At 40.3% G+C, this 144,179-nt stretch overlaps 7 protein-coding genes across 16 annotated transcripts; 4 read left to right on the top strand and 3 right to left on the bottom strand.

The window, feature by feature from the left end:
- Positions 1–9,570: 9,570 nt before the first annotated feature.
- drd1b (dopamine receptor D1b) lies at positions 9,571–17,714 on the bottom strand. The gene has a single exon (XM_084374052.1). It carries the CDS (start codon positions 16,260–16,262, stop codon positions 14,877–14,879), a length of 1,386 nt encoding a protein of 461 aa, XP_084230178.1. The 5' UTR covers positions 16,263–17,714; the 3' UTR covers positions 9,571–14,876.
- A 17,017-nt stretch (positions 17,715–34,731) lies between these two features.
- rad50 (RAD50 homolog, double strand break repair protein) lies at positions 34,732–58,288 on the top strand. The gene is made up of 28 exons (XM_084374043.1): positions 34,732–34,821; positions 36,911–37,048; positions 37,312–37,395; positions 37,598–37,749; positions 37,862–38,047; positions 38,182–38,386; positions 38,631–38,759; positions 39,661–39,826; positions 40,029–40,087; positions 40,438–40,572; positions 41,049–41,255; positions 41,599–41,781; positions 42,018–42,175; positions 42,285–42,460; positions 42,683–42,920; positions 45,078–45,267; positions 45,610–45,736; positions 46,261–46,454; positions 46,696–46,806; positions 47,109–47,201; positions 47,348–47,461; positions 47,709–47,836; positions 48,032–48,133; positions 48,233–48,355; positions 55,194–55,279; positions 55,375–55,517; positions 55,713–55,846; positions 57,551–58,288. Exons 2-28 carry the CDS (start codon positions 36,920–36,922, stop codon positions 57,735–57,737), a joined length of 3,939 nt encoding a protein of 1,312 aa, XP_084230169.1. The 5' UTR covers positions 34,732–34,821; positions 36,911–36,919; the 3' UTR covers positions 57,738–58,288.
- Positions 58,289–58,393: 105 nt separating this feature from the next.
- Positions 58,394–60,637, top strand: LOC311269702 (uncharacterized protein). The gene is made up of 4 exons (XM_084374044.1): positions 58,394–58,762; positions 58,870–58,923; positions 59,405–59,527; positions 59,644–60,637. The coding sequence occupies exons 1-4, from the start codon at positions 58,619–58,621 to the stop codon at positions 59,761–59,763; spliced, it is 441 nt and encodes a 146-aa protein (XP_084230170.1). The 5' UTR covers positions 58,394–58,618; the 3' UTR covers positions 59,764–60,637.
- Positions 60,638–76,458: 15,821 nt separating this feature from the next.
- On the bottom strand, positions 76,459–77,871 carry pou4f3 (POU class 4 homeobox 3; the record flags this gene model as incomplete). The annotated part of the gene is made up of 2 exons (XM_084374172.1): positions 76,459–77,394; positions 77,752–77,871. 2 exons carry the CDS (start codon positions 77,869–77,871, stop codon positions 76,459–76,461), a joined length of 1,056 nt encoding a protein of 351 aa, XP_084230298.1.
- Positions 77,872–83,032: 5,161 nt separating this feature from the next.
- Positions 83,033–102,255, bottom strand: rbm27 (RNA binding motif protein 27). Of its 4 annotated transcripts, none has more exons than XM_084374168.1 (21): positions 102,091–102,255; positions 100,286–100,404; positions 98,648–98,775; positions 98,393–98,472; positions 97,678–97,883; positions 96,891–97,205; positions 96,100–96,327; positions 94,309–94,494; positions 92,595–92,741; positions 92,227–92,380; positions 91,408–91,561; positions 90,777–91,010; positions 90,571–90,693; positions 89,754–89,879; positions 89,504–89,578; positions 89,216–89,398; positions 89,006–89,110; positions 87,150–87,371; positions 86,936–87,019; positions 86,710–86,829; positions 83,033–85,752 (listed from the first exon to the last, which is right to left on the bottom strand). In XM_084374168.1, the coding sequence occupies exons 1-21, from the start codon at positions 102,147–102,149 to the stop codon at positions 85,651–85,653; spliced, it is 3,150 nt and encodes a 1,049-aa protein (XP_084230294.1). In that variant the 5' UTR covers positions 102,150–102,255; the 3' UTR covers positions 83,033–85,650. The 4 variants fall into 4 exon arrangements, with proteins under 4 accessions (XP_084230294.1, XP_084230296.1, XP_084230295.1 ...); XM_084374170.1 differs by having other exon boundaries at positions 89,012–89,110; XM_084374169.1 differs by having other exon boundaries at positions 96,891–97,202.
- A 263-nt stretch (positions 102,256–102,518) lies between these two features.
- lars1b (leucyl-tRNA synthetase 1b) lies at positions 102,519–126,223 on the top strand. The gene is made up of 32 exons (XM_084374167.1): positions 102,519–102,641; positions 103,043–103,164; positions 103,633–103,720; positions 103,855–103,935; positions 104,056–104,193; positions 104,305–104,466; positions 104,620–104,732; positions 105,059–105,122; positions 105,542–105,630; positions 106,333–106,558; positions 106,870–106,957; positions 107,976–108,052; positions 108,283–108,336; positions 108,430–108,570; positions 109,127–109,204; positions 109,317–109,402; positions 109,706–109,771; positions 110,014–110,096; positions 111,351–111,489; positions 112,005–112,217; positions 113,045–113,102; positions 113,518–113,581; positions 116,112–116,295; positions 116,765–116,855; positions 117,056–117,196; positions 118,000–118,140; positions 121,128–121,238; positions 121,410–121,520; positions 122,782–122,886; positions 124,552–124,647; positions 124,927–125,059; positions 125,214–126,223. Exons 1-32 carry the CDS (start codon positions 102,636–102,638, stop codon positions 125,417–125,419), a joined length of 3,555 nt encoding a protein of 1,184 aa, XP_084230293.1. The 5' UTR covers positions 102,519–102,635; the 3' UTR covers positions 125,420–126,223.
- Positions 126,224–126,923: 700 nt separating this feature from the next.
- Positions 126,924–140,625, top strand: plac8l1 (PLAC8 like 1). 7 transcript variants are annotated; one of them, XR_014624153.1, is made up of 7 exons: positions 126,924–126,951; positions 128,474–128,509; positions 128,912–129,113; positions 129,670–129,902; positions 130,084–130,220; positions 131,833–132,037; positions 139,845–140,625. XR_014624153.1 is itself a non-coding variant. In XM_084374258.1 (6 exons), the coding sequence occupies exons 3-6, from the start codon at positions 129,088–129,090 to the stop codon at positions 131,962–131,964; spliced, it is 528 nt and encodes a 175-aa protein (XP_084230384.1). In that variant the 5' UTR covers positions 126,925–126,951; positions 128,474–128,509; positions 128,912–129,087; the 3' UTR covers positions 131,965–132,481. The 7 variants fall into 7 exon arrangements, 4 of the variants coding, with proteins under 4 accessions (XP_084230384.1, XP_084230385.1, XP_084230386.1 ...); XR_014624154.1 differs by lacking the exon at positions 139,845–140,625 and adding an exon at positions 135,989–136,217; XR_014624155.1 differs by lacking the exon at positions 139,845–140,625 and adding an exon at positions 134,018–134,302.
- The last annotated feature ends 3,554 nt before the right edge of the window (positions 140,626–144,179 follow it).

Below are 144,179 nucleotides of genomic sequence, written 5' to 3'. Positions count from 1 at the left end.
CGTAGCTTTAGTGTGGTCCCCGGCTTGAACTTGTTCATGCACCTTATTAATCGCACTATTTCACTGTGACTTTTAATGTCTTTATTTATTATGACCTGGGTTGTAACCCTAATTAGACAGTTTTATGTTTTCTAGTGTTGATGTGCAAAGAGGAAAAATACACACTCACTCGCTCATGCACACACTTCAAGTGCTGAGGCCAAATATTTTTTTTCGGTGACAATGCGATAAAATATTCCACCAGAAGAAAGGCTGGTAGAACAGCAAGCTGATGTGACCTGAAAGACCATACGTCATTATTATGACAGTATGATAATGAGGAACGGAAAGGAACCTGGACTCACTGGGCATACCGATTTTAGAGCGAGCGTACAACCTGGACTCGGAAGAGAGAGGCACCAGAGTGTGTGCATGAATAAAACATAGAATCACAACAAGACAGTGAAACTTTGCTCCTTAAAACCTGAGTTCACAGTGTTATTGAGGTCCTCAGTTTTCGAGGCCCTGGAAAATTCAACATCTTTGTTTTGTCCTTGTCACCGGGCAGCTGCCATTCAAACCATAAAACTTTGTTTTTCTCCTTTAGGGAAATAAAACTTTTTATTTATATGCTTTCAACCCAGTCTTGTGCAGCTAATCCAGAAATGCAACAAGAACTCACCTGCCCCTGTAGAATGTATTGCAATAACATGACTTACTGACATGAATAAGCCTATTTATTCAAAGAGTCCCTGTTTTTATTAAACTTTTAAAGAAAACAGGTGACTAAGTGTTTCACTATTTTATGACTTGAATGAAGCAGTCTTACTTGAAGTAATAAAAATTGCCCAGCCTGATCCATTTCTTGAAGAGATAAAGCACATCACACTCGAAGGAGTGTAGGTCACTCCTCTGCTTGGGGAGATGGAGAAGAAAGAAGAGGAGGGGAGTTTGGGATGAAGGACGAGGAGGATGTGAATGGAAGTAAAAGGTATGTTTGGAAGAAGAGAAGAGGAGAGGAGAGGTTAAGAGTTAGTATTTAGGTTTTTAGGAAGCCATAAAGTGAGATTAAGCCTGTAAATGTAACGGCACTGACACATTTTTCAAAGTTTTTCAAACTTGGAACAAGAATAAAGACAATTTTCAGACTTCAACTTCATACACTCTTAGAAATAAGGGTTCCTAAAGGGTTCTTTCTGAAGTGCTACCCAGAACCATTTGCTTCGGAAGAACCCTTTCATAAAAAGACAGTTTTTCAAGGGTTCTTTGTAAGACCAAGGTTTCCATCAAGAATAATTTTTATCCGAGGAACACAGTTGAAAACATGAATGTTTGAAAATCATCACCCTCCATTATTCAAATGTTTTCCCAATTTTTAAATGTATTGTTTAGTGTTGTATCAGTTTCCAACTATGTCTTGATAGCACACTTAGAAGGTGGAAGGATTCTGGAGAAAACCCCCCAGAGAGGGCTCTGGGTGAAACCATTACATTGTAGGATGGATTTCCTGTTCTCAGTGGGGCCTTTATGAAAAGGTAACAGGAACCAAAAATGGTTCTCCTATGGGGACATGCAGAAGAACCTGATGACTTTTATTTAAGAGTAAGCTGAGTGGGTGTTAAGTAAGAACCAGTGGGAGCTATTCTTGTTTGGTTACCTTGACAGCGTGTGCGTTAACAAGGATAATGACAGAATGTGTTATTTTTTTTTATTTTATTTTTTTTAATCTTTTTAGTCCAACAATAGCTGGATCTTGCTAGCGGCACGTGTCATGCCAGTTCTGTCGAATCAAACCACAGCCAACTTCTTGAAACTTTGGATAAAGACGAGTTTGAATAACTGCAGGAAAAAAGGAAGAACAGACAGTCACAAGACGGGTGATCGGTGGTAAAATGTTTGCAGTGTGATTTCAACAGCTTATACAAAAACTCTGCACAAACATGTCTTCAGCGAGACACTCCTAAACTACTGGCTTCAAAGCAGCTAATCACAGCCCCACAGGGTTCTGTCAGTTGTTCACAGCTTCGAAATAGACACTGCTAGTACCTGAATCTATAATATTGAAGTGATTCACGTAAACCAATTGATTGTGACTCCTATAAATAAGGTCAGAGTCACTCTCAGATTTTTAAGACTTCATGATATTTCAACATTATAACTTTTACAGCACTGTAACGGTGTCATCTAACCATAGCAGGGCAATATTTCTTCCATCTCTTTTCTTTTTTTTCCCCATTCCTCAAGGGAGCAGAAGAGTCAAACAGACGCTATAAAAGTGATCAAGAGCCTCAGCCCCTCAGTGTTCAGCAGAGGCACTTAAGTAATGTTGGAAGTTGCTGTCAAAAAGACCTCCGAGAATTTGCTGGCAGAGACAGAGGTAAAGACGCAGCTCAAGGACATGTTCCTTTAAATGGATGCTCGGCTGAGTTGAATTAAATGAAAAGATGCAATAAGATGAATAAAATCAAACCCAGGTCCCACGGGCGACAGCTGGTAGACAAGGCTGTTAGAAACGTCACGAATCTTTAGCGTAATCAAGATCAGCAGTTCAGAGGGGTCTTGGGCATCTCTGAGGGATCACAGCGGGAAAGCATATCTCAGTCAGGGAACTCTGTGAGACAAATGTGGCAAAGTTAAAAGACGTGTATGAGGATTTCAGATCAGTTGTGTTTAGCCCAAACCTGAAGTATGTCAACTATCAAACTGTATTAAACCCAATGGCACATAGATTGCACATGACCTGATAACCTTCACTGTTTAATCTGCACTGCATGCAGCAGCATGTCTGAGCAAATAGTAATGAAGGACAACTGACATAACATCCAAAGAAGCATCAGAACTACAAGACAGAGCACGCTGAGGGGAGAAGGACAAAAAGAAATTACTTTAGCATTTAGTTGTTAGCCTGCTGCTAACGTTCTGGGTGCTCCTCCCTAACTTACCAAAGTGTATGGACGAATTGGGAGTGAGACTAGAAAATCATGGCAATATTTGTCTCTGCAAACCACGGATATGGTGCAATTTGACGTTTGTTTAGGTTTAATTTCGAATGTTATATTGTGACAATGCTGTGCTTATAGTCTGGTTTAGGCAACCACTGAGTAAGGGTTAGGAAAAGATACAGTTTTGGCTTAAAATACCTACTTGGGTTGCCACAAACACATCTGGCAATTGTCCAAGGACTCATTAAAAATGTCCATTACCAATGTTGAAACACAGTATCGAACTGTGGTCACTTGCTTGGCAGCCTTCTTGCTTGCGAATGTGATATGACTTGAATTGTAGATATGTCAGTATGGTATGTATGACACTTACAAATTTGAATGTATCAGTGGTTTCAAGAAACATTAACTGCCAAGATTGTATTCTTGCAGCTGGGCTGCGATGCAAGAGCTGACCAGTGTGCAAACAGCGCCCAACTACCAGGGCTGTCAGTCCATATGTCAAGCATGGGCAAAAATGTAGTCTTTCAGATTACTTCCTGCTTTTCCTCTATTACCTGCACTGCACAGCACACAAAAGATCATTTTGTCCATACTAATACATTTTGTACTTTATCAACTGATGTTAGTTAACGATGTTTGCCAGCATTAATGAGCATGCTGAGCCTGGCCTCTGTCATCTGTAGGCTAGCAGTCGGGTTTCTTTCTTTCAGCAGTAAAGATAAAGTGGGAAGATACATCAAAATATGATTTAAATTTCAGTCTAGAAACCCCAGGCGGAGCAGGCTGATGAGGAAAAAAGGGTATTTTCAGAGTTTCAGGTAAGGCAGTAATTATGAATTATGGTTTGATATTACAGGGAGACATCAGCATCAAAGTTAGTCCTAGGATGTTGAGCAACTACAGTATAACCTTTGAAAGCCAACATGTTTATGAGTTTATTTATTAATTTCACATCACAACATTTTTATTTCATAAGATCCGTGGACCAAAGCAACAACAGCCTGTGAATTCAACTCCCTCAAATAAAATAACTTGACTGTATTAATTTGAGGTAATTCATTTTATATATTGACGATCTGACTTGTTTCTGTGAGGGTAGAAATCAGATCTTTCTACTCTCTGTTTAGAAATTATATTTCTGCTATAAATATACATCTCAGTTTAGAAAAAAGCCATTTGGTCCATCTCAAACATGGAGGGCTCTGGATTTTTGGAAAGGATGCTGCCTGCTGCTTCTGTTAAGTTGGGAATGAGCAAAAGAGCTGAATGAGTGCTGGTGTAGTTACATAAGCGCATTACAGTGGTGTGCATGCATGCACACACACACACACACACACACACACACACACACACACACACACACACACACACACACACACACACACACACACGAGAACACCACTATGTTGCATTTGGCTGCCTGCAGTCTGTCATTAACCTTGACTGTATTTCCACTGTGACCCCACTCTTGCCTCTCTCTCTCTCTCTCTCTCTCTCTCTCTCTCTCTCTCAGGCTGTATCAGGATAGGTTAAATATTAGTATACAGGGCTGGAATGGGATGTGCCAGTTATCAGAAGTACTGTTATTTATCAATATGTTTTTTCCCCCCATCATCTCATGGATAGCCTCAATTCTCATGAACATGCTCGAGGGTTGGGAGGGGGCTGGCTATACTATAATATGAATTGGATGTATTATTACACACAACAGAAAAGCACTTTGCCATGTTTAGCACGTCAAAAAGACTTTTACTTCCAGCACACAGGAGTATATTTAAAAACACACACAATTTGTTTTTAACAGCACAAGTGCATTACAGTTTTTAAACCTCTAACTCTGTGACAGGGGGCGTAACACCCAGACACATACATCATCATTTGCAAATCCTGTGAAGCTAGGATCAAATAATGTATGCAAGTCTGGGCCAAACTTGCACACAGCAGACAAGAACATATCTAAATAAGCATGATTACTGGTCTAAAAGCCCAATTTGCAAAGCACATTACAGCCCAAATTAATGTTTTACAGCAAGTGTTTCACTGTGATATTACCGTAATGATGATGCTTTTTAATGCTAATTAACGTCTTATCTCGAGCTGGGTGCTCCAGCTATATTACATGCAGGAATTGAGGAGGTAGCCTAATTAGCCTAGTTATTATTAATTATAATAATTAATAATTAACTATTACCTCACAAAACTTCCTCAAGCATTCAATTATCTGTTAAACAACAACAAAACAATTGGTAACACTTTACTTCACAAAATTCTGAGAAGTTACGATAGAACAAATTAGGAACAAATGAGGAACTAACTGCTTGTTAACCATTAGTTAATATGTAACTCCTTTTTGAATTTTATAGAGCAGGCCCAGCTAATGATTAGTAAATTAAGAAAAAATTGAGGAAAGAATCCAGAACGAAAGGGAAAAGGTGACTTGTTAGGAACCACTCGTAAGCAGTCGTCAGTATGATCAATTCACAGATATTCATTAACTAATCATTACCTAATGATTCAATAATATAGTATATCCAGGTGTGAGCTCCATTTATTTATTTAACATAGCACACCATTAGGAGAAGGTAAGTACTTATTAACAATGAATTAATTATCAACTCGTTCATGATTTTCTTAATAAACTAATCATTAACTACTCATTAGTAACTCATTAACTTATGGTTAACTAGCAGTTAGTTCCTCATTGTTCCCTACTATCTACTCAAAATTGCGTGTCCCCAATTGTAAAATGATACTTATGATATTTTGATAATTATTTAGAATGTTTTTTTTATTTAATATGTATTTATTGCATCTGCCAGAGAGTGCACTACACCCCTTGACCCTTTTACAGCAGGGGTTGTAACAACCACAGCACCCTTCCAATGCCACAGCATATACAGACCACCAGTCCTGCTCCACCGATGATCACAAACAAAAATAAATTTAAGGGTTCAGGGCTTGCTAAATTCCTTTCTCTTGTCTACCTCCTCAACAGAAGTTCTTTACAACGAAGCCAGTTCAACCTGGTGGGACGCACGCCTTGCCAACCTCTTTATAAGATATATAGAGCTGTTACTGTTTTACCCTATAAAGTGAGCTTTGCTTTTAGTGAGAGATTTATCTTGGTGTTTGAAAGCTAAGCGATAGTGCCCTAGGTCTGCTTTTAAGCCCAGTGAGAGACTGCAGTAGGGTAATGAACCAATCATGAAGTGGCACCTCTCTGTAAAATCACACTCTTAGTCCATGAGTAAGAGTTGTTGTAATCCTTGTGCTGTCAGAGAACTTTTCAAGGACCTTTTTTTCAACTGCAGCTGCATTTTATCGGCTCTTGACTTTAATAGATCAGTGACTCAGGAATGTTTACATAATGTACCTGCTACACAGTCGTGATTCCAGTCTGTCGGGGCCCTGGGCGACAATATCCATACCTTTTTTCATTTCAAATTTCCAATGTCAAATTTTGTCAATGTATTTATATATAACATTACAAACTAGAGAAATAAAATCCAAGGTCAATAACTAAATAACTTCATCAATATCAATACCCCATATGTAGGTTTCCTATAGATGTCATTGCAAATCATCCATTGTTTCTTTTAAAGGTTTGCGATCACTGCAGATGCCACATTTTGAGATTTTTTTCTGGGGGGAAGTTTCTCATTTTCCCGATTTTCCCACTTGAAGGAGCCCAACTGAGGGGGATCTTGGGGTAGCTGGAATGCACTGTAAAGTGCCTTGTGGTGGTTATTGCAAAATGTGCCAACATGATTGGTCATCGGGGGCCCCTTTTCCCAACCTTTTTTCGGGGGCCCAAACATTTGCCTAGTTTGCCTCCTCTGATGGTGCATCTCTGCTTCTACAAGAGGCTCCAGCTTAGGAGAGTTAATAAGCTTTATGTAATACAAGTGTACTTGGTAGATTTTTCTTAAACAAGAAGAAAACATGTGAATGGAAAAACTTTAGAAATACAATCAATCTGAAACTGAATCAGTGTTAACATTTTCTAAACAAATACCACCAGGGCTATATTCAGCAGCTGTGGGAAAGATGTAAGAACTTCAGCTTGAGAGTCTGTGTGAATCACTGTTCAGCTCTGCTTTTGGGTTTCCATTTTGCTTGTACAAAAACACCATTTATCATTTAGTATATGCTTTTAGTTAGGTGGGATTTCAAATTAAGAGCACCGCATGAACTTGTGCAGCGAGTATTATTCATACATTACCCATGGGAGAATCTAGTCAAAGCTAGTGTAAATATTTACATCTCACACATACAGATGCTTTGGGATTCACAGGTCGTCAGATTGACAAGTTGGGAAAGAGACTCAACAATTAACTATCTTACAAATTGGAAGTTTAATGACTTGGGGAACAAGACCGGAAAAATGTGCACAGGGGACAAGTTACTCTTTCAAACACATGTTAAACGGTGTGAAAGGATCTATTTTAACCTACATCATGCATGGATGCGGCAACTAGGAGTGTTAAGTGGGCTGCAGCACTCTCTAAAACGAGGCTATAACACATGACAAAGAAGGCCCAAAGAACTATCAGAAGCAGCGCTTCACAAAGTTTATATAGTTTCCCCGAATACAACAACTCTTAAAATTGAGCGATTTTATAAGGGAGTCTGGGGGAATTGCTCTCCCTCTTAATCTTGCTGTTGCTAGATGATGTGGCTGCTTTGAACATGTTGATGTTCAAGTTGGCTGTCTGCTTTTAAATACCTATTTAATATAAGATATCCTGGCCATTCAAATTAATACAAGAAGCATGAATGTCAGGCACCATTTAGTGTGACGTCATTACATAGACTGACCCCTCAGCAACCCCAGCTGTGACTGACTTTGTGAAGTCCTTGAAGCCACATTTTTCTAAACCTAACCAAACTGAGTCAGAAGAGTGGAAAGAAACAGAAACTAATAAGGGAGTCCTTATAACTAATAATACATCCCAGACAGGATATAAAACCCCAGTCCCCTGATTGAGTTTTCTATAACCCACAAAGCCACAACAGCTCACTTCAGATGTGGTTTTCATCGCTGTTTCGTGAGTTGCAATGAAATGATGGTCCTGGAGCAACATAAGTTGTGATGTTCTAGGAACAAAAGCAACATGGTTATATCAGATACACCTTCCAATTCTTTATATACTGTACTTATAGACTGTTTCGTCTTCTCTCCTCCAACTAACAGCTACTGATTTCAACCCCGAGTTGTACAAGCTCTCCTGAGTGGATCGAGTTTAATTTTGAAACTACTCCAAAACAAAATCAAACAGATGTTAGCTAAAGCAGCACTGGCAGCTACAGAGCGGTCCGCCGACGGGACCCTGCAGTTTTGCTTCTGTAGGTTTTCTCCAGACTTCATCAACACACACTGTAGCCTGCCAAAAATAAAATTTCATAGGTGAGACCACCCTTGAGGTACATTTCCCCATCTCGATGTATTGACCCTGACTTAATGTATAAGCAAATGCACGGATGTGTGAAATGAGATGAAGCACCACTCTAATCTGCTCACTGTTCATTCTCACCTTGCTGAATTCACCAAAGCAACACTTTGAAGCAACTAACCAATTACACAGTTCAACTGGGAGTTCAAGGGTTTGTCAAGTCTTTCTGAGCGCTCATGCTGATTTTGATTTATGCTTTGCCTTCAGGTAAAAAAAGCTGATGAAACGAGCTCCAACCAAGTGATCTTAAAAGAGATTATTGATCATATTTCAAGTCTCTATAGAGGCAAAGTAAAAAGGGGGGGAACCTCGTAGCTGTGAGCTGAATCCAATTTCATTTAAAGGTGCATTATGTAGTTTTGGGGAAGACATTTTAAACAGAAGAGAAAGATCTTCATTGACTGATCTTTTATACTTAAACAAAAACTAAATAAACAAACTCTCTTCATTTTCATGACTGAATAAACTTAATAAACAAACTGACCTTAGTGGACAACACAGTTTCATACCGACCCTGTCACCTTTCTAGCTTCAAACAGTGTTCTGGGGACCTTATTTCCTCTGAGAACAGCTTGTTTTCTACAGTTATGGAAAAAATAAATGAGTTTATATTATTACCTCATTAATATTGTGAATATTACAATTCTTACTTTGTAGTTTTGGAGAGGAAATTCATTGCCAGTCCAAGGAGACAGAAAAACTTTGTCTGCATCTCAAAGGGACAAGCGCAGGCTGTTTCCAAAACATGATAGCTACTGCAAGTTGTTCGGGGACTCTTACAAAGGCTTTTCCTTTAATCATATGCAGCTTTAATTACCAAATGTGTATTTTTTTCCTTTCTTACAGTGGGTTTTAACAACTATAACTGCATGTGCACTTGAGTCTGTCTGCTTTTGTTTTGCCCACATTTGAGTTAACAAATGAGGCGAGTGAGAGAGCAGAGGAAGAGGACGTGTCAACTGTCAAGTGGCTGTCAGGTTATGTAAATGCGGGGCGAAGGCAGGAACACAGCGAGGACATCGCGCTCAGGGAGCTGGAAAAAAAATATGCGTCACTGTTCAAAATCAATCTCCATCGATCCTCTGCGACAGCGACATGATCTTCCAATAGCCACCCAGTGTCAAAGGCACAACGCCACTCACCCTCGTCATCGTCGTCGTCATCACCCATCTCTCAAATAAACACAACACAGATGAAAAAAAAATACATACATGTTTATTTTACAAGAAGGGCACGTTTTTTTTTTGTACAAACTGTAAACTAAATACTGTAATTATTCTGAGGGTTATAATCTTTGACATCACTTTCATGAATGAACACCAGAAACATGTAAATAAATAAATATATAAATAGTCAGTGACTGTCGCGTCTTACTGTAAATTATAATCCCACACTGGAGAAAACATACAGCATGTAAGTCTGCTACACACATTAAGGATTTTTGAAGATAAAAAGCACTTGTGTTCATCACGACTACATTTTGAACATCATTGTACAATACTCTATCCCTGCACTCCCCAACCCTAAATACTGCAAACTGTATTTTTATTTTTTTTAATGTTTTTATTATTTTTTTACATGAAGCTTTGTCACTGAATCGATTTCGAGGTAGGGGCTCCCTCATTAAGTCGGCTGGAAACGTGGTCGTTAAAACGCCTCCACAGTCCAAGGGCCTGGGAGTGTTGTTTGGCCCGACGTCTGCTGCGTCGTCGGAGGAAGAGGAGAGATTCTGCGCTGTCAGATTTGCTTAAGTTGTCATACGTCATGTTACTACACTGATTGAGAGTCCGTGTACTGTCACCGTAGCTCCCCCAAAGCAACTTGTAGGGCAGCCTGGAGGAAATGCTCCGGATCAAACAAAACATTTTGCTCGTGGGACCGTTGCCTGACATCGCCCTTCTCCAAAATCAAAGCAGTGGCATCTGCAAAGATGACTCACTGAGTTGACAAGGTGAGGGCTCGGGGGGGTGGGGGGGATTAACATGGAGCCACAATACAGCAGAGATCGTTTCAACTCTCGGCTGGAGGTATGTCTCTATAAATGTGAACGTACAGCATATACGGAAAAACATCTGGTAAACGTGTAAATGCCAATGATGTCACAACAAATGGCAGATTAATCTCTACACAGTTTAAGCACCCACACCCCCCGAAATTTCAGCTTATAAAACACTGGTTTAATCACAGCTACAGTACAGCCACATTCAGCCAAAAATTTGAATTTTGGCAATACTAAAATATAATAATAATAATAATAACAGCCAGGTGGAGCTTTGATTCAACGCTTTGACTCAAACTACAGAAGGGAAACAGTAGGCCCTGTCTGTTTAATAATAAATTCAATCTGTGTTAACATCAGGAACGCTCATCGAGTCGACAGAGGCAGCCAAGAGAAAAGAGGAAGAGATGGAGAAAAAGGAGGGGAGAGGGTGGGCGAGGAGGATCTTCCCCCGAGGCAGTTCCCTTCCATGTCCAATCCTGGCAAATTATGTGCCGTTCATGTTTTATCGCATGTTGGAGCCGGCTTGTGTTTGGAAATAATTAGGGAGTAAATTAAGAGGAACTGATGAAGAGAGAGAGGGGAGGGTGAACTGATATGGTTGAGGACTCAAGAGGCAAAGAGGGAGGTTCTTAACGTGTCCTGGCACTTGAAAATAGAATCTGAGCACTTGGAAAATATGATTAATTCATAATACGCAACAAAAAAATCAAAACTCCAGCTCATCAATGTCCATTTTAAACTGATGGAGCAGCAGCCAGGAGGAGCCGAGGACATGGAGGCGGCAGAGAGGACACCGAGTTGGCTTTTGTGACACAAGCCGAGCCACATATTGAGCTAAAAGCTTTCCCCCCCTTTGTTGCCATCTAGATAGCATTGGATTTTCCAGAGCAGGAAAATCAAATGCTTCATTCAAGACCAATTGCTTTCTATTGGATCAGCTCTTCCTTTCCCTGATGCGCAACAGTTTCACGCCTTCATGGACACACACACAGCACACGGTGGACGCCCAGCATACAATCTCAGAAGGCATCCTGTTGAGCATTCTTTCCCCGGCAACACTGAACACAACAGAGCAGCGTCTGCGTAGGCTGCGGTTATAGAGCTAAGTATGTCTGGCTCTGTAATCACGTGTGCCACGCATTAACTTTGCATTGACTTATACACTGAAAAAATATGCAATTCAAAGGGGCGCTGTGTAGTCAGGATTGTAATATTTGCAATATTAATGAGGTAATAATACAAACTCAAATATTTATCTTTTCCATAAGTGAATAAACAAGCTGTTCTCAGAGGAAAATAAGGTCCCCAGAACCCTGTTGGGAGCTAGAAAGGTGGCAGGGTCCGCCAAATATAAACAAAGTAAAACAGTATCAAATTGTGTTGTCCTTTAAGGTCAGTTTGTTTATTCAGTCATGAAAACAAATAGAGTTTGTCTGTTTAGCTTGTTTCAGTTTGGAGATCTTTCTCTTCCGATTAAATTTTTTTTCCCAAAACTACGTAGTGCACCTTTAATCTAATTCAACCTATAAAACTTTGGCATAATGAATTCAGTTTTAAATTAAATTAGATAGAGATAACAAATGAACTACCCCACTCCCTACATTCATAGTCTTACGTTCTTTGTCCTTATGTTTTATGTTATATAAATGTATAAATACATTGAACTCAAACTTAGAGCAAGAATTTGTAACTTATTAAACACAGTTTTCCACTATAATGAATAGTTGAATTCAAAAGCAATAATGTACACTCAGTAGTTTTGCTGCTACAGCCTTACATTGTCTGATATGACCAGTAGCTTATGGTAGCTAATCTTACGTAGTTTTAGCAAACCTTAGATCAACTTAGCTGTACATTATACACTTTAAAAGTTGACTCTACTTTAAAAAAGCCAGGGAAACAATTACCTCAGAATTACCAAGTAAAGTAGAGTATTACATTTAAGTTGTATGAGCTAAAAAGTTTGACGGTTAATCGGTAATCGGTTTCAGCACAGTCACTTTGTCAGATTTTACAGTGTACAACAGACATTATAGAGTACGTTAGCTGTCTTGATGACTCTACAACTGCCACACTACTTTTCAGAATTTACCATCATCAAATATTAGTCTTCAAACTCAAACTTGGAGGTGAAATTATCCTTTGTAAACTCTAATCTTTTGTAAACTACACCGTAAAATCTGACAAACCGATTCCCTCAACATTACCAAGTAAAGCAGACTAATAATTTTAAGGTGTTAAAACTTTTTAGCTCATACAACTTAAATTTAGTGGTCGACTTTACTTTGTAATTCTGAGGTAATCGGTTTCCTGACATTTCCAAAGTAAAGTCAACTCTTGAAGTTTACAGTGTAACGGTAAAATATCAGTGCAGTCAGTGCAAAGAATGGGGCTAGGCACAAACATGTCAATTTGAAAAGGCCTATCTGAGGATTGTTAAAAAATATTTGGAACGACATTTTACAGCAAACCTGTGTTATAAAATGAATAGCAACTCATCAGGAGCATTTCATAGTAAGAACTAGGGCTGCAATGAACCAATGTTGTCATTATTGATTAATCTGCTTATTATTTTCATGATTAACTGTTTAATCTATAAAATTCTGAAAACCTGAAACTAACGTCTTCAAATTGGTTCATTTGTCCAACTAGCAGTCCAAAACTGGCAAAACTCTTCATTTCCTGTCATAAATGAACAGGAAAGGCAGCAAATTCTTACATTTAATAAGCTAGAACCAGCAAATGTTTGACATTTTTGCTGGAAAAAGAGCTCAAATAGTTGATGATTAATTTTCTAATTGATTTATTGCCTAGTCTATGCAGCTTTAGTAAGAACTGACTTGCTCAAAACTCACTTTTGTTAAAGACTGACCTCTTTTGTTTGTATTTTGTAATGCTAACATGCATAAACAAATTAGTGGGAGAGGAGAGGCAATTAAAATATGTCTGATATCTCAAAGGTAATCCTCATCGTGGTGGTCTGGCTTTGGACTCCACCGATGCGAGCAGAGCGACTGTCACACCGCATGCCCCACATCGCTACTACAGCACAGCATGGCTCCCAGCATGAGCAATTTACAAAATCAGATATCTGCAAGTTTGCAAAAGGTCACAAAGTGTCACTTGCGTCACAGCTGAGTGAACTCTGCTGCTGCCTCCCTGCCTCCTCTGTCCAAGTGCGGGAGTTTTTAGTTCGCACATTTACGTCCTTTTTTTAATTATTGACCAACACCATTTGCCAAAAATAGACTCATTAGTGCCACTTCAAGCAGGCTAGAGTAAGACTCAAAATGGAGGACTGCCAAAGGAGACCGTGGGGAGGAGACAGAAAAGGAAGGTTTGGTGCAGGAGTCAAGGACAATGCTGACTGAGGGAGCGGTGGAGAGGAGAGAGGAGGTTGACAATGGTGAAGAAATAGAGACAGCGCGAGAGGGGAAGGGACTTTGCTGACTGAGGAAACGAGAGCAGGGAAATAGAAAAAGGAGAGGAGACCGCAGGGCCCTAGAGAGGGTTTGCTGAGGAGCGGTGGTGAGGGGAGACAAAGCTGATGAAAACAGGGAGTGAGGAGAATAAATGGAGGAAACTTCAGTTGAGCCAGTCTGATCTGTCCCAGGAGGGCACGACTGAGGATGGATCATAGAAGGGGACAAGGGAAGGAAAAGTAGACCAGAGGAGAGGATTTCTTCTCTCACATATCAGTCGGACCTGCGAACATTTCAGGTTTTATAAGAATCTGGAGATGCTGCAAGAGAACATGGATGGTGGTACTGAGGGACAGGGGTCATAAATATTAAACATCTCTATGCCAGCTCGGATTACGGTGTTGAACTCCATCATCTGCCCCCTTCCTGTTTAGTCTGAATCATAATACTTTGGTGTTGGAAAGCAGGTTCGCCTCACATTAATCACCTCTGCTGTTTTGATTTTGCAATTAAACCGTCGTTAAAAAATGTACTGAAGAGAATTAGCTGCAATAAACTAATTATACCGCACCGAAACCAATAAAGCCACATTGTTCTCTCTCCCATGAAACACATACAAAGCGCCTACCTACAAGACATTTTGCTAATAGTTACTACATCTTCCTCCACTGTATATACTGTGTTGAAGTCCTTGCAGGATCGTGTCAGCACTGTACAGTATACAAATGCAGATGTATACATCTTTGTAAATGTAAAAAAAAGTATACATGTGCACGTAGCTAGTGTTCTGCTTTAATATTCACATTATCAACATTTATCATCAAATGTGTCAATTTCATCAATAAATGCTGAACGTATTTTGCAGATAGTTATATCCAGGATAAAGTGCCTTTACTTTTAAACATTCTGTAGGTTTTTCCATGTAGATTTGTGTCGACAGTCTTAAGGTCCCGTATATCCCACTCTCTGTTTCCCTGTCAGGCATGTTCTTTAAGATGTCTGTCTCTTTTGTTCTTTTGCTGTCCCTCTGTGAAAGCTTTTCTGCCCCTTGTGCGTACATCCGATCCGCCTTTTCTCAACATGACACTGCTTTATGCTGTCCGTTCTGCGTGATGGGATTGATCTTTTCCAGCGTGACCTCAGTATCGCTGTCTAAATTCCCAGAGATGGCTGGGGAGAGTTTCTCCAGGGCATTGTTTACCATCCCCACCTCGACCTCCCCGCCGCATCCGTCCTTCTTCTGCAACTCCTCCTCCTGACACAGGATGCTGTGGGGGATCACGTAGCTGGCTGAATGGTTGCCCTCCTTTGGGATGTGACTCTTGGGCTGATACTGACAGTTGGGGTTCGAGGTAGGGGCACCCATGTTGTTGTTTATACTGACGATCTCGATGGCGTTGCTCCCCGGGCAGAGCTTGTGGCAGCCCAAGAGGATGGAGAAGGCCTTGCGGAAGTCGGCGTTGAAGGCATAGATGATGGGGTTGAGCGACGAGTTTGCCCAGCCAAACCAGACGAACACGTCGAAGGTGGTGGAGCTGATGGAGCAGGGGAAGTCCTGCGCACCGTCCGGCTCGCAGAACGGAACCATGCAGTTAAGGATGAAGAAGGGCAACCAGCAGCACACAAACACTCCCATGATGACCGAGAGCGTCTTTAAGACTTTGGTTTCTCGTTTGAACGACATTTTGAATGAGCTCTCGCTCTCCATGTTCGATGTATTCCCCATGCTGCTGTGACGGTTTTTGGCACTCTCTGCTGCCCGCTCCAGGGCAGATATTCTCCGTATCTGCTTCTGGGCGATGCGGTAGATCCGGGTGTAGGTGACGATCATGATCGCCACGGGTATGTAGAAGCTGATAAGGGAGGAGGAGATGGCGTAGGTCCTGTTAAGGCTAGAGTCGCAGTTGTCATCGGGCAGCTCACCGGTGTATGTTCCATTAAGCTCTGCGTAGCCTGTGGCCTGAGCTTTGTGCCAGTTAAGTTGAACAGGGATGAAGGAGATGAGGACGGACAGGGTCCAGGCCACGCTGATCATTAGACATGCCACTTTAGGTGTCATCTTGCGTTCATAGCGGAACGGGCTCGAGATGGCCCAGTAACGGTCGACACTAATCACACACAGGTTCAAGATGGAGGCGGTGGAGCACATGATGTCAAACGCCACCCATACGTTGCAGAACGCGCCAAACGGCCAAAACCCCACGATCTCGGTCGCCGCCTTCCACGGCATGACCAAGATCGCTACCAGCAGGTCGGAGATGGCCAGGGAGATGACGAAGAAGTTGGTGACCTTCGACCTCAGGTGTCGGAACTTGGTGACGGCGACGCACACGAGCGTGTTGCCTAGCAGCGTGGTGAAGATGAGGAGGGAGAGGAAGCATCCCGTCAGCACGCGCTTGGACGAGTCTCTCTCCGGTAGCAGCTGCTTTCCATCTCGAACCGTTGAGAAATTCTGATCCATTGTTTATATTACACTGCTAATAAAGTGAGAGAGGGGGTGGGTGAGGGGGGTGTCAACAGTCACCCCATCACATCCCCAGCCTGCAGCAGCGGTGCCTCTCTGGGGATGGGTTTTAGGCGGACGGCGTGGCTGGTGGAGAGGTCAACTGTCTCGGCACCAGCTCTCCCACGGACTGGGTCATCCATAGGCTCCTTGTCACAAGCACCATCCCTGCACGAGAGCTGCTATAAATATTTCAAAAAGATCTCTGGCAGCAAAGAAATGTCTGGTTCTTGAATTCCTGCAGCACAGGCAGCAGACATTCTAGTTGGAAGAGGAGGAGGAGGAATATTCCAGCTGTTGTTTGCAGTGAGGTTTTTTTTTTTCCAATCAGCACCTTGGTCATGAAAAGCAGCAGTGAAAATTAAATGAAAAATAAAGTCCTCGCTCTCCTCTAGCTGTGTGCCTCTGCTGTCAAGCCCTCAGCAAAAGTTTCAGGCTGTATTGTTGGCGAGCTGAGTAAACAGAGGCTTGGCCAATCATTAGCCTTATATACCACCTCATCAATAACTTCTATTGATGGTTTTCGCGCTGCGTTTATCTGATTTGTTTAATGATCCTCGAGGCGTGTCCGTGTGATTATATCGGTGCCTGTATCGACGTTGATCCACCCCTGGCTGCTAGGTGTTTTATCTATTTGTTTAATTTATTATGTCTTTGAACGCAGCTCCCTGTCAGTGCATGGCACAGCCTCCAGCCAACATTTCCACCTGAGCGGTGAGCCAAAAAAAAAAAAAAATTAGGCTGAAAACGGCATTCAAAAGTCCTCCAGAGTCCACTTTTGATATCAGAGATACATCTTAAACGTCTAATTCATCGCATTGAGGGAAAGCACATCAATAAAATGTTCTTTTTTATGCTGACATGTCGCTGTAATCCAGATGCGAGGTCGTTTCTCTTCTTTTTCTTTTGCGTTTGGTTTAGTTTGCGTGCGCATTTGTGCGGACGCAGCAAAACGAGCGCTCGGCTTTCAAACAGACATTCATGAGTTATTTGGGCGACCCACCTAAATCCTGCCTGGCAGTGCAAATCTTTAAAATGAAAGCTTTATTGTCTTATTCTTCAGACAGCGTGCGCACCCGCTCTCTGGATGTGGACAGCTCCGGGTGCCGCGGTGACGTCTTGGGTTGGCTTGGAAAAGAATTGAATCCAAAAATCAACTCGTGAAAATATTCAGTCCACCAAAACAATAAAAAAAAAAAAATCTACATCTCTCCTTCATACATCCAACTTGTATCTTGGTACCAAGTGAAGGAGACGGGGCTCACCCTCTCTGCGCTCTCCTCCATGGGGTAAAGTCAGTCACGCTCCCCTGTTGCGACGGTCCTCAGGTGTTTTATCGCTCCTAATGCTTTTCTTTTTCGGGGTCAGCCTCCGTTGTGCAACATCCAGTCACCCTGTGATGTTGTGTGCGGTCTGACTGGCCGGCAGAGAGTGATGGGAATGACTCTGGTCTCTCCAAGACCGTTTTTCATGCGCGCTCCTCTCTCTCCGCTCAGCTGCTGCCTGCTGCTGTGCGCCACGGTGTTTGCCACAACTGCTCCATCTATCCAGGGAGGCTGTGGAGGGTAAAGCCACCCAAATCCACACTGCACAGAGCACATCTCATCAACCTTTAGGTGATAAATTACTATTATTTGTTCTTTGCTTCTGAAATTGCGCCATCTGACACCTGGTTGCTGTCAGATTTTGGTGACTTTCTCATTCACCAATATGAAAAATCACTGTTATATTGTCACAGTAGGCCTAATGAAAATGATGCCATTACTTTAATCTGCTTGCACTTTTTTTTAGACTTGACCTGCACTGACAAAAACTCCAATAATATCACTGCTGTAAAGTCCCCCACCCCACAAAAAAAAAAAGAAAAAAAGAGGAGCTAAAAAAATTAAGGTGCCTCACTGTCCTGACATGAACTTGTAGCCAGCAGGCATGCAGGCAGAGGCACAATGAGGCCATCTACTGGATGCAAGATTGTGGGAGATGAGAGTAGAGCAGGGAGAGTGAGCTGAAGCGCTGTTGCATTAACGTCACCTCAATAAACATGACTGAACAACTCTGAATTAGATTAGAGTCCCATGAGCCACGCTGCAGCAGGAAGACCCATGAAGTAAGAGAGACAGTGTGTGTGTGTGTGTGTGTGTGTGTGTGTGTGTGTGTGTGTGTGTTTGCCTTTTGGAGGCTAATGTTATCATGCCGCTAGCAGCCTGGCAGGCCTGGCCAGTTTGCATATTAACTATTTAGCTGGATGAAATCCTCAATGGACTCTGTCCCCATGTGTGTGTGTGTGTGTGTGTGTGTGTGTGTGTGACTCATGTCATGCATGTGGGTCTGACTTTGCATGTGTGCATCTATGACTGTGCATCCCCGTACGTGTGTGTTTGTAGATGTGTACACATGCATTTCTGCCTGTGTGTGTGTTTGTGTGTGTGAGTAATGCATGTAGACAAGCCAAGTGTAAGAGGCCTGGCAGACACAACGCCCACATTTCCCTGTAGCACAGAGCCAGGGTGTGCGTGCAGCCGACAAAGTTCAAACCAAGACCACGTCACACACACACTAACGCACACACGGACTCGCTCGCCCGCTCGCTCACACACGCACACACAACCAGCCATGCAGGGTAATTTATGTCTGCTCCAAAAAGCAAACAAAAAAGAATAGAGTAGAATACAGCAGGATAGAGTACAATAGAAACAGAGAGAAATGTGTTTTGGGGATGACTTTTTGCCACGTGCATGTCAGAGGCCAGACGCTTAATTTTCCAGTCAGTCTTTCTGAACATGGACGTATAGATGTGTTACTGTCCCATTTGCAACCCCATCACCAGAATAAGTGTTGGCAATGTACATTTTTTGCAAACCACAGCTAATGCCAAACTTTGCATTTCTTAATGTTGCAACTTTACGTTTGTTTTGGTTCAATATTCTATTCCTCTCTTGTCACAACACTGTGCTTATGCTCTAGTAGGAAAACATAATGGTTTAGTTTAAAAAGTCTCCTTTGGCACACATGGCTGCAAATGTCCCGAGGTCTCCTATAACACACCTTGTTTTTCTCCAAATATCCAGTGGTTTGACGCTTACGAATGCTGAAACACTCAAACAGTCTTGAACAGTGGTCTCTGGCTTAGCAGCTGTCTCATCTAGCTGTCAAGCCAAACGCCATCCCCTCCTCCTCCGGACATGAAAGTCACATGTCACATAGAAATGTTGATGTGACATGCACAAATTGAATGTACTGTATCCATGGTTTGTAGAAACACACAATGCCAACATTTTATTCTGGCAACTGGGCTGCTGTTTGGTTTTTTGTCTTTATGCGGTTGCATACAGAAAGAAAAGTGAAAAACAACAAACTCAAACCATTTTGTTGTCAAAATGAACATCAGAATAAGTCTCAATGATGAATTGAATGTCCTTTCTTTGAGATGCACTTCAAGTAAGCCCCTAAGGGTCTGCTGGATTGATTGGAAACCGGTGTTAATAAACTTTACATGATGCCCAGACAGCGCGCAACAGCTCACCTGCTGACAGGAAGTTAATCAAGTATCTCTATTTGCCTTTCTGCCGACCCAAAGTTATTCCTACGGGCAATGAATTGGAGATGACAACCAGAAAACTCTCCGGAAAGGTGATTTCTCACCGTGCTTGTATGGCACATGCTGATCTCTGTGGGGGTAAAAGTGCTGTTATTTAATCTTCAAGGACTCAGCCTCATCCAATTTTAAAAATATGTCCACAAGCAACAAACAAGCCTTTCAAGCCAATATGGAAATGCCAAAGATTTACGGCTGTCGGGGACAACTCAAAGATTAATTTTTGGCACCCAACATAAGTTTCATAACACACTTTAATATTGAATAAGGCTCAGACAGCAGCGATCTACGCGCACATACATTTAAATTAGCGTCATCATAAAGGATAACTGCTGCCAGGAGGAATGTGTGAAGCCAAGCTGCATCACTCAGCAGCACACAGACGAGCGTTGTGTTGGTATTCATGCTCTGAAGCCAGTTCCTTAGATTAAAACAAAGCTTTGTTTGAGTAACAACATATTTGAGGGAGCGCATCTACCAAATGTTGGGTGGCTGCCTTCATTTGCAATTCAAATCTGGTGCTGTAAATTCACAGCAGTTAACGTAGAAACCAATTAAAATGATAGCTTTTTAATGACATTTACCAGAGGGAGTGTTCATTTCTCATTAGCAGGAGCCTAGTTTTTCTTCTAGGGCAATTACCTTAAAACCACAGTCAATACTTGGCATCCTGGGATACAGAACAGGAGAGGAAATATTTTTACAGTCAGCCTTAGTGTGTGAAAATGCTGCGAATTGACCTTTTATAAAATCAAGTAAAATAAAGTGGTACCAGCAGGGTGTATTAAAGTCAATGTGTGTATCCAATCAGCTGTATCCATGATATGGTCATTTACATAACTTAGTTTTGGACTTATAGGGTAAAATGATCATTAGGGTGGCTGTGATCTATGACCAAAGTCAAGAGAGCAAAACAACCAAAACTACAGTCAGAAGCTTTTTGGCATCGGTCAACAAAGTCAGGTGAACATGATCTCTTCCTAACCCAAACCAAGAGATCTGTGTGCCTAAACCTTATCAGATCATAAGCACAATACTGTCACAAGATGAAATTGAAATATAAAGAACATAAAGAATTGTTAAGTTTCAATGGTTTGCAGAAACGTACATTGGCAACCTTTATCCTGCTGATCAGGTCGGCGCAGAGCGACAAATGTCATTTACAGCAAACAGCGATAATAAAATATGAGAGGAAATTGATAAGATTTCCATCTGGGCCGAACGCTGCAAGATTACAAACCATCTTTCAAGCCTGTCAACAGCATTAGATTATTCTCTGTGATATGACCACAGAAAAGTATTAAAACATTAACTGTCAGACATCACTGAGTCATGCTTTCAAATATTTTACTGACATGTCACAGGGCATGGAGCGTCTTCTGTGTGTGTTTATGAGTGAGAGGTAAAAAAAAAAAAAAAGGGGAGAAAGGGGGAAGATGAGAATAATCCCACACACACTCTCTCTTTCTCTCTCTCTCTCTCTCATGTCCTCTCTCCTCCAAATCCTCTTTGTCAGTGTGACATCCATCAGCTCCCAGGTTGTTGTTGTTGTGGAGCCTCTCGCCACCAAACACCCAGCATGAAGGAAATGTGCGCTAATCCCACTTCTGAGATTCACCATCTCACACACACACACACACACACACACACACACACACACACAGACAGACAGACACACAACAGCTGTCATGACATTCAACAACAACTTAATTGGATTCATTGTGGTAATCTTAAGCAATGTAATGAAAACCTATGACCTTCATGCATGTGTGTGCGGCATTACATGCATTCGCTGCTCTTTGCAGTGTGTGATAGAAGCTTATTGCTGCTACGAAGCTGATCTCATTGAGGCCCTTAATTGGTGCAATGCTTGAATTCCCTCAGAGCCTATTTATTTACACTGCACAAGATAATAGGGACAGATGTGAAAGCGTGTAAAAGTCAAGAGATGATATATAACTTCAGTAACGTCATGAGTCACAAACATAAGCAACAACAAGTGTGTCCAAGTTGTGTTAATAACTTTTTAGCGTCCCCTGTAAAGAGTTTCTGTTGTTGTAGCAGCGTTTCTACTTTTAGTTGTTTTATCTATTGCATCGTTTTTTATAAATGCTGCTTAGTGATGTGAAATTGGTGAAGATGTTATTTTTTATTTGCTTCTGTCTCTTTGCATTTATTTAACTCGCATTGCCTTTAGCTCTGAGGACCATCATAAGTTTCATATCTTTCCTTAACTTGGGTGGAACTTTTTACATGATGTGGTACCTACGTCTTTAATTTCTGCGCTGTACATATTGCAGAGAATTTCCAGTTATGCGTGTACACACATACGCTGCCAAGCGCTCATGGTTTTATCTCCCTTTCTTTCTTTCATTCGCTCTTCTCTGCTCCTTTGTTGCAGAGGATAAAAGAATCAGTTCAGTTGATGATGTTTGGACCATCTGTCGGCAGTTCCATTTGATAAAGTAGGTTTATAAAGAAATGGAGGCACCGTGCGTGCAAAAGGTTAATCTCTAAATATATTGCACGCACGCACACGCACACGCACACGCACACATACACACACACACACACACACTCACACACACACACACACACACACACCTATCTATCTATCTATCTACATTTAGTGACATTATTCTTTGACATAGCAGACAGCTTTGTCAATATAAAAAGCGCCTTGCAAAGATTTTCCTGCTTTGCTTTCTGCACAGTTCAAAAAGCATCGTTATTTTGAGCTTGTGCAAAGTACTCAGGAATACAGCCTACCTGAATGCATTGCTGCGAAATTTGATCAGACTGTACTTTTTTCTCTTGTTCAGCCCCCTGGACAGTTTGTTCTCACGTGCTACAGAAACAGGAGAATTTTCTATCTTTCAAATGTCTAATTCGATTGTGTTTAGAGCAGCATTATGTTACCTTTTCAACCTTAAAATAACAGTTTGAAAATCAATTTGCTGGTACGCTGTCTTGTAACAGGGTGAATGGTGTCTCTGTCACAGCCACTCTGCCCCTCTGTCACTTGTTTTTGCTCTATGTCACCTCAGTGAGAGGGTAGGATCACAGCGTTACATGTGCAATGAGATCTGTTTGTAGTTAGCACCTACATTACATCTGACCTGGGAAAATGCCAATTTCCACATGCTGTTGCTTTATGTCCCAAAAGATATTTTATTTTCCAAACCTCTTCGTCTTTTCAGCCAGGAAATCTTTAAAAGCCAGGGGGACCCCTCCTAATGGCACTACTTTATTTACATATTTGATTGTCGCGTCCCAAGCACAAAGAGATTGAATTATGTAGACTTGACTTGGCTAAAATATGCCAGTGTCTGTTTCAGTGGTGGATGTTTGAGGGACAGGGGTGGAAAAAAACAATAAAAAGGGCACCAGCTGAATCCGGCGGGGGCACCAGCGTGAATGAGGACACTGGAAGGGCACCCCGGAGGGCACTTAATCATGTTTTATCTACCATAGGGGCATCCAAGAGGGCACTTACGCAGCATTTTTTTCTCCACCATGGACTTGTTTGTTTACACTCTTCAATCCATTTGTCTCAGCGATGTCCTGTAAGACATACAGTATGCTTGTAGATTTCAACAGAGGGTCAGCCGAGGAAGTGCATTTTCATCTTGCTGTGGCAGCCTGGCAGGATACCACCACCTGTTTTGAGATTGTTTGAACATTTCACATCCTTCTTCAACAGCTAAAGGAAGTTAATTCATTTCTGTGTGCCAAATTTTATCAGTCACTGCTTTCTCTCTCATCCGTCACATAACACCATACAGCAGGACTGCTCCCACCAGACACTTCACAAAGTATTGCGTCCTTTTTTATCACAAAAGGCTTTACAACTCAGCTTAAGCGCGCACAGCTTCAAATCCGAAACAGTGCGGCTTACATCCTGCTGCAGAATTAACACGCGAAGTTTAACATCGCTTAACTCAGAGCTGGGGAGGCGCTCTGCTTTAGGTGCCGTGTGTGTGGCAGCAGTAATGACGGAGCGTGCAGCGGCGTGAAACAAGACATTACACAGAAAAGGATGATGAATGAAGCATATTAACACCCTGTTTTAATGAAACCTTCTCAACGAGCTTAATGTGTTTCTTTCTAATAAGGATGACTGTACAAGCTGGCAAGCGGAAAGTCTGTGCCTCTCAGCTCAGGAGGCTGGGTAGGAGAAGCTGCCGGGTATAATGAGCAGTCATTTCATGGAAAAATGCTGAATTGGAAATGACACGGAGTGAGAAAAACTTTTCCAAAGATGATTATCCCGGATGATAGTTTATTACAATAACAAAACGGAAGCGACTTGTGCTGTTAGGAGCTGGAAGTGTGACAGAGAGAGAATAATTGCTCCATTTGGGAGCGTGGTCTGGTAGCTGGATGAGCAAATCAGCTTTGGAATGGGAGAGGCTGACACACATACAGATGAATGAATCCAAGAAGTTTGAAAAAAATAAATAAATAAATAAAAGGCTCAGGATTACTTCAAAATAAGTTGACAGCTCTAAACTCAAGCGGATTCTGCTGGAAAAGTGAGCGAGCCAAACCTTGATCTCACATTCAGATTCAGAATGGGATCAACTACTGTTAAATCAAATAAACACAGACTTCTCACAACTACTTCCAACCCTGCACTGGATTTAAAATAACACGTTTAATTACATGAGATAAACTGCATGTGGAAAATAAGCGGTCAGCAACCAGCTATTCAGTTTTATTTGCATCAGCAACCTGACGATATTTAAGTGAACCTGTCATCACTATGGATTCATCCATCAACGTCTGAATGAGAGCATTGTTGTTGACTCCAGGGAAGAAACCTAACTGGGCTCTGATGATCAAAACATCACTCAGAAAGACATCAATACAGCTGTTTTTATCCACTTCTGTGAAAGCCAGACTTTCATCAATGCAGCTGTCACTGTGATGTCCCGGAGTATTGTCTTTAATAAAGCGTCAGAGGAACTGTCAACACCTGCATGCTCTGTAAGATTGATACGAGTAGCAAACACATATGTGGGAAAAATCACTGAAAAAAATGCCAATAAATTGTAATGTAAACTGGATGGTGGATACAAAGAGTGACATCATACCATTAACATCTAATATGATGAATCATGTTAGATGTTAGCAGGCTGACAGCCCGGTTTCACAAACTCCAATAATCATCATAATCAGCAGTGATCTGAAGTCTCTCTAAATCATTGTAATCACTTGAATATGTGCACATATGTGCTGTGAAGCGCCTGAAACGTGAGAGGAACGTATTTCCTCGCTGTGAAAGAATGAATGCGTGCAAGAGAGATTATGACAAACAGATGGTAATTTAATGCTACAGAGGAATATGAAAGTGTAAGGAACCGTGCCAGAGGAACATTATCTTCAACTGTTAGTAGGAAGAGTCTTCTCATAACTACAATGAAAGATGTTCTCTGCAGTGAGTGACGTTAGTGCATACTGTATTTCAGTGGTGGACTCAGGTGGGTTGTAGGGAGGCGATCACCCCCCATCGCTGCCACTGCTGTTAGTATAGTTTTGTTTTCTGCTAATAGTTTAGTTACTTATTCTTAGAATTAACAGTTGTATCACCTTGATACCTTTTAACATTCATAAGAATTACTCACGGGCATAGTTTTTAAATTCGGCCCTGTTTCAGATGCTTGCCACAGAAAACGATGCGTTACTTCTGTTTTAGGGTCTCGGCTGTAAAATATGACTAAATACATGTTGGTTGTATCTGTGATTGGTGTTGACAGTATCCCAAATAAATGTGTTTGTTCATGTTAACGTCGGCTGTCCATGCAGTTAGTTATCAGCCTGATATTTGGAAATTTATATTACTAGCTATTTAACAGTATCAGTGAAATATGGCCAATAAATAGAGTTAATGATACGAAGCCGAATTGATTTCATAAACTTACCAAGCGCAGCTTACACACTGCGACACAGTAGGTGACAGTACGCACCTTAAAAGTTGGTTTGGTGGCAATCAGTTAATAAAGACAGATAAGAAGAAAAAGAACAAGAACAAGAAGCAGAAGAAGATGAAATTTATTATTTTTAGGATATAGAAATGTGAAGATATCAGTTATCTGTATCGTCTATGAGGAGCAGTTAATAAATGGTTATCATCTGAATAAACATATCATGCATCCCTAATATAACATGACTTACTTGTCACCTCCATTAAATGTGCATGTTCAAGTGTTACCAGGTCGCTTCAATATTTGCAAAAGATTGAAAGCAATATAAATACATCGTATGTGTGTCTTAATATTTCTTATTAATGGCACTGCAGGCACTGACAAACAAACACAACAAACACAAAATGTCGGTGTTATCAGTGTTCTTTCTGATACTGATAAAAAAGTAATAACTATACACAAACATTATTTCACACAATGAGTGAAATCACAAAGAACAGCTAAGAGCCACCTCTGTGGTCCGTAATAATCGCTCCCTTTCTATCAGGCTGTCTTGGGTGAGTTCACTTGACAACTTTACCTCTGCTGATTTCACGCACCAGCTCATTTTCCATCACACAGGTTCCATCAAAGCGGGACACGGAGCTTCGCAGCCGAGATAAGATTGAAGGAACAAACAATAAGGCGAGTGATTCCAACAATTCGCCCTGAAGCATCTGCTCGATACATTCAATATTTCTGTTCACCAAGCGGCGCCTGCAGCCTGTTTTGTCTGCGAGCATTGAAATGTTAAACAGTATTCAAAGAAACCTATCCAGCGTGAGCTCAGCTGTCATTCTGCTTCATGTTGTGGTAGAAAATAAGTTTCTCAAAAGTGCATAAAACTCATGTCATGTTGACAAACGCCCGGGTTGAAAGTTGTTTTGGAAGTAGGTTTCAAACAAACTTCTGTCAAATTAAAGTGTGATCAAAGTGGTCGTTTGTAATTATTTAATACCTGTAGCGTATTTAATAGCAGTGCAAGCCAAATGCATCCATCTCAGGCTTTAATTACCCTGAAACCATAAGCATAGTAAAGTGGATCACATTTGCAGTGATATAATCCTTTACTCATGCATATTTCAAGTCCATTTTCACAATGCACCAAAATAAATGGAGGCCGGCGGCTGCTAAGCAATGGAGACCTTTTAAAAAACACTAAAACCATAACACATTAACAATCAGGGCTCGTGGTAAAAACTGTTCTTCTATCGCAAATCTGTCTGTGACGTCTGTCATGTCATTTTCAGAGCAGATTCAGTCAAAGCACATTCATTTCTCTGTACTGCTGCATCCCACCACCACCATCATCTCCCTCCGCTCTTTTGTTGCTAACCGTTGTTGTGCCATCGACGCTGTGTATCTCCTGACACCACTACGCCTCAGCAGAGGGAGGCTAATTTATCTCCCATTACCAGATCCAGCTCCCCCCTTCACTGACTCTGTGTGCTCGTGCCTGTTTCACCCGCTCTATCTCTGTAGTTGGTACCATAAAGGCTTGAGGAGCAGTGTGTGTGTGTGTGCCTGTGTAATTCCCCCTGTTTTGTGATGTGTGCATCATCATAATTATACCAACTTCAATCTTTTCGGCCGCACGTAGAGATAATGCAGTCAGGCCACCCATGCAATAGCTCTTTCTTATGAAGGACACGTTAACTCAGGTGTCACTAACAACATTAGTAATGGCTGCGTTCCATTACGTCACGCCACTTCCAGCCTTTTTCACAGAAGGCCTTTTGACATTGTAGGAAAAACACAAATCTGAATAATTAAATTAATGACCACTGTCACACACGGAGACACCGCTGACACTCTTATGGACGCTTCATTAAAAGAGATGTCATTAATGTCATTAGTTACACTGCTAAGACAGAATACACCTTACTTTAGACTCCTGTGTTTGGTGGTTGTGTGCTGAAGCTGTCATTCAATATCACTTTCTTTCCCAGGGGTCACTCTTGTCACCTCGACCTCTGTTATTGGAAGAGAGGTGGAGGAAGGCATCAGTAACGCTTCTGTTCTGTGCTGGTTCTGCTCTCTCTGTGTCTCTCAAAGATGATGTATGTCTTTTTTTTTTAAGATATTGGCATTATCTCTTAAAACAATATTTGTTTGGTCTCTCAAGTCAAAGTTAAAATAAGATAATGAGCTGTATAAAACTCAAGTGCTTCATCGGCTTAATCGTCAGAAGTAATGAGGCCTCTTGGATAAATGACTTATCTTCAACTCGACGGCTACTGTCCAGTGCCTTGAATTCAACCATGTATCCAGGAGCATGTTTGACCTAACATTAATCCCAGGTTGTCCAAATTTAGACAAACTTTATAGGTCAGGTCTGGGCTGACAGATGATGGGCTGTTCCTTGATTCATCTTTGTTTGTTTAGTGTTATTTTTATGTATCCAGGCTGATCCGCTCCAGATGTGCTGTTACACAGAAAACATCTGGAAAGGCACCGCTAGAAACTGTCTGGGAAAGGGCATTTCCTTAAAAAAAAAACTTGACAGGCGTTTGGATGAACCATCTGTCTGTCATCGTCCATCGTTTTGAAGCCAAAAAAAGCTCGACTTCCCAGGTATGAAAATACCCTAATCTTCTGTGTTGTGTGGCCCATAGAGCGCATGCACTAGAGATTTCCGCCGAACTTTCAGTTGAGCGCCTGGCTAACTTAAATGGAGATAAAACAATTTAATCGGGCAGCTCTTCTAGACTTTCCAAATTATATTGGACCGAATGGCTCAAATTCTGATTCTGTCATTTCGCAAAGGTTGTAGCGCTCATAAAAATGTATGCACCATTTTACAGCCGCTTCTTTCACAATGTGAGCTTATGGCATCACGTGATGTGATGCACTGTGGCATCACGTCACAGTGATGCCACAGTTTTTTTTCATTTGAAACAAAAACACAAACATTTTTGTCCCCCCTCTTTGTAAGTTAACTGTGTCAAGCTGGATCAAGCTTTATATTTATGAAATAACATGTTTGTATTGTATGCATAGCTAGTATGAAGATACCTTGTCCCTTGTATGCATAGCTAGTATGAATATGAATGAAATGAATATAGCTAATGTGAAGTTCGAATAAGATTTGACAGTTTATTCACTCAAAGCAAACAAGATTTCCAATCCTGCTGTGTGACCACAGAATGGCTTACAGACCCTTTTCACACTGTGTCCTGGTGGGATAAGCACAGCTGCAGCTTATTAGCTAAATAATGGGTCCGTGTGACTCAGGTGTGCTAATGTGCAAGCACTGGCAATAGAAACTTCTATTGTTAGGCAAATATTGATAATTGGCTCTCTAAATCAGCATAACCATGATTCATTTTATTAGTTGCAGCTAATAAAAGTTGCAGCTGCCCATTATAAAGTCTAAGTGGATTTTTGATTGCATTGTTATTAATTGTAAATAGCACACACACAGTAAGGTACAGAGAAAGCAAAAGGAAGATAGAACGGCAAACAGAGACACAAACAGAGAGGATACTTCAACGACCTCATTACAGCCATTCACAACCAGGACCTGCACATTAATTATTTCCCTCCACCTCCTTAACATTTCACTTGCTTATATCCACCAAACTCTGTGCCTCTCCGCCTTCTCATAATTGACTTGTTCAAAATCAATAGCATCCACTTGTCTTCATGATTACAAAGTCACCGCGAGTGGAAACGCGCCCAAGGGCACAGAAGCAAGCGTGCTAGCTTTTCTCTCCGACAAGCAGTTGCTTAGTAAGAAGTGTGTAATTGCTATTCAGAGCAAAACAAATGCTCCAACAAGAGCCCTTCATTGATGAATTATGGATTTAGCTTTATTTGGGTGGAAAGGACATCTTTGAAGTACACTGATGGAATATGGATGTGTTGGATATGATGAATGGGTAGAAATTGGCATGCATGACATCATTTGACATCATTTGATACTCAGTGTCAATAAATACGGACTGTCCAAGTGTTGTCTGACAACGTCTGAAGTCAAAAGTGTTCGAAAAGTGTTACAAACAGCCACAATATAGAGAGGGACAAGACACAATACCTTGTATGGTCACACGGTCACAGAAATAATTGTTAATAATAAAACAAAGAGGTTGAGAGAGAAGTTTAGAAACAGGCTTACTCTCTCACCTCTGCACACCGGCATGTTGCCTGAAGTGGGTGGGACTGTCTGTTTTGAAGTCACATCATTTCAAAAATGAGCACAGGGTGTTCCAGATTTTTATAAAAATGAAATTATCATTATCACATTAGCCAGCAACGTGCACTGTCTTTGTTGATGAAGGCATATTAAGCTAAGGGCAGTCTGGATGTATCCTGCCTTGATCTTACATAACATTTAATACTGTCATCGGACATGTCCTTGGCTGCCTTTTTGACCCAAAGTGAATGACTAAAAGTGTAGCCAGACATGAAGACAGAGCGCAGGGTTATATTGAAGTGCACACTGAGAGTGGTTAAAAAACTGCCTGGTAGGGCCAAGGGAATATTTCTGTTCATATTATCTGATGGGAGTAAAGTGAGGTCATGAAAAGTGTGCAAAGGAGGGAAAGACGCCACAGAAACTCACAGTGGAGTGACTCACCTCTCAGTGTCCAAAATGATTGTTTTGTTTATCTCAGCGATCTCCAGCTTCTAGCAAGGTTTGTGAGCCAACAGTATGGCGCCGTTGGTATCAGGTAGTATCTGTGTAAGCAATCAGCAGTCTTGGTCGTTGCCAGTTTGTGGAAACATTTTTAACAATAGCTGAGTTCTACAGTACGTGCCCATCATACTGTACTGCCTTCATGTTAGCCACCTAGCGTTAGCAATGTTAATGGTAGCAACTTTAGCTAGTGCAACAAATTGTCAACCAATAGGGGGCAGATGATTTGGACAACAGTTGTGTTGTACGTGATTTCAGTCCACGCCGTTCACGCCACAGCGCTGCGGTTGTTCAAAACAAGATGATTGCCCCTTCATGTATTAGTGAAAGTTGCTAATGCTAGCTAATGTTGCTAACCCTTAGCTAGCTAGTTTTATTTATTTTTATTTAAATGTTGCTAATGTTAACCAACATTGCTGACGGCGGCTAGCAAATGTTGCCATTGCTAACGCTAGCTGACATTACAGTTGCTTACCGTAGCTAACATTACTGTTGCTAATGCTAGCCCTTCTTACGTTTTTTGTTTCTTTTTACCCACAAACTGGCAACTACCAACACTGTTATACTTTTGTTGGCTGCCAAACCTTGTTAGAAGGTCAGAATTCTGACGAACATAAACAAAATAATTCTGATCACAACAAACATTTCAAAATGATTGATTCACCATGATAATAATGTTTTATTTATTTATTACTTTTATTCTGCACCTTTCTATAAGCTCTGTGGATGTATTATTAAAAAAAAAATTACTTGTCTACATAAAAGTGTTGTCAACATGACCTTTAATATCATGAGGTGCTATTAATGAAAATTATTAAAGAGGTTATTTGATCATGAGCAATATGTTCCAGTTCTTTTTTTTTTATTATTAATTATCCCTGAAATAATAAACTGAAACCTATCATGTGACTTTCAGAGAAATCAGCCTCCTCCAATGAAAGTCAAACTCATTTTGACAAATCCTGACTGTGTGGGAGGTGCTGTGTCTGACGAGCACACGCAGCAGGACTTTAAAAATCGTGAAGGAAGAAAAAAAATGTTGAAGACATTCCAGTGCTCGTACCTCAAAGCCCTGAGCACATCATAAATGTGAAGTCAAAGAGATGACAATGTCACTCTGACAGAGTAAAAATCACAAAACAACTCCTCATAAAAGCACTGTAGGTACCTTGCTTGGAAATGAGTCATACACAAATGCGTGCTTTTTTTAACAGGCGTTGCACCAAATAGGTTAAGTTGAAACGCTGCAATTGTGAGTTCACGTGAAGTCAAAAGGATTCCAGCCATATTGTCCTGCGTTGCAACTTAGAAGATGGATGCAAAAAGAAGCAGCAGAGAAAGCAGGACTGAGGGTGGCAAGAAGAGGACAAGTCACTGCACATTGAATGATGGGGAGATGAGGGGGAAACGCTGCTTTTCAGAACTCTGTCTGTCTCTATTTTTGGCTCAGAACCATCTTAAGGCCACTGGCCAAAATGGGCCCTCCTCAGAGTACTCAGTGGGGTAGAAACTAAGTCCGGCAATTTGCTGAACAAGAAAAGGTTGTTTTGAAAAACGTTTCCGCCTGAAAAAAATCACTTTAACGCATTATTGTTGTGGGTTTCTTTGCCGTGAAATGTCCAATTTGGCGTGAAGCGTTTAAATATAATACCGATACGCCACCAAATCAGTGAGCTTTTTCTTCTTCTTTCATATCAGCTCTCTTACTTGCAGGATGTTTTCCAGTGAGTGGGCACCGCGAGGCTGATTTGCCATCCAAACAGTGCCTCGAGACTATTAAATAAAATATCGGCGCTGCAATTTTTGTGAAAGGAATTTATAAAATGTCAAAAAAAAAAAAAAGAAAAAACCCCAGACAGTTCAGTGAAAGGTAATTCTGTCAGTTCTGCTTCTGTGTCTACGACTGACGGCTGCTGTTGACTGTCAGGCCAGAACATCTCATTTATTTATTAAGAAGGAAAATATAGCTTTTTAGAACAACCTCTTTCTCTGCTGTTTCTTTAATGTTACGGTAAATCTATATTGTTTCCCTTCTAACTTGTTTCTCTTGTGCCCACTCGTTTCCTCCCATTTCCTCGACCCTGTTATCTGATGATAAGCAGGAGAGGACCAGCTGTTCCCTTGTTCACCCATGTGATTATCAATAATACCAAGTAAACCAATTCCATTAGCCATTTAGACAGCGAGGATGACCGTGGGCATGTTGGATTAGGCTTTCACACTCAAACACGTACACATAAATAACACACACATACACATATACCTCCAGTGGCTCAACACAAGACACAAGGTCGTGGCATTTTCATGTCAGGACAGGATGAAAATAGAAAAAGGGCCATGAGCTGGACAGACTGAGGCACAATGAGTCAGTGGGCTGATAACACAGACGGACTGAATCAGTGGGCTGAAAGCAGAAGACGGTTCGTGGGAGTTAGTGTGTGTGTGTGTTTCTTGTAAGGGGGAGAACAGAGGGGAAGTCAGAGAGAAGATGTTCCCAGGTTTTTAGGGGGTTTGCTGCAGGTGGTGAACACCAGTCCGCCAGGTCCCCGTGGACGTCCGCAAACTGTTCTTCAACCCCAAACACACAGGCTCAAAATAACTCCTGTCCCTTTATCTAAATTAGATTTATTCCCTCCCTCCCTGTCTCACACACAAATAGACACTCAGTTGCTCTGCTGTCTTGCAAGTTTTATGTTCTCACTCACGCCATCTGTTTTTAATTCAGTTTGTAGAAGAGCTCAGGAATAGTCCTTTTATTTGTAAATGTCAAACTTTCAAGATTCTTCTCTGCCACATTACACAAACATGTATTGTACAGTTTTTACATTTGGGATTGCAAACTAATGTAATTTAATGGCCAACGGCCTCGCTAAGGCTGTCATAGCAATGCTCAAATACAGCACACAGAGGAGAGGAGGGAGATGGTGTAATCTGTGAGATTTGGCAGCAGCGACTTTTCCACAGGGAAACACTGTCCTCTTGTGGTAAAGTTTTGGAGATGAGAGATCGTCAGTAATAAAAAGGCCTAATTGAATTATAACAGATGTTCTTGGACAGTGGAAACATATGCTTTATGTACATGTCAAATCAGAATCAAACCTATTTATAATTGAAGCATGAGCCTCCCAAGAAAAAGAAAGTTTTAACCGTTGCCTAATCCTTAATGGATGAGGCTGAAGATATTCTATATTTTTCATACTGTCAACAAATCCAATGAATCCATTGAAAAGACCAAACACAACAATAAATGTGTCCTTATCAAAGCATAGTATAGCTTTATACACTACTATATATTATTATTATATATTTTATTATACTATTATACATTATACACCAGAATAAAAAGCTAGCTGTATTAGGTCAAAGTCTAATATTGCTAAAATTAAAAACACATACACAAGCCATACGTTTTTTAATTCTGATTAACATCTTGTTGCCGTAATTACTCACTAGAGCACCAAATGTGTATCAGTCCACTGCTGAAAATAGTCCCCAACAAAATGCACTATATACTCCATTAGTGTCCTCCGCTATGACTGCAGTACACAACAGGTTTAGGAAATTACTTAGCCTTTTTTCAAAATGTGTTTCAACTATATACCAATGGGCTTGAGGCTGAGTGCCATAGTGTGTGCGTGTAAGCTGTGAAATGGACTGATGCATTGTTAGGCGCTAGGTATTTAAAAGGGGTTTGATAATAATAAAATATAATGGAATAACTCCAGCTTTACACTGGAAGGTTATGTTTGGGGGTTGTATTCTTTCATTGTCTTAAATCACCCTCCTCAGTCATCCACTGCAGTAGCTGACAAAAAAATGACATTATCAGCTTATTTGAAATGTCAGTCATATAATGGAGGGGTAGTGTGCAAGTATTACAAGGGGATGAAGTATAAGAAAACCTTAGCAAAGGGAAAGAAAGAAGTGTAGAAGAATAACTCACTGTTTGGAGTTTGCCAGTCACCACAGAAGAAGAGTGAACTGAGTCGACCCCTTGGTAAAAGAAATAGAATTAATAGAATAAGTTATAGTATCTTGGTAAATCATTTATTTGAAGCAGTTCAAATTCTCCCATTAAATAATAAGTATCATTGTGCATGTGGATATTCATGGTCGACAACGCATTAAGCACTGATAAAAAGTAGAGTAGAGATATAAAATCACGGTTGTTGAGTAGACATTGCTGTTCTATGCGTTTTCACTCTATGTCCACGTTCCTTGTCCCGGAAGTAAGAGGGCTCCGCTCTGACGTCACACTCCCAACAGCGCGAAAACTGTATGGCCACTTTCGTTCCTGAAGCATAACAACACGCTGAGGTGAGTTGAATGTGTAACATATATACAGCTGGAAATAACTGCTACGAACGAAAGCAATACTTTTACTGCACAGAGGAGCTGTGTTTTGGCCAGTGAGTCGCTAACTGTCAAACACGGCAACGTAGCGTGTAGTTAGCCAAACTGACGTTGTTAGCTAGCCTGCTGTGTTGACAGGTAAGTTAGCTGTTAGCTTTCCAGACGCCCTGCGCGTTTATGCTGCATACTTCACTTACGTTAGGAAAGTAAACTCTGTTAGCTTGTTAAATATCCGGTCTCGGTGTTGTCCTAGATTCATTCTTTAACTTGTAAGGAAAATAACTTTAGTAGAAGTTACTGTCTGTTAACAACAGCTTTTGCATTGGTTAATTAGCTAGCTCAGATTTTCTGGGAGGTCGTCACAGATGTGTGGTGTGTAAAAGTTGAATGCTGCGTCTTTGTGTTTAGCTTTTACTCTGGGGACAGAAAGCAGACCTGTCCCAGGTGATCTGAGAGACCTGGACAGATACTAGCACATCTATATTAAAGCAGTCTGCATGAGTGTTTGTGTGTATCAGAAATGTTTTTGCACATTTACATGAGGTAACAGGTAACTTACATGCACACAGATCCATCTAGTGCATAAAACAGTTCAATTTTATCTTGTGTATTTGTGTATATTTTTATTATTTTATTGTTTTTTATTTTTCTGTTAGTCAGTTCCTATCTTTCACTGCTACTTTTTGTTATTGTTTGCACTCAGGGTAGACTGATTACCAGTCAGGCCAATTATCAGGGCCGATATTCAGCATTTTTATGATTATCATCAGTATTGTTGCTTTTGTGTCCAGTTGCAGATAAAATAAAATACATTTTAAAATGCAGTACTTCAGCTCGGATTCAGCAACCTTTCTCTGTTCGTGGTCACAGTTCTGTGCTCTCAGTGAGCACAACACTATCTGATGTCACGAGTAATGACCGATCAGCACTGAATAATCTGAATTTGCTTGCTGAATTTATCAAATAAATGAAGTGGACTGAAATATTAAGTAGCAGAAAAAGGAAATACCGAGGCAAATAACTATTAAATTGTGCATCGGTACAGTACTTGAGTTAACTGTTATTGGTTACAGTCCAGCAGTGGTTATTCTCGACTTCGAGACTTAAGAATTTTTTATTTACTTGAAATGTAAAACAGTTCCAATTATCGATTATCGGTCTCCTGGATTACTAATAATCAGTATCGACCATGGAAAAAACACATGGGTAGCCCCCTAGTTTGCACACCTGCTGTGTCTAACCGAATTTCTCCTATGGGGGATCAATAAAGGTTAAAAGGGAGCTGCAGATCAGAAATGTATTTTGGCCCTAAACCATTCAGCTCTTAAAGAACCAAAAGCAGAAAATTAGTAAATTATTTGACACACAGGAAGCCAGTGTAAAGATCTTATAACTAGAGTGATGTGCTCCTCTCTGCTGGTCTTATAGAGGCCTCTAGTTAGGTTATGCGTGAAAATAAAATTGCCCAACTGGCCACCTTCATCTCAACAACCTGCCAGTGCCGACATATTCACACAGGTGTGTGTGTGGCACTCGCAGAGGAACCTACTCATAAACAACTTATTTTGGTTCTGTATTTTTTAACAACCTCCAGCCTCGTTCCACAGGCTCTCTTATCTTTTGGAGTCTTACAAATAAACAAAATAAACTCACAAACTGTCAACAAAGGAAATATTCTTACACCTAATTTTCTTATTAAACAGAAAATGCAGCTGTATACTATCACTGAACTGGGAGGAGCTGAGCAAAATGTCTTTTTGATGCCACCGCAGTACTTGTTAATCTCAGGAATGATATGGTACGACCAATTTTGCTGAAAGACTGTTTAGTGTAAATTAGTAGCTGCAAAGTGCAAACAGACACCACCCAAATGCCGCACGCAGCAGATCAACTGATATCACCAGTAACCACGATAAGCTTGTTTGTCAGTGTTGCACCAGCTGAATTTTAACATGACAATGCATATTAGAAGTCAGTATTTGTCTACTATAGCAGTATGTTCTTCAATTGATCTCACTTTGATATGCTCCTTCTCTCTTTCTTTCTCTTTCAGAAAGCAAAAATGTCAAAGATAAGCAAGATGAGCATCCTAGGGGTGAGGAGCTTTGGTATTGAGGATAAAGACAAACAAGTCATCTCTTTTTTCGATCCCCTGACAGTGCTGGTTGGACCCAACGGAGCAGGGAAAACGGTATGAGAATATGTTTTGGTGAGAGCAAAGGTTGGACTGTGAAGCATGACCTGTAGAGGATGAACAAGACAGTTGACAGCATCCTTTTGCGATGACACATATACACATTTGGTCTGATTTTTTTCTTTTTTCTTTTTTTCCCTCCCTCCTTTCTCTCTCTCTTTATTTTATTTTGCAAGCAAAAGTTGGATCTAATATTTCCAAATGATAACTGCCACTCTGATAACTGAATTTTTGCACAATATGACCCTTTTCTTTTACAGACTATTATTGAGTGCCTTAAGTATGCAACTTCAGGAGAACTGCCCCCTGGATCTAAAGGAGGTGCTTTTGTTCATGATCCAAAGGTGAGCATGTTTTTTGTGAGGGCCTGTAGAAGGCTTTAAAAAAAAAAAGTTTGTCAGCATTCTCAATATTTCACTGCTAATGACACAGGGATGATATTATTTTATTTTTTTGGTCCACTGTGGTTTGCCGTTTACCAGCTGCACTCAGAAGAGAAGCACTGCTGTCTACTAGATATTAACCGTTTTACTTTGTGAATTCCAGGACGCCCATGAGACAGATGTGCGAGCACAGATTCGACTCTTATTCACGGACGTCAATGGACAGAAAATGTCTATCCAGCGCTCCATGTCCTGCACTATGAAGGCAAAGACCTACACCTTCAAAAGCTTGGAGCAGGTCATTACCAGAATAAAGTAAGACACAGTCTCAAGCTTCTTTACTCATATTTTGTTTTGTTGTTCTGAACTGATATTGATATAACATGACCCCTGTCATAACATGTGACCTCCATCCTCATTCATCCAGAGACGGTGAGAGGGTGAGCTTGTCATCAAAGTGCGGTGAAATGGATCGGGAGATGATTTCTTCACTGGGCGTGTCGAAGCCTGTGCTGAATAATGTCATCTTTTGCCACCAAGAGGAATCTAACTGGCCACTTAGCGAGGGCAGAGCGCTCAAAGAAAAGTTCGATTCCATCTTTGCTGCAACCAAGTAAAGCCAACTCATTCTTCTATTTTTTGTCTATTTAATAAAAAAAAAAAAAAGCAAAATATTAACCTCTATATGCCATTCAGATATTGCCATTAGAAGGGTACCTCTTTACTATCTCTTTGTGTCTCTTGCAGGTATATAAAAGCTCTGGAAACGATGCGTCAGCTGCGTCTCAAACAGGCTCACACAGTCAAAGAGTGTCAGGTGGAGCTGCGCTACCTGAAGCAGAACAAGGAGAAAGCCCAGCAAATCAAAGAAACGGTTGCCACTAAGGAGGCTCAGCTGATGTCCTCTAGAGACAGCGTCCAGCAGATAGAGAACCAGATTGATCCACTGGAGGTTGGTTAATGATTTGTGTTTGTGTGTATGTTGATGTACATACTTAATAGTGAAAAGGCAACCAGATGATCTCATAAACAAAAGATGCAAAAGGCCGAACATCTTCACTTGATTATTCATATGATATTATCATGTATGTACTATTGATATTAATAGTGAATATGGCAATATCGGCACACCCCTAGTCTGAAGTATAACAGTAGTGCATGTTATGTAATATTTTAACTTTTATATACATTTTCAGGATCGTCTGACCGATATTGACAGGAAACTGGGGAAAGTGGTGAGCCTAGACAACGACATCAAGGCTTTAGACAGCAGGAAGAAGCAGATGGAAGAAGACAACAAGGAGCTTGAGGAAACCATGGAACAGGTATAAAAAATGTTTTGGGAAACTTGACAAGAGGATGAATTAAGAAGAGAATGGGAGAGAAATCAAATGCATAAACAAAGATGATGAGGCTGAAAAGAGGAGCAAAATATAACCATTTGTCTTTTGTCTGAGGGTTTATTTTGCTAAACAGCTGCTTAATAACACTCCAGACTCCACTCTATGAGGTATCATTAACCTAAATGAGAAACTAATATAAAGCATGCAGATGGTGAATGAGGTTGTTGTAATTCTGTAATGACAAGCCAGCTCATCACTGGTCTGTATTGATATGAATTTGTTTATGACTGTTGGATGTTACTGCTCCTCTGCCTGACAGAAGCTAGAAATCTCTTCCTTCCATCTGTTCTCAGTTGTGTTTATGTCTGCCGCTGAAGACTGTTTATGTTTGAGAGAGTGAAATTGTCAGCAGCGGATGGCACTTTTGTGCGCGTGTTGTTGCGTGACAGGTGAATTATCATTGTGATAACTTGATGGTGACATTTTGTGTTTGTCAGAATTATAAGTTGCTTTCTGTGGTCGTATTCATTTGTCTCTTCCCTGCAAATAAAAATGTAAATCAGAAGCGGCGGTAGAGTGACTTAGAGCATTAAGTAATTTAGTAATTAAACACGTTTATAGAATCTTTCAGTCTTGTTTGATTACTGTAGTTACACTAATGCCTCACATGTGATGTAGTAATAATGCCGTGCTCTCACTCTGTGCAGACATTGTTGCACTTGAAAGAAGGTATATGCTGTGCTTTTTATCCATATCATTTTTAAAGATCCATTGGTGCTTATATTTTTATCACGGAAGGCCCCAGTGGAGTGAAAACTCTGACCCTGACGGTGCTCATTGAGCTTCAGGGCCACACTAAGTCAGTGAATTGTGTATATGACAGGTGTTCCAGGGTTCAGACGAGCAGCTGCAGGAGATTTACCAGAACCACCAGAGGACAGTGAGGGAGAAGGAGCGCAGACTGACAGACTGCCAGAAGGAGCTGGAGAAAGCTGGTCGGGAGTGCCATAGACTCAACATAGTCAAGACTGATCTCCTGATGGAACAAGGTACACACACCTGCATACCTATCAGTCTATATACCTGGGAAACTATCTGACATTTTGCATGAATTTTAAAGCACACTGTTTTGTTGCAACATGTTTGATATCATACATCCTGACTGCACTGGCAATCTTGAAATAATTGTTCTAGTTAAAGGAAGGATAAACATACAGATGGATAAAGACTGATATTCCCCTCTTTTCCCAGGTCGTTTACAACTGGAGGCTGACCAACACACTGAGAACATTAAGAACCGCGACAATGAGGTTAGAGTTAATAATTTAACTGTATGCGCTTGTACAGCAGCACTGAACACACTCTTAGTTGTTTTGTTTGGAAGGGATATGCCATATTTTGACAACATAGAGCTCTTTTTCCCATGGAGGTCGAATACACTCACTGTAAGTTGCTTTGGACAAATATGGTGCCATATATTAAGAAACAACAGCTGTCATGTTGATAAATACTTATAAAATGTAAGTAGAGTGCCACTGTTTTTATTCATTGCATGGACTTTACCTAAAGATAATCAGTTAACCATTTATTCCAACTTAAAGAATATGTTTAAATTTGAAACTTGTTGTATAAAGCACTCACATGCAGTATCTCTTCTCAGGTTCGCTCTTTATCATCCTATCTGGAGATGGAGGGTTACGACCGACTGCCTTTCTCCACCCTGCAGCTTGAGAGCTTTCATCGCCAAGTTAAACAGAGATTTGATCAGGAAAACCAGACAGCCAGTCAGGTCATGGTAAGAAATGCTCATTTTGATTTCTGAAATCAACAAAATAAGTCACAACAAGCTGTATACAATATTTTATTCTGCAGATAGGATCTAGATTTTATCAGTGCCGGGAAGGAAGATCAGTTAAAATCCCCACAGTGGAAAGCGTAGAGTGTGACCATAGAGATATGAACAAAATCTTGATCGTCAAAGCTTTAAAATGTGCACATTTCATGTACTAGAATGTCAGAAACAGTGTTTGTCTGTCCAGATTGATGGTTGCTGTATGGACATGTTCTCTCGTTATGTGAATTATTAAATTCCTCCATGTTGCAAGTAGATATATCTATATCTATTGCTGTTTTTGCAGGATTTAATGCTATAAAACAGCTATTGTTTCACCTGCAAGAGAGACTTTGAGTAGCAGTCAGTCAGATAGCAATTAAATGTGCCATTCATGACCTTAATACCTAATTCCTCCTCTTATTATTTTCTCCACTCAGGCAGACTTTCAGGAAAAGGAGCAGCAGAAGCAGCAGTCCATTGATGAAATGAGGGATAAGAAGACCGGCCTGGAGAGAACTGTGGAGTTAAAGAGAGACATGCAGGGAAAGAAGCAACAAGAACTGAGGAACTTCAGGACAGAGTTGCAGAGACTGGAGGGTTCATCTAGCCGACTGCAAGAACTGGAGAGTGAGCTGTCCAAAGCGGTGAGTACTCAGACAATGGCTATGATAATGTTTTGTTACATGGTGTATTATCAGTGTGTGTAAAAGTGTGTTATTGAACAAAGATTTGTTTTATTTTTGTTGTTAATATTTTATGATTTTTACAGAAAGTTTTTCCCTCACAAAATACTTATAAACCACTAAATTCATAGCAGAGTCAATCTCATACATAACATATGGTGCCATGTGCTCTGATTGCACTACTGTGTGTGTGTGTGTGTGTGTGTGTGTGTGTGTGTGTGTGTGTGTGTGTGTGTGTGTGTGTGTGTGTGTGGGTGTGTGTGTGTGTGGGTGTGTGTGGGTGTGTGTGTGTTTTCCTCTTCAGGAACGTGAGCTGCAAAGCACAGTTCAGAACTCCAACGTGGAGGGGCTGAAGGCTGAAGTCGTGGAGCTCCAGAGAGAAAAGGCCGAACTTGACCGCACACAGAGACAGCTTGACAAAGAGATGGAGATGCTCAACACACACACCACCGCACGCACGCAGATGGACATGTTGAAAAGGGACAAGGTAATATGTTAACGAGATTCCCAGGAAAGCAACTGGGGTTAAACTTTTCTCTCTCTCTCTGGCCTCAGACACAGGGCTCTCTGTCTTTCCTGAGTGACCCTTTCTGTTGATAATTTAACACCGTGTGCTCATCTCCTCTGTCTGCTTTCCCTCTTTCCCCTTCTTCCTTACCTGCTCCTGCTGTCTCTCCATTCTCTGTTGGTTCTCCTCTCATCTTTCCTCTATCGTTCCTCCAGACAGAGAAGGAGGAGCAGGTACGTAAGATCAAGTCTCGGCACAACGAGGATCTAGTGTCACTGCTGGGCTACTTTCCCAACAAGAGACAGCTAGAGGACTGGATCTACACCAAGTCTAAGGAAGTCAATGCTACTAGGGACAGACTTGCCAAACTCAAGTTAGTAATATGTATTCACATCAAAGCTCACACATTTGTCACAGCAGACAAAAAAAATCACTTTCTGTGGCACTGGCTGATATTGTTTCATGATTGTCATAACTCTTAGCAAGGACCTGGCATCAAATGAGCAAAATAAAAACCACAGTGCTACTGAGGTGCGGAAGAAGGAGCAGCAGCTAGCAAACGACGAGGAGAAGTTCTTCAATGTGTGTGGCAGTCAGGATCTGGAGCAGGACCTGGGCAAACTGCAAGAAGATTTGGAAAAGGTCTCCAAACAGAGAGGTGAATGCAGAATACAGATATCTGCAATTGTAATTTAGGATGTGACGAGTCGAGTGCGTTTTTCACTGATATCACTCCACTGTGCCATTTTGTATAGTCAGAACAACGTTTCAGATAATCTTGAATAACAACTGGGACTAGTCAAAATAACTTTGTTGAAGTTTAAGTCACATTTGCACTCATTTCAACAGTATAATAAAGCCTCTACTTGTGTTTTTATAGCCATGCTAGCTGGAGCTACAGCGGTGTACACCCAGTTCATCGGCCAGCTGACAGAGGAGAGAGAGCCCTGCTGCCCTGTGTGCCAGCGGACGTTCCCCTCAGAGTCTGATCTGCAGGAAGTCATCAGTGACATGCAGTCCAAACTGCGGCTGGTGCCAGACAAGCTAAAAAACACAGAGCAGGACCTGAAGAGGAAGGAGAGGAAGAGAGATGACATGGTGGCTCTCAGACCTGTCAGGTATGGAGAAAGCTGGCTGTGGCAGGACAGAGATTGTATAGAGTAACAAGTGAGCACGTCTGCCAGGACATTTAAAAACATTAAATGCATTTTTAAACAGGGCTGCACTTTCTTCACTTTTTGTAAGTACAACGACAGGAATGCCCTCGTTGAGAAAAGGCTTAAAATGTGTGCTGTTTTAGCAACTAACGTGTCTCGCTCTATTCTATGACTGCAAGCCTTTTTTGGTCCGGACATTGGCTAATGATTTAATCATCAATTATTCTATTATTAAATAATTTATTATTTGAATTTTTTTTTTCTCCTAACAAGCTGGAACAAGTGAACGTTGGGTGTTTATGTAGCATTTATTCATACTGTTGTTTACTGTCAACTATTACATGCTGCAGTATTAGTCAATATCATTAGTATCAGTATCACAAATCATAATTTGTCTCGAAGGGCTTCACAGTCTGTAAAGCATTAGACATGCATGTGGTGCCCATGAACAACTTTTAAAGAAGCTTGACGATTATCTTTCATGGATGCATTTCCCAATTTCAGAGTCTGACACTAGGGTACATTAATTATGTATCATGATCAAGACAATTAAAAACAGTAAACTAAAATAAATCACAGACGTATTCAACCATTCACCCAATCATAACACACAACAGACCATAGACTTTCTTGTCACACTAAAAAGGGTATTCAGCTTTAATCTGCTGTCTTCATTCAAGCAGCATGTCATGTAGAGAAAGGAGGATGAGTTCTATCTAGTCCGCTACAAGATTGATATACTGAATTTGATTCATGAAATAAATGACCATGAAAAAAACTTTATAGTCAAATAGTCCTCAACTAAATGTGTTTGACATCAAATACTAGTCTGCCATAAATTGTTTCAAAACCTTTCAGGCAAAAAGAGTGTCTTATTGTTTGCAATTGGCCTCACACTTACGTGAGCATGCATAATTAACGGTATATGAGTATTAAAATCATTGTATTAATCTGATCTTATTCTTGTCCTTTTTCCCCCACTTCTTTGTTAGAGTAGAGCACATGTTTTATGTCATGCCCCCCACTAGATGGAGCTAGATTCTTATATGATTGAGGTTTTATCTTTGGTTCCCTCCACTGGCTTTTCATGACCTGAGCAGACCTCCTCAGTTCAGAGTGAAGTTACCCAGCAGCCACCCCCTTCACTTTTTATTTAATAACTTTGTATATGTAACCTTAATAACCTTATAACAAATGAAGTGATATTCAGGGGAGTTAAACATTGAAATTGCAGAGGAAAGCTCATTCAGCTATAGAAAGTATAGTATAGAAAGTACAAAGCATAAATACAGATTGAACTGATAGACCTCCCCAAAAATGCCTGCAACCAAATCTTATTCTGGGATATGGTAGACTCAAGTAAAGACCTGCACCAAGTTGAACATATGATTTCAGTTTTCTGGAATACTCCTGACAGAATGACAGAAATGTCATATATAATGCATTACCTGTGTGTATGAGAGGCCCTCATGTAGTTTGAGTTAGCTTGAAATCTCCAAATAGGAAATCCTGGAGTGTTTTGTACTAATTTAATGGAGATCCAAACAGACTTGACTGAAGTTATCAAAGTAGAAGGTTTTATTGAAAAATGTTCCGCTCTTACACGGTGTCTCAGTTATCAGGTCATTGATTGGGCTTTCTTGTAGCCTTTAACCTTTATTTTGCTGGATAGATAGAAATTTAAGCAGCATTATGTAGAAAATTGGCATCTTTTGCAATTTGGCATCCCTCACAGTTTCTGACAGTTTGTCTGACGTAATGTAGGTGCCAACTACAATAATCCTAACACTGTGATCCTACACTCTCACCCCAGTTTCATAGTGCAGACACAAGTGATAAGTGGGCAAAGTGGATGACATAGAGACATCATTCATGATATTACAAGACACTGTAACATCAAAATGATTTTGAAGCTGTTACTTTTAGGTAGATAGTTACAAAATATTTCTCTAAATGAGACAATGAACCCAGATAATTCCCATGTTATGCGTGCCTGTTGAATCATGTGGTTAAAACTCTTCGGGAGTCGATGAAGAGAGAATATTGAATAGAAGTATTGAAATAAATGTAACTTAGACCTTTATTCTCAACTCAAAGTATAATTCTTCTCTGTTTTAGGCAGTCCATTGTACAGCTTCAGGAAAAGGAGTTGCCTGAGTTAAAAAACCGCCTGCAGACTGTGAACAGGGACATCGAGAGGCTGAAGAGTGATGTAGAGGAGCAGGAGACACTGCTTGCTACTCAGATGTCAGAAGAAGAAACGGCCAAGGCCTGCCTCCAGGATATATCTCTCATGGACAAATACCTGGTACCATCCTCCTGTCTTTTTGACCATCTTGGTCTCTTTCCTTCCAGTGAATTGACAAGTGTCTGGCAGTGTCTTTCCTTTTTCTTTCCATTTTAATCCCTCCACTCTAGTCCCTCCCCTCTTCCTCCAGATCAGACCTATGAGACTCTTCCTTTTCTTGTCATTTTCTCTATTTTCCCTTTCTAAGTTGCAAACAACTGCACCATAAAGGAAAGTTGAGTGAGTTGTGACACTGAAAAAATCTTGGTGATTAGGAAACATCACTGCAGACATTGCAAATTCCTGGAAATGTATATACCCCCTGTCTTTCTTCATCATTCTTACTGTATATTTTCTTTCCAGATGGACCTTAAAGAGCTGGAGAGGAAAATAGCTCAACATGCATCCAAACTCCAGGGAGTAGACCTGACCAGAACCACCCAGCAAGTCAGTCAGGAGAAACAGGAAACTCAGCACAAACTAGACACCAGTAAGATGACATCATACGCCCACTAAGAGGGAAATTCTGATATCCGTCTCGGTCTTATTTGTTGTCAACTTGAACCTAATTATCATGATGTCAGAATTTCAAGTGAGAAAGAAGATTTTTGGAAAGTGGGGTTGTTTGAGGTACTCATCGTATTAAAGCAATTGACATGCCTCCAGTTTGGAGAAGCAGACAGGAGTGCCTGTGAAGGAATTTAAGCAATATACAATGATTGTATTTTCATTATTATGATTACCCTAATGTGACAACTCAGGTGAGAGTTGCTATTTTATAAACTTTTCAAAAATGAGGCATTGTGGTGCTTTCATCATTAAAGCCACATTTAATCTAACAGTCTATGTCATACTTTGGAAAACATCTACACTAAAGATCAGTTGTTGGTCCCCAGCTGCACATTGTTGAGTTCAGATAAAGGAGTCAAATGAAAGAATAGAATAGAGTATAAGCATTGCAATATTTCTTTGTCCTTTTCTCTGCCTGTTTGAAACATTTGTGGGTCCTTGCAGCCTCGAGCAAGATGGAGCTGAAACGTAAGCTGATCCAGGACCAGCAGGATCAGATTCAGATGCTGAAAAGTTCGGTGAATGAGACGAGAGCAGAGAAACTCAAACTTAGCAGTGATATGCAGAAACAGCAGCAGCTGGAGGAGCAGTGCATCGAGTTCACCACTGAAATACAGGCCTTAACCAGGGATATTAGGGTATGTTTTATTGTTGTTTTTTTTTTTTGTTTATGTAAGCGACCTCTTGTAAGATGTTGATGCACAGGCACTGATGAATTACATTTAGCATGTTTTAAAGTTCAAGTCCACTCTCTATTACCTTGAATTTCTCTGCTTCTATTTAACTTGTTGTTTGCTTCATGTATTTTGTTATCCGTGTATGCTCTTAAAGGAAAGTCTGTCTTGTCTGTAAATTTCCTCTCACTTTGTGCCCAACCAGCAAGCGAAGGAACAGCTGTCCCCTTTGTCCGCGGCTCTGGAGAAGCTGCAACTGGAGAAGCAAGAGCTTGTGGAGCGCAAGAGGCAGAAGCAGGAAGAGGGCCAGGAGAAGGTGGACAAATTCTCACTTTTGTCAGTCTTTCACATCTATCAACAAGCTTGTTTCACACATATGGGATTAGACAAGGGTAGATGATATCCTCTGCTTTTTATCTAATTTTATTATATCCTGTTTTTATTTCTTCTCTTTTTCATCTTTTCCTCCTCTTACATTTGCATTACCATTATCACATTTCGTGGTGACGATTGAAGTAACAGATTAAGAGTGTATTCTGAACGCATTTTTCTACAAAACAGACAAAAAGCAGCTTTAAGTTTCTTTTGCTAAATGATCAGTCTTTGTCTCACTGACAGATCAGTGCCATTAAAGAGAGAGTGAAGGCGATCACCAGCTTGGAAAAAGAAATTACCAAATACGTTGATGACGGCAAAGACGAATACAAAGAGGTAACATGTGTCCCACTGTCATACATGGATCATTTTGTATTTGAATAACTTCACTTCAACTGTCATTGGCTTGGTTGTAATTGTGTTTGGATTAATTAAAAAGTATTGAACGACTTTGTTGACATTGTCTGTTGATGTTGATGCAGCAAAAAGAGTCTGAGCTTCAAGAAACCAACACTCAGCTCCACGAGGCTGAGAAAAATAAGGAGAAGACCAACAAAGAGATGGGAAACATCCGTCAGGACATAGACACTCAAAAGGTACAGTCTCCTGAGTCAATATTGACTTTATTCTCATCTTTTGATCTCTTTTTTTTTTCTTTTACATGGAAATTGTAAGTTCAATCCACCATTTTACAAGTTAAGGACTCAGTTATCTACTTTAACTGTCAATGTTGCATCCAGTTGTACACCCATTTGGCAATAGAGCACTGTGCTCTAGGGACATGGCCCTCTAGTTGCAAAACTTTTCTGTTAGTTACATTTTGAACTTGTTTATACTTCTTAGGTCCAGGAGCGCTGGTTGCAGGACAACCTGACCTTGAGGAAGCGTGTTGAGGAGTTGAAGGAGGTAGTGGCTAAACGCGAGGTTCTTATGAAAGACATGGGCAACATGCAAGTCTCGCAGCTACGCCAGTAAGAGCACTAAATCTTTATAATCATGTGTAAGATCAGTAAGTAGTAAAAGAGAACCAAGCTGCACAGAAACCCAGTCTCTTTTACCTCTGTGGTGTCCCACTTGAATTTGTCAAGGTTACTATGGTCAGGCTGATAATAATATTAGAAGTTAGCAATGATGTTTTTACCTCAACATTTTCTGCGGTTGTCCAGAGAAAGACGTGAAGGCGAACGCAAGGTGGAAGACCTGAAGAAGAACCGCAGTATTGCACAGGGTCGTCAAAAAGGCTTTGAGGAGGAGATAATGCATTACAGGTGAGATATGAAGATCTATTGTTGGATTTAGGCTACTCAGAGCGTAACTAAATACGATATCAATATCCAAACTATGCTCTTTAAATTGATCGCTTGCAGAAAAGAGCTGCGAGAAGATCAGTATGACAAAGCTGATGAGCGCTACAAAAACAAGATGATCACAATGAGGACCACAGAGCTGGTCATAAAAGACCTGGACCTCTACTACAAGGCCCTGGATCAGTAAGTGTTGCCTTAACATGTACACACACTTATATGAGGTGTTGTCCACAAAGTATTTCTCCTTGCAATTCAATGTTCAGGGTTTCAGGGAACGCAGTGAGCTTTAATGAATTAGATTATTAATTAGGGCTGGGATGATATACTTGTCTCCTGATTCAACAGAAGCTATGGGTGCTGTTATGTGTCACAATTCATGAGTATTGTATTCAATATTACAATTTATTGTGATTTTTGTTCGCTTTTTTAACGCTAGACCACGGGAAAAATTTTAATTATACACTTGCAGACACTGTTTATCATGAGGCCTATTTCCAAACAAATGCTTATTCCGTCGGTCAGTCTTTCTGAGTCTTATTTCAGCACTACCATTGCTACACTTCATATGAAAGTGTTAAATTAAACACATAATTAAACTTAGCTGTTACTACTCATCAAGCTAGTGCTAAAGGAATAATAAATAAAATAGAAAATATGAATGTTTTTACTGTGTTCGTGTTGCCCCCTCATGGCCTGCAATTATTAGTTCATTCTCACAGAACATATGGAATACTGTATTTGCTTGCAAGTATGAGCACACGTGTTATGTTAAGCACATGAAGTAAAACGCAGCCATGATGCTAGCCTCTGTTAGCACGTTAATGGTAATTCCCTTTATGTGTTAGCATGGAGCTATAAGTGCTAGTTCTATCTGAATGATTCACAAATCAAAGATCACACCTCAAATCAAAAATCACACCTAGTATTAATGTAACTTTTCTTTGTTTTTGTCGTCTGAGCTAACACATTCAAATAAATTAAATCGATTAATTAAGATAGATCCCTCCCAGGATTGAGGATGGATGCCAGCTGGAGACCATTCCTTATAATAATACTATAATATCTTCTGCTTTTTGTGATACATTTTCTCAACCTGGGAAAGTGAAAACGGATGTCAATGAGCGATTCCTGTATGAAACCACAAAAGCATGACACATATACAAGAGAATGTTTGCACAGTTTTGCTTTATAATATGAGAAATGTCTCAGCGCAGATGATATTATATTATTAATATAATTTTATTAATATAGAATATTAAAACTACATTGTTGTTTTTCTTGGCCATTTAAAACAACTGCAGACTGTCATATTTGTTGTATAAGGGTGGTTAAATTATCATAAAACATACTTAAAATCTGTGTATATCTTAGAATGGGTTTTAGATGGGTCCCCAAAAACCTTGCAATTATTTTTTCCACTACACAAAAACTAAGCGGAGTATTTGGTTTCGTTAATAAAAGAGGCTTCGTTTTTACCAGAGAGTGGTAGAGTTTCTATGATTTTCTTAACTTTAGTACCATCTAACCATCCTTCTTGTTATGAGACATCAGTGTGTTGTCATCCGTATATAGTCCCTTTGAAGCCTTTAGGTTGCAAGTTAGAATGTCAACTAGGTCATTGTGGGAAAACTTTGAGTTTGAACAGTGATGTCAATTCTCTTGTAATTCTTCCGAGCACTAGCACTGGGGGCTGCAAAAATGCATCCGATGGAAAGTTCCATAGTAAAGCAGTCGACTCTTACTAATTACTAACACTGAGGTTTACTTTTAACTTACAGCACGAAGGTTCTGGTTCTGGGTTTTCAACTACCGACCGGTCGGGGCCTTTCTGTGTGCAGTATAGATGTTCTTTTTGCATATTCAACCCGTTTATCGTATCATAGTGTATCATCGTAGCTGTGACGCACTTTGTGCTATCAAAGTATGAAGCTAATGTTACCTGAAGCAGCTACAGTGCAGAACTGTCAGCAGTAGCATTTATTTCATGCTAATTCCAGTCAAATAGATATCAAAACACAGTGAGATGTGACTCACCAGCATTTTATCATTATTGCTATAAGTGTCCATGTATGAAGTAGGGTTGTATGAGGTTGGTCACATTATGATAACCATCTCAGAAAATGTTACACAATTACTATTATTATTATCAACTACATTGACCCTTAAAGAAATGAGAATGTCTTTTTTGGTTGAACAAACACTTTGAATATTTTTACAAATTATTAATAACTATATAAATTTATGAAAATATATACATTTTAAAATGTTTTTTTTTTTTTTAAATAACACTTATATAGTACAATTCCTGATCTGTAGATCAGCAAATTTACACAGGATGATAATTGTGAATGGCATACATTGAAACCAGTAAATATTCATTCACAGCAATGAAAGCAAATCAATGACGACATATATGGTAAAGTGATTACATGTGGCAGCAGTCGACTTTTCTTTGTGTAGGTGGAAAAAGTCTGTGGGTACAGTGAGACACGTCAGTAGTCGTGAGATCGAGCTTTCTCTTTATCATTTCACATCACAATTTGCATCGCAACACAACAAGTGTTGTGGTAAATAAATGGCAAGCATTTAATGTGGGAAGCTGTGGTTAAGTGTTGAACATTTCTTTATAACACTCCCAGCAATGTCACATCCATCCGGTATACATATCCGGTTTATATATCCGTGCATTTTAGAGCTGAAATTTTAAGGTGATGTTATATTCGCATTGAGAGCCGAGATTCATTGAGAAAGAAAGTCATTTGTAGTTGCAGCCCTAATTCATTAATTATTATTATGATAAATTAATTATTCTGAGTATCAAAAGCAAAGAACATTTTGAACAGACACATTGGGTGTACAATAAGAGGTCAGTTTTTAAAAGAGAATAAGGAATAGAATTTATCAAATATAATTGATGCCCCAAAATATTTACGACTAGTGCAGTACCCATTCAAAATATGTTATTCGGTACAGATTATCTGGTAATGTGAAGGGTTTACAGAACGAGTCCAAACCCTCCTTAACTGCTCGCAGACTCATTGGGGCCGTCCTGATGATATCAAACCTGTTTGATACTTACTATTTAAAACCTGGATGATTGCATCGGTACTTTTCAAGCAAGAACACAACAACTAATGAGTGAGACATTCCAGAGCAGCAAACAGTTCTGCCAAGCAACAGTAAACAGCTCGCCCTTGAGACTAACATTGGCTAGCATAGTACTGTCGGAAAATGTTCCCTCCAGTTCTGTCTGAAAAATAGATAACCTATGTCACCCCGCCCATCCAGACTTTTTTCTGCTTTTGCTTTTTTTCTCATGCGTTACAACAACAAGTTGTTGCACCCAGCTAATCTCCAATTTGTTTACGTCTGCTTCCCCATGAGATCACATGAGAGGGATCATGGGAGTCAAGCAGAGTCATGAAGCCAGAGCATTCAAGCTGCATGGTGCAGTGTTTGCTGTTTATTCAAAATGTGTCCAAATGGCACAAATTTGACACTGCACTTCCTTGTAGATCAAAGTAGATCGGATGACTGACAGACCGACAGACTGACAGACAGACAGACAGTAAGACAGAGTGAAAATTGACTTAATTTATAAATGTTTTAAGAAAGAAAATCCAACCCAATTTTATGCCGTCTCACGAAGAAAGGACTTATCTCAAAATGTCTGGTTTGTTTCCAAGAAACATGACTGAGCTACTATCATTGGTATCATTGCAATGTGGCATTTGGGTGGCATTTGCAGTTATGATTTCAGTGATAAAAATGTGCATTCAATTGAAAAATTATCAGCAGGGTAGGGAAGCACGACATTGCACAGGTCATAATGTTGAAGAACTTTATTTGTGGAGTTTTAATTTCAAAATGAAGTTGATTGCAAATAAAAAACCAGTAGGTTACCGTTTTATTAGATCACCAATCAGGCCTTTGCTCATTATTCTTTTTTATTGATTTTCTTTACCAAAATCTATTCTTTTCATTGAATGCTCACAGAGAAAATTAAAATCTAATCAAAATCTGTGTGTATGGTCATGGTTTTACACCTTTTTTATTATTCTTAGATACATGAATAAGTCTGACAGAGACACAAACTGAGGATGAAAGGCATGAGTGAGCCTCGGTGAGGAAGTGTGAGCTCACCATCTCAGATACCATCTGAAAAGAGAGCTGAAGCAACATTTACCCATATGTGTGGGTTCGTTGAGCCATCAGTGTCTACACTGTTATCAAGATTGAAAGCAGGCTTTTGCAGCCTAACTGCAGACCATACATCCAGGTCACAGTTTCTTTCTGAATACACAGAAAAGGTTTTCATGGTGAGATGTTTTGATTTAGGAGTTGAATATGAAACTTCCTTAATGACCCATTTGCAGACGTCAAAAATGACTCACTTGCAACAAAAATTGTTGTGTGTGCATAATGCATCAAACCCCTGAAGACCACGCTGTGTCACGTACTCTGTTTCATTGTCATAATTAGACTTTTGTTAATTCTGTGCCTGTGTGTTTGTTATTTTATTTAAAGTTAACCGTGCTCATTAATTTTAGAGTTAAGGTAAATGCAATTAATGCCACAACCTGGACTAAGAAACCTGCAATCCCATGTAGAAGGTATTTGTGAAATAAGTGGATGCAGGATATATGGCCAAGTCGAAAACTACAAGAACATAACTTAAATGTATTCAATGATCTGCAGACAAAGCAAAGCAAGCTAAAGCATATTACATACCATTGTATAGCAACCATATGTAATAGCTTTCCTCATTAATCCCTTAAAACAAACGTTAATAAAAGAATCACAGTTTAAAATGGATTACCGCTAAGCAGCAACGAGCAACTGATGGTAGCCTCCAGATTTTGTTTAAAATTGGGGGGGAAAAAAGGAATTTTTACTCATTCTAGTGGGAACAGTTTTGTTTCAAACAAGTGTGCCACTATACGTGATACTGAAACAGAACCCGTGTTGAGATTGCGTACATTTAGGGGATTGGAAGTATTTTGAAGGCGGCCACAAGGTTACTGGGTCACAGATGGAAAGCAGTCACTGTGGGTGTTGAAAACCAAATCTCGTCTGTGGAGTTCCTGAATTTCTGTACTACTTAAATATGATCACAAAAAAGTAGTAATGCGAGGTTAACTGAACTCATATTTGGGTTTTGCAGTAAAGTGGTTCTCTTGCAAACATTTGCCTGGTATCTCACTACGGTCCGGTGAGATACCTCTCTCACGTTATCACAGAAGTTGTGTTACCTCTAAACCTTTTGTGTCTCGGTTAATAAACTTGTTACAACCACAATTTTACAGATTACACTGGGCATTTAACAGGAAAATTAACAAAATGATGGTTCATTATTAAGTTTTGAGTTCCAAACACACCACCATAGTGACCCTAACAACTGAAGCTGATGTCCACAGGCGAGTTGTAAAGTCACTCTAACATTACGTACACACTAGTTTTAATGTTGGTCCTTGTCAGCAGTGCTTTTCTTTTTGTTGAACATGGGTGCTGTGTAATTGGTGTAACACCAGTAATACCGCTGTAATAATTGCTGTTAAGTACAGATATTTAGCATGGTGTCTCAGGAGCAATGCTGTAAAAATGGTAGATAGTTTTGTTTTTATATGTGTTGTTTGGTTTTGTTTGTTTTTCTACCTGATGTGAATCATGACTCCACCTACTTGTCTTCATCTCGTATTTGGGGAAAGATTTAATTTGAATCTTTAGTCATCCATAATAGTTTCACATAGAGAAGTGCTCTCTTCTTCAGGAACACCCTACTTACTAGATTACACCCTCTCACAGCTGGACACTGCCCAGTACAACCACAGGCTGATCTGCTGGTTATTTAGTGGTAATTTGATTTTAATTTGATTTGGCCAACACAGCATTCAAAGTTTGTGTTGCTATCACTCTACTGCAGCTCAGGAAGGAAAACAAGGAGAAAATTACATACTAAATAGGCCATAACCATTTCCCAATTATAGTCAATTTCTTCTGATAAACTTAAAAGCAAGGACTGGATTTTGTTGTGCATCTCTAACATTGTCAGGTTGGGAGGAGATCTTCAATAGCCAGTATGAACGTGAGTGATTTAAAAATATGATTTAATCCAAATCAAACGTCATTAAATGATATGACATGAAAAGCCAAAGAGAGACAAATACTTTTTTTTGGCTTGATTAGCGGTATGCTGTTTCTTAAATACAACATCATTCTATTCCTCTGATCATGACTAAGTAATATCTTTGTTCCTTTGGTTACCCATGCGATAGGAAGTCTTAAACCATGCTGTTTCATTTCATGCATGAACAGTTACGTACAAGATAGAGTTGGTCAGATTGATGGATAAGGACTGCTTTACTCCCGCTGTCTTTTCTACCTTTCTTTATGGTTTGTCTTTCCACCATATATGGGCTTGGACGAGGCGCTGTCGGTAATACTGTTATCACTCCGAAGTTTACAAACCGCATAAGTGTTTCTCATCAGTTTTCTAGATTATAGACAAAATGCTTCTTGGTATTCCGGAAAGCAACACAGGGTTGCCAGGGTTGTTTGTATCTTTTATATCAATACCGTTGTCACGTGTCAATATTGCATGGATTTAGTGAATAAAAAATTGCTGTTGCCATCATTTTTAACCAAATTATCAGAAAATAGCCTTTTGTTCGAAGTCAGGTCAGGCCATATGCAGATATGCAACAGCACACCTCTCTAACCTACATATGACTTGATTGTTATCCGTCTGTGTCAGTTTGAGTTCAAATGACTTCCCTTCATGTAAACATCCATAATGTGCACACTGAGGTGCAGTCTGCATCTGTTCACCCTGTTTGGTATGACTCACTGAACACTTCTGTTTTATTAAAATATTTTATACTACTTAGCGTCAGTGCGATATTATAACTCGCAATCATAAATCTGCTTCTGTCTTGAGCTCAGTCAAAGATTTCTGGCTTCTAGGAAGGTAAACTAGTCTAGTGTTGAGTTTGTAGCATTGATTCCTTTTTGTGTTCTGCAGAACCATCATGAAATTCCACAGCATGAAGATGGATGAGATCAATAAGATTATCAGAGACCTGTGGCGCAGCACCTACAGGGGTCAAGGTGTGTTTCACTTTTGAGTAAAATCTACTATTTGTACGTACATAGTTCTTCTTCATTCCTCCATCTCTGTGTCTAATCTCCTGCCCCCTCTCCAGATATCGAGTACGTAGAGATCAGGTCTGACGTGGATGAAAACGCATCAGCTGGACTGAGGCGGAGGGTTTACAACTACAGAGTAGTTATGGTGAAAGGTGACACCGCTTCGGATATGAGAGGACGCTGCAGTGCCGGTCAGAAGGTACCAAAAAAGTATTCTCTGTATAATGCATGAATCACATAAACCTCTTGCGTGTGTGTTTATGTACAAAAGGGAGACTACAAAAAAAACACGGAACAGGCAGAAGTTTTCTAGTTGATGTGTTTTGTTTATTTTTTGCTTGATTCATTAATTGCTGTTTTTACTTTGATGTGTTCGTTTCCAATGTGGGTCTAGGTGTTGGCATCCCTGATCATCCGTCTCGCTCTGGCAGAGACCTTCTGTCTGAACTGTGGGATCCTGGCCCTGGATGAGCCCACAACTAACCTGGACCGAGACAACATTGAGTCACTGGCACACGCCCTTGTAGAGTCAGTATACACACACACAATGTTTTACCTCTAAACTTGACCCAAAGCACAACCCAATCCCTAAGCTTGACTGACCATCATACCTGCTGTCATACCCCCAACTCTTACCTGAAAACATAAAACTAACTATAACCCCCAAACCAAGTCTTAAATCATCACACAGACCCCTGAAGAGGATTGAACTAAATCTGCGGTTGTTTTTTAGGCCAAGGACTTCTTAGGTGATAGACAGACCAGGGACCCCCTCCTACTACATAAATTGTATAAAATTCTGTTGCACATTAAACTAGGCCTTCAGTTACGTGTAGGGCGGCCTATAGTGCCACATATAAACACGTCAGCAGCAGTTGTATTAACCAGAAGTAGGTCACAAACTCAGTAAGGTGCCCACAAAGATAGAATTACAAAGATGCACACAGTGACTGTGCAACATGTTGGCTCTACTGTAGAGGCCTCTTCACTCATGTCTACAGCCTTGCTTTAGCTTGAAGGCTGTTATTAGACTGATAGAAGCTCTGCACCAGCAATGCAAAAGGCTGCTTTGATATGCTGTATATATTGGTGAGAAGATGAAATGCAAACCAGGAAGTTAGTGTAAAACTGTTAATACCGACTTAAGAATTCAGCATCTGCACATTGCTACAAGACACATGCAAATACATGACATTTTGCTAAAAAAGAAATCTATCCACGTTCTGCACTTGGTGGGTGGAAAAGGCATATTAAAAGAGAGATTTCAGGATTTTATGGATCGGTAACGGATCATAAAATAATCAAGTAATCAAATAAAGATTTATTTGAATCAGAGAAGGACGTTTTTTTTTTGTGCTTTTTTTTTATAAACCCATCACTAGTAAGGAAACATGCTTTTTTGGTACAGATTCTAGTCACATTCACATCATCATAATTTTTCCATCTTTACTAGTAAAAAATAAAATAGAAAATTTCCCCTTTCCAATCGTGACTCATCTAGCAATTACACTATGCCAGAATGGTGTGATGTGATGATGTTTTTTTTGTTAGTTTTTTTTAATTGTCAGCCCTAGTGCACAGCGCTGCGGCAGAGTTAAGATAATCAAAGTTCATTGGTCACTGTCTCAATGAATGAATGCTGTCGTCAGTCTGAAAGTGCCTTTGTGGCATTTACAGAAGCAGCTGATGATGTGACATAGAGATACATATATATCAGTGGGTCCTGACATGCCGAACACTAAACATATCGACTACATTCTCAGGATTATTAGAGTTCGAGTGAATCTTTTACCAGTTGCATTCAGAGTGTGGGAAATTCCTTAAAAAGATTTAAATTAATGCAAGCTCTTCTGCGACCAAAGTCCACATTTCTATTGTTATAAACCTTTAAATCTACTACTGAACCTAAAACTGTCTTTCTCTGTACTTGCTCTTACCTGTTGGCAAAATATAAATTAACTCACTCTTATAACCATGATATTCCTACATAAAACCTTTCTTTGCTTAGGATCATATACTAATCACTGTTATACTTAGCAGCAATTCTTGAAAAGAAATAACAAAATTGTCCAAAAAATCAGTCTTGAATTTGGTTAAAAAATATCCTGAAAAGGTCTTAAGAAGCATTAACTTTAGGTGCGCTATACCTTTACTCAGCAAGCACGGTCAAGTCTGACTTTTTACAGTGTGAACTACATGAATTTGATATACTTCTTTATCTCTTCTCCCCAGAATCATCAAAAGTCGCTCCCGTCAGCGTAACTTCCAGCTGCTGGTCATCACCCATGACGAGGACTTTGTGGAGCTGCTGGGGCGGTCCAGCTACATCGAGCACTTCTACCGAATCCGCAAGAACCAGGACCAGAACTCTGAGATCACAAAGTGCAGCATCAGCTCCCTCTCATCATATCTCCACTAGGAGCACAAATGACTCTTTAAATTCCTTTTGAAATGCACAGTCATCTCTCTACTTGCATTGATTGTGGTTGGGCAAAGTCACTGTTCAGTTGGTTTAGTTTAAAAAATATATTCAGTTTTGAAGCATGATACAAATCCACTTTCAAGTCACTCCCTTTGTTAACTGGTTGGACAGTTAACTTTAGACTGGCAAATATCCATAATGCAGTCACACTTCCAGTCTTTATCTACTCAACACAAACGTTTTTCTCCATTCAGCTGTTGTTTGAAGGTTCTTTGGATGACATCACAAATCAAAACTGTTAGAGACAAACTAACACTAAATGTTATGATCCTAATCAGAAGCATGAACAACTTCCACAGCTTTCTGTATTGTCATTTTGAAACTAGCCCTGGTGTTTGTAGTCTTTCTAAGTGTTCAGTAGACAAGTGATGGCAATAAAAGGATCCGTTCTGCTGTGAAAAGAGGGTAATATAGCAGTTTGCAGTTGTATTTATGTTTGACACTGAGAGCTCATACTGTTCTGAAATTAAAATTTCTTGTGAAGGACATGGCGGTCTCTCTTTCCTTCTTGAGATTTTTTTCTCTTGTGGGAAGCATACTAGTATCTATAGATGAGATTCACAGAATCCGAGCTCAGTTTAGGTGAATTTGCGCATCAACCACAGTTTAATCAAACAAATCTTATCTCTAAAACGCTGCACACTCACTGCATTTTTTTTTTTTTTTTTCGGTAATGAGGGGAAGAACGTGGCAAAGGCGTAGGCAAAGCAAGTATAAATCTCGTTTACTCAGCCAAGACTTCAGAACAAGCTGCTGGCTGACAATTGAAAAATCACTTCAAGAGCTTCCAGAGATTGAAAGCCAAACAAGCTTGTATCATGAAGATGAGGACGCTTCTGCTGGTGTTGGCTGCAGTGCTGCTGGTCAGTCTAGCGGCTGCCAATCCTGCTCCCCAGAGGCTCAACGAAAACCTGAAGAGTATCATTGATCTGGCTGAAAAATTAAATAAAACGTTCAATCTGGTAAGAGCTCAACAATTAATTGCTGCATTACCTTATTGAAATATTTGACGTGATAATAAAAGCTGACTGAATTGATTCATTATCTAATTTTTTCACTTGTGTCACAGGCATTTTTTGTGGAGGATGTGGGGGAACTGGTCCAAGGTGCAAACCAATGTGAGGTGAGGAGAATGTTTTGTCTTTGAAGCCTCAATGCTTGTGGTTTACCTAGTGCGATATTCAAATTGCATGAGATGCAATTTTTTGATACAGGTGAAATGTGTCACAAATTATGATTTAATTATAAATGATGCACTGTGTTTTTAGAGAGTCACCATTTTAGGATTGAAGAGTGAAAGATAAATGCAAAAGCTACCAATTCCCACTAAAATTGGGACTAATACTGCAATCACAATATCTGTCAAAATAACGTTAATATGATTTTTTAGTTTGTTTGTTTTTTCTGACAAGCCAGCCCTAGTGCTGACATTTGGCTAATGTACTGATGTTGTAGTTGGACTGTAAGAATAGCAGTTTATTGGCTCAAGTTTGTGTTGGTCTTGTATCTGTTTTTGTACCAAACACAGTAACTGAAGAAGACAAATTGCCAGGAAAATGGTTTGTTTTCAAAGGCTAATATGTTGTTGCTTATGTCCCTTACAGGATAAGTTCTTCTGCAAAGTGCACGATATCCTGCATAAACACGAACACTTTGCCAAGGGAAAGGAAGGGAAGGAAGAGAATGAACTTGTGAGGAACTTGGCAGCATTCATCAGAGGCAAAAATGTGAGTCTTCCCTCTGACATGAAGTCAAATCTGCATTAGGATGGTTTAGAATACCACACACATATTGTACATTAATAAGGGAGTATGCTGAACCAACATGATTTCTTGTTTTTCAGGCAAACTGCACAGAGTTGCTAATGGCAGTGACACCTGCAGCCGACACCAAACCGATTACCAATCTTGTAGGACACCTCACCAGATGCATCCGCAACAGGAACCTCTCGGGCAACCGCTGAACTCCTCCCAGATCTGCGACCCAGCTGTCAGTGGATCACTTGAGTCCTTGAAAGTTTTTTGTTGTGTTTTTTTCTAAAAGAATTACATTTTCAAAGATGTCGTTATTGACAAATGAAAAATGATTGGAGAATCTAGATTGTATTTTATGTAAGTATGTTGTTTAACAGGTAAAATAAGTTTGTTTCTTTGTTATTGTTTTTTTTTTATTTAGGAGAGATTAGAAAGATTGATTTGTATTGAGTTATGTTCAAACAAATTATTATCTGCAGCCCCTCAGCACAACGCACAGCCTGCTTAGTTCAATACTACAAACAGTACATCAATGTAATAAATGTTATTTTAACAGGTATTTACTTTTACCTGCCTGGTTATCTGGCAGTCACTGTTGCAACTTGATACATGGTTTGTGCTCAGGTCTGGGCTCAAACAACTAGACAGTGTTGTAACCCAGATCTGAGCACTGTCAAATACACCTTCATATTTATTTTCCATTGTATTTAACATAAGTTAATAATTTAAGGCTGTTTTATATATTATAAAGACATATTTATTGCAATCCTGTCCTACAGCATTGAAGTATGTGTTTACAGAAAAATAAATCTCATTATCCATGAGGACAGCGTGTGTGGAAATGTTTTGTGCTGTACTGTATGGCATGTTAATCAGAATTTACAGAAATACACTCTCTATAACGTTTATTTGTATCTATTGTGTTACTTTTTGACTCATTCAGTGTTTCAGTGTACTTGCTTGGCTTTGACCTCTTGCAATCTAAGTAAATAAGTTGGGCAATAGTTGTAAGCTATAGTGCCAAATTCATTTTAATTTTTGGTGTGTGCTGAGAATTGACCAATGTTTTATTTTCTTCAATTTTTATATTTCTATTATCTGTACCGCGATCTCATTGTGTGCTCAGTGGCATTAAAGTATTGTTGGTACTCTCAAATGTAACTAGATTGATTTCAGTATGGGAACCAAGCTGTGCAAGCTTAGAATTTCATCATGCCAAATTTTAAGAATACGAAAAACAGGCCAAGTCCCTTTTCAGATTAAAATAGGTGAATATACTTTATTGATCCCATGAGCGAAATTATGTTACAGCAGCATTATCAACTCAAGAATTAGAAAATAAAAGATTTGACTAACATTATAGAAAAGAATATATAAGAATTTGTTGTATCACACAAAATATTTTGTTTATGTGTAACTTGTTTGCAGAGCAACTGACTTATAGATATCTACTTGTACTACTTGCCTTGGATGTCAACACAAAATTATTTGTTTACAGCACAAAAATTTGGACTTGAATCGTGTTTCAACACTAATCCAAATGGCTTGAACCCCGCAGACTCATGGTCAGTCCCACATCTCGTAAACCTGAAAACCATGTTTAAAATCTTCTAAGATCTTTAAAATGCCACGTGGCGATAATACCCTCGTCCTGCTCAGTAGTCTCCTGGATCCACACGCTTTACATATATTATCATTTGTATCAGATATTCTGTCTATGTTAAAAGGTTTTTTCTCAATATGGCAAGTTTTTCCTCACTCGAATGGAGGGTCTCCTAGCTTGCATGACGCCCTGGGCGCACCTCACCTTCAGCTGCCCCCCCCCCCCACCACCACAAAATAACTTTTTATTAAACTAATATTCACAATATTATTATGACGGAAATGTGCTTTATTTGGAAGCAGTTCGTGATGTGATTGACTTTAGCCTACTGATTGCATTAGTTGTGCACTATTAGATGAATCTAATATGACTGTGTACTAATTTCTCATTTGGGTTTGCACTAACTGGGCAATTTTCATACTCATATTTATTATTTATTAATAACAATACACTGCCCACACTCTATAATTACACTGTTTATATTTGTACATATTATGTATATACGATTCTATTTCTTACTTTTTTACTACATTGTTTATTTTTTACCATTATTATTGTTATATTGAACTGTCCTTTGACTGCTGTGACGCACAAATTTCCCTATTTGCGGCACTAATAAAGGGATTCTGATTCTGATTCTGAATCCCCTGCTTCACCGCTCCCCCGCACCAGTAGGGAGAGCTGAGGTCCAAAGGTGAACCTATTGATAACTGATTTGATCTTTTCATTGTAAAACCTTCGTCGCTACAACAATAAATGACTTTATTGACAAATTTCATGTTGCTTTTCCCTAGAGACTTGGATTATAACGCTGTATCTTAAAAATTATCCAATTGTGGTTGTTCATTAGAAGAGTAGTCCAAGGTTTTTTTTAATGACAAATATAGCACTAATCTATTTGTAACAGTTCTTCCTTGAGGTTTAATACCCTTTGAAATTATATTAAATGATGTAAGTAAGATGCAGGAGGTCAGATGAATTGATGGATTATTCTGCCTCTGTCGTTTATGCTGACTTTCTAAGTCGTCTCTATACATTCAGCCATATATGGGCCTCTGGATAGTTCTGTTGGTTATACTGCCGTCACTCTTCTGCTTTAAAACCACAGTAAAAGTTTCTCTGCAGAAGGCTAGATAAGACAAAATGCTTCTTAGTATTCAGGAAAGGAGTCCCCCGTCAGCTCCACTTAAACAATTTTTATCAGTGTATGTATTTGTTGCGTAGCAATACAACACGGATAAGAATTGTTGTCGCTGTCATTGTAACGCAGAATCTACAGTACAACACAATACATGTTTAACTAACATAGAACTTAATATTAGTTCTACATTATATAAATAATCTGACATGAAGGCACTTGAAGGCAATTGGGTACACTCAAAGCACAGAAAGTGGGAGGGAATGGGTTAATCCAGCTATTAGTGGTCTAAGAGGAAGTCTTTGTTCTCCTCTACAGAATGATGTTGAGATAAAACATCTGAATGCTCTCGCTCCATTGCAGTTTTCTTACTTTGAGTGAATATAGATCACATTTATAATCCATATGTGGAAGTGTGCCTTTTTTGTTATTCTCATAACTACAAATTATAACTGTAGTTGTGCTTTTAAACATGAACTTGTCAGCTGTAAATATAAGAACCTTGCTTAAATTCCATGTCGTGCAAATAGGTCATAAAGTGACACTAGGTAAAAGTAACTAGTAAAGACTACAATCGTCAGCATATAATGATATTTTAGTTTCTCCTACAATTCTTACTCCTTTTTTATTACCTGCCAGATTTTATTTTAAGAGCTGTGGGGTATCTGAAAAGCTATCTTTTGTGTCTATATATAATATTTATCAATTATTATTTTTTGGAGTTAAGCTGTCTCTCTGTATATCAGGTCCAGTGGCGGTTTCTCATATGGGCAATACAGGCAGCCACCCAGGGTAGCATTTGTGGAGGGGTAGCATGAGCACCCGCAAAAAAGCAGACAGTTGCCCACAGTAACCGGCTCTGTAGCAGCCACTTCTGGGCTTATCTCATCTCAGCGGATCAACCCCGGTGCCGACCCGTATCAGCTGCCTTAAATTTTGTATTGCTCATTTACATGTCGAGTCAATATGTCATGTTGCTGTTTGCCCTCTGTTTTGTAAAGCTGCGTCTGCTGCTGAGAAAGTCTCACATGCAGAGGTTGTGTAAGAAGGGGAAGGGGGGGGGGGGGGGCAGATAGGTTCAGCTCTGGACCTCAGCTCTCCCTACTGGTGCGAGGGAGCGGTGAAACAGGGGGTTCAGAATCAGAATTAGTCTTTATTAGTCTCATAAACGAAGAGATGTGTGCATCACAGCAGCCAAAGCACAGTTCAATATAACAATAAACAATAATAATAGTAAAAAAATCCCCCAGTGCGTCATGCAAGCTAGAACCGCCACTGATCAGGTCCTTTGTTTTATGCTCTGCTGTGACAGTTGATGAGAAATTACTCGCGAAACAACCAGGCTATAATTTCTGACGTTCTCTGGTGACTTTCAGTAAGTGATTGCTTATTGATATAGCAGTTTAACTGTACTGAGTTCAGAGAAATGTGTGAATTTGCTCATCAACCACACAAATATCAGTCACATCTGATCTTGCGCTGCAGACTGATGGCTTGGCCTTTGTGATGAGTGGAACATCACAGCAAAGGCGTGGGCCAAGCAAGTATAAATCTTGTGCTCTCAGTCGAGACTTCAGAACAGGCTGAGTTCAGGGGCTTCTTGAAATATCTCCATCTTGAGGTCAACAACCAACAAGCTTGTGTCATGAAGATGATGATGCTTCTTCTGATATCTGCCGTGGCTCTGCTGGTCAGTCCAGCTGTTGTCAGTCCTCGTAACATTAAGGAGCCTGAAGTAAATCGGCAAAAGCTAAGAGCGATATACGAGCAGGCTGAGAAATGCAGGAAATCTCTCACTGAGGTAAGAACCCCTCTGATTAATACAACTGTTCTTCCACTTATTAACATCCTACTGTACCTGAAGTCCATATCAAACTCATTTTTCTAATATGTGCTGTAGGATATCTTTGTGGAGAAGACTCAAGACGAGGACCCATGTGGGGTGAGTGTTTTTGAAACATTAGTTTTAGTAAGAGCTCTGAGTATTTTTCAGAAACAAATAACAGTACACTAATAATTGTTCTTGTATTTATGTAGCTTTTTGCCAAAGAGCAGTGAAAATTTCAGATATTTATATAAATAATTCCCAGAAATATTACAGTCAGTGTCCTGTGTGTGTTTGTGTTAATCTATACATTTATTTTCTGATGGGCAAATAAGCACCAAACACAGTAACTGGAGGGTAAAAACATAATAAGATCTGTTTCAAAGCAGCCAACAGAAGCTACAGAGTTTGTGTTTGCCTGGCTGGTTTATTTGATGTATTTTTGTGTTGGTTTAGAAGTTAATATAAGATTTTAAATCCTTTTGGTTGATTCCATTACATGGTCGTAACAATAACGTGTGCTCCCCTAAACACAGTTGTGCATATTAAAAAGTTTTTCCAAACTTTGTCTGGGAAAGTTATAAGAAAATAGAGCAAAATTCTAAGAATAATATAAACTCATCTTTTCTTTGAGGATTTTAGCAGCATGTGTTTTTGCTGTTGAGCCTTTTGGTTTGCTTATACATTTTTGTCTATGTCCCATACAGGATAAGTTCTTCTGCAAAGTGCAAAAGATCCTGCTTAATAAGCATGAAGACTTCTGTAATAGCATGGACAAGATGGTGCTTGTGAGAACCCTGCAGGCGTTTAACATTGGCAGAAACGTAAGAGTCGGTTTCTTCTGACAAATGTGCCAGAAATCTTTCTTTAAACTGGCGAAAAACAAATGAAACGTGAACATAGAGTGACAGTGGAGGAGCATTTACACAGGTCTGACATGGTTTTTTTTTTGTCTTTCAGTGTGAAAACACACGACAGGGGGTGACAACAAGTGTGGAGGTTCCAGTATCCAAACTTTTGGGACATGTCAAGCACTGTGTCCAGCACAGAAACTTCCACGGGACATATAAGAAGTAGCAGCCCCTGAATTACATGGAAATCCACCAAGAATATGTTTTTTTCATTTTAATATGGAATACATTGTGGTCTGAGCCAAATGCAACCAAATACAGGCTAAGAGGTTAGAGTTAGCTTGTTTATTTATTTGTTGTCCTGTATTTAATATAATTTATTGAGCTATTATGTTAAACATATTTGAGTAGCATATTTATTGTAATGGTATCATACAGCATTGAAATACAAAAATAAATAAAACTTGTCATGAATGGAAATGCTCTGCGTTATGTGTCGTTTTAATTGAATTTCATGGAAAAGCGCCTCAATAAACATATTTAGGCATGTCATCTCACAGTATGAATACTGGTGTCATTAAGCTGCTGGCTGACTTTTGAAAGTGTGCTCTTTCACATGTGAAGATATTAAATGTATGTATTGCTGCCGTGCCAGATAAAGATTCAGATCAGTGTCATGTTTAGACTTAAAAAGTTTATCGTTAAAAACAGTTTTTTTTCACTCACAACAAGATATTGTCACATTATTACATCATACAAATTCAGCGCAAAACAATAGAACAAATATATTATTTATCTTGTCATGATGTTAAACGTTTCAAGCTACAACATATCACGTCATAACATGATAACAATATATAACGATGACCGTGATATTAAAAAATGAAACATTGATATTGTGTTAATTACACACATATGATGATATTGTGTGAATAATCCAGCAAAGATGTTCGGCCTTGTGCATCATCTTTTGTTTATGAGTTCATCTGGCTGCTTTTGCATTAGTAACTGATTAGTTTGATAGTAATTGTCCTTTTTATGGGTTACAGACTCTCTTCACCTCCCTGCACTCAGATTTTGGGGGTAATTTATATGCTAAAAACAGAGACAAAACACATAGTAAACAAAACTTTAAGAGACTGTGATAATATCACTATCGTAAATTCGTTTGGCCATGACAATCTGCAGTGAAAATCTGATATAGTGGCAGCCCAAAACGCGATAAGCTTGTATTTCACAGTATTGTGAAAATACCTTGATAAAGCATGAAAACATCTTGTAACAATAACATTTTTCTGGTTGTGACATGATATTGTTCCGTTTGTCTGGCAATGAGCTTCCGTACTATTCAACTAATAGTCGTCATGCAGCTATTGAAAAAGGAAGTTTCAAATTTCAATGAATTCAAAATGTATTATACAAAGATGATTTTAAGTAGTCCAGAATACAAATTTAAAAAAAACAAAAAAAAAAAACAGGAAATCTTTGGACAACCTTCATGACCGCTCATTGATCATTTACTTTTCAACAGGACCGGAGGGAACCACCACATGATGACAGTATTTTGTTATTTATGTGTGTGCAGAAATAGCGATGCATAAACGTTTAGAAGTTCAAATGATCGCTCAAATATTGATGATTCTGTAAATCATTCAGCCCCCAAAGAACTTCTGAAGAACCCTGCGTTCATGGAGTGCACTCAACCAATCGGCGCACCCCAGAAATACATTTGTGTTGCTGCTCTCCGCCTGGCTGTGGTGAGCTGCTTCGCCGACTGACTGAGGAGCTCTCTGAGAGAAACATTTTTCACCACTCTTTTCCCCCTTGCCTTGGACAATGTACCCGTCACTCAGTGACTTGATGCAATGTGAGAGCTATGGGGAGGCTTGCTCTTGGTGGTGGTTGGGTCTCTGTGTGGCGTTCAGCTGTGTGTATGTGCGCTACTGAACCGTGGCTCCCTCATTACTAAATAAAGAGAATCACTCTCCTTTTCAACAGCGCTTTTTATAGAACTGTTGGAATATTCCCAATACTTTGTTGAACCTTCCTTCTCATGCTTCTGTTGAAGGACGTCAAAGGACAAATAAATTCATAGATCAGTTTTTGTAATTGAAGACGAACCTCTGCTCGTTCAGTGGGTCACTACATTACATGAAGATGACAGACTGGTAAACAGAGATAAAAAAACTTGTAACATTTCTGCATTAAAATGTCTAAAAACAAGAAAGAAATCCATAATTTCACTCAAGTTAACGGTGTGTTTCATTCGGTCGTCTGTCTCTATGACATCAGGGAGAGAGTCAGAGTGAGGAGCGTGCAGTAACGTAGCGTGGATAAAACTTTAAAGCATGACCTCGTCTGAGATAGAGGTAGATAGACTGTGGTTGTTTAACAATAAAGACAGCAACTCCCATGATCCCACGTTACTGACGTCTTTTGTTTTGCTTTAATTGAGAAACCCCGAGTGGCAGAAATGACATACTGTGCATTTAAGTAAAAGGTCACTGTGCAATTATATAAAAATACACAATAAAAAGAAAATAATAATAGCATTGTTTATCCTGTTTTTTTTTTTTTTGTGAGGTAGAATGCTTTATTATCTGAGCACGTTGGGGACGGTGGGGCGCAGAAAGTTAGAGATCCTAGCACCATTTTGCATTTTTAAGAATACAGGAGGTGATTGTGTTCCACCACTCACTTTCAGTTTAACATTAGATTATGTGGCAAATACAACCTACTTTGATAGTGTAGGAGCTACAATTAAGTGTATAGTTAATTTATTTTTCATCTAAAATGTGTAAAATGTGTGCACCCTCCTAGTGAGGGGAGCCAATCTATAAATTGGTGCTGGGGACAAGGCGGGTTACAGTAGACACCGTCATTTACTTCATTATTGACCTACATTTTTGGGAAAACACATTTGGACCTGTTTTTAAGCCAGTAAGACAATCGCATATATGAAATTCTTTATTTGGCATCCTAACAGCCCAGATTTTGAGCTGCTGACAGTGTTTAAGACATTTAAAATGTATTAAATCACTCAGCAAACTAGATTTTGGACGTGCTGAGATTTGCATCCACCTGTTTTTCAGCCAATCAAATATATAAAATTCTGAATGTTGAGTCCTAACAGCCCAGGGTATGAGCTGCTAGGCTGCTAACAGTGTTCATCAGGACCAGCTCCAACCTCAAAAGTTTGACAGTTATGTTTTCTAATGAAGCAGTTTAATTTCAAAGAATCAGTGTTACCAGTAGTATCATGTGGCCTCTTTAAAGGATATAACAAGATTTGTGTTAGATCTGTTTTCATGGCTACCAGTTCAAACCCCATGTGGGAATGTTTGCAAGTATGCAGATGAGTCTGAATCTCCCTGAGGCGATATAACCTGACCTGTTATTGAACTCTATCACACCGGCTTTGCTCTTCCGATAGGATCCAGCAGGTATCACGCTGATGACACTTACTGCATCTCACAACAAGAGTTCAGATCTTCGCTTCTCACCAGCATGCTATAAAAAAAATCCCTGTGTAAAAGCGGATCAGGATCTTCAGAGCGACTTGATAAATATAATTTTGTGACGCTCTTGATCCGTACACACGCAGACATACGCACTCAGCTGCCTCTGCTGCGTTTTTATTGTGTTCTTGGTCGATTAGCCTCGGGGCTGTCTTCAGGGCCTGGAGCCAGTGGGAGCAGGGGAGGGGAGGAGCGGGTGGCTGCATCTGCCAGGGGACCTCCTTCAGGGGCCCCACTGTGGCCTGGCTCGGTTTTCATGTCTGTCTTCAAAAGCACAGCCCCGTGGAGGGAGAGAGAGAGAGACAGAGGGGAAGACGTAGCGCTGCCATTGTTATTTTCCCAGTGTGCCCTCAGTCTGTATGTGGGTCTGCAGTGGCGCTGCGTGTCAGCACTGAGCTGCTTTGCACGTCCCTGTTTACATGTTTTTCACCCTCAAGGCGATCAGAAATGCAGAACATACACAGTACTGTCAACAAACATGTTCCCATCCAGTGTTTTTGACTTTGTAAGCACTCCTTTCTTCCATTATTTTACTATGAACTATGATATATATGCTTCTTTAGCAGAATAATTGTTGTTGTAATAACATTGCTCGGTGTATGGAAGATGATTAGAGCCAAAGTTCTGACTTTAATGTCAGAATATGATTATATCATTGTTTACACTACCTTTTATAGTATTTATTTTGTATATTAGGTTACTTATTTCCCTAAATGTATCTTTTTTTATTGTATTGTTATTCTTTTAGGTACTGGTGTCAGCATTTACTCTACTAGTACACTACTAGTCTACTGCAGTGGTGGACTCAGGATGTGTGAGGGGCAGGGGCAAAATAAAAGGGGGGAACCAGCTGTATGTGGTGGTGTACCAGCACACAGAAACTCACAAGATACATTTACAGTGAACTGTAGGGGGACTCTAGAAGGCACTTCATCATGTTTTATCTACCATAGGGCATCCAAGACGGCACTCACGCAATGTTTTAGGTTTTTTTTTTTACGTCCATGGCGCTAATCCTCTTCTGTATTTACAAAAAACACAAGGTGCTCTATTTTTCCACAGCATGTACTGCACTTTTAATATTCAAAAAAGGGCTATTGTATAGGTTCCTCCCACATTATATTATAATATAATTTGTTTCCTCTGCCCTCTGCTGTTGTTCTCACCTGTCTTCAAAATTATTAAATATATATTTTCTAATATATTTTCTAGGATTTGTGGAGGAGCAGAGACACTTAACAGTTGGTGGCAGCGTCACACCAAGGCTGCATCTGTATTTTTGAAAATGAAATAGAAGAAAAGAAGCAGCTCTCATCCTTCAGTCTTTTGCCAGGATTTAAAGACCATACTGCGATACCTGTTATTCAAAGCAGGCGGAGTGAAGAGCTAATTAACAGTGTGTAAGTGGACATGGCTTTGATTGGACGATGTCCCCCTCCTGTGTAGGAGGGCGTAGCCTCCTCGTACCACCCCTCCTCTCATGGCCGTGGGTCCTCTGGGTGCTCCTGCTGTCACAGGAGTTTAGTTTCAGGCTGTCCGGGCCGGCAGGGACGCACTCACCTTGACATGATCAAGTTGGAAATGAAAAGAGCTAAATCCAGACAGTCAGGATGACAGCCATGTGGACCGTCAGGGATTTAGTCAGTTTCTTTCCGTGATTCTCTCTTTTCTTTTTTATTTTCTTCCCATTCACGTCATTTCTCTCCCGCTTCCTCCTTCCTTTCCTTCCTTCCATCTATCCTTACTTTCCTCCTACCATCTCATTTCATCCCTGCGTTTTATCCCTTCCTCTACTTCCTATTTTACTTCCTTCATCCCTTCCTTGATAGTTTTCTCTATCCCTTCTTTTCCTGACCTTTTTTCTTTCATCTTCTCTCTCTGACTCTCTCTTCCCTTTCCTCCTTCCTCCTCTAACACTTCTTTCCTCTCCTCTTTCCTTCTTCCTCATTTCCCCCATCTCACTACACCACAGCCACATTTTCTTAGAGAGGATTGTTATGTTCAGCAGACTGTACGGTGATTATACGTTCATATACTCTAATCTGAGTTTGTGTGCAGACCTGCACCCGACCAGCTAAGTGCTTTGTAGAAAAAAAAATCACGCCACAGTGAGTTATTTCTGGCTGGGTTAATCTTATTTCTCTGGGCACTTTGATAATGGAGAGGACTTGAATAATGAATGGGGTGTATAATACTGTTCTTCAGGCCCGCTGAATGAATTAAACAAGTGCCTATAAGTGAGTTTCTGTGAGTGTCTCTAATACAGCGTCCCTCCTTTGTCCTTTCCAATTCCATGCTTTTATTTTGTATTTTTGGGATTAAAAAAAATTACAGACTTCTGCAGGAAGAAAAAAAACTGAATGATCAAATATCATTAATTTATGCTAAAACAACACAATTGATCACAGCTGCAGAGGAAGGATCTCTCTGCCTGTGCTCATGTCCCGTCATGTGTGTGTGTGTGTGTGTGTGTGTGTGTGTGTGTGTGTGTGTGTGTGTGTGTGTGCACATCTCAATAGCCTCTGCATAATGCATGGTGTGTTCGGTCGTCAGACAGCTTGACCTCACACACAGACTATGAGACTCTAAATGTTTCTCCGTCACAGAAGTTCACTGATCTCTCTGCAGAGCTGACGCTTAGTGAAATAATAACAGATTAATGATGTTGCGTGAGGAGGAGGGTGTTGATATTTCAGAACAAAGAAGTGGTTTTTTTTGTTTTTTTTTTCACTCATTAATAATCAATTGGGTTTATTTGATAATATTAGTAAGTAAAAGTGACATGAGCCAAGATTTCTCTTCAGTCACAAACTTATGAATACTGAAAGTACTGGAACACTGTCTTCATTATTTCATTTTCATTCCATTATATATTATTTTTATTCATAATTAATTTAGAAAATAGTGAAAAATGTTAATCGCAGGCCCATCCAGACCAAAACATCCAAATATTATTTTATAATGATGAGAATAACAGAAAACCCTCTGATTTGAGATGCTGGAACTGAGAAATGACTCAGAATTGTTTTTGTTTTCTGTGAAGGGATTCATCAGTTCATTGACTAATTATCTCACCACTATGTGACACTATTGTGCCAATCTGTCCTGGTTGCCTATTGCACCATCAGAAGCAGAAGAAGTATTCAGATCTTTGACTTTAGTTAAACATCTCTGTAAAAATGCTCCAAGTGCTGCATTCAAAACTGTTCTTTAAGTTTGAAAAAAAAGTATTATCAGCAAAATTTACAGTAAGTATTAAAGTAAAAGTAAAGTCTAATGTTGAGGCCGGCCGAGGCGGAGCTGGGCAGTTTTATTTTTTGGAGTTAATTAATGTGATGTTTGGCAGTTTACTTATTGTGTAGTATTACAGGTCTTTATATCTTAATCTGCAAAGTACAGTATGAAGTAAATTTAGCAGTTTTCACTCTAAATTTAGTAAAAAAAAAAAAAAAAAGAAAAAAAAAGAGAGAAATATTAAAGAAAGTTTGCAAAAAAAGTTTTTTCAAGCATCTACACAACCACCGTTGATGTCACTATTAGAACTTTACAATTAAAGTTAATTTACGGGTATTTACCTAATATATGAAAAAATGGATTTCCAACAGTAGATTTAATGAGGAAGATGAAGAATCAGACTTTTATCTATGTTGGTATTGTGAGGAAGAAGTATTATTCAGGGTTGAAGTTGAAAAGTGAAGCTCTGTGAATAATATTTCCAGCTTTCCTCTCATCCTAGTGTTTGGTGTATTTAGGGGACGATGCAGGAGGGAAATACTTGAACAGCATCATCTTTCTGATGGGAGCGCTTCTATATCTAAAGCTACGAAGAGAAAACAAATGATTTGAAGCATCGTTTCCTCTCGAATGATGTTATTAAGGAGCAGAATTTAATTTTTGAACTTGGGTGGGACAGTTCGAGTCACGGAGACAGCTGGAGAATTGATACTACCAAGTCGATAAGGTCAATTAAAGGGATATATACATTTTATTTATTTATTTATTTTACTTTTATCTGCATAAACCAGCAAATAATTATGTATGGCAGTGTTTATATATCTATATGTACAAGGTTTATATAGCTGCATAAAGATTTGTGTCTGTATTTACAGTGTGAATACATGAATTATGTGTACACATATGGATGTGTGTTATTGGATATTAGTAGTACTCTAACTTATGCCTTGTAATGCACTACTTGATGCCACAAGTAAATTTCTTTCTTTCTTTCTTTCTTTCTTTCTTTCTTTTCTAGTGGGATGTAAACCCTTTGACCTTATTAAAAGAGTAGGAAAACATTTAGATACATCAGAATTGTGCGATACAGTCGACCCAATAACCAGAATGAATACTAGCCAAGTACGTTTCTGAAAAACACCAGATACGTTAAAACTGAACGTTTCTTTATGTTGCAATTTTTCGTTTATTTGGGTTGAATTTTCTATTTTTCTCACATCACAATTAATTATAGTGGGACAAACAGCTGTTCGTCTTAATAGAAACTCACACATGATGTGGATTCACACACCAACGTGTAGAGAAAGGAGAGAGGAACAGCATCTCCTCCTATACCTTTAAAGGACATCCATCACCCTGTCCTCGAGTTTCCAGTGAGAGTAACACAATCTCCCTGTGGTGTGTGAGTGTGTGTGTGTGTGTGTGTGCGTGTGTGTGTGTGCTGCACACAGGTATGTGTATAGACTCGAGCAGTAGGTTTTGGCTTCTGATGATAATAGAAGGTGACTAATAGAGAGCGCAGAGGTAGCTGTCTCCCATCGCTCTGGTCACATTTGTTGCTGCTGGCATCAGATGAATTATTGAGTTGGCGGTGTTTGGGGCTCCCACCCCTCCGCTCACATTCCCGCACTCTGCTCCCAAAGATGACAGCCACCCTGTGTATGTGTACGTGTGAGGGACTACATGCATATGTACGTGCGTGCGTACTTCGGCAATTAGACGGAGCCTCATTCTGTCAAAAATGGTCATCCCTGCTTGAAAACAGCTCAAGCAAACACAGACATCTCTGTTTCTTTCCCTCCTCTTTTTATCTCTCCTTCTTCTCCTTTTTTATTTTGGTTTTCTATATTTGTCATCTTTTTAAAGGGGCACTATGTAGAAATTCAAAGTCAGAATTGTATTATTTACAATATTAATAATAACTCTTTTTCCATTACTGAATAAATAAGCAGTTCTCAGAGGAAAATAAGGTCCCCAGAACACTGTTTGGAGCTAGAATGGTGGCAGGGTCCGCCACATATAAACAAAGTAAAACAGTATGAAATTGTGTTGTTCTTTAAGGTCAGTTTGTTTATTCAGTCAATGAAGATCTTTCTCTTCTGATTGAAATGTCTTCCCCAAAACTACATAGTGCACCTTTAATGTTCCCCCTCTCTCCAAAACACAATCTTTAGCTCCTAAATTCTTGTCATTTAAAAAAAAATGCATTCGCTTCGCTTCAGAAGGAGTTTTCATATTAAACATAATGCACAAATTGGCCCGACGCACCTCCATTATTGCATGAGAAAACGCAATATACCTTTCAGCTGCTGCTGAATAATTGAAGTGCCCTCAGTCGCCACATGCCGCTAACGCTCACAAGCCTTCAGCTCAACTTACCACACAGCGACTACGTTATGATATCAATATGGGGTATTACAAAGATCAATTATTCACACGGTCCACGCTCCTTTTCTTTTTCGTTACCTCACATTTACGTCAGAAACACCTCATTCGCAGCAGCCACGTGGTGCGTTTGAGGCCCTCGTCCTCATCAGACGCTTTGACAACACTTCTTGATGACGAAACTTCTTCTTCTACGTCACAAATAAATGTGACACCACAATTCACATTTTTATCTCGCCTTCCTCCCCCCTCTTACAAAAAAATGTAAAAAAAAAAAAAAAAAATAGTAAGGCTTTAAATTATTATTAATCACTGCTCGGCATCAAAGAGAATATTAATAAGAGCCACAAACGCTTCCGTGTATCGATCAACAACCCCGCCGACAGTCTCGGTGGGAAATTCAACACACCCGCGGGTCATGTTGGCAGTGAGAGGAAGCTTTTTATTTTATTTATTCAAATTTTTATTTATGTCTTTAAAAAAGAAATGTTTGTTATTATTAGGAGAAGAATGTGACGCGGACAATATTTAGGAATTGCGAGTAAAATTTAATTTTAGCAAACTGGGCCTCCAGTGGATTTACGAAGATGCACGGAAGAATTAAAATGCGACACATACCCTCTCTCCGCTGAAATAAAAAATAGAAACGACATGAAAAACAGGCCCGTATTTACACATTTAATACATGATATTGTAAAATAATAAAAGGAGGAAATACTCACTTATTCAACCAAAAAAAATACAAAATAAAAAACTTAAATTTCCTTTTTCCCCCCCTCGGTGAACCTGCTGTGTCCGGTCTCTCCCCAGAGTCAGACTTCTGCTCCCAACTCCTCCGCATTACCTCGTTTTATACCAATATATAATTAATATTGCATCGTCATTACTTAATAATTTCAAACCCCATGCTTGCACACGACATAACCCGGTGACACGAAGGCATCCATAATTAAAAACTGCGCTAATTACAGGCAGAGGGGTAAAAAAGGGGAGGGGGGGTCATTAGGCAGCGTGTGGGGACGCACGTCCTCCTGCGCTCCGCCGTGTGAAAACTACTGTGAAAGTGGAGGCCCTTTCATTTTCTGTGGTGCTCATATCATGTACGACAATACATATTTAATCCCAGCAGAGCTTTGGGGAGTCATAAATAAAACAACCGGGTGAGTTGACATAAAACAAACAGAGATATATATTTATATGTGCTGTTATCGACCACTGGATAGGTAGAAAATCAAGTTTTTTAAAAAGAAGACAACCCCTCGTGATGAGTCTGATATATTCTGCACTTGATTAAAACACAGCACGAAAAAATAAAGTCGCTGCTTCAGAGAAATCTTTAGAAAATAACCAATAATTTATTAAGTTTAAACTTCACACATTTATTTTTTCCAAGTGAACTCAAGAGTGAGGAAATAATAAATACTTAAATTAGGTGACGTAGCTCTAAATATACTGTATGTATATATTTATATATATATATCTGGGCTATATAATAAATATATAGCTCACCTGTAATGCTCCGAAAAAAACAAAACATGTTCACATCAAAATACTAAAATATAGCAGCAGCCAAAGCCACACGGATGTGCCTCATACATGACGGTGTCGTTTTCCATTTTTTCTAAATAATTCAAGATCAACAGACTCAAGTGTGTCATGCCTCGTGAAAGCATTACGGTAATTATTCATATTTGTGCGTAAATGACCATCACACAGTTCATGGAGAGGGCAGATTCGTTTGCAAGAAAATAAATGAATAAATAAATAAATAAAAGGTGGTTTGAACCTCTCGCATGAACTCACATTCGTAGATGGAATAAAATAATAAAGAAGTGGAAACACAGTTAAAGGTGTGATGGTGAACTTCTGCACATGTGAGCCAGTGATGTGAAGGACATAAACTCTGATCTCGACCAACGTTACAGAATAAAAAGAAAAAAAAATAGTTATCTTTCCATAAAATCATCATTTCTTTCACCTCCAAACTCTTTTTTTGTTTTTTTGTTTTTTTAAAAGGTGAGCTAACATCCCTGAATGTGACAAACTGTCAGGGTTTGGAAAGTTCGTATTTAGTGTGCAAGATACATGATCGACAACATCAACACAATCATTTAGAAGTCCACATATTCATGACAAAAACTTGGGAGAGGGAGAGAGAAAAAAAAAAAGTGCGACAACGAAGAGTGAGTGACACCAAATGGAAAGGGGAGGGAAAAAAAGTCTTTTTGGAGATAATCCAAGACGAGACGTGAGGAGCTGCTGATAAATCCCTGTTAGTTAGGCTACTGAGGCTATTATTAATCACTCGATCAAAAATGTAGTAGGCTATTTTATTCATGATGTGTGAAAGTCAGTGCACCGCAGAGTATTTCATTCGTTTCTGTTTTTGCCGCTGGTTGCAAAACCACACTCGAACCACATTCTTTTTCAGGTCCAGTTTCTCGGCGATGGCCGCGATTTTTTCCGAGGAGGGCCGAGGCTGGATGGCAAAGTACGCCTCCAAAGAGCGCTTCTCCGGCGCGGCGATGGACGTGCGCTTTCTTTTCCTCTCGTTCCCATTGAAAAGGTCCGGCTTGCTGCTTTTCTCCCGGTACGCAGCCTCCGCCTCCTCCAGCCAGGCCTGGAGGACCGGCTTCAGCGCGATCATGTTGTTGTGGGACAAGGTGAGGGACTCGAACCTGCAGATGGTGCTCTGGCTCAAAGACCCCACTCCTGGGATCTTGAGGTTGGCCAGCGCCGACCCGACGTCCGCCTGGGTCACCCCGAGTTTGATCCTCCTCTGCTTGAAGCGCTCGGCGAACGCTTCCAGCTCCCTCGGATCCGACTCCACGTCGTTGACGCACGCCATGCCGCCGTGCACCGACAGAGAGTGAGGGTGCGCCATGGTGGCCATCGCCTGGTGCAGCTGCCCCATGGTCTGCAGGTGGTGGTGAGGGTGCTGGTGGTGGTGCGCCGCCGTGGTCATCCCGGGAGGCTCCGGAGCGCCCATCCCGGTCACGGCCAGGCTGGTGGAGAGGTGGTCCAGGAGGTCCCCGGCCTCCAGAGTCTGTCCGAGGTGGTGGTGGTGATGGTGGGAGGCGATGGTGGAGGGGATGTGGGAGATGGGCACGGTGGTGGAGGAAGAGGAGGAGGCTGAGGTGCAGGGGACACTGCTCATGGTATGGTAAGTCACGTCTGGTTTGAACGGGTGACTCTTGCCGTGAGAGACAATGCTGTCAGCAGCCGCCAGAGCCTCTGCCCGTGCCAGCAGGCTCTCATCAAAGCCTCCGAATATATTGCCCTGCAGCTGCAAGCAAGAGTGCGCATACTGGAGTCAGTGGGGAATTCTGTCAGGCAGCTCTCAGGATCTAAAAAACATTTTCCAAAGGCAAGCAGCGCCGAGGAGAGGAGAGAACCCTCCTCAAAGCGCAAGTCATAAAAATTAATATGAAAGCAAGAGCATTGCTTGAATAGACATGTGGATGAGAGAGGAGGGGTGAGGAGGGGGGGCTGGAGAGGGGGGGGGACACAGACAGACCAGAGAGAGAGGGAGGGAGAGAGAGGGAGAGATAGCGGATAGAGAACAAAGTCCTGTCAAATCAACTTTACAGACATTTCCAGTGTGATATTCTTCCCCTCCTCTCACCCCCCGACCTGAACGTACCTGCGGGGCGGGCAGACAGACTCTGCGCATGCCCTCCGAGCCTGAGTGCAGGCCGGGATACTTGGGCTCGTGCAGAGCCGGGTGCATGGAGAAATGCTGCTTGCCGTTCATGGTCATCATCCTCCTCCCTGCACGCAGCTCGCAAGCAGTGTGGCCCCTGACATGAACGCCGGGGAGCGGACAGCTACACAGCTCCTCTGCTCTCCCTCACCAGACTGAGCAGCTCACACCGGCAGCGCCTCCCGGCGTCCCCCTTCTTCCTCCCCTCCTCCTCCTCCTCCTCCTCCTCTTTCAGCCTCCCTCCTCCTCCCCTCCCACCTGCTCCTCTGCTCAACTTACAGGTTGCAAATGGAGTCCTCAGTGCGCAGGCGTCGAACAAACGCGACCAGAATCACTCTAATATTATATTAAAACGTTGTTCATTGATGACTGGTGAAGTTTAACAATGAGTTAAAATCGTTTTTATGACGTAAACCTCTTTTATACAACTTTTTTTTGTTAATTCCAGGAAATAAACGGGGCCCGAGTTGGAGGATTACGCACATCTCGTCTTGTTCAGCATGTGTTCAATATGTCAACAATGCTCCACTAGCTGAAACACTTTGTGGGGCCGATTATATTCGCACATGTAGATTTTAAAACAGCGTTAAAACCTGAGCGCCACCCGCTTGTTTCAGCACCACGGACAGCGCAGCGCCGCCCGGCTCCACAGATGGACGCACAGATGGAAACAGCAGTTCTGGTTCTCGGCCCACATGCTTTGACGAGTATCTCAGGCCTACAGGTTGCTGACCAGCTGACCCGAGGTCCTCGTCCTTCCTCTCCGCCCATGTGAAAGCTCAGTCCTCCATACAAGGCTTCTCATGTGGCCGCCCGGTTTAAGCTCACGGAGCCGGGGGTTGGACGGGCCCGAAAGAGGAGCCAGGCGGCCAGAGGCGCACCGATGACACAGCGGGTCCATCCGATCCTGTCGGCCGCCTCTCTGGTTCCCCAGACTCTGAATAATTTAGCAGCACGGTGGCAGGCATCCATTACCACGTTGGCATGTTCTTATTCATTACACAGATTAAAACAGCCGAGGCCTCTTTTTTTTCTCACCACGCAAAACCTGTTGCAGGCCATGGAGAGATAAGTTTAAGAGCTGCATGCAGACTGGAGAGGGATCTGTGCGTCTGGTATTGATATTGCCGAACATGATGAAGATGCACTGTAAAGAAATAATAACTTTATTGGTTTTTCTCCCATTTATTTTACAGATTTTCCCATTTTTTTTAAATTCACAAACTGTTCACCAAATTACAAAAAAGACCTTGATTTTACACGTCTAATGTAAAATAACAAAATAATAACAAGAAATAACAAAACAATTCTACAGATTTTCCCTGTATTTTTCAAACACACAAATATCAATACAATTACAGATATAGCCTGTGAATTGACATGTTGAATGTAAAACCACATGAAAAAACTGTAACTTTGAATAACCAATTTTTTTTTTACGGAAAATGAATTTCTTTCCGTCATATTAATACTTCCGCAAAGTTTTTTAATTGAAAAATGTTGAATCCAAGGTTAATAATTACCTATATAAAATAAAACTTATTTATTAACTTAGATAAAGTTAGTGACGATCAACTCTTAAAGACGTATTGATTCTGTAGTCTGGTGTGGTGTAGTTGCATAGATATGTTTGTTAACTGACAGATATCTTCTGTACTTGTGGAGGTTTTAACAACATAAACGTTGAATAAATGTGTGTTTATCAACTTCTTAGCCGTTTATTCACAAACTAGTCAGAAGCTTTACTGTGACGACACTTGACTGTGGAGTGTAGGACAAGCTGAGAGTCAAGGATGGCTCACATTTCCCATCATGCATCGTGTTGAGCAGATTCTAAGTTTGCTGTTTTATGTTCTTAAACATTAATGTTAGCGTTTGTTAGTGACAGTTTGTTCCAAAATTTGTAATGTGTTTGTAATGTGTTTGTTCAGAACGTCCAGGCTTGTATTGGTATTTATAATAATTTGATTGTTTTTATACGCGTAATCATCCCTAATTAAACATTAAAAGGCCAAAAAAATAAAAAGGATCTCATGCAATATTAAAGCTAAAAGCTGTCTTTTATCAACTTTTTTTAAAGTGTACATTTAGTTTTTTTGTTTTGTTTTTTTGCTTTTTCTTAAAGTTTGATTGATACCTTTTAATCACAGATTAAATCTGTTGAATTACTGGACCAATATATGAGGAATGTATTAAAACACAAACATATATCACTCATAAACCCTGCTGCCCTGTGGCAAAAGATACAGAAGTATCCGCTGCCGTACCACCAGACTGCAGAGCAGCTTCTTTCTTCACGCAGTGAGACTCCTGAACTCATCCTCAACACTCCACTATAAAAAATATTTTTCCTTGTTTATCATAAGGGGACTAAAACTCACAATCCTATATTGTAAAACGACAAATGAGCCTTGAACCTCCCAGAAAAGGCCACATGTGAGAAGCTGTGTGTTTTAATCCCGCTGGATTTATGAGATGTTGGTCTGAATAAACCCTGAAGTCCCTTTTCTCAGCCTTTGTCCTACAGCTGGGGCCATTCATAATTCAGCACTCGTATGTTCACAACTCTGTCACCTCTGCGCTCGTCATATTCTGAAGATTGCTTCTGACCTGTTTTATGGAGAGTGTTGTCGTATTTGTGGCTAAATGTGACGGCGGCTCTTCTGTTCTCACCTCCCCTCCATCTGGCCTGCATACACGCCACCAGGATGACCTGAGTGCTGTGCCCGCATTCACTCCTCCACCCACTGAGGGGTCATTTCTATAAAGAAACATCCGCTTCTTTAATAATCATAGACTTATTGTTATGATTTTTTTGGTCAAATTTTATGAATAATCCTATTATCAAAAATTAATGGCAGACTTTGGCTTCCATAGAGCCCACTTCCCCCAGTACTTGTTCCCTCACCTCGCAGTCACAAGGCCGCCACGGGACCTGCCGGGAGCGGTGCGCCCGCCCGGGCCCCCAGTTTGAAATCCCTTCCCCCGGGGAGAGCCGAGAGTCCCTGCATTAAACTAAACAGACTCTGAGTGTTTTTTTCACTTGACTTCCTAAAGTAAGAAACGCTCATGCATTATTCAGTGATATTTTAATATGTCGTAGTCGCTGGGTGCTGTAATTAAACTGAGCGTCAGAGGTCTCTTCCTGTGATGTTTTGGGATTTGTTTGGGGGCATGGGTGTCAATGCGAGTGTCTGTGTGTATAATGATGGTTTTATTTGCCTTCATAGAACAGACACAATGGAAGGTATTGGATTATTTTGATCCTATTGGCTTATATTTGTCCCTAAAACCTACACAGAAGTAGTAAGAATAACATAATAGTAGTAGTTACGTTGATTGGTTGAGGTTCATTTCATTATTACATTGCCATGTTTCTGATTGGCTCAAATCACCAAAACATGTGAATGTAACACTGTTCAGCTCATCATAAACTGCCATTCTACATCAGTGCACAACTACTAACAGTGTTGGTTGTCTGTGAAGCAATAATGCACTTCAGTGTGTCCTATTGTACGAAAATAATGAAGTGGGACAACTCAATTGCCAGAAAAAAACACACACACTTACATGTTAAACTTAATGGTGCAACTTTATGTCTCTTTAGGCCCAATTTTAAATTGTATCCTACGCTGTTTTTATGATCTTGTTAGGTTTAGGCATAGAAACCCTTTTCTTAGGATTAGGAAAACATCATGTTTAGGCTTAATATATCTGTTTTAGTCACCACAAACACAGCTGGAGATGTCCCGAGCTTGTTTTTCCTGCCACAAACACAGCTTTAGAGTTCTCAACTTCCCGTGAAAAATTTAATTTTTTTTGTTGCTGCAAACAGACTGGAAACTGTCCCCTTAAAAATATCCTGTGATGTGACGCTTACAAATGTTGAAACGCAGCCTCGCCTGTTACTCCACTACTACCTAAAGATAAGAAAGTCAGGTCATAAACCATGTAATGCAAACATGTTATGATAAATTTTGTAGATATGTCAATATATTACGTAGCCTATGATACATGTGAACCTACAGGTTTTGCAGCAATGATAACTACCAGAGTATTATCCTGGTGGCGTAGGTGATTAAGTGCTGTGTTTTTAATTCATGTAAGCAAACTGATAAACAGGCTGACTGTAGCTCAGGAGATAGAGCGGGTTGTCCAGCAATCAGAAGGTCACTGGTTCAAATCCCAGAGTCCCCGGGTTGCATGCCAAAGCATCCTTGAGCCGAGATACTGAACCCCAAATTGTTCCTGATGAACAGGTCAGCACCAGTGGTGACTTATAGTAAAGAGGTGCAATGTGGGGACTCAAAAAAACATGAAGAGGTCCATGAGGGTACCCTATTGAAATTCGGCCAATTTTAGATATGTCATTTGTGCCGTTCAAGGATGGGAACTAAAGAATACGTAAGTAACTGAGAGGAGCAGTCTTCTTTACAGCCATCTGGCTATAATTGAATTGCAATTTAAATGCAATATTGTACTAGAATCAATGAAAATAAGAATAAAAGTGGCATTAAGTTATGCTGATGTGTTAAATCAGATAGATCTTCTGTTTAAGTTTACTTTGAGCCTCTTTTCCATTCTACGTCAACTGAGGGGTCAGTCAGCCAGACACAAACACACAACATTCAAACAGTTAAAGAAAAAAGCTCACCCAAAAATGAAAAATCAATCATTATGTACTCACCCCAATGCCGATGAAAAATCAGGGAAAGTCTTGTGGTCCACGAAACAGTTCTGGAGCTGATGGGGACTTATTTTTAAACTTTAAAAAGGGCTCCATACAGCTTGTCCGGTGTGATACAAGTCTCCGGAAGCCCAGATATCTCAAAAAAGTATTAGAAAAGATGTTATTCTCACACTCTTAAAGGCTAAATGTTCACTGTAGCTGCCACAGCACTAGTGCACACCCCATCTTTTAAAATCAATTTCCAATCTTGGGGCTTCTGAAGACTTGGATTACGCTGGACAAGCTGTATGGGCATTTTTTTGGTACATTTTTTTTTGTGATATTTCAAATGCAAGTCTCCATCTGCTTCTGTTGTTTAGGAGAATGCTGCAACGCTGTTTTGCTGAGAAACCCCACTGGACTTTCCAGCAGCATGGGAGTGAGTGGATAATGAATTTTCATTATGGGTGAACTCTTCCTTTAAGAGTCAAAATGGCAATCTTATGTTGTTTCTATCAGTTCACATGCAGAATAAAGGAGACCACACACGAGTTTAAGGTAATATTTTCTGGAATGCTTTTGCTCGTATCTTTTCCCCTCTTGCCAATGTTTACTTTTTTTTTTTTAGTCAATTTTCTTTCTTTAAATCAAAATTCTCTTTTTTTTTCTCTCCAAGATCCAATCCAAAAATGTATTTTTTTTTCTTTTCTTCTTTTTCTTTTGTATCCTCTTACAAGCACCCAATTCCTCCATCTTTATTGGCAAAAGCAAACATGCTAGTAAATTAGAAATCCATTTTTTACAAACAAAATACATGAAGAAAATACATCCACATCCTGCAAATATAAACAGTAACAAATCCAAAACTATTATCCAATAAACATTTTACATTTTTTTTTACACCGTTGTGTGATAGGAGCATACAGAAGATAGTACAAAAAGTGGGGGAGAGACCTTCCCTGAATCCTCACTCACACAAGCGAGAACCCTGCCAGTATAGGTTTGTCCTTTCCAAACTGCCAGTGACCCCGTGTGAAAAAGAAAATCACGAGTAAATTCTGCTTCCGCTTTCCATCGTACACCTGAAACCCATTCTGACCCACACAGTGATGATGCTGGGAACATGAGGTCACTGGCAGCAGGCTTCCGAGTTATCAGTCAACAGCGAGATATGCAATCCAAACAAGAGCGCTACCGACAGTGTAGGTGGGAGGAAATCACGCAGTGCGTTTCAAACACTGCACACTTTCACGTGATGCCAGAGAAAAAAGGAGGTGATCTGTTCCAATTTCTCGGCTTACTGACTGTTTTCACACGCAGACAGAAATCTGTAGCAGATTCCACACACATGCTTATTTCTGCCTGCATGTTTGTGTAATGTAGTGCGACTGATCCAGTTCATCTACCAAGTTCATTTCTCTCCTTCGCTTTGGTGCTTTCATTCGACTGGTTATGTTACTGGATATGATCACTTGATTTATGATAAGCACACATCAAACGACACTTCAATAGGCTGCATGTAAACGTAGTTATTTGTTTCAGAAAAGCAACAAAACTGGCTAAAAATGTATTTTCTTGCATCGGGCACATTTAACCTTTCCTCCCACCCTGAGGATTCTAAAATACAGTATGTGAAAAGAAGGCAAAAAACGCAAAGTCAAATTCTGTCATGAAAGGTGCACGTTCTGCACGACAATATTTAGCTGCACTAATGCACAAATAATATTGTGAGGCGCCATCCAACAGAGTGTTTTTTTTTTTTTTTCACAGCTCAGAGCAGCTCTCAAAGTGTCTTCAAAAGAAATGTGCTACTTCAATGACAAATTTAGTGAAATATCAACGTGGACTGGTTTAACACAAATGCAAAATCCTTTGCGAGTAAGCAGAGACGCTAAGCACTCTTGCTCGACCTTTTTCTACCTGACACAACCTTGTCATTTATTTAAAATGACAGAAAAAGAAACTAAAAAAAAAAAAAAGTACAACAGTAAGTTCTCTTTGAAGCATTTACAAAATTTACAAAAGTAAATCACAAATCTTGTAAAAATTCAGCCATCCGCTGATTGTGTAAGGCAAAGAAATTATATATATATATTTATATATATATATATATATATATATTAAAATCAACTGTTCAGTATTACATTCAAACACCTGTCTATGGATCTCACATTTTTCTTTTGAAATGGGTGATCTGATCCCTGTCCTGTCTGGCCTTTTGGACGACCAGGAGACAGAATTAAACAAGTGAAAAATGTTACACACTCCTGTAGAAAATGTAGAACACCTGTGTGGGTGTTTATATTTACACAGAGTGGCACTGGACATTTAGTGGGGAGAATTTACTACAAGACTGTATCTGACGTGCATGGACACGGCAATTTGTAAACATAGTTTGGATTTTTCTATTGCACTGGTATCCTTCTGTACCTGCACTGGCTCTAATGTGCTCACGGTACAGTATGGTGGCTGTTTTTGTTTTTTAAGGAATACAACATGCACAAATTACCATGAATTCATGCCAGGACAGAGAGCCACTGTCAAAAATAGCAGGATCCTTTAATGTTTTGTGGGTGAACCCATACCAAAACAAACTGTGAGCAAAGTGAAATGGAGAACTACACCACACTGCGCCAATGTAGGTACTGCAGAGTGCATCTATGCAGTGGAAAAATAAATAAATATCTCTCTGGTAGCAACAGAGAACGTTCTATCGGTGAAGGAATGGCTGTCCCTGAACTGAGGACAAGATCTTTAAAAAACTGGTGAGAAAAGAGCTTAAATACAGTATGTATAAAAATACCTATTCACAGTAGACACAAATGTTGTGCATTACTGATATTTATCATCTGGTAAGCACACTGAAACTTACATAGGTTATTTCTATCTATAAGAACAACTTAACATTTATCTTTCTCAGCAAAAGTGAGATGCTTTAAATAATCGTTTAGTCGAGGGATACAAAAAACTATCAGCCCTCTCAACTTCTTTTCATGTACAATAAAGTAAAGACGTTTTTACTTTGATTAGAGTCTAAAATTACTTTGTTTCAAAATACTGGAAAGGAACAAAAAAAAAATGTGACTTCAGTTGAATTGATTTTGTCTGCACGTGGGGAAAAATAATGACTGATTCTTCTGGAGAGCAGGCGACGACGAATCGCGGCGCCTTCACCGTCTCCAAGACCGGCTCTCGTACTCGTCGTCTTCGTCGTCGTCCTCTTCCTCCTCCTCTTCCTCTTCCTCACCAGGCAAGTAAGAGCTAGCTTCCTTCTGTTGAAAATCAAACAAAAACACAAAAATCTCCCGATTAGCTTTGAATTCTTAAACTTATTAAGATTATGCGATGGTGCTTTACATTGTGCCACATATTTTCTTTACAGATACCGTTTCATTTTGTCAGTGCTACAACACATACAAGAGGCTTTTCAAATGTGTACTAGTGCCCATGATAGATGAGATTATCTGTAATAATAATTTTCCACATGAAACATATTACTTGCTGCTTGGTATTACTTAATTACCTCTTCATTATCAAACTATCACCCCACTATTGCCACATTACTACTGAGCTGTAATGTTAAGTGCTACCCAAAACACTACAAACACGTTTCAATATACAGCACTATAACACATCATACCCAGTGCCAACCAAATGCAACATTATAAGTATTTATTGCAGTGTTGTTGTATTGAACTGCACTAGAATGTACAAACGTAGATTATTATAAAGTTTGTATTTAAAAAATGTCTCCTCATACTACATGAAACAGGCAGAGTATATAAGAAAGTATTAGGATTGTAATAAGAGGGACTTTTCGAGTGGATCAGCTTCCAGAGGGAGACACATTTTCATAATTGTTATCAAAGATTTCTAAAAATCATACAAAGCGCACTGAAGTGACGGGAAGGTTCTTGCGCACAAGTCAGACTGCAGCCTCAAAAACGCAACTCAAAAACATGAAAATACAGTACGAGGATTTCACCTGACAGTAATGCAGTTTTACTCAAAGGGCTCAGATGCTCTTAGTACTGAGAGGCTTGCCCTGATTTTCCATTGGGAGCTGTGGTGAAAAATTTAGAAGCACTGGAAAGAAATGCACAAGTGAAATCTGTGAATATAACTAAAACTTCTTGAAGTTTCCCCGTATCTGGGTGACTGTATGCTGCTTATGTTACTAATGATAACACATGGAGACATGCTACACATGCCAGTGTGATGTCTCTCACCGCATTGTCCTCATCTTTAGCCTCCACCTCCTCTGGCTCTGTTGAAACGGAGGGTGTCTTGGGCTTGAACCAGGAAATCTGCAGTACACGACCTTTGAACTTGGCTCCCTGGTTAGCTGCCTAGAAAACAAAGCAAGAGGGCAAGTTGCAATGACAGCCTTCACCGATTTTGTGCCAGTAAAACCCCCAAAAACTGGTCTGATTTAGAGTCATGGCAGTGGCTTACATTCTCTGCTTCGCTTCGTGTCTTAAAGGTCATTACGACACTGTTGGCGTCTTGATCACGGACGTCCTCGATCTCACCAAATTTCTAAGATTAAAAAGGAAAAAAAAAGATCAGAATGAATGTTCAATAATCAAGTTTAAATTCAGTGCAACTCCCCTTTAATATTTAATCTTTTTTAACTAAATAATACAAAAAAGAACAGCGCAGTCCTTACCACAAAGTGAGGCATCAGCTCTTCCTTCTCCTCCTGAGTGACCCCCAGAATAGCCAGGGCTCTGGGTCTGTGGTCGACCACCATGCGGTTCACGCTGCGAGCCATCATCTCCCGGCTTCGGCCCCTGCCGCGGCCCACGTGCATCGAACCGGGCTCCAGGGGCATCTTGCCTCTGCCACGACCTCGACCTGCTGGAGGCCGTATCAGACCCAACCGAGTCGCCTGGAGGAGGACAGATCGGGATGTTTGAGGTTATAAAACAACTGGCTGGCTGAATAAATGGGCGCCACCTGGCTGTGTTAAAAAAATCATCATGAACAGATGTGGAAAACAGATTGTGACTGGATGTAAGCATGACAACATCAAATCTTAATTTGTGTAGTAAGCTACAGCAAAGACAAAATATTACACATTTTTCTCATCCTTGGAGCGTAAGCACTCTCTACATGTTTGGCTCTGGTCGCCTCCTCCGTCCCTCTCTGCCCTTCACCATTAGTTGTCACTCCTCCATTTTTAAAGTGACATCTTGCTTCCTAACCACTCCACAACCTCATAACCACTCTCTCTTCCATTTGTCCCTCCCTCACTTCTCCCTCTAATTGTCATCCCGCGATTTTCTTACAAGGACCAGCGGCTCAAATTTTAATGAGACGGGGCTCCATCAGCGTAGGACCCGTGTCTGATTTGGCTTTCGTTAGCGGCTGCTCCTCGGGGCTTGCTTAAGTGGCTGCAGTTTAATGTGCAGAAGGAGGGTTGGGTTTGGATGGGTGGGAGGGGTGAGTATGCATTTTTAACAACTAAGCTAATTTAGCACCCACAGGGGTAGAGGGGGGGAAACATGCCAGGCAGGGTGTTGCAAACAAAAGCTATGTTCTTGTTCGACTGATCTTGCGACACAGACGACCTCGTCTGAGCGCTGCCAGTTTAGAGGAGGGGGAGATGTGGGGGCTGGCTAACACATTTGGATGCAGCAAAAAGCAGGGAAAACTTTTCTTTTCATGAACGACAAGAACTATTTCGTTTAACTTTTTAATGACTAGCCTCAGCAAGCACACTCACCGATTTGTGTTATTTTCCGTTAATAAGTCATAATGAGTGTGGAAAACAACATATCTGGTTGATGATTCAAATAAAACTAAACTTGAATTCAAACAAAGAGAAACCGTGTGATGGCATAGTATCATACAGTACTTCTTATTATCATCATGTGCCCTTATACATACATACATTGTAAAGCTCCTGATCAATCGTTGACTCAACTACTGTATTAGTGTCTATGAGTTTTGATATGATTATAAAGTCATCCATTAACATGTCACTTGTAGCTTAAAGAAGAAACACACATTTTCTTCAGGTAAAGCTTCTGTGATGTACAAAAAAAGGGCTAGACTTCTTGTACACACATGATTCTTCAGTATTTCCCCAAAGAATCAATTTAATTGATGGTGGAATTAAAAGAACTGAACACTGAGGATGTTATTTGTATTATTTATTCCTCTCTGAGGATTAAAAAGTTGCCTTATTTGTATTTTTGGTATCCATTTACGCATAGCTTGACTACTATTTATATCCTTCATTTGCAGAAGTGCTGTTCACCTGTTAAACTTGATTTGGATTTGCATGTTAACGTCTCTCTTTTCTACGTACATACATTCAGGCAGTGTTGGGTAATATCCTGTCTGCTGACTTCCTCTAAGGGCATTTTTTGAAATGACATCCTCAAATTCAGCCTTAAGAAAAATGTTGATGAAGTCCACGTCATTGTCATTGACCTGTGTGTGTCAGTTCTAGCCATCTTTTCAGATCACTGTTCTGTGGTTATGTACCATCTATGTACGTGTATGTGTGTGCATTACCTCCACCTGTAGTTGTCCCAGTTTTCTCTTGAGGTCTGTTGTATCCTCTCCAGAGCTCATTTTCTTGTGAAAGTCCAGCTCAGCGTCCAACAACTCCTTCTGGGCCTGGTCACATATCAAAAGAAAAAGTTAAGGTGTATATTGATGTTACCCTACCCACAGTTTACACAGTAACAGTATCTATGCTGGCCAAAAAGGACCAAAACTTACATCAGTCTTGGTCTTGGACTGGCTGTGGTTGGGTTTGGCACCGGGCGCCTGGGAGGCAGGGCTAGGGTTCATCTCGTTCTGCAGCTGTGCGATCTTCTCCGTCAGCTCCTTCAGTGTCTTCATGATGTTGGCCCTCTCCTCAGGTTTCATCCCTCGGTTCTTCTCCAGGCGATTTATCAAGGCCTGAAAGAAGAAGACGGATAAGCGGTGAGGGAGAAGAAGGTGTGAAAGGCAGAATCAGAGAGGGTAAAGACAAGAGAGACGAAGGGGTGTTGAAGCCAGTTTTACCTTCTGCCACTCGATGTGCGTCTTTAACATCTCTTGCTTCTTCTTTCTCATGTCTTGCTGGAGCTTTAATGCCTCCTAAACGAAAAGAAAGACAATAAATAAAATATAGTCAGAGAGGTGGAAAAAACACTATATGCTGTTGGTGAAAATTTCATTTCTCATCGGTGGCCCCTGGGAAAAACAAATGGCTAATCCCGGCTTTGCTATTCTCGCACCAGTCAAAATTTGCATTAAAAATTAAGCAGCATGCCTGTTTCTTCTTGAGGACTTCCTGCGCTTCTAGTGCTTTTCCAGTTTTCCCAAGGCTCTTTGAGGAGGACTTCAGGGCTATGGAAGTGTAGGGGTTCTTCTGGGTGTTTGTCAGTGCAGGCGCCACCTAAGAGAGAGCAACACATTTAGATAATCAGAATGAGGTGGTAGACAGCTGCAATAGACACAAACAAGAATGCACTGTTAACTAACTCCCAGTCCAACTATTGAACGGACTGTTATGCAATGCTGCACAGACATTCATGGTCCTCAGATGATTAATTTGAATGACTTTGGTGACCCTCTGACTTTTCCTTTAGCACCACCATGAGGTTGGCATTTTTTAAGTGAAATGTCTTGACAGCTATTGAAAGGACTGAATTTCTGTGAAATTTGGCACAAACATTCATGTTCCAAAGTGGATTTCAATACAAAAAGTTTTGAAACTGGTCAAGGTGGTCACCTCAGCTGGCAGCAAAGTAGTCCTTGTGGGCATCTTTGACCATCAAAGTAAGTCCACTAAAAGAGCGAGATTATATACCAAGTGTCTGACAACATTACAGAAAAGATCCCTACAGACATAGACCTTTTTGATAAAGAGTAAAATCCTATTAACCAGAAACAAGTGCTATATCACTCTTGCCAGACTCCATTTACAAAAAACAGTAATTTTATCATCGTAAAACACAGTACATTCAAACTCAACAGAAACAAAACAGAACAATCTACATGAAAATGCTACTTCAACCCCACGTCTGACATCACCTGACACACACACACACACACACACACACACACGTACAGAGACTATAACGTACAGTGACAATGTCTGGGTTCAGGCTGTCCGGCTTGTTTGTAGCTGTGATCCCAGCCACCGCTGGCAGGCGATGCTTGGGCACAGTCTTGTTCAACACGTAGGCTGCTGGACTGTGCTGCTTGATCTGATGGTTTCAGAAACGGGGTAACACTAAGAGATCAGTAAGAAAAGACGAAGGACTTCTGTGTATTCAGCTCTTATACTAACCTTATGCATAGAGCTGTGTGGCGGCCCCTGGCTGGGTGCTGCCCCGACTGCCTGGCTCCCTAAGCTCTGCTCCTGCTGCTGGAGCCCTGTGGCGTTGGTGCCCGGCTCGCGGTGCCAGTACACACGAATGAAGCGGTTGTTGAGGACCGCCTCGGTGCTGGATATGGCCCGTCTGGCCTCTTCATTTTTTGTGTACTGGATCAATGCCGCTTCAGGGTCTCCGCCAAACACCACCTGGAAAGCGTGCAGGTCAGGTATTGTGTATATAACGAAATAAACTCTTCTGCAGAGCTGAACTTCATGAACTCACTGCTGAACATTGAGCTATTCATTTTTTTGTTCAGAATTCTACACATCCAATTAAAAAAAAAGGCAAATTGAGAACATTATACAAAGTAGCATGACCATCATTCTATAACTAAAGACAGAAAGAAAATTAATTACCAACTATTTTGACAATCAATTAATCATTTATTTTCTTTGTCAAACTAAAGTCAAACATTTGCTGGTTCAAGCTTCTTAAATGTAAAAAAAAAAATGCTGCGTATCTTTGTCATTTATGGTAGTACATGCAAAGTCTTTAGGTTTTGGACTGTTAAGAGAAATTACGGCAGCAAATGATGTATTTTACCTGGATGTTGACGATGGTTCCAAACTTGCTGAAGTGCTCATTGAGCTTGGTGATGTTGTTGAGCTCACGTGGGACCTTGCGCACCTCCAACTTGGTGTTCACATAGTGATACCTCTTGGGGAAACTGCTCTTATGTTGGTTGTTAAAATTCGGCCTGAAACGAGAAGAAGATTGTGATGTTTACAACTTTAGTATCCCACAGCATTTATTTTGGAAAAACTGGAAAAGCTAATGATCATTTTGGGCAGTGAAATGGAACCCAGATTGATGACCTGAGGTTCAGGTTTCTGCCTTCATACTGAAGTTTCTAAAAGGTATAACAGCTGACCACATGTCCACGCTTGACACCCAAGATGGATCACTAGTAGAGCCTCACCAATGTAAGCATCTCAGTCAGGGGATGTGTGTGTGAACCTGCTTCCCACAGCTGAGACAAAAGATTAGCTCCTGACCTATGAGTCACCAATTTGTATGATCGAATTTCAACCAGCCAGTTTCTTCAAATGTCCTCACAATACCTGCTTCTATTTGGGGAAGGTATAAAGTGCAGATGATCGCTCTGGGCAAACTGTGGAAATTTCATATCCCCGAGCTTTATCACGAATAAAATATTCAGTAACTGCTGTGTTAGCTGTGGAAATATTTCTCAAGAGGACCTTCACTGTTCCATCTTTGCAGTGCTTTATTGCCATGTGAAGTGAGGACAACTTCTTTGATTAGGATGGTACCACATAATGCTGATGCTGAACAGATTACAGATTTTAATGTCTAATTTCAGAGTGAAACTTTTCAAATGTGTGCGTGTCTTTCAGTCCTTACTTCTCCATCCAGGGTTTTTTAGCTGCTGGTCCCTCAGCTGTACTGGGTCCCATGGTTCTCTTCCTATTATCCTGATCCGTGTTGAAACGGGACACGTTACTTCCAGGAGTGCTGGCTACAGTGGCAGGCTCTGTCTGGATCACTATGTTGGCAGCTAGAGGACGCACAAACAGACAAAATGATGAAGAAACAATAATAAATACATATAATAATTAATTAAACATAGGTGTTTACATTTATAAATTCTAAACTTTTATTTACACAAGCATCCACACTTTTCTAATCAATTCACATCAACCCAATAGCGCCCACTGCCCAGGATTTCTTTGTTGAAGAGTGTCGGCACTAAAAAGGCTGATAGTTGTTACCTCTGGAGCCCTGTCCTTCGCTGGAGGTGAGGCCGATGAGGTTGGATCGCTGTGTCTGCACTCGGGGAATGAACTGACGGTACGGGTTACGCCCTGCTGCAGTCAGGCCTGGGGATTCTGGGTTATAGCCCTCTGGATCATAATTATCTAATGTGCAAAAATGGAGACACACTCATGAACACGCAGGCTTAGAGGGAATTGGAAACACTTTTTAACTGTCACAAAACTTTGTGAAAAAACTTTACAAAGTACAAAAAAAGGACCCGAGAAGAATAAAATGACACAACAAAATCATGCAGCCCAACATGTATAAATAAATGAGATAAAAGCATAAATAAAAGCATCGTTTGGGGGATTTTAAATGTGTCCAATGAAGTGACACCTAGGGAGGGGAATCGAAAAACAGATTAAGAATGAGCATTTCTTTTTATCATTGTTGCCGAATGACGTCAAACTCATGTGTCTATGCTGCCGGAAGCTTGCAACAAGCTGGAGTCATGGTGAAAAGTAGGAGTGTTCATTTCACAAAACAAGTCTAAAACACTGTATAAGGTCTGTAAAATTATAATTTCAAGTAAGAGTGAAAACATTCACAATATGCTGAAATATCTTTCTACTCAATATGATTTTTAATTCCAGCAATGCAATGTATTTGACACACCTGAGTGCTTCTGCTTCCCAACCTAGTATGTCCTTTGCTGATGGTAAATATACTTGTTACGATATAGTAACATTAGCCCCATGCAAGCAGACTTGCATGGGCCTAATATGTGTTATTCATTTTCAGACCTAAATGAAAATGAATAACATAAAAATATTATTTTATTTCATCATTTTAGATGATGACAGACTGTTGCTACAGCTGGCTTTTCAAGCTACAACCAGTTCGACTAAAACTGAGGACTCAGGAATCAATAAGTGAATCAGTAAAGGATCAAAGCGATAAGCAGAGTAGATATTGGCATTGGTATCTATAAAATCTTATCAGTTCCCATCCCTAGTGACAGCTACCTGTGACATTTTAAGTTAAATACAGCTCTGTGTAGTACTTAAAACAAAGACGCAATATTGACAAAGATAGAACCAAATGTACATATAAAGAAAATAAATAAATAAAACTAATAGAAAAAATATTTCTAAAAGATGAGACATGACTCTTTTCCTGGACCACACTTCACTTTAACAAAATGGGACCTTTTGTGACAGTTTGACTATCTGAGTGCAATTAAGGTCAAAAACTGAGTTTGTAATTAACTCAGAATAGACCCACTCCATTTCAACTAAGTCTTAGCTTTTCTGCATAACTGTGTAATTATTCATGAGCCGAATTACAGGGAAAGCACTTAACACAATAAAGCTGTAGAAGAGTTCATGTTAATTGTGCATAGCTGCTGTCTGTTAGGTTAATTAACAGTGCTACCTGCTGGTCAACAGCTGTTACTGCAGCCTGAAGAAACATGAACACGACACACTGCATACACTACAACATCACACACAAACCAACTTAAAATGACAGAAAACAGAAACACAAAAGCCACTTAACTTACAGTATACAACTCATTGTGGTTCAGTTCTAACTTATCAAGTCTGATTTACTATAACTAAAAGAAAATGATTAAAGAAAAGTCAGATCAGGAAAAAGAGCCGGAGCCACAGCAATGTCGCCACCCAAACAGACAGTCCCAATCTGAATAGGAAAAGCTTCACTGCTTACATTCAGACTGGACATATTGGGGACGAAGAGACACAGATGAGGACGAGGAGGGAGGAGGTGGAGGAGGAGGAGGAGGAGGAAGAGTAGGTGGCAGCCCCACACCAGGCGGTCCAATAGGAGGAGAAGAAGTGATTGCCGTTTGGTGGTTGGGGGTATCGATCCCACTGGTTGCTATCAGTGGGGGTCCTGAGGGAGACACAAGCCCAAGCTAATGTCTCAGGTATATCGCAGGTATGACAGTGAGCCTTGGTTTGAACTACCACTACTGGTAACACATTATGACGACCACCATTAATAACTGGTAAATTAATAGTTGATTAAACTTCAGTTAATAGTTATTTGGCTCTTAACAAAGAATAAAATGCTTTATAAATAATTAAAGTAAAGGTTTCTAAACATTAATTAATTAATGTTTAAATGAACTACCCCGCATATATTAATAATTTACAAAGTATAATAAGCATCAGTTGTAACTTTATAATAAATAATTTCTCAACAAATGGTTTATAAAGCATTTCAGAGTTTGTCAACAGTGATATAGCTAATATCTGAAGTTTGATTAGCTATTAATTTACCATTTATTAATGATGGATATTATAAAGTGTTACCCTACAACTTTTTTCATGACAAACTGGTTGTTTTAATATGACAATGAAGGCACCAAGAAGTGATAACAACTGTTCCATGCAATCAATTAATTTGGCATCTTAAGGCAAATCAGACAAAAACACATCATCATTTCAAGAAGCAGCGCAATCACAGCAGTGGCTGTGAAATAAGCAACAACTGTACTGCACTGTTTTAATCAGCAACTATTCGCTTGCTCATTAAGTCACATTCATGCAGCAAAACTAAAACACGGATAAGACTTAAAGGTTGAAAGGAGGAGGAACAAATACATAATTTAGGAGCTTTGACTGAAGCTGTCAATGGTAATCTCAGAACAACTCGCTATCAATTTTAAGTTGAACAAAAGAGCCCAAAAGAACTGTTGTGTCAGACAAACAATCCTCAAAACACAGACGCTCATACAGGCTAGGGAAATGCATAAATACATGAAAACTATTGAAACCATCGAATATCTCACAAATAAACTCTATTATGCTCCAAACTGATTTTTTTCTGGCTTGCACTCAAACTGCCTCCAGATTGTGATGTTTATTTCTCCACCATGCTGAGTGAGCAGGTTTTTTTATGGCACAAAACAGTCCTATTCAAGAAGTTAAAATATGCTGAACTAAAATGTGCTGCTCTGTTATTGTGAAATGGAAAGGCAGAATGTTATGCAAGAAACAGGTCAGCCTCGTCAAAGGCTTTTCCTTCCACCAGGTACAAAAAAAACAACCTGTTATGTCACGCATAATGTAGTCTACAGATTATGCTGATTCATACCGTACACACATGAAAGAAATAAAAACAAGGGTCACGATAACAACCAAGATAGTGAAAGTATACCTTTACAACTTGAAAAAAACTATATATACACTTTTAAAATTAAAAGGCTACACTACAAGAAAAGAGAAAAAAGATTTCTTATCATCATCTTTTATAACCAGTCTCAATCTCAATAAAACCAAATGAGAAATTGCTAAAGGAGCAAATTACCACACATGGAGGAAAAACAGGTCTTACTGTTCAAACAAGCGCCAGGAGGGCAGTTACTACAACTAGCTGCATTCATCCGTCACTCTTACATTTACCAAAATGCAACTGGAAATGTAACAGTTCACATCAAACATATGCAGTTTCTAGCAGTTGCCATTAATGCACTGGTGTGGTGGTACTACTCACCAGTCATGGGGAAGACGCCCGGTGGTGGTGGTTGACCGTAGGGTGGCATCGCAGGCATCCTAAGGGGAGGGGGTGGCTCAGTGATTGGGGGCATGGGCAGGCCGGCGGGGGGCATGACAGGCGGCGGTGGAAACGGAATCATGCTCGGCAGATTGACATCATCGACAATGAGAGGGTCGTTTCCGTGGTCGAATGGACAAAGGTCGCCACGGACGCAAAATCCCTTTTCTGTGTGAGGGAGGGAAACGTAGGTGTAGAGGTTTAGGACAGCATAAAGAAACATTCTCTGAGCAAGACCTACAAAACTTTTAGTTTCATCAGATACCTCTGTAACCTTCAAAAAGTTCAAAAAGGGTTTATGCTCCTGGCAATCAAACCCATTCTCAAAAATGTGAAGAATAAAAACTTAATAAAAGAGAATAAATAAACAAGATGACAGATTAAAGGATGGTCCTAGTTCATATCAGCTAAGACCTACAGTGCATGTATTTACCCCACAGTCTCATTAAGGAACTGGGTCCCTTGTGGCTGTGTTTGAGCACTGTGACAGAAAGCAGTGTGCTACAGGGACAGTGGGTAAATTTGAACCTTCACTCTCTGGAGAAGGGATTGCTAAACAGTGGTCATTAGTGAGAAGACTAAACAAGGCAATCATTAACTCTCATGGGAAGATAACAGCAGAGATTACACCATAGCCAGGGCAAACTTTACAATAGTCTCTGAGATGGAGGAAAGGAATAAAAGCAGAAATCAAATGAAAAAGCGGAAAGGATGATTCACTTGGTTCCTACCATCATAATCCCTGCAACGCTGTTTGAGTGAAGGACCCTTGTTGCTGAACGGCTTGTTGACACCATCTTGCCTCTGGGCGGCGTAGTAGCCAGACCAGCTGTCCGTCGTGCTGTCGGGCAGGTGAGCCGGTGTTGCTATGGGAACGCCTCCAGCTCCCGAGACTCCGGCGGACGACGAAGAGGAGGAAAAGGGGTGAGGAGGTGTGGGCAGGGGCAGGAGAGGTGGCGGGTGCTGCTGCTGGGAGCCGGATGTGGTGGAGGAGTTGTAGCAGTCTGTGTCCTTCCTTTCCAACTCAAACTTTGACTTGAAGTCTGCTGAAGACGAGCAGAAACAGAGACATTTTAGCAAAACATTAATAAGTATTAAAGTAAAGTAGTGGACTACAGAAAAAAATCCAAAGGCTGTAAGTTTTAAGCTACTTCACTCATCATGCCAAACACTCAGGGATGTAGATTAACCTTGCGGGTAATAAGGCCAGTTCCAGCCTGTGTTGTTGAATCCCCACTGATATGATTGCATTGCCGTCCACATTGCTCCTTATCGATAACAACTCCCAGCAACACTGACCAGAAATCCAGTAGAAAACAATATAACAACCACATCCAAAATTGTTCAGCCTCTTCTCACCAGCACACCCAGGATGTCTGCAGCTGCACCTATGCATCACTAATGCACAGTTCAACTGTGCCGACAGGTGCTTCAGGAACTTTTGCACTCCTGGGTCTGGTCCCCTGTGCTGTTGTTATTGGTCGTGTGTGTGTTTGGGGGGGGTGTAACTTCTCTCACCTCTGCCTCCTCTGTGCTCCCTGTCCCTGCTCTTTCCTCGGCTGCCGCTCCTGCTCCGGCTTCGGCTGCGGCTGTAGCTCCTCCCACGAGGGCTTCCCCTGCGACGCTCGTGGCGCTCCCGCTCACGGTGGGAGTCGCTGCCGCTTTTTCCGTGCCGATCGAAGTCGCGGCGCTTGCGCTCGTCTCGCCTCCTGTCATCGCGGCTCCTGTGTGGTTGATGAGTTAGAGGGATTATGAATGAATTACTACATTTAACCAACAGACACGTTTAAGAGATGTTATGCATGATGAAGTGATGAGTGACTGTTGTGAAACTTATGAAACTGTTTAATAATAAAAGAAACAATATTTTTGCCATAAGGACGAAGTGATGAGTATGGCTTTATATGTTGTTTGCAGGCGTTAAGTTCATTAAACTCTTAAGCTGTTGTTTTAAATGACAGACCAGCAGTCACCTGTTATTGACTAGTCATGCTATAGTCAAGGGACAGGTTACTGGACACCTGGGCTCTCATCAAACTAAAAGCATGACTCATGGGACTTCAAACCAACCATACAAATGTATCCATATGCTAAGAAGATGCTGTAGTGGAAATTTTAGCATGAGACTGGGGTTAAGGATCCATATGTCTCACATGTCAGAATAGTATCTATGCATGCCTTGTGCTTGATCATTAAACCAAGGTGAAACATATCCCTGAAGCCACAGCCATACCTGGACTCGTTGAAGTCAGGGCGGTTTCTCAGAGGACTTCTCCTCCGCCTGTTTTCTCTGTCCTCCTCTGGAGTTTCAGCCTTGAGGGGAAAAAAACAGACATTTAATTTAAAACAAAAACTTTTGAACAGTAACGGAACCACCATCTGTTTTTGTTTTGTTTTTTCCTTTTCCACAAAAAGCACTTTGACAATGAATAGTTTGTCTCAAAAATCAATGTTTAGAGACTAAACAAAGCAAATAAATTCTTCTCACCTCCACAGCATCAGACTTGACTGCTGGTGGTTTGACCTCCTCTTTAGGAGCCTCCTTGGCAGCAGGAATTCCCAGGTAGTTCTTGGTTGTCAGACATTCAAAAAGTTTATCGACAAATCCCATTGTCTCTGCAATGACAAAAGGAAGTTTGTGAACAGAGTCAATCTTCCACTTGAATCATGAGCAGTTTTGCCCATTCTCCCTCAAAGAGCAACCTGCCCCTTAGGCATGAAATGTACTAACATTTCTCCTGAATCACACTTCACTAAATACTTCTGTGCTCCTGGTGGGCTAAATATAACCAAAGTCTAATAAACACCAAGTGAGCAATAAACGCAGAGAGAGCACAGAGATAAAACAGGAAAAAGCTGCTTGATAAATAAAAAAGTACATGAAGGAGAAAATGCATATACACACCCACAAAAAAACAAACAAAGTACATTAAAGGAGATAATTTGAATAATTAATTTACTGCAATCTTTAAGTATGTTATTCCAAAGGCTTTACACTTCCTAACTTTGTTGTGGTTTTATCGTTCCCCTGTGACTGTTATTATACTGTACAATTCAAAGTAAAGGGAAACCATTTAATGATGTCAATCATATAAGGAAAGACAGCTTGATCCAACTCAAGCGAAACAAGTTGATGCTTCATGTAATTCAGCCTGGAGACATTAGAGGGGTACTTTCAACTGATGTTAACACCCCCTCTGGTGGCCGTATTGGGGACCCACAATTGGTAGATGGCGATAATATACAGCTCATTGCATCTCTGAATGTGTAAATTAAGCTTACGGTCTGGAAGGAATTTTAAAGACAGTCTTAATCCATTTCTGTGCATTTTGGCCATGTCACCACTTAAATTTGATGCTGCATTAACATTTTGCAAAATGCAAAACTAACTCAAATGTATTACATACACATCTTTTCTTTTCTACAATTAACATCCTTACTGCTTATACATTATTGTTGGTTTAATTGAATTTCTTATTTATATTAATTTTGATCATATCCTTTATGACCATTTTACTCTTTATAACTGTATTATTTCCTTTTATGTACCTTAAATTTCTTTAATCATGCATACCTGTATTGAGGCAGATTAACTAATTTGCTATCACTGGAAAGTACTTGAGGTGTACAGTACAGGTGAACTCCTGTTGCTTTTATATGTGGTATATAAATAAAGTGACTTGACCTACGTATAGTGTCTGACCAGCTAAATATGACCATCCCTCTCACCCTAGCTGTCAGTTATATAGCTCGTCTTTCAGACTAATTTCTTATGTTTCTGATTGAACCTTCTTCTATCTCCATTTTGCCCTTTTAACATCAACATGTTTACATAAAGTTGTTTTTCTATCTAATCCTCATATCCTATTTGCCAATAATCAGATTGATGGACCACCATAATGCCACCGGCTATGATTCCAAGAGGATTTATGACATAACTGCAAAGGCTCTATTGTCGGTGGAGGGAGAAAAATAAATGCTTTTCCCTCGTTAGCCAAAAGATCAAAATATCTGCTGGAAGACCATGTCCGCATTACTTTCTTGACAGGCAAACAGTAGGGTCAATATCAAAACAGCATGTCGTGTTCACTCACACTGACACAGGAGCTCTTTGGGGAGTTCATACCTTTTTGTAGGAAGACATCAAGCTGATCAGCACAAAGTGCTTTCAGCTCCTTCTCTGGTTTGTCCTTCTTTACAAGAGCCACCACATAGTTGGCTAATGCAGACGGGTCAGCATCACATCTGCGGGTTAAAATATATGTGATTTTAGAAATTCGAGTTACATTTATCATAGTAAATAAAAAAATACTGATATATCAATACATATTGATTCTGAATATTTGAAACAGGTTTGATACACATTTTTTGCAGTATCAATGCAGCAGGACTAGCTCTCTGCTTTTTGCCCCCCTCTCCAACAGCGAGTTGACACATGCAACCCTATCACAGCCACATATTTTCACCTCCACCAGATCTAAATTAACTTAAATGCTGTTGTTCTTCACATGCAGCCTTGTTATACCTATCTTTTCATTTAAAAAAAAAACTAAAAATGTATGCCCTCGATGTAGTGCCTGTGGTATCGAACAGAGTATTGAATATCAATAATTATCATAGTATTGTATAAGAGTTAGAAATTCCAGTATCTTGACAACACTACTTAATTATTTAACCAACTGTAGTATACTGTTTGTCAATGAGGTGTGCTACTGTGGTGTCCACCTACTGATGCATGCAAACACCATACTCTGTAATATAACATAACATTCAGTACCAAGTGAGACCCTTGCCAAAGCTTGTAGGGAAAGAACGTTATAAAAGCCTAAAAATCCTACTATATGCTTTATTTTAAAAAACATTTAAAAGGGATAATAGATCATACTACAAGCTCTCTCAGCAAGCAGGTCATGAGGCTATTGACATATCACCAACACACTCTCAAAACTACTTTAACTTAAACATCCAGTGATCAAAAATTAGCAAGTGAAAAGTAAAAAAAGTTAATGTTCCTAAAGCTTAGCCAATTATATACTAAGTGCTCTATCGCAGGCAACTTGACTTGTTTCAGTTTCTTGTAGACATTTCACCTCTCAGCCAAGACGCTTCTTCAGTTCTGAGCCAATTATAATTTCTAGGATTTAAAGATAACAAAAACAACCAAGATTCAACTACTTTCCCTATGAAGCTATTTTCCCCTCAGAGAATGAGAGTGCAGCAAGCTGGCAGCACTTTCAAGACATGGCTGTCTCTGTGGGACAGTAAGTGACTGTTACAGCATCACCTAAACAGAGCCTGTGTGTCTTACACGTCAACCCCTCTACATATCAACCCCACTTTCTTACATATTCAAATCCATCAATGCATTTAAACGAGTTCTTTGTCAGCATCTTTATCCTACTGTAATTACAAAGTCATTTACATTAGAAAGAAAGGGAGCAAAGTAAGAGTGTGTGCAACTATGGTGACAAACATTTCCAGTTTTAACAAATGCAACAAACATATCACATAACGCTGCAAAAGTCCATCACACTCAACACTTACTACTATTTTAATCACAAGCAGCAGCAGACGAGTTAGGCTATCTGTTGCAGCTTCGTGGCTTGCTTCAGAGCTGGGATAAAGTCAAATAATCGTGGGCCAGCTGCTTGCTGGACTGCCCCAAAATAGCGCTCCAACAAACGTGCTACATCGTGCACAATATTGTTTTAATCTTTAGCATTCGCTTGTTTATCAAAAGCGCTGTCTCTCTTTGCTATTAACAGCCAGCTAGCGGCGACGGTGGTTAGCTAACTCGTGCGAGAATTTGTCATCAGATTCTAGCAAGCCCCACATTGATGCCTGGCTAACCCACTGGCTAGCTAGCTAGCTAGCTAGCTAACGTAGCTACGTAGCATGCAACCTAAATGTCATTTCCAATTCAACACTCACATTGGCTCCAGTAGTTTTGCCAGCCATGACTTCAGGGCTTCAACATTCTCTATGATCATCGTGAGAAAGACTAGAATACTGTCTATAAAATGAAAGTGCGTTTTGATAACCCTACTTTCATCGTCTATAAATTTATAAGCTTTCAGGCCGTTTGTCTCTCTTCACTGGCAGTTCGGACGAAGTGGTTTACGGCATGGCAACACAAGTTGACTTGTCGTAAAACGGGCCAGGCGACGGACGTTGAAACCGTATTCAACCGCGATTTATTAAAGAAATGTCGGGGTCCCACAGTTGTATAATACATATGTGAGATTACCAAAATCACGACTGTGCGATTTAAGGTCCTAGTTCATTAGCTATCTAACGTTACGACGCCTGAAAACTCCTACGGACTACATTTCCCAGGAAACCACGCGGGAAGCTGCTTGGGGGTGTCATCAGCCAGGCACCGGTGGCGTGGGTTTCCCTTGTCAAACTGGAAACTATTTCTACTGTTTCTTCTGTCAAAACGATACAATAGTTAACAGCTCGTAGTTTGTGTCAAAATGACGGTAGGTCTAACACTTTTATGCCCTGCGCCTTTGAGTGGTTAATGCTCGTTTAGAGGAAGCGGAATGGTTATATCCCATTAACTTACTGTAGCTATTAGCTTAGTTAGCTAACATAAGCTAGTTGCCGAGCCATCTGCAGCAATAGACCTGAAAGAAATCTGACTCAGCTGGACCAGAGATTACAGCTGTTTTGCTGTTAATCAAGGGTTGAACAGTTTTTCTGTTATTTTGTACTCTAGTTTAGTCTGGTATATTTTACTGTGTATTCTCTGGCACTTGGCAGCTTCATAAAGTATATATTTTTTTGTTAGGATATAACCTATATTCAGTTCATTTACACGTGTCACTGTTCAGTCTTTGTTTTCTCATGAGCTGTCATCTTGCTCGTCGTTGTATTGCAGGAGCGGAAAGGAACAGCAAAGTTGGACTATTTGAGAAAGATTGAGCAGGAGATTCAGGAGAAATGGCAGAAGGAGAAAGCGTTTGAGAATGATGCACCAACAACAATTGGGGAAAGCACAAAGTGAGTATCTGCTGTTATAAGGAAGGACCCTGTTTACTATTACCCAAAGAGTGTTAATCTCTGTCACATATGTGAACCAGGAATAATTCAGTATGCAGCTGTAAGACTGTCTGTGAGGGAAACACTTCACATGATACATGATAGAGGAGTTTTTGCAGGCGTGCTTCCTCCATGTGATATCTTCCTGATGCAACCATGAACACCTAGTGTTTTAATAGGTATAGTAATAGGTCTGCAATGTTGTTTTTCTGTTGTTGCCGTTGAAGAAGAAACAAGCCATGCAAGTGTGGGTAGGGCTCTGACCACAATAATGTAGTGCAGTCAACATACCTTCAATACCAATGTTTACCTGATGTTATTTACCAGTTTACAAGCACTTTTTTTCTTAATAAAAAGATACTTTATACGAGATCCTTTTGGTCTCACGTGTTTATTTTGCTTAACCCTTCCCTTTTGTTTTCCTTCCAGCAAAAACAAGTACTTTGTCACCTTCCCTTACCCTTACATGAATGGCCGATTGCACCTTGGCCACACGTTCAGCTTGTCAAAGTGTGAGGTGGGTTTGTGTTCAAAAGCAGACAGAGATGAACCTTTTTTACTCTGCACATATGAGAGATACTTGAGATGCAAATATTCCACAACAATTATCACTGGGCTCTGAGTTTCTCCTGTTTAACTTCTTTCTTTTAGTTTGCTGTTGGTTACCAGTCTCTGAAAGGAAAGAAATGCCTCTTCCCATTTGGACTGCACTGCACAGGAATGCCAATCAAGGTTAGTCTTTCTCTTTCATTAATTTTTAGGAATGATACTTGCTGGTACTGTCAACAAAAATCAGTGTAGTTTGCCTTTACCGTCTCTCTGGTATTCATACAACCATACTGTTTCCACCAGGCCTGTGCAGACAAGCTGAAGAGAGAGATGGAGCTGTATGGTTACCCTCCAGAGTTTCCAGATGAGGATGAGGAGGAGAAGGAGAAGGAGAAGCCATCAGATGAAATCATCATCAAGGACAAAGCCAAGGGCAAGAAGGTCAGAGTCCTGAGGACAAGACTGATGGCATTTTCCATATAGAGATGAAAAAATGCAATTTTGTGAATGTTTTTTCTTTTTTTTATAAAAAAAAATGTATTTCTCCATTAGAGTAAAGCAGCAGCCAAGACTGGAACCGCCACTTTCCAGTGGGACATTATGAAGTCTTTGGGCCTGAATGACCAAGAGATTGCCAAGTTTGCCGCTGCTGAACACTGGCTGGAGTACTTTCCTCCTCTGGCTGTGAAAGACCTCACAAAGATGGGAGTTAAGGTAATGGATTTGTTTCTGTATCTCTAGTAAACAATTGTCTTTGTATTTTAATTACAATTAACTATTTAGTCTTCTTGCAATGTCAATGAGCTAAATTATCTTAACATACTTTATGTGTTAGAGTTTAAAAGTTGTCATGCTATCACTTCACAGGTGGACTGGAGGCGTTCATTCATCACCACAGATGTGAACCCTTTCTATGACTCCTTCGTCAGATGGCAGTTCATCACGCTGAAGGAGAGAAAAAAGATCAAGTTTGGCAAAAGGTGAGATGATTTAGAAGTGTCTGTATAACTTTTATCTGAGCACTGTCCACGCAGTAATATGAATAAAAATTAGGAAAATACGCAGTGCCCCGCAGTATTTAATATGATGATGTCTTGACCATTTGAATTATCTTGCCTAAAACAATGTCCTGTACCAATGTCATGTCTGTCTGTCTGTCTGTCTGTGGGGTAAAAACAAAGTAGGTATTTAAAAGCTAGATAACTGATGTTAGAGTTTGTCATTTTGTCCAGGCAGTTTGGTTTGATGTTGTGGCATGGGGTGTTCTTTCCATAATACAATGTGACTGTATATGACCCCTTGGCAGGTATACCATCTATTCCCCCAAGGACGGACAGCCATGCATGGACCACGACAGGCAGACAGGAGAGGTATACTTGTCCGGCTCAATGAGAGAATGTGTTCGTAGGGAAAAATTGTGATATGATTATATGATCAACAGTGAGTCCCACAGCAAACATGAAAAGGGACTTTGTCCTCACAATTTTGATTCACTAGCTACATTTGATATTTTTGTTCTCCATTGTACTGCACTTTTAACAAACTTCATTACATCTCACATTCAAAACACGTGACCATGGGATCACTTGTGATTGTGTTTGACATACCTTTTTTGAGTATTCCTGCAGTTTAATTGGGATGAAGAAATTTCCACATAGTGAATTTTGCTCATTTTTGTTTTAATGATGTCGTGAAGAAAATCCAATTTTGGTCTTTTACTTTGAACCGAGGTGATTTAAGAGCTGCATCTTTTTCATTTTCTTCCAAGTAACATTTTTCTTCACTTTAGGGAGTTGGACCTCAGGAGTACACTCTCATCAAGATGAAAATGGTTGAACCGTACACAGCAAAATTCAAGTCCAAGGTCTTTTATAGCAGGTAATTAATTACAAAGTGCTGCCAATGATTCTTTTTAGGAAGAATACTAAGCCACAGACAGGTTACTCTCTTTGGTCCCCCTTTGGACATTATTTTGGAAATATGTTAGTCGATAGTGAGAGACAATCATTTTGTGATCACGTTTGAATTATGCCATGATTACACATGATGTTTGCCAATTAAACAAATAATTTTGCAATTCAGAGAAGTCCCAGTTTGTTGTAAAGATAGTAAAATGCTGTTTAGGTTTGTCAGACACTGCACTGTGAACTACATCTGTCGTCTCGCACAATATACATCACCAACAATAACATGGCTGTCACCGTGGCAAAATTCACCTTGCTCTTCCAGAAAGAGGAAAAAAGTATTTAAAGATTGGAAAATCACTGCATGTGGTGATTTTGGTGAATGTCGAATGTCACTTTAGCAACTTTTGGATGTGTATTCTTTCTGATGACTTATCTGACAGTCTCGTATGTCAGTCAGCTTCACAACAAAAATTAACAAACAAAGTCTAATTCATGACACAGTTCAAACTGGATCCAAATTTTGTCTCTCACCAATATTTTTTTTGAAATAAGGTCTAATGATGATCTTCCAGGAGGAAAAAAACATTGCCTCTCATTCTCAACTTGACAAACACAGTGCCGCTAACTCTTATTTTCATACAGAAGTCAAGCACTAATGCTAATCTCCCCACAGCGGCATGAAAGGCAAAAACATCTTCCTGGTTGCTGCCACTCTGAGACCAGAGACCATGTTCGGTCAGACCAACTGCTGGGTGAGGCCCGACATGAAGTACGTCGCCTTTGAGACAGTCAGTGGAGACGTCTTCATCTCCACCAGCAGGTCTGCCAGGAACATGTCTTACCAGGGCTTCACCAAAGAGAATGGAGTGGTGCCAGTGATCATGGAAATACTGGGACAGGTACTAACTTTGTATGTTTCTTGCTACCAGCTGCAAATACATACATGTATTTCAGTCAGTTGTCTTTCATTTGATTGAAGCTAATGATTTAAGATAAATGCTGTCATCTAAAAAACAGTCAAGCAGCTTGCATTTACGTAACATTAAAACATGCTGTCTTTGAGAGTTTTTTAAGAGTAAACTTAGCAGAATAAAGTCAGTTTGTGGAAGGAGGTTTCATGGTTATTGCACAAAAACCTGCAAAATTGATTCTGTTTAATGTATCACTCCTGCTTTACCTTCTGTTCGGCATCATTTGTGTCTCTTCTTAGGATATCCTCGGCTGTGCCCTGAGCGCTCCTCTGACCTCCTATAAGATCATCTATGCTCTGCCCATGCTCACCATCAAGGAGGACAAAGGTACGAGTCAAGAAGTTTTTAAGAGATTGGTTAAGTGTTTTTCCAAGGCAGAAATTTGTCAAATTGGTTTAAGGGTTGTAGTTGTTGAAAGGTTTCTTTCTCAGCATTGCTCAGAGTAGTGAGAATACCCTTGAGTGGGGGCACCTTACTCTCTCTCTTTTACGTACTTGAACTTGAGTTTAATGCGTCTGCCTGTGGGTGAATATTTCAATATGAGCTGCTTGACAATATGTCAATGTGTTTATATCTGTCTGCCTCTCAGATAAAGATAATTTATTCCAGCTCATGTTGCTTTAGGTATTACTTTCTGCAGAAAATCTGCACCGAGCCTTATCCCTTAGTTCTCCTTGTCTAAGATATTCTTGGAGGAGCTTATGGAAAAATACTTGGGTGTCTCAAAGTAGTAGGCCAAGGTCATTGTATAATTAATAAAGTGGTGTACTGTGATGCCAAAGAATGGAAGTAATGGCTGTTTTGTTTGCCCTGAGGGAGATCATTTGTAAACAAATAAAAGTGATCTAATTGCACTCAGAGTGGCTCTATTCTGTTAGAAGTCAGTACTATCTATTTTCTGGTGTGTGGTGCTCCAGGGCTGTAGTTTGTCTGTTAGTCCGTTTATTTTCATGTGCCCTAGTGATGAATATATGTAAGTGGCCATAATTGGAAAGTCTGGATGACTTAGTTGAAATGTCAGAATTTCAATAAGAATAAATCACCCGTGCCCAGTGTGCTGCCCTGTTTATAAGGGCTATGTTAAGCCCTGGAGTGAGTGAGCGTGAATCTGGGACGACCTGTGACATTTATCAGTTGGAGGACCATGTTTATTCGTCCTTCACCTCTTCACAGTTAGTTAGTTGGTCCGGTGTGGCTGCTCTGCAGTTGAGGGAATGCAGCGGCAATTGACATTTAATATCTTTGAACATGTATAATGTAAATCACAGCATCGCTGAGAAATACACCTGATTTGCATACATACATTTTATATGTTGGCCTTTTGCTTTGCCTGCCTTTTCCTCAGGTACGGGGGTCGTTACCAGTGTACCCTCTGATGCTCCTGATGACATCGCTGCTCTCAGAGACATCAAGAAAAAACAGGTGACATTCAACTACATTTTTACCATTTAGATTAAGTCAGCTGCAGAGAAACTCAGAAAACAAAACCCCTCTGAAACTTTAAATGCAGTTTGGAAATTAAGCTTTTGACGTTTTAACAGCACTTTTTTTTTTCATAAGAAAGAGATGTGACCATTTAAAACCCACTGTTGAAGAATGCACTGCACTTTGCTCTTAATTAAAAATGTTCTCAATGTGTGCATTTCCAAAAGGCTCTAAGGGAAAAGTATGGAATTGAAGACAAGATGGTGTTGCCTTTCGAGCCGGTAAGCTGATTTTGTAAAGTCTGTTGGGTTTCAGTCAGGCTGCAGTAAAACCAACTATTCTAAACGCAGCCTCAATGTGTGTGCACATGTCAGATCCCAATCATAGACATCCCAGGCTACGGGAACCTATCTGCACCTCTGCTGTGCGATGAGCTGAAGATCCAGAGCCAGAACGACAAGGAGAAGCTGGCGGAGGCCAAAGAGAAAGTCTACCTGAAGGGATTTTATGAAGGGGTGAGTCCACTTAATGGTTAATGAGTAGAAAACAGCTACTTAGGTCAGCAAAATGCAAGCCCTCTGCTGACTCCTCATGGATTTAACTTTAGGTTTGAAGCTTGTGTGATTTATCTCCCGGACACAAATCAAGTGATTCACAGCTTACAGCTGGACTAAATTATTCATTAAAAGGCTATTGGCTTCGTGTTGCCCTCGGACAGGTTGGTTCTGTCTACTACTGAGAAACTCTGCTGTATTTCTCACTTCTTGCTAAGCCCCTCACTTTTCAAGTTATTATAACATTATTCACGTTGAAATGTATACATTTTGCCACGTTCACTGTCCACAGATTGGAAATTTAAATGTTACATGCCACAATTTGCAAGGGGCCATTCAGCGGCACATGAAGCAGAGCACAAGTCATAAGTGTACTCTGAGTATGTGTCCTCTCACTGAGCGGTTTGTCATAATTTTTGACTGAGGAATGCACTGTGGAGGATCAGCCCACTTCTTGTTTAATGGTCAGAATAGTGAAATAAATGCAGTTTGAATGAAATGTTACTTCCTGTGTCAGATCATGCTGGTTGATGGCTACAAGGGGCAGAAGGTCCAGGATGTCAAAAAACCCATCCAGAAGATGATGGTTGAGAGGGTAAGAAATTCTTTGGTCCTAATGCAAGAAAGTCTATAGTATGCCATGTATGATATACTGCATGCTCTTTATTTACCTGTACTGATGCTGGCTCTGTAATGATCTACAACAGGGCGAGGCCATGATCTACATGGAGCCAGAAAAACAGGTCATGTCACGTTCGGCTGATGAGTGCGTGGTGGCTCTGTGTGACCAGTGGTGAGTGCCAAGTGAAATTATCAACCCAGGAATCTTTATAATATAAAACCTGAATAGTGTGTTTATTAGTAATAAGAAGAAATGACTTGTCATAAGTGGAACTAAAGCTTCATGGTAGTTTTGTAGAAGAATAGAAGTGAACATTTCTTGTCAGGTACTTTTTTTTGTGAAATAGGTTCATGCTGGTAACAAAATGTTTGGTAAATGATGACAAAGATGATTGAAGATTGATCTATATTGTCAAGTGTAGAGCATCCTGTGCCCTTTTATTAGCTGTGTGCTAATGTTATATGTGTTTGTCAGGTATTTGGACTATGGGGATGCAGAGTGGAAGAAGCAGGCCAATGAAGCCCTCAAGCCTTTGGAGACGTAAGACACTGATCTCTGACGTACCAATTTCTCTTCATATATTGCTTTGTGCAGTTTGTCGGGCTTCCAGTGAAGGTCTAGACAATCTAGTATGGGGGTGTAATATATTGAACCACTTTATTGCTTAGAAATGTCATTCTAAAAAACTGAAAAGGTATCTCACCATATGCCAAAGTCCAAAAAGCTGAATAATTGCATTTCCTTCCTGTGATTACATTTGTTCTATTTTGCACCCTATACAGATTTTGCGAGGAGACCAGGAGAAACTTTGAAGCAACTTTGGCCTGGCTGCAGGAGCACGCCTGCTCTCGTACCTATGGACTTGGTGAGCGTTTGCCTCTATTGTGTGTGTCTTTCATAAGTAATGTTGTTTCTTGTGTTGAGGTTAAATGTACCACCCTGCTGAAGATGAAAAGGAGATGTTTTTAGCTGGGCTGGTGTACGACTGATGTTTTCGGTCTATAGATGGAGACAAAGGACTGCTGATAAAGCACCTAGTCTGCCTTTCTGTTCATACAGGAATAGATGCAGACTGAGGGCCAGCTGGCATACAGTGCAGGCCAGGCCTGGTGTAGACTCCTTCTGTAGAAATCTCCCCACACATTTACAGAATATGAAGGTTTTACTGTAAAAGTGCAAGTTACCACATCACTTGTGGTAGCAAAATATAGCTCAAATGTAAAGATGCAAATTAAGTGTGTATTTTGATTAATGTGATCACTGACTCACTCACTTTTTTATTCATACAGAAAGACCTATTAGCCAAAAACTGACTGACAGACATTGTATATATACTCTATATCAATCTATTGACACCTCCTGAGGTTTAAAAATAAGACATTTTTTAGATCAGTTGTGTGATATCTAATAAGATTTATTTTTCCGAACTTGAATTCAAATGAATGAAAAAAAGATATGGCGTGCAAGAGTAGGAGCATGTATTTTTTATTTGGTAATATCAACATTTCATAAGTTCTGTTGCTCAGATCTCATGTTTATGTACTTACTGCTTGTGAAACTCAATAGCTGCTCAAGCTTGCAGGAATTTTACGTTTTTAACCACTGAAAGCTGGTTAAAAAAATCTCAATCAGCGCTCTCTGGCAACACAAAAAAACACAAGTTTTCTGCCTTTGAGGCTGATTGAGGAGCATGTCTTTCATAACTCCCCCCACCTCAGCACTCTTTGCCCTAAAAATTGTGTGTCCATGGGCGAAAAAATAAGTCACCAGTTGTTTGGCAAAGCAGCCGGTTTGGTTGAGTTTAGTTTATTTGACATTAAAGTTTTACATCTCAACTTGTTTGCCAGGGATTACATAATAAAGCCCAGCACTTATTCCATTGTGTGAGGGTTTCTCTTGGCACCAGAATGCAACCAGCTTGACGAGATGGCAAATGCAACAAAGGATCATGTCAGCACAGAGGAGACAACAATTGTCTTTCTTCATTTTTTTATTTTTTTGTCTTTTTCTCTTTCTCTCACACGGCTTTGTGCCTGTCTGTCTCTGTCTCCTGATTTGTGGTTGCATGTGTGTCTGTTTGTGTGTGTGTGTGTGTTTGCACGCCTCCTGGTTACCATAGGAACGCGGCTGCCTTGGGACGAGCAGTGGCTGATCGAGTCACTTTCGGACTCCACCATCTACATGGCTTACTACACTGTAGCCCACCTTCTCCAGGGGGGTGTGCTCAACGGACAGGGAGCCTCACCACTGAGCATCAAGTATGGACACAAGCACGGCACGCATTCACACACACACACACACACACACACAGGGACAGTAGCACATTCGCATAAACAAGTATAAAGTCCTAACTCATTCGCTCTGCCTCCTCTCCTCCTCCCGTCTCTCTCTCTCTACCTTCAAACAGCCTTAGATGTGGGCCACCTGAGGGAGAGAAGATAATAAATTTAATAACTAAATTTAATCATTTCAAATGACAGGTGTTGCTCTTCAGCCTTTTTTTCTTCTAAAATAAATCGATTTGTCGCCTGTTATTCATCCATGAAATATAATCTTCAAATTAATAAATAATATGTGCAGTCAGTGACAAATGCTGCCTTTCAAAAACAGTTTTAAAAAGTCAATTCGTAGCTCACTATTGATTTAAATAATATCAAATAACTTCCTCCGCACTAAAATGAAAGGGCAAAGGCACTCAGGCATTTAAATACCTCAGTAGCATTCGTCTCTGTAGCCTTGATTATTTTCTCTTTCTCTTTTTTACCTCCCACAGACCGCAGCAGATGACCAGAGAGGTTTGGGACTTTATCTTCTTTAAGACGTCACCTTTCCCCAAGACAGACATCCCTAAAGAGCATCTACAGAGGCTGAGAAGGGAGTTTGAGTACTGGTACCCTGTGGACGTCCGTGTGTCTGGCAAAGACCTGGTGCCCAACCACCTCTCGTACTACCTGTACAACCATGTGGCTATGTGGCCCAAAGACAGGTGAGTGTGCCCAGTTGACAATTTTTCAAACTGGGGTTTGATAGACTGCTGAAGGAATAGTTGACTGTCGTACTCTCACAGGATGAAAAGATTTCTTGTTTTGTTATGTATAATAAATGAAAAGCTACAGCGAGCACGGAGACTGAAACAGGGAAACAGGTAGCCCGGTTCTGTCAAACAATAACACAATCCACCCACCAGCACCTCTTAAGCTCACTAACAAACACGTTATATCTTGTTTTTAAGACGAGCAGAAACGGAAGTGTAAAATTTGCTGTTTTATGGGAAGTTGTGTGAGAGACTAATTCTTGGTTGGTACCAGCAAAGATCTATCTATTTGGTTAGGGATAATTTAGTTACAATACCAATTTTGTTTGGGTATGAAGGAGATTCTGAGAGAACTAATGCTGCCAATTGTAAATGAAACACTCTAACCTGGTGCATTATTAAAAATATGTTTAAGAATTGAATTTAATTGCTGGTGCAGATTCCATCCACATGACCAAGACTATTTTGGCATCCGAATTGTAAGCAAAGCAAATTGTAATTAAAATGTTTTATTCAGGTTTTGTTTTACTTGCACGTAAGTGTTTGTTTTGCTGTGGAAAGACATACTAGATCTGAAAATGATTATAATTTGGTTTTAAAAAGCAAGTTGCAACGTTGGATTAGATTTAACCTGATTTGCTTGATTAGATTGATGATGATGATGTTGATGATGATGTTGATGATGATGTTGATGATGTTGATGATGATGATGATGATGATGATGATGATGGTGGTGGTGGTGAAGGGTGACACTGACGACAACATTCTCTCTTGTCCAGTGGAAAGTGGCCACAAGCAGTGCGAGCCAATGGACATCTGCTCCTCAACTCTGAAAAGGTGTGTCAAATATTAATGTTGGAAAATATTAATCTATACATTAATTAATATTAATATTTACCTCGGAATTAACGTAATTCGTTATTAAGGTTGTAATCTCAGGAAAAATGGTCTGGTCCCATCTTTTGTGTTCTGGGGTTGTTTGACTACTCACAAATTAAACCTTATGTAACAATACTAGATTATATTTTGCCTCAAACTTTTTGTATTTATAATTTTCTTTTCTCATGTGCCACTAATTAACTAGTGTTTGATGTTGTTAAGAATTTTAATTACTGTGCGTGCTGTTGATTTGCACTGCAAACACAGACATTCTGTGACACAATGTTTTTATTCAACTCCACTTTGTAAGAAACGTGTGGGCGGGTGCACTTGAAAGATTCTGGCTGCTAACATCTGTTTTTCTATTCGCCAGATGTCCAAATCAACTGGAAACTTCCTCACTCTCACTCAAGCCATTGACAAGTTCTCAGCAGACGGTACACACCGTTTTTCTTGATTTATCACCCTCCTTCACTCTGTTTCTTATCTTTTACTATTCTCTCCTGTGATTTTCTTTCAATATCTCTGTCATGTTTCATTGAAACATTGGAGAAAAACACATCAGGTGCTCATCTGGAACAGATTAAAATGTGCTCTCATAGTGCATGGGCCATTACACTTGATTATACCATAAGCATCTTTTATCCCTTGGTGAAGATAATTAGAAAACGCCCCATTGTCATAAGACGGCTGACGTGTTGATAGTGGGTGCTATGAGCTATTGTATATCAGATCCCTTATACTGCACTGTAACTAATGAGTCTCTATATTATAATTCATTATACATACTTTAATCAAAGTGTAGCCAAAAGGAAATGTATATTCAAAATGATCTCTCCACCAGAAGCAAAAAATTAATATCCAACAGCTTTATGATGTTATTGGATTCAAAATGTTCACAGGACAACAAGATACAGAGGAAAGAACAATAGTCTCTGAAATCAAATATTAATGGGAGCATGAGAGGAAAACAAGTTATTAGACCCAGAATGAGAGACTTGATGTACAGTGGCATAATTTGTTCCTCAAAATGTAATTTAAAACAGAAGCCTTTGGTTTGGAAGGGTCTTGTTTTGCATCATTAATGATAATACTTTTTTTCTTATCATGTTGTTCATCTCTTTATGTTTGTTTGGTTTTCGGTCTTTGTTTTCTAGCAGTGCTTATCAGATCATTCTCACCTCTACCTGGTAGGGACATAGATTAATCCCCCTGCCCTCAGTGTACTCGAGGATAAAATTGATCCATCTTTTTTTGTTTTTTTTTTGTTTGTTATTTCCACCTGTGTTTTTATGTTTGCATGAGCTGAATAATAGATAGATGTGTCTGTTGTGTCTCTAGAAGCTGTCGCGCCGTTGAAGTAAAGAACTCCATGGTCTGACAGCAGATAGATGTATTAAGTTGACTTCCTGTCTAAGAGCTCGAAGTGATGTCTGCTGGGTATTTGAAGTTTTCTCAGACTGGAATTTTCCTCTCAGCCTCTGAACATACTTGGTTGTCGAAGCAGAAGAGAAAAGTTCAGTGTTTCGCTTGTGCACCATGTGATTAAGGGGAACCATACAGTTCGAAAGTTGTTTTGAGCAAATTAGAAAAGCAGTGGTGAGAATGAAGGTGTTGGTAACGATAACTACAATTCATCTTCAAACGATTTTCTTTGAGGGCTGTCGCGAATGCTTCAAAGCTGCTGTTGCCATGGTAATTGATATCCAATTCAGCATTCGAAGGAAGGAGACATTGAGACGGCTGCACCGAAAAAGTGGCAAAAGACTGAAAAGATTTAGCGACGAGCGCAAGCTGACCCTCAACTCTCACAGTCCAGTTGACTTTTGAGACTTTGGAAGCAGGGACAGTGGCTGATGTCGACCCCTCGTGTCCTCGTCTCTCAACAGAAACATAGTCCACGCAGGTACGTGGATGTAGACGTGAGGCAACGAGAGATCGATTTTACGCATTGTTGTATTGTGGGTTGTGTCGCTTGACATGCTTAACACAAGGCAAGAGTGGGCTGCAGTTTGAGTGTTGCAGCCTGCGGGCGCTGTAGCATGTAACAACAAGAGAAAGGTGACCCCTTCTGTTTGGGTTATTTTTCGCAAAAAACAACCACTGCCTACCGGTTTGATGAAGCTCTAAATGAACATGTCGGTATGCATCGACATTAGGGATGGATGGTATGGATTTTTCCAGCGAAAACGGTTACCTGAGGGTAAGAAAGGCTAAGATGTAGTGAGCAAAGATGGATGATTTAATAATTCATAGCTCTAATAAGATTTGTGTTAAAACTCTTCTTCATTCCTGTTGAAACCTTTGTGGCACATGAATTGCAAATTACAATCGTGTTGTCTTTTGTGTAAAACTGCAAAAAAACAAAACAAAAAAAACATCCACACTGGTGCCGACTTGTTTGGCTCTCTAGCCTTCACCAGTCACCACTAGACTGCACCAGTTTGACGTCATGAGCCTAACCTCAGAGTTCTTCTCCTTCTTCTTCTTCTGATGATCATTTATTGGGCTGATACTTATCAAGCATCACTAACTGGCATAATTACTTTGTCACCTGTTCTCTGCTGTGCATTAGGTCCAGCAGTACGCATTCCCCCACAGACACATTGTGTTTGTTTACTACTGCGGTCCCGGAAACGCTCTGATTAGCTCTATATTGCTGCTTTGAGGATTAACGTTTATTACCTCCATCTGTGCCTAAGAGTGCACATTGAGTATGTTCACTTGGGACACACGTTTATGCCACATTTGTCATTTACGTTCGCGTGTGTTCAGTGGACTAATTTTTATGAATGGTAGCTTGTGTTGAATGTCTCTCACCCCGCCAACACTGAAGCTTCAGATATTCACAGATAATTCTCACTGAGGCTTTAAAGCCCTTCAAGACAGCCCTTATTATTTTGCACCTGTTCTGTTGTTCCCCGTACCTCCTGGCATTGTACCATAACTCTCCATTTCCTCTCTCAGGTATGCGCCTGGCTCTCGCCGACGCAGGGGACACAGTGGAGGACGCCAACTTCGTCGAGACCATGGCCGACGCCGGCATCCTGCGCCTCTACACCTGGGTGGAGTGGGTGAAGGAGATGATCGCCAACCAGAACAATCTGAGGACAGGTCCTGCAGACACTTTCAACGATCGGGTCTTTGCCAGGTAGATCACACATACATTAATGAGGACCATATGCATGGGGTTTGAAATCCTGGAGATAAGGAACTTAATCTTTGATAACTAAATTCAGATCAGTGTCATTGCCATGTCAAAAGATGCAGGGCTTGAAATAATGATTATTTTATGTTTTGGGTCAACATATCATATCTACTCTGTATGGAGCAGACATAGAATATCAATACCGTTTTCAGCACTGGTCAGATACGACTTCCATAAAGGTCTAAAAGTGGAGAGAGATTCATTTATTAAAGTGAGTTCTAGTTGAATTGAGTTTTGTTGAAATTGAAAAGTAAAAAGATATACTGTGGTCAGTTCACACTCAGAGGCAAGAGGTGAAAATCCAGGGAACTTGTTTGACAGTTCGGGATGGCCTTCACTGAAAATCTTGACTGAAAAGTGAATGATAAACTGACAATGCAGACTTACTGAAAGAATTTTTTATCCTGTCTAGCGAGATGAATGCAGGCATCTTAAAGACAGAGCAGCACTATGACAGGATGATGTACAAGGAGGCTCTGAAGACCGGCTTCTTTGAGTTCCAGGTAAATAAAATGTCTCACTCTCTGGATCATCGTTATATCTGAAAGATGAGCATACTTTTCCATCCTCACCGGGTGGATATTATGGACGCTGCAGTGACAGATTAAACAGTAGATGGAGCATAAAATGACTGAGGATTCAAATCTCAATCTAACCAGTGATGATAACGACCATTTTAAACTGTTTTTGTGTACGTATGCAGGCGGCCAAAGATAAGTATCGTGAGCTGGCTATCGAGGGTATGCACAGAGACCTCGTCTTCCAGTTCATAGAGAGGCAAACTCTGCTGCTGGCCCCCATCTGCCCACACCTTTGTGAATACACCTGGGGTCTGCTGGGCAAGGTAAGAGACTATGGATTTGGCATCATAATGTGGGTTTCATGTTCTGAGTTGCCTGCATGCTCTGACTGCGGCTTCAAATGTGTCTTTCTTCCTCTCCGCCTTTCTCTTTCATGTTAATCTCCCCTGTAAAAAGAATGAAAGTATGAAAGACGTGTTTCAACTTCCTGTGTTCATTCACATCCATGAAACACACCTGGGAGCAACAAGCTAAGAGATGTGCCTCATGTAGGTCTGCAGTAGCGCAGGTCCCCATGCTCATTTACCTGTGTGAAATGGCAACTAACGCACACACAAACATATTTCCTCGGTTGATGCACATGTCCACCAGGAGCCCCGCTTCCTTTTTCTCATTCGTATAAAAAGGAACACACACACACACACAGACTGTTGCACACTCCCAACAGCACAGAGACCCGAGAATATTTTTAATACTCGAATTTATGAATATGAAAGAGTGCTGCTGTGCCGGAGATGGGTTTTTCGGTCGTCGCTTAGCAACAACAAAAGCCCCACAACTCCAATCATGTGTTCAGCGCCGCCAGCTAAAGAGCCAAGAGGCACTCAGTGGACACAGAGGTACACACATCAGTCTGGGATTCTAACACATGCCTGGTAAATATGGCGTGTGCCCAGTTTTGTTATAAAGATAGTGTGACCTCTGGCTGTGCAGTTAATAGGATTCTCAACCTCAGGTGCACCTCAAAGTTTTGTTGTTTTCCTCGTTGTCCACACAAAACACCACAGCAGTCTTTCCCAGTCACTCATCCACCATTCCTTCTTTCTACTTTTTCTCTCCCCGACAGACCAGATCAGTGACCAAGGCGTCGTGGCCTGTGGCCGGTCCAGTCGACGAGATCCTGATCCGTTCCTCTCAGTACGTGATGGAGACGGCGCACGACCTCCGGCTGAGATTCAAAGCGTACATGCAGCCGCCCAAAAGCAAAGTAAGAAATGTTTGTTACTCATGCTTCACTGCCACTTTTCCTTCACTGCTGTAATGGCTTTTTTTTTTTTTTTGTCATTTTCAAAAACTAATATTGATTTCAGAATTGATTGCTTTCTTTTGAATAGTTTTTTATGAAATCCAGCACTTGTTTCGAAGTGCATCAAGTGTGGTAATTAAATCGTAGGCAGCGTTGTGTCAGTGTTTTCTCCCTCGGGTGTTGTTTAACAGTTTCATGATTGTTTGATGGGGAGCACAATGAGGCAGAAAATAATAAAAACAGCAGAATAAGAAGATTGAAAATATCAGGCAGCGTGCCGAAAGTAGATTTGGGTTCATTGGCATTTTGTCATGTTTGGTTCCAGTATACGATCTAATTATTGCATCTGAATTTCAAAACACTTATTGAATCTAATAAGGTTTATAAATAATGAGTCTAATTAAAACCAAGAACTAGAACTCACGCTTTCTTGAATAGAATATTTGCTGTTAAGAAAGCTGATTTTTTTAACTCTCTCTTTGCTAATTATAAAGAGAGAGCATGTGTTTGTGCGACCTAGAGCTTCAGAACTATATATTTTACCTGCTTGGAACTGGAAAAACATAAAAATTATGTTTTGATCAATGAAGTAGGTCTTCCTGCTCTCAATCTATGTAGTCTATTTTTTTCTATTACCAGGCCAGCTTCACTGACCCCGTTTTAAACACGCATACAATAATATGTAAGAATCACCTTTTTGATGCTCCACACTCACTTAGACACATACTGTAGCGTTTGTAGATTATTGATGTTGTCTTCCTTTTTCTCTGCCACAGCATCCTGAATATTGAGGGTGGGTGACATATGCTGTTCAGAAAGCCTCTTTTGTTATTTGTCATATTGAGCTATATAAATACAATTGACCTGACCATTCCCTTTAGATACACTTTAAGATTCAAGTCTGTTGTGCTCACAGCTGGACAGTTGGCCTATTGTTTAACAGTTGGGCATTTCGAAGTGGCTGTAGGCAGCTGGGAGAAAAGCTGAACAAGTATTGACAAGATTTGAGATAGCCGATATCTCAGGCTCCCAGACAGCTGTTATCGATTTCCTGCAGATATTTTGTTGCCATGGAGGGATGATGGGAAATGAAACACTCATGTTCTCATACATGTGTGTGAGAAGGAAGGCAGATAGATTTAGTTAACACTGCCCTCTCTCTGGATGGCGCCATCAGGATAAACATCATTATAATTTTGTGAAATTGCGAAAGACTACTCTAGAAATTAAGTGATTAAGAAATAAAAAGTCAAACTGAATTGCCTTGTGTCTGAATGGTGCCATGCCTTGCTTAGTACTTATGAAAAACAAAGTGCTTTACAGAGACATAGAAATACATTAAAGTAAATTAAGAGACAGATTGCATTTAAAAGACAATAAAAACATAACGCAAAAATAAACACTAAAAGAATTGCATTTAAATACAACAAAAACAAAAGCAAGCAAATGAATCTACTTATTCGAAAAGCCACAGTAAACAGTAATGTTACAAGCCCTGATTTAAATGAGCTGACAGTTTTAGTGGACCTCAGGTTGTCAGGATGCTTGTTACACAGTTGGTGCACATGGAATTAAAAGCTGCTTCGCCACACTTTGTTTTGATTCTGGGAACACTGAGGTCCAGGTGACCTGAGGGGTCTTGATGCTTCTTAACATACAAGGAAATCAGAGATTTACTTAGTCTTATTTGTACCTAGACAAGTAATGCGATTTTACAATCTATCCTTTGACGCAAAGGAAGCCAGTTCAGTGATTTAAGGAGCGATATAATGTCCTCTGCCTTCTTAGTGTTAGTGAGGACTCTGGCAGCAGCATTCTGGACAAGCTGCAGCTGTCTGATTGATTTTCCCGTGTCCACGCCATTATAATAGTGCAGCCTGCTGAAAATAAAGTTTTTCTGCATCTTGTTTTTGACAGAAATCCTTTCATTCTTGCCATGTTTTTTTAAGGTGTTAGATGGCTGTTTTTGTAATTGGGGTGGTAGAAATTCAGTTCTGGGTCCATAACTACACCAAGACTTCTGGCATGATTTGTAGATTTTAGTGCCATGGATTCAAGGTGAGAGCTGACTTTTAATCTTTCTTGTTTGAGGCGTGAAACAGTCATTTCAGTGTTCTCAGGGTTAAGTTGTAGAAAATTCTGGCTCTTCCACTCACGGATTTGTTTGACGAACTTATTCAGTAATACTATCATGTATCATTAATGCTTCCTGTGGGCATAAAACTTTCTTCAACATAATTCACTGGTTTACTTTGTTTATATTTGGCGGACCCTGCCACCTTTCTAGCTTCACACAGTGTTCTGGGGAACTTATTTTCCTCTGAGAACAGCTTTTTTATTCAGTTATGGAAAAAACAAAATATTTCTTATGATATAAGTTTGTATTATTACCTCATTCGTATTGTAAATATTAAATTCTGAGTTTGAAGGTCTTCTCCAAATACTACATAGTGCCCCTTTTATGTTCAAGTAAAATGAACAATACCAATAAAAGGATTTGTGAAAAGTTTCTGCAATAGAATCGACCCAGTAAAGGCTGCATGAGTGTAAATGTAATGGGTTTTTTTTATGTCCGTCAAGCTGCTTTATCCAATTTTCATCATTTTTAATTTATAGTGGTGATGTACTGTCACATCAAGACTCATTTGTGGGAGCACACATGTAAGCACACGTATAATACAGGACTAGAGTAGACTTGACAGCTGTCACATAGAATAAGTTCACAGATCCCCATCTTCATTTCAGAAGATCACACATACACGAAAAAACAGCTTGCTTCTTGAATAATCCAAGCACACTGTTTGCCTTCCATTGAGGCCACCACCCACCATTCGAATTATGCTGTCACTGCACTGAATAGAGGCTAAACCATCAGGTCTTATGCACCTGGCAATGTGGATAAATGAATCTGAAATGCTCATTTTTTTATGCTGTTTTTCCTCCAACAGAAAGGTGACTCAAAACCCCCAGCCAAGCCCTCCCACTGCACCATCTACGTTGCCAAGAGCTACCCTCCATGGCAGCACAGTGCCTTATCCCTGCTCGGAAAGCACTACAAAGTGAGAAACGAGCATTAACGCACAGTGGTAAACGTTTACAGGTGTACAGATGTTCACAGTGTAGTGATGCAATGAAATAGGTATTCCTGTGTCTCCATCAGCTACCCAGGACATCTCTGTCTCCATCCTTGTTTTCGCTAACCTGTTTTTGTTTTTTTCCCTTCTGTCCAGAGCAACAACGGGGCCCTTCCGGACAACAAAGTGATCGCGAGTGAACTGGGAGCCCTGCCTGAACTGAAGAAATACATGAAGAGAGTCATGCCTTTCGTAGCCATGATCAAGGTACATCCCGTCCCCTCTTCACCCTTCTACACTTCTCACCAGGGCAATAACTCAATGCATATTTGTGATTTTTATATCATTTATTATTAATGCCAGCATTCCACACACATATGCCTTCAGTTGTTTTTTGTAGTTTGATTTTTCTCAAGTTGAGTTTGTTTACCGCTGAAAAAGCTGTTTACCCAGGTTGTTCGTAAGGTGGCTTATCTTTTGTTTCGCCGCACAGCTCTATTTAAGATTGGTCTAAAGTCTACCCTAATAATTGTCTTCAGAGATTTGAGTCTGCTTCTTCAAAAGCTATTATTTATATTCCCCTTTGTGTTAAACAATGGCAAAACTGTAGCCAATATGATAAAACAAATTGAGCAACAGTGTTGCTTAGAAAAGACATTTCAGGAATACTTTGTCGGCAGAGTTTAATGTGTTTATTGATTGAAAAAGTACAAACCCAACTTTTTGACAGGCTGCCTCAGCTTGTTCCAGTGTTTGTTAGCCACCTTCATAAAACTTTGAAAATGTGTTTTTGTCTACAACTCTGTCCAACATTTTGTCTGCTTTGCAATCAGATTAAATTTGTGTCACGATGTAAACTGCTCTTCTAGTGAGGTTGTTCTTTTGATGTAATAGCAGCATTCACTAAATACATCAGAGCATCACAGGTATTAAAAAACAAAACGGTCTCACTGCAGTAATTGCATCTGTTATATCATGCTACATATACACTTAGGGTCAAGTTGCTAATAAATGATCAGAAGCTTGATGCTTATTAATATTTTAGTTGTCATATCTCCCAGGTGCCCACAGCTTTGTTCAGGTGTTTCTCTTTCACTGCAGGGATCAAACAAAATGAAACTAATAAATAGTCATGATGAGCTTTGTGTTCATCCATGGTTCGTCTCTCAAGTTCTTCTTTCAGCTTTCAAGTTGTTTTCTCTCCCAGCTCTCCTTGTTTGATGGTTTGTTTTGGCATCTTTTGTTCCCAAAGCTTTTTTTCCCTCCCTTAATAATCTCATGGTGGCAGCTTCAGCATATCAATGAACTTTCTGTGTAATGCCGAAAAACCTGATTTCTTCAGTAGGTGGATGAATTATTGCATTTCGTCTTATTAACTGCTGTCTTGTTAGAAAATGTAGCAAATTAATACTAAATGTGAACGCCCTGTTCATTCCTCTGGAGAGTTGAGATTGCTTATTAATTCATGCCCATTATTCATACCTCCATGCTTGATTCTGATTATTTGGGCTCTGTTTGTGTTCTGTAGGAGAACCTGGAGAAGAATGGACCCAGGGTCTTGGATCTGGAAGTGGAGTTTGATGAGCGAGCAGTTCTGATGGAGAACCTGGTCTATTTAACCAATTCTCTAGAGGTATGTTTTGTGATCGAACTCTCCTAAGATCAGACATGATTTGTCTTTCAGAGTTGAAAATACGCCTGAGGGGGTTCTACACTTTTGTGAGCCTACAGTTGAACATAGCTGGGAATATAATGCTAAATTTGTTACACAGCAACAACAAGCAGCAAAAACCATCGCAGCTCTAGCAGTGCTATATCCCCAGGATCCTCAAATATAGCAATAAACTGAGCACATTCACTTTATTAGGTTCTGTTTGTCGTTATATAAATGTCAAGCTGCAACATGCAAGTGCAGCATTCTGGTTTCCTTAAAATACCTCAGCTTTAAAGCTGAGTTTTACTACTTCTGCAAAAGTCAGTAGAGACAATCCTGAGCTGAGTTGTCAGTCAGGAAAGCCGTTAATACTTTTGTCTGCACAGAAGCTTAGTCTGGAGAAAAAGTAAAACCCAAGTCCCAAAGATTCTTTTGTGAAACCGGCACATTTCACCACAGAAAAGAACGACTGTACATGATCTACGTCAAACTAACGCTCTGAGTCCAATTCCCATGTCTCTGATCATTCATAGCTAAAGATAAGCTGCTACACAAAAGGCAAAATGTTGTAGGATAATACTAAATCATAGAAAAGAGGAATCATAGGAAGAACAGGCTGGTGTATTACTTGCCTCAAAAAGTAACACTTAGAATGGGGTTTAACTGATTTCAAAGTGATACTCTAACTTAACGATGCAATATGTAAAAATATTAGTTTTAAAACCAACAGAATGAGAAGAAAAAAACTGTTTCGATGTTGTGTCAAAGACATCTATGTATTGAGTTGCAGTGATATCTATTGAAGTTAGCTATCCAGCTAGCCCAGCCAGTCCTGGTTCATAATATCACTTCGTACCTCAGGAGACGACAGTCCGATAGTATTGCTCGGGCCTCTGGAGGTCGGCACGGATGTCCGACCTCCCTCCCACTTCACATCTCCCCTGTCCCCGTCTGAACCCACCGTATCTGTCATCCCAAGAGTCAAAGTTCCAGTTGGAGCCACTGTAAATCACCTTGGTACTGTATTCCCTGTCTTCAAACTGGTCTCTGTCGTCCTCTAAGGTTATGTTTAGTCCCAGATTGGCCGTGTTCACTGAGAGGCTAATGAGCCAGGCTCACCCAGCTCTGGTTCTGGTGCCCATTCCATGAAACCCTTCTCCCCCCTGGAGGTCCAAAGCTCTTTTGCTAGTGATGAACTGTAAATGGCAACACTCCCCCGGGGCTCCAAGCTCCCAGTCCAGGCAGAGTCGGCTAGGACCACTAGCTGCAAGACAAATTAGCTGACGGCAGCTACAGTTAGCAGCAGATAGGCACTACTCTTGTGATACGCTGTCCCCCATTTGTTACGTAATTCACCTTATTTCTTTTTTGAGAAACAAACTGTTGCTTTGAAAGGTGGTTGTTTTTATAAGGATGGTCCGCAGTGAAGTGGTTCATGCTGCAGGTAAGGTGTGAGAAGTTTCCAAAATTACTTTACAATCCTGTTGTTATTAATCTCAAACTGGGTCTCTGATCACTGCTGGAGGCTGGTTAACACTGCCAGCGTTAGCCAGGGTGCATACCAAACACACCTGTATACACACTGTCTGCTGGTGGACTGATCAGCTAATTGCGGTTCTTTTGCACATCTCTTCTCCTCCACAGTTGGAACAGATAGACCTCCTGTTTGCGTCTGAGGCTGACGACAAAGTGAAGGAGGACTGTTGCCCAGGGAAACCGTTCTGTGTTTTCAGATCCGAGGTAAATGCTTTTGGTTGTGTTGGCTACTCTCAAAGTAGGCTGTGTTTATCAGTGTGCGTTATATAGAATAGACATAAGCTTCTTTTTCAGTCACCTGTTTATCAGCTCGTGTTTGCATATTCACAGTATTTTTGTGCGTGTGTCTCTGTAGGTGCTTGTTTAGAGTGTATATACTTTCTGCAGGACTGTCTGTGTGCCCATGATGAACAAATTGCTTGTTGTAACAAACGACAATTAAATTGTGTGTTTTTACATTGTGCTGTGTGTCCATCTCCCCAGCCTGGAGTGTGTGTTTCCCTGGTCAACCCTCAGCCATCCAATGGCCTGTTTTCTACAAAGGTCGATATCCGACAGGGGGACAGCAGAGACAGCATCATCCGTAGGCTAGCCAAGGTCAACAGACTCATCAAAGGTAAGAAAGATAAATTGGTATACAGGAGAAATTCATAAGCTATTGTTACGAATGCAAAATGGCCCTGGTAATGAAAAAGATTAATGTTGTAATCTAAATATTTACTCAGTTTATATGAAAACGTTTGAGAACTCTGCCCCCCTTCCTCCATCAGATCTGTCCAGAGTGAAGCTGATGAGGTACGAGGACCCTGTGCTCGGGCCTCGCCGGGTGCCCGTCCTGGGGCACGAGGAACAGGGCAAGTTGCCAATCTCCAACAAATCTGTGTTCAACATCAATCTGGAGGAGAAGAGGGTCACTCTGGCTGACAATGGCCTCACTGCGGACATCGGGGACACTCTGGTTTATCTGGTTCAATAGAGTAACAATCACTCTCTCTCATGTACACACAGGCAGATGGGGGTGCATTCAGCAGTGAATCATTTATGAAAGGTTGACATGTTACAGTAAAATGGGTCATTTTGACTCGAAGCCATAAACCATTTCCTCAAAAGTATTTCTGTTTTTATTATGTATTTTTCTGTGCCGCACCATTTGCTCCAGCACACGGTGTTCGATTTGACAGATATACTGTTTTTGCACCTTTTCACTGCTGAATGCAACCTAAGTGGGATATCTGAAACTAATGGGACCTGAAAGTTTGCTTCCATCTTCCACATACAGATTATCGGGTCAGGTTCTTTTTAATGGTGTGAAAAAAAATATAATTTTGAATATATCCAAAACCTTCCCTTCAGGATTTGGTACGGGAGGATCACACAAGAATTTCTATTCTGTTCCGTCTTTTCACTGTCTGTTAGTTTAAAATTGAATCTTGTAATTTTTCCTTTTTCCTGTCTGATATGTTGCACAATAAGCAAGCAATTATCTGTATAATGAAGCTTTTAAATAAAGTTTTTCATTGGAAGCAACAAACAAATGTCTACCACCACTTATTTTATTTGAATACATTGTGAGACTGCTCCTGCACCCTCCTGAATGCCTGTTGTTTTCATATAGATGGTAATGTGTCTGCTGTGTTGTTTTATACATCGGGTGAGGCGTATCGTTCCCTCATGCTTTGTCAGCCTGTCAGACAGCTTTCCTATTTTTGAGCTGTGGATGGTGCTTGTCTGACTTTCTTGGTGCTTTTCCAGAGAAATAATAAAATCTATGAAATATTCAGCCTCCTTGTTTCTTGTTTCTCCTTTTTCTCTGTGCTATTTTCCCTTCCATTTCTGCAAAGGACATGAATAAGATGACTGTTCCCCACAAGAATAAGACTCTTGACACTCAATAGTGTGTCATGGTTTTAGTGAAGTCATTGGATCTTCGCCCTGTTAGTGTAGATGGTACAGATAGTCTTGCTGTGTGAGCAGTCGTCTGATGAGAATGATGTGCACAAAGTGTATCTGTTGGGGTTGAGGTTTTATGAATTCAGGATACAGAAATCTGCATTTCGTTGACAATATTTATTGGTGAGCTTGAGTGGGGATATGCAAGGGAGATAGCCAATGAACATAAATATAAGCAACACTGAATTATTCTTTATCATTTAGGGAAATTTGCCATATTTATTTTGCTGAGTAATGGGAAGATTGATAACCCGTTTTAGTAGCTATGCTAAATGTGAAGCTAAGTTAGCTAACATAGCTTAGCAAAAAGAGTGAAAACAATGGGAAACAGGCAGCCTGGCTATGCTCAAAGGTAACAAATTCTGCCTACCAGCACCTCTAAAACTCACTTATTGTACTCAATTCGTGTATCTTGTTTGTTTAGCAAGTGGAAAATCCGAAGCTAAAAATTAAACACGGCACTTTTTCGCGCAGTAGCTTACTTCCGGGTTTCTCAGCTGGTTGCCCGGCAACCGTTCCCGGGCAGGAAATTGTTTAGTGTCAGCTAGCTCAGGGCAGGTAAGCATCATTTTATCATGAAGCTAGTTTATTTTAACCAACTTTAAGGTAAAAGCTGAAACTTGTAAAACGGACTAGGTGCATTAAAAAAGCTTGATAAAGCTCAACTTGCAAGTAGGTAAATCTATGAGGCCTCACATTTCAGTATTGGTTTAATATAAGCACAAATTGCACGCTAGCTAACACTAATGTTACCTGTGTTTAAAGGTGATGGTTCATACTAAATTTTGGCTGTGCTTGGTCTTGTGGTTCTCATTAAAGATATTAGGGAAATGACTCCATTAGGGATAACTATTAGTCAAATGACTGCCATTATTCAAATAAAAAGCCCTTCTTTTTTTATTTTTAAGACCCCATATAACTGGATGGTTTTTGATGCTACTTTCTTTAATAAAAACTAGGATGAATACACTGGTAATACAGTATAATACTATAATAATACTTAAAATAGGCTACATTTTCATCATCCTGAAAATGAGCGAAACCAAAGGAAGAGATATCCACTTTCCATTTACTACATCATCATCAACCATTGTTTATTCAGGGAAAATTGACTGAGCATTAAGCTCTTTTACAGCAGTGCCCTGAATTCACATTCACACAGGCTAGGCGAAATGGTAATAACTATCAATAATTATCAAGCCCAAATGAGAGCAAATAGATCATTAAAAACAATATCTAGCGAACAAGTCTGGAATAATCATAAATAAAAATGATAAAAACAAAAAAATTATGGGAAGAGAGGAGAGAAAAGTAATGAATTATACAACAACCATTTCATCCAGTATACAATTAAAATGATCCAATGACACATACCTGGCTAATTTTAATACCTCTTTTAATTTGTTCCATATGTTTGGTGTGAAGAAACTAGAAGCTAATTTACCAGGCTCAGTGTTTATTCAAGAAACTTCAAGGGACAGAAATTCTTGGGAGCGAGTGTGATGACAAGTGGATTTAAGTTTTAAAAGAGAAGTGAGGTGGTGGGGTTACTTGGCTAGGAACGCCTAATGAATAAAAAGGAGGCAATGTCTGTCACTAAAAGAAGACCAACCGATGTGCCTGTACAGCTCATAGTGGTGAGTTCTGAAACCATCACCAGTGAGAGCACTCTGGTTGGCTGTGTCTAGTGATTTCAGCGTGGAAGGGGCTGCGTGCATATACATAATGTCACCATAATCTAAAACTGAGAATATATGTGTGATTTAACAAGTGTCAGTCTGTTCTCTAAAAAAACGCATGTACTACATGTTTCTCCCAATGTTATGTTTAGACCCAGTGTGCATGTGTGAGAACAATCTGAACCTCCAAACCCCAGGTAGTTTCACTACGTGGTCTTCCACTGTGCAAAGCTTCCTTCACTTCTCTCTTTCTCTAGACCTTTGCACACACACACACAACACATCAGTCTAGATTTAAATGTCAATGTCAGAGAACAGGAAATACATGAATGCAGATGACACCCTCTAAACATGAACCACAGGTATCTGTTTGCTTATAAAATGCATCTTTCATTTCCTAGCTCTTCACTGTATGAGTCTGTGCTTCAGCCTTACGGGTAAGTGTCACCCTAGGTCTTTTCACTCACAAAACTTTAATAGAAACAATGTCTTTGAATGTCAGACATGCTGTTTAAAATGATTTATTGTGTTTGAGGGAAAGAAAACTCAATTGGTTTTACTTAACTTGTCATATCTGTGCACATATTTTAGATGTGCCGTGTATCTCTGTTCTACTCTACAACTAATCATGTAAATAAATACCAGGATTTCAGCCTGTTCTGACCTGCTGGTGTTTGTGTTAAGTGTATGCATGCATTCATATCTGATTATTCTATGCCAGACATTCATGTTCATGCACCCTGATGTGTATCTGCCCCCTCTGCATTTGCTGTATTAGCGGGGGGGCACAGTGGAGTCTGAGACTGAAGACAACTACAAGACTTATCTCTGTCACACAGCTTCTGGCCAAGCCATCCGACTGCTGGTTTATCTGCTCCAACACACACCCTCTCGCTGGGGACGTGTCACTCCACCGCCCCCTCCTCCATCTCCTCATTTCTGCTGACTCCCTGCTCACCCTCTCCTCTTTCGCCTCCTCACCTCACCCCTCTCTGGATGCCAGTAGCTTCTAGTCATGGAGCAGATGACAGTCACACACCAGTAAGTGGAATTGAAGCAAACAACTCACTTATCTTGCTCAGCTCTTTATTGCTGCTGTGTTTCCTCTTAATCTTCTTCTTCTTTTATGTCTCTATGATAATACAAATTAAACAGGAACATTTCCATAAACTATTGTTGCTGCAGCTCCTGCTTTTGCACTCCTTTCTTCTAAATTTTAAACGTATTTCTGCAATTTGCTGTGATTAAAGTGTTGCTGAGGGCTTAAAACTGTTGAATGCAGGAATAAAGGGAGGAGGATGGAAGGATAATATTAGGAGAATACTAGTGTATTTGTGGTGGTTTGCTGCTAAAATTTCCTAAGGAAGGCCAGCTGAGTACAAACCATTCTGCTCTAGGAAAATTAAATTAGCTGAATGAATGAAATTAATTAAGTTCTTGCTTACAGGAAAGCAAAACACAGACTAATTTGCTAATTTGAGACTCTTTTAACGCCAAGCCTGCAGTTAAGTATAAGTGACACATTGGCATGACAAGCCACAGTGAATTTATCGGCCCTCTATATAAAGACAGATTCATTAAAAAAATCTAATTTCAGACCTGAACTGTCAGTCACCGAAGCCTTAGCTTCGGCGTTTCCAGAGGAGGAAGTGGGGAGCTTCACCACAGGAAGTGAGGGCAACTTGAGGTCAGACAATGTCCCCGCAGTGACAGACCCAGTACTCACACAGCCCGGCCTCGGCATCACCACGACAACCATCACCACCATCACACAGACGGGAGGAGACTGGAGCACTGGCCTGTTTGACGTCTGTGGAGACAAGACTACATGTAACATTAAAAACACTGGATTCTTATAAGCACACACAATCACATCTTTATCACTCTCTTGATGTTACTACAAAATGAATTTTATGTAAGAGCCAACATATCATTTATTCTTAGTTAGTCTCACATCTGAGAGATAAATGTAATATCTAAATCTGATTTTTGTCTGTGTCTGTGCTTGCAGGTATTCTCGGGGCTCTGGTTCCCTGCTGTTTGGACCTGAGCTTGTCTCATCAGTATGGCGAGTGTCTGTGCATGCCTCTTCTTCCAGGTTCCACTTTCGCCATGCGAGTTGGAATCAGGGAGCGGTACAAGATACGGGTGAGTGTGCCTATTCACTGTCAATAAGAAGTGATGTTTGGTGCTGCTTGTTAGAGCGTCCTTGAACACACCAACAGGCAGACTTTACAAAATAGTAATGTACCTTTAGCAATAGAAAATAAACTAGACAAAATGTTCAGCATGGTGATTTCTCTAGCAAGTTTTAGGACTCCACAGAAAATGGAAAACCAGCAGCTACCAGGAATGTAATCAATTCAAAAACATTGTCGAATTTGCCGCTCCAGTTTTCTTCAGTTGGTAACAAGCACAGGTCAATACTGAAGCCTCTTTTTCAAACTCTTCATACAGTTGGCATTGCCAACCAACCAATGTATCTTGGCCAGACAGTTCAACAATCTCACCTCCATTATTCACTCAAACCACCTGAACACTTCATACATGTCTGAGAATACGCTTGTTGGACCATAACACTGGCAACAATTCTCACTCGAAAAGCATTCACACTGTAACACACAGACATAAAAAACACTAACTACAGGGAGAATTACATAAATGGTGGACTTTGAGTTCGAATGATAATTCTCATAAATCATTACATATGTAACTGCTTATCACTTTATTGACTGTACTAAAGTATAGTCAAAAACTCCCCGGACAGAAAAACCCTCTCCCTGCACGGTACGGACATGCAATAGATGTTGCGTGTACAGAACAAAGAATATACAGATTTACTGACAAAATGTCTGACACAAGATTACATAAAATATATGTGAAGAAAGTGGATGAGGATCCAGGAGGAAGACTGAGCAGGCCAAGGTCTCGCAAAGTGATGTGCGAGCCACACGACCTCCTCTCCAATCAATCATCAATCAAAGCAATCAAAGCTTTATTGTCATTTAGCTGTACCGACAAAAGTAGTGCAGCAAAAATAAGATTGCGTTTCTCCGGGATCTCGTAACATGAACACAATACTATGACTAAGGCTCATGAAGTGCAGTAGTGCGCATGCTCCAGATCAGCAGTTCGGCAATCTAACAGCTTGGTGAAGGAAGCTGTTGATTAGTCTGTTTGTTCGGCCTTTTAGACTCCGGAAATGTTTTCCTGATGGGAGCAGTTCAAAGAATGTGTGGAGGGAAACTCCGATGACCCTCTCAGCTCCTCTAACTATTCTCTGCAGGGCTTTTTTGTCTGACATACTGCAGCTGGACTACCATGTCGAGATGCAGTATATCAGAACGCTCTCCACCACACCACTATAGAAGGTCCTGAGGATGCTGATGGGGAGAGAGGCTTGTTTCTGCTTCCTCTGGAAGTACAGTCTCTGCTCCATAGCAGTGACCCGGAAAAGGCCTGTCCTCCACACAAGATAGTTAGCAATTTTACTAAAGGACAGATAAAAGATGATCGTAAAACAGAAGTAAGCATTGATCCAACTCCGACTTTGTGAAGAGTTGTTAGTGTGACTTTCGTTTTTAACAATGTTTGTTGGCAATAGAAAAAGTGAATTTCTTTGTTTATGTTTTTATGTCTTTTCATGCACTGTACCTCATAGCTCTCGACATGTTCCTGCTGCATTGTTGTGTCTGCACATGTGCTTCTTCTATATTTGTTTGCATGCGTGCGTGTGCCTGTCTCGCATGTTTATCCACAGGGAAGTGTGTGTGAAGACTGGACCACAGTGTACTGCTGTTACCCTCTGGCTGTGTGTCAGATGATAAGAGAGATGAAGCGGAGGATGAAGACACAGACGTATCATGTGTCCACTGCCCTCGAATGCTCCTGAAGAAACTGTAGACGCTGAATGAGGCCTGTCCTTTTACAATGCAACAGAGACTGTGGAGGTCTGCAGATTTCTGGTATGAACAGCACGAAGAATCAATACTATGAGGTTTGAACTTACTTTTAAATGCCCCTGAGGATGCCTTGGCCAATAAATCAAGCCTATACTGCAACATTCAAAGACTGGAAAGGACAAACTTTGATTAATAGCATAAACAGGAAGAAGAATCAGAGCTGTAAGGTCTGGACCGGTGTGTAGAGCTTAAATTGCCTTGAAGGCTGTTAGATTGTAACTGAAACCTACTTTTAATCTACTGTTGGACCCCCGTTTGAAAGAATATTACAAATAAACATTGTAACAAAACATTCTGCCTCTGTTGCAAAAGAAGAACTCATTAACTACATTTTGAGTTGGGTGAAAAGCAGATGGCAAGACGCACGCAAAAGTTTGGGTTCAGTAGCTGTCAGTGTCAGCAAACAGCACCAAACATCTGGTGCAACTCTCAGTCAGACAGTGGAAACTTTAAAAAAAAAAACAGCCAACTTTATTTAATTGTGAGTATCTTAATACTCACACTGCTGAAACTTTGTTTTTTTGATAATCTTAATCAAAATACAACCATAATCCTAGTCATTCCTACTATAGTAGGATATTGTTGAACATTTGGATTCCTCGAGGCGTGATAATCTCAGCTGACATTTCTCGCTTTAAGAGCCTGTGTCATGCTCATTTTTTAAGCTAAGATGAAGGTAGTTTTTTCATGTAAAACTAGACAACCTAAGGCGACCATGTCATGCTAGCTTGTTGGCGAAGGAGCTACGTAATGTTAGGCAAAGTAAGGCTAAACTTTGGTGCGGAAAAATACTCATACTGGGGTCCCTAAACAGTCAGACAGTCATTGCTTAAATTGGTAATGACTGGAAAGCTGAGACTCTTGTGGATTCAATGAGCCCAATTGTATTCATGTAAGATTATGTTAGTACCCATAGCAGCCATTCCATTGCAGTGAGACCATTTTTTTTAACTTGATATCACTGTTTAAAATGACCTACTGTGACCTCTAGGATAATCGCAGCCTCGTGAAACTTTACAACTTTATTTTTGACCATTTTTATGAATTCTTGAGTGTTCAGAGATGGTTACATTTTGCACCATGTCTGTGTAACGAATGCTATCAACCCCAAAAGTGCTGCAAAGACTTATGAGACATAATGAGCATGGGAAAGGCCATCATATAATTCCATCATAATGTTCTCAGCTCTTATACACTCTTAACCTTCTGTTTTTGACAGATTTATGACTAGAAAAACTTGACACCTAAAATATATCTTAAGATTACCAGCTTTCAGATGATATATACCACTTCAGTGTGGCATATACTGTTGACCCTCTGTCTCCTCATAAAGATCCCCACAAAAATGTGTCTAAAGCGGGTCGGTGGGTAATTTTCTAAGTCACCGCTATGATTATCTATCTAGGCCTGCACAATTAACATTTTGACTTGATAAAAAATTCAGTTCATGGGTACAGTTTCTACGTTAGGAAGTGAGAAAAGATTTTGTCTGGCATGCCAAAGGTCACCAGACACATTATTATATTCAGTCCCTCTTAGACATGAAGGGACGATGGACTGATGAAACACAAAGCCTTTCCAGACCTTTAAGCAAAAATTGTGCGATAAGGGCATATCATTAAAGACAGTACCTATAAATAAGACTAAATAAATCTAATTTTCAAGATCACATTTCAAACTCAATCCAAGTATAGCCATGAAAAGCTCAGAAAAGCTTAGTCAGTTCAGTTTGATCTCAGCAGTCATTCGGTTTCTTAATTAAGCATCAGTGCTTTGGAGAGTTGTTTTATTTATTCCAGACTGTGGGATGAAACGAGTGTGCCAGTCCATTCAGTATGCAGAACCACTTGTCTGATTACCCGGCAAACCGGCCGCAGCGTAGCTCCGATCACAGTCAACAGTTCAAGTACAGTCTGATGATAATAAAGCCTATTTCCATATTTCTGATATTCTTTTATGCCTCTGTTCCTTGATTCACCTCAGGCATTCAATCATATTATTAAACCGATCCTGATTGCCGTGGTTCCCTGAACCCGAAATGCCAACCAGCGAGAACGGATATGGAAAATGTTATTCATACACAAAGCAGATGGGTCCTCAAAGGGCAAATATGTAATTTGTTAACTCTTACCGATGTGGTCCCCCACCTGGCAGCTGCTCCAACTGAAATGGGGAAAAGAGAGAAAATGGATTTGGTGAAGGAGAGTGATGTGAATAATAAAATCGAGTCATATTTTACACACAGTACACTGCACATTTCAAGGAGTTCATCTCCTAAATAAAAAATCATTTTTCAAATCATTGCAGTTCTTCATAAATGTACATTTTTCTCATATGTGATTATTCTGTTGTTTGTTCTGAGTGTATCAGAAGGCCTCACCCTTAACCAACAGTGTTAGCATCAGAAGTATCAGAATGACTGACTATGGCAAAACCCGTATTTGTCAGTGAGGGCAAATTATACCAGATGATTGCCTTGCAACCATGGGATAGATCACAGATGGCGAGCATGCCTATAATTGCTAGCTTTGTACCCCTTTCACACTGGACAACAAACCCACTAACACCTGGTGAAAAAAACAAAAAACGGTACAATCGGCATTCATTCCCAGGTCAAATCACTCTGCATTTAGTCTCACATCGCCAGACCATAGCGCTACGTCAGCGCTGAAGAAAAGTCTGGTTGCAACAACAGTACACGCAGATAGGAATAATGGGGGGGCCGAATACATATCAGGCAAGTCAGACTACTCCGCAGTAGTCACAGGTATTTATCGGCTCCAGCCTCAGAAATTTCCAGGTGGTTCATATAGTCTGTTCACATTTTTGTATATTAAATTATAGCTCACTGGCACAGAAGTTAATCACAGTAATCAGTAACACTACCCAGTAAAAAAGCACAGGAAATGGGGTCAAGTGGACCCTGCTGTACAGGGACAATGGATGGAGATTGTAAAGAAATTCTACATAATGGAAAAATTCACTCAATAAATGCAGCTAGAAGAAAAGTGGGCAAAATGGATATTATTCAAAACCCAAAACAGCAACGAAGACTACAGAGAGGACTAACTTTTAGTTGATGAAACTGAGAGAATGGATGGATTACTAAAAAAGTAACTCCCAAACCAGTAGTTTTCTTTTTTGTATCATTCTGTTTTGAGGTTTAAAGTGTTTGTGTGTGAATCATCAGTAAAAAACTAAAGTGAAAATAAAATAGCCAGTAATAGCTCCTGGAGCTAGCGTCCCTGTGGTGTCCCCTAGTTGTTTTTTACTAGATTTAAAGTTCTGCTGCTTTTTTTGTGTCTTTTTTTTCCATCTTCACTTTTGTATTGAAATAGGAAAAAGTTTCCTGACAGCTATAGCATAAATTCCATCTGGCCCTGGTGGTAATGAGGTCAGCGATTTCTGACTTATGTCTGCATTAGGCTCCAGTGTTTCCTGAGCAGCCCTGGATGGATAAATCTTCCGGCAGCTCCGCTCGTTTCTGTCTGCTGGGAGTTGTTAGTGAGCTGGATCTGCCTCGAGCAGAGCTGCCTTCAGGCACTGTGGTAACATCTTTCCCTCCCTATGCAATGACCAAATGTTATTGCTTCAGCATCAATAGCTCTACATTTGGCTGGCAAATTGGAAACCCATTTGCTTTGCAAACCAAATACGCCCTCAAAATGTCCTACATAATCTTTTAGACTTTGTATCCATATTTACAGACCTTTTTTTACATCTTACATACATACTGTATGGAGCTGCCAGACACAGCGTTTCATCGTCTCACGTTGATATGATAAATCAGTGTTTTTTGACACCACTCGTGCTAATATAACCGCTTCTAATCGAGAATATGTCTGATAAAAAGTTGCAAATTGCACTGGGGAAGAGGTGAAGAATAAGAAGAAAGTGTGCTCAATTAGTGAAATCATGGATACTATAGCGTCCCTTTCTCTGTTTCTTTTCTAGTTCACTGATTGATTAACTGAAAAGCCAATGAGACTGAGTCTCCCACTGACGGCCCACTGCCAATTCTTCATGCTTGATCGGCCAACAAGGTCCAACTTGCGCCAACGATATGGGACACACTGTAACAACTGGTGCCAAAGATGGTCACGGACAGCATCCGTCCAAAATAGTTGCTGTCATGACAAGGGACTTCCAACTATTGTTGAAACGTTCTCAAGCCAATATTAAAGTAAGCACCACATTTCTTGTTTTAAATGGTCAGTTTGCTCAAATTACTCATAATTTTGAGTGAACTGGCCCTTTAATTTTCTCAAGCGTGTGATTAACTGATGAACGAATCTCAAAATACGAAAAACCCATGCCTGTGCTTACAGTTAAACGGCAAACTCATACACTCTGTACAGCATCGTGCCACACACACTCACACACAGCCTGGCCTTACGTCATCTCTACCAGACACACCTCTATGCCTGAACCATTAGGGGGCAGTGTTGCCCCAGCCCGGCCCCCCTCCTCCCCTGCTGTCTGTTGTCTATTCCCACAGCTGCTCAGTGGAGTGAAATCAGTCTTAAGTGCTGATCTGGGGTCAGAGTTGGGATTTCCGCAGCAGGAGCAGTAGAGGTCAGGATCTGGAACAGTGAAGCCCATCCTAAGTCAGCAGTCGGACAGGGGCCATAAAACGTCTCTGCTGACGTTCTTTCCTGCTGTTTCAGCACGAAGACGACTTTCCCCGCAGATGCATCAGGTGTAGCGCGCAGGCTGTTATCGACAACAGCCCCTCGGGGAGGGAGGTGTGTGTGTGTGGGGGTGGTTGTGTGTGTGTGATACTGTACACGCACATGTATCCAGCTCTTCCCGTGACTGTGCTTGTTGTGAGCTGAACTGGCACAGAGAAGAAAACAGTAAACAGATGAGATACAAAACCTAGAAAAAATAGATCACACCCGAATAACAATGAGCTAGAGGTGGGGCGTTTGAGCTTTCCCAAACTACACGCAGACGTTTCTGAAATGTGTTTCTTTTATTCGTTTCACATCTCTCTTTCCTTCCCTTCCCCATCTTTCCATCCAGCAGATGTGCACCTCTGCCTCCCACATGTGTTTCAACTCGATTGTCCTCCTCATCCTTCCTTCCCCCTCAATAATCTCCCCACTTCACCTTTCCTGCATTGCCATCTTTTGTTTATTTCCCTTCTTCTTCCTTCCTCTCTCTCTCTTACTCATGCCGGTGTGTGTTTGTGAAACAGAAAAAAGAGAGAGATGTGTGGCGAAACCTGCTAAGCTGGAGCAGTCGTCCCCCCGGTGATACTTCTATCCAGGACAACAAGCACCACCTGGGGTTTACATAACGCACACACTTCCTCACACTCTCTCTTCATATCACTTTCCCTCTGATACTCTTTCGTTTCGTCCTTGCCTTCCCTGTGTCTCTCCTTGTTTGTCATTCTGTCTCTCTCTCACACGCATCATCATCATTGGAGGCAGGAGGGGGGGTTAGCCTGCAGCTAGAAGCTTTGGCAGTTTGTACAGCAGTCTGTGTGCTCTGCTACTGAGTGCAGTTGTCTTATTTTTGGGGTTGTGTGTGTGTCTGTGTGTGTGTGTGTTTGATGATGGAAGCTTGGAATTTGTCGGCACCGCTCCGCTCCTCAGACTAAGCAGCCGGTTTCTTTTTTCTGAAGACAGACAGTGGTTTTTCAAGTCACATCATTCCTACAATGAATTTCTCCTCCTGTCATACACAGGGATTATAATACTAGACACTTGTCAGCTTTTGTAGTTTTTGTTCCTGGGCAGGACTATATTACTGTCTGCTAAAGAATTTATCCCGAAATGCCTCGCATGACAAGAAAAGGGAGGATCTTCTATTTTTTTTCACCGTCTAAGCTGTGTGTCCTTTGAGGTCATCATTCAGTGGCAGCTGCCAGAACTAGAAAACATAGCAGATGCCTGTTTTCCCTCCAGCATTAATCAAAATAAACAAATATGGGCTATGTTTACAATTCGGTCATGGATCGTACTGATTTATATGGTTGGATTTTAGCAAAATGTTTGATGAGAAAACATTAAACCAGCTCATGATTAGTTCAGTTATTATTTATGACAAATATACATTTTTTTACTTTTACAAAGGAGATTTCAAAACAGTTGGGACACTGTAAAACCTAAATAAAGCCAAAATGTGATCATTTGCAAATCCCTTTTGAAACATACTCAGTTGAAAACAGAGGAATGACAATACACTTAAGGTTTTTCTCATCAGCTTTATTGTTTTTTGGAAAATATATGCTTATTCTGATTGATTCAAGTTAGGACAGGGCCAACAAAAGACTGGGAAAGATGTGGAATCCCCCCATGTTAAAAAAAAAAAGACTGGTGAAGAATGTATTTGCATGTCATAACATTATGTTAAAACAGTTTATATATAACTCGACATGAATATAACTTCAAAGTTAAATTTCAATTAGAGGTACGTGTCAACTTCAAAGGAGGTCTGATGTGACCGTATTAAAAGCTGAGCTGAAGCAATACGAGGCAAGAGACAGAGGTCAAAAGAGGGCAAATGGTTTTTGAGATTTCTTGCTGTGCAAGGAGTGTAGTCAGAAAAAACAAACACATCCTCATGCCTAACCAACTGGATAGGTCGATGTCAGCATCTCCCAAAGCGACATGTACCACCGTTCCCAAAACAACATGACTTTTGTAGCGCACCAGAAACAGCCATACCAGACCTTCGGCATTTTGTCGCAGTTTGGTTAGGTTCAGGCCCTAAAACTGCTCAGTTAGTATAAGGCAAGAAACTTCTTGGTTAGTTTTCTGCATGAAAACTACTTGGTCAGGTTCAGGCACCAATACTTCTTGGCTAGGTTTAGGAAAACTTCTGTAGCTTCCATTACAAATGTATTTACGTTATGTTATGTAACGTTAGCAAGTTCAGACAACTCGCTGCTGACTTCTGGTTTCACACTGGACATGAACAACGGCGCCCTGAACTAAAGTCCTGTGCTTCTTTAAGCCAACCTTCCATCCCCACCCTCCTCCCTAAACCCTATCCAGACTTTTCATCCATTTATACTTCTTCTCATCACTTCCTCCTTTGCAGCTGTAATAATTACTAGCTGCTAGAGCTCGCCGCCTAACAACAAACTCATAATAAGCTGCTGTCACTTAAGACCTATGTAGTCGTTTTCATGAGGAAGACAGGCTTTAAAAATACACGGACACAGTCAAAAAAACGGGAGGAGGATCAGGACTCACAAGTCACAACCAACAAGAAGGAAAAGCTAATCATTTCCTAATTATCAATGCAGATCTTTCTCATTTTCCCAAACTGCTGCTCAATGAAATTGGAAGAATTTAAAAAACTGGAGCTTGGCTTGGATACCCTAAAGCCTCCCAGCACAACAGTGAGTATTATGCTGTACATAAGAAAACCACACCTGCATTTTTCAGGGAGTTCAAACAGAGACGCCTCTCTGTTGAATGTCAAGAATCTCACTCAGTCTTGTTTGAACGCCGCAAAGAAGTCAGATGCTTTTCTTGATTCATTCCTGCCCTCCTGTGTAGATCCTTTTTAAAACTCACAGTTGTGCCAGGATGCCAATTTATACATTTCTTGCTCTTCTTGTAGAGGTGTAATTTTCCACCATTTCTGCACTTTTCTCTGAGCTCCTGTGGCGTTCCAATACAGAAACCCGCATGCTCACAGTCCGACAGGTTTTTGAATCTTCCTCTCTGCAAAATGCATATTTCGATGCGAGCGCAGATTATAAAATGATGGGTGAATTGATGGGCAGGAATGCTTAAAGTGCCCCCTTCTACTGCAACTGTGTGATCATATTTTTGATTTCTCCCTGCAGACTCGGAGGACCCATATTGCATGATGTCGGTACGGAGCGCTAGTCCTAAACGTCCAACAGGAAACCCGAGGGGACAAACACTCCCTTTGAAGGTGTCGTGATGGCTTCTTTCTTGTGACAACTTCAAAGTGAATGTTTAGGTCATTCCTTCCGTTTGCCAGAAGGACATTTTGCCATTTCACTGTGCAATGAGAAATCATAGCAGTCACTTCAAACAGAGACTCTTCCTTTTAGGATCCCCTTGACCCCTGGGGCCTCAGGTCATTCCCTGGTCGGCTTCTGAAATCCATCCATGGATGGGAGGGGTGTAAATCTGAACCCATTTGATGAACCTTCCTTTTTCCACTGGACACATTTACATCTTCAGTACGATGTGTCCCTCCCCAGTCACCAGATGTAAATATTTCTGTTTATAGATTTCTTCCTCCTTCGTTCCTCAAAGACCAAGACTTTTTGCGCCCTCTGAAGTTGGTCCAACATCCCACACACACAGAGGAGGATTTGTATAATATAAATCCAAGTGGACGGAAGTTGCCCGAGAGGAAAAGGCTGGTCCAACTCCTTTACACATGCTGTATATTTTTTGGTGGATCATTTTGCCTCTTGTATGAAATCTTTTCAAAGGAACAGTTCAACACACAGCAGTGACTTCCTTGTCATTCCTTGCTTTTACAATTCTATATGTGTGTGGTTTCAACATAGCCCAGTGTTTATGCTAAGCTAAGCTAATCACCTCCTGGCTCCATATCCATGTTTAAGACACAGATGTGAGAGTGGTAATCGAAATAACGCATATAATCCTAATAAAAGTATATCTTAAAATATGTCCCATAAATCTGTCTGTCTCTAAATTATTTATGAATATATTATAAAAACATGTAAAGGCTTTTATTGTGTTTATATAAGCTTTTATCTTGACATATTTCTAATTCTTTATGATAATGGGGTGAATTGTTTTTGTTTTTGTTTGCTACTCATAAATACACCTGTTAGAATAAGTTGGCAGCAAATGACATCAAAACACTCTTTTCAAAGAGTTGTGAAACCTTTTGTTGCCACCAGGTTGAAGTTGATGTAAACAAATGCTGCAATCCTCGCAAGTGATCGTACCCTCATGAAAGCATTGTTTGATTTAGTGGGTTTATTTTCATATTTGATGCATTTTACATACCTGGAACAGAACCCAGAAAATCCATTACAACCCCCAAAAACTATTCATCATGATTCAAAAAATATTTTTGCACAGCACAGCACAGAGTGGTAAAAACTGTCATCGGAAACAAGACCTAACATCTCCGGGGATTTACTCCTGCTCATTATCCACCCTGGCTGATGTGACATAGGAGGGTAGATGGCATGCAGCTCTGACAGAATGATGCCTCACTTTAAGCTCTGCTACTTCTATCCTGTTCTATCTGAAGTTTTTTTAATTTAACCTTTGTTTATACCAAAGGTTAAATACTCCTACTTATGTACCTTTGGTTTTGCATGTACTAATATGTCGTATATTTAATATTTATTGTACTTAAACACGAGTTGCATCATGATGTAGATGTCTGTTTTGGACTTTTCCGATACATAAATCTCTTGCATGAGACACAAAGACCGCTATGCAGTCGCCCATCGTCATCCTTTGGGCCGATGAACCTCCTACAGGCCATTTTCAATCTGTCAGTCCTGTCACAATGGTTTTCCTGTACTGTATGTCTTCTATATGTCTCTCCATACAGATGGCATAACTGAATGTCATGTGACTTCTAAGTGTGTATACTGTATGAATGTGTGTTTAGGCTGCCTCGCAGCTGACATGAGGGGTTGTTACAGGCTGGCATTTGTTGCATAATGCTTTTATCTCTACGACACACGCGCTTCCACAGTCCTGCCATTGATGTAGGTGTTCTTTCATCTGACACCTCAAAAGTGTGTGTGTGTGTGTGTGTGTGTTTGTGTGTGTGCATGTGATTACTACAAGTCAAAAGGCTGCAGTGCCTCAGTAAGTGAGGAAAAATGTGTAGGTGTGCTTTGCGAAGGCAGTTGTAATGGTGCAGAGAGGAGAGTGAGTGTGAGAGCGAATGATGCAAAGTCTTTGAGATTCATCTTCTCCATCCTCTATCCTTTGCCACGCTCCCTCCTTCTTTCCCTCCCTGATTTCTTCCATGCTATTTGTGTAGCAGCTTCAGATGTGGTCCAGAGACGTTTCTCATCCCAACTACAATCACATCAGCTGCAGAACACTGATGATTAAACTATAAAAGCCTCTGACTCATGCATGTCTGCAAACTGCCGGCGCTGTAATTATATCAGATCAGAATCTACACTACAAAAGCCCGCTACACACATGAACGCATCAAAATGTGATAGAGTTGTTTTGGTGATGTATAGTGTTAATAACTGGTCCAGATGTCATAAACAAATCTGTTTATGACATCTGGACAAGTCTGCATGTAAATGAGCTCCATCTATCAAAAATGCCAAAATATGTTGGGGCTACTTTATTGGTTATTATTATTCGGTTATTCACTGTCTTGCTGATAGATGAGATCATTGATGCCACTCCCATGCTTTAAGGGGTGAATAGCCTAGCTTAGCATAAAGTTCGGAAGCACGGGGACACATCTAGCCTGTGTCCAATCCGTCAACAAAGACAAATAAAAATGATTTTTGGTTTTACCTCCGTAACTATTTCTTGATGAACAACAATTTTTTAAAGAACTTTGGGGAAGCATCGACAAAACGCTGACTCTGGGGAGTCAGTGCTTTATGATAAGCTAGCTCACGCTAACTGTCTCCTAGCTCTAAATTCAAAGCTACAGCCAACAGCTACTTAGCTTAGCACGAAGACTTGAAACAGCTAGCCTGACCCTGTTCAGAGAAAAAAATAATTGCCTAAAATTCACCTAAATGCCATTATTTATATTTTAATTATGTTTTCATTAGTGTATAATAACCAGGAACTAAGAATTATAGTGTTTTCATTACCTTAGAATGAGCCTGTTATAAATACAGAGGGAGTGGGTCCGCCATGTTGCATCACCAGGTTCTACGGTAGCCCTGAACGGACAAATCAACACTGGCTCTAGAGAAGGCCTTTCCATGTTTTAATGTTTTTAACATAGGGGGAGGGTGAGACGAGGGGTGTTCAGTTGGTTGCAGTCTGAAACCTTACAGCTAGATACCACTAATTCACACTGGACCTTTAGCATGTTATCATGCTTGTCTGTGTATTTGGGGTGTTATTGCTATCTGGCGCAGGATTTTATTTCAAGCCAACTCTAAGGATCTAATTACATCCAGCATGCAATGCAAAATGAATGAAGGGCAATGAAACCAGACAATGGCAATGTTTACATGCACATAATAATTAGATCATGGCCAATAATCAGAGCAAGGCATCACTCCAATTAGGGTGCTTACATGGGTTGACTGCTCCAATAATAGTCCTGTTTCCATGCTACACACTGTGATTTATGGCTGAAGAGTGTCCTCCATGTAATGTTAAAATGTCAAAGCCCCTCTACAGCATTCAACCCCTAAACCCGATGTTTCTCCCTTGAAGCGGATGTTGTATAACCAATCATTAATATTGCAATATTGGGCTGTTTGTTTTGTGTTGTTGCATTTAAAAAGAAATAAAACATTTCCAGAAAAGGTGACCACTGACACAGTCCCGCTGGAAGGTTAGTTTGTAGCCTTGAAAGTATTCATGAACGATGAAATGAAATGTCCCAGCAGGAAGGACGGCTCGTACATTTGACAAAATGTGGTTAAAACTCTGATTTGAAAGCCCTTTATGATTATTAACACATTTACGTACATTCTGATTATGCTTTCCTCTATTCTGTTTACCACCAGTGTTGACAGTAAAGCAGCCTTTTCAAGCATTTCTTTATATTTGCTGATGTGGATTTCTCCAATCAAATATTCATACAGAGTGATGACACCAAATTCACTGCTCCTTCAAGGATTTTCCAAGAATTACCATGAGATCAAGCTGCAGGCTGCCTTTTCTGTGTTGTTCAGAATAAGGTCCTTGTTTGTTTGATTTAAATTTCCTCGGGGACAATAACTGGAACATTAGTCAATCAGCTTCCATGTCCTAGACATCCAAAAAATTAATTAGTAACAAATATAGTGCCTTTGCCTGTGTTTATACACACACAGAGAGATGCAGATGCGAGCAGACTCAGACACACACGGAGAGGAAGTGCAAAAAAGAAGAAATGAGTACGGTGCCAAATGCGCTAGATTTCAATTGAATAAACAATAGAATAAAACATCAAAACAACAAGTAGCTCTGTGGAGCTCATTAAGGCACGCACACACACGCACACACAC

The sequence above is a fragment of the Pagrus pagrus genome (assembly GCF_965226575.1).
Source record: "Pagrus pagrus genome assembly, chromosome: 14".
In the NCBI taxonomy this organism is placed as follows: Eukaryota; Metazoa; Chordata; class Actinopteri; order Spariformes; family Sparidae; genus Pagrus; species Pagrus pagrus.
This window is presented reverse-complemented; position numbering and strand designations above follow the sequence as displayed.

Coding starts and splice junctions, on each gene's coding strand:
- rad50 (XM_084374043.1), top strand. CDS start 36,920: ATGTCAAAGATAAGCAAGATGAGCATCCTAGGGGTGAGGAGCTTTGGT. Junction 42,176..42,284: donor GACAGACTTGCCAAACTCAA/GTTAGTAATATG, acceptor CATAACTCTTAG/CAAGGACCTGGCATCAAATG. Junction 45,737..46,260: donor TCAGCACAAACTAGACACCA/GTAAGATGACAT, acceptor GGGTCCTTGCAG/CCTCGAGCAAGATGGAGCTG.
- lars1b (XM_084374167.1), top strand. Junction 116,296..116,764: donor AACGATCGGGTCTTTGCCAG/GTAGATCACACA, acceptor TATCCTGTCTAG/CGAGATGAATGCAGGCATCT. Junction 121,239..121,409: donor TGCTCGGAAAGCACTACAAA/GTGAGAAACGAG, acceptor CCTTCTGTCCAG/AGCAACAACGGGGCCCTTCC.
- plac8l1 (XM_084374258.1), top strand. CDS start 129,088: ATGGAGCAGATGACAGTCACACACCA. Junction 129,114..129,669: donor CAGATGACAGTCACACACCA/GTAAGTGGAATT, acceptor ATCTAATTTCAG/ACCTGAACTGTCAGTCACCG. Junction 130,221..131,832: donor GGGAGCGGTACAAGATACGG/GTGAGTGTGCCT, acceptor GTTTATCCACAG/GGAAGTGTGTGTGAAGACTG.
- rbm27 (XM_084374168.1), bottom strand. CDS start 102,149: ATGATCATAGAGAATGTTGAAGCCCTGAAGTCATGGCTGGCAAAACTA. Junction 92,381..92,594: donor CGAAGGACAGGGCTCCAGAG/GTAACAACTATC, acceptor TGCGTCCTCTAG/CTGCCAACATAGTGATCCAG. Junction 91,562..92,226: donor AAAAAACCCTGGATGGAGAA/GTAAGGACTGAA, acceptor TTCTCGTTTCAG/GCCGAATTTTAACAACCAAC.
- LOC311269702 (XM_084374044.1), top strand. CDS start 58,619: ATGAAGATGAGGACGCTTCTGCTGGTGTTGGCTGCAGTGCTGCTGGTC. Junction 58,763..58,869: donor TAAATAAAACGTTCAATCTG/GTAAGAGCTCAA, acceptor CTTGTGTCACAG/GCATTTTTTGTGGAGGATGT. Junction 58,924..59,404: donor AAGGTGCAAACCAATGTGAG/GTGAGGAGAATG, acceptor TGTCCCTTACAG/GATAAGTTCTTCTGCAAAGT.
- drd1b (XM_084374052.1), bottom strand. CDS start 16,262: ATGGATCAGAATTTCTCAACGGTTCGAGATGGAAAGCAGCTGCTACCG.